This window comes from Molothrus aeneus, chromosome 3, assembly GCF_037042795.1.
Source record: "Molothrus aeneus isolate 106 chromosome 3, BPBGC_Maene_1.0, whole genome shotgun sequence".
NCBI lineage: Eukaryota > Metazoa > Chordata > Aves > Passeriformes > Icteridae > Molothrus > Molothrus aeneus.
This window is the reverse complement of record NC_089648.1, coordinates 40037314-40181492: the sequence shown is the minus strand read 5'-3', so window position 1 is coordinate 40181492 and position 144179 is coordinate 40037314. Positions and strand designations below refer to the sequence as shown.

At 42.1% G+C, this 144179-nt stretch overlaps 2 protein-coding genes across 2 annotated transcripts; one reads left to right on the top strand and one right to left on the bottom strand.

The window, feature by feature from the left end:
- Positions 1-23737: 23737 nt before the first annotated feature.
- Positions 23738-71389, bottom strand: FAM120B (family with sequence similarity 120 member B). The gene is made up of 10 exons (XM_066546720.1): positions 71379-71389; positions 69505-70547; positions 64911-65091; positions 59132-59227; positions 52946-53118; positions 49020-49112; positions 33637-33843; positions 29665-29773; positions 28274-28387; positions 23738-24902 (listed from the first exon to the last, which is right to left on the bottom strand). Exons 2-10 carry the CDS (start codon positions 70519-70521, stop codon positions 24850-24852), a joined length of 2043 nt encoding a protein of 680 aa, XP_066402817.1. The 5' UTR covers positions 70522-70547; positions 71379-71389; the 3' UTR covers positions 23738-24849.
- Positions 71390-77989: 6600 nt separating this feature from the next.
- DLL1 (delta like canonical Notch ligand 1) lies at positions 77990-87334 on the top strand. The gene is made up of 11 exons (XM_066546719.1): positions 77990-79054; positions 79439-79750; positions 79956-80016; positions 80256-80513; positions 82965-83025; positions 83503-83633; positions 83779-83948; positions 84076-84292; positions 85263-86055; positions 86171-86285; positions 86631-87334. The coding sequence occupies exons 1-11, from the start codon at positions 78995-78997 to the stop codon at positions 86634-86636; spliced, it is 2184 nt and encodes a 727-aa protein (XP_066402816.1). The 5' UTR covers positions 77990-78994; the 3' UTR covers positions 86637-87334.
- Positions 87335-144179: the final 56845 nt, after the last annotated feature.

The following is a 144179-nucleotide window of genomic DNA, read 5'->3' as shown; positions in this document are numbered from 1 at the left end:
AGCTAGTTTCTCATTTCTCATATGATTAACACAGCAGTGTTTTACAGCTACAAGGAATTTCCAATAACTTTTCACATTTTTCATTCATGCAGTCCCTTATAATCAGAAACTTTCTTTTATCTGAATTCAGTTGTATGCTTTGCTAAGAACTGTTACTTCAACAATACCAGGAACTTCCTTATTATTATCCTATTTATGCCGAGGATTCTGATTGCTACCCCCCACTCCCATCTCAAATTTAAAGGAAAATGGAAAACTGTTAAGGAAAATTAAACCCTGCCGAGTGGTTGCTACGCATTTTGAATGGCCCTTTTGTGCATGTATTATACATACATACATACTACATGAACCTTTTATTGGCTAAATTTGTATCTAGTGTATGTTTATTAAACAGCCAAAAAAAAAAAAAGGCGCTGTGAAGAGGCTGCCTGTTTTCAGCCCTTACTGGATTTGCAACAACACAAGATAGCTGAATGAAGGACAAATGCTGAAGTGTTAAAGATCCTCTTTTTTAGCATATGAAGACTTTACAGCTTCACACTTGGAGTTCTCAGAAGTGCCTCTGTTTCCAGGATCTTTTTGAGCTCTTATTTAAACCTGTCAAACTTTTTTTTTTGAAAGCTGTCCTATTGGTCATTAAAAGAAAAAACCAAACCAAACCAACAAACACAAAAAAAACCCCCAAACAACCAAAAAAACCCAAAAGCCAAACATAAAGGGTGCTTTCACAGTGCGCCAAACCCAAAACAAAAAAAAACCCAGACAAGACCAAAAACAAAAACAAAAACAAACAAAAAAACCCCAAAAAAACAACAAAAAAACCCCACCAGGATTTTTTCCCATCAGCTATTCTAATAGCCTGTTAAAGATATCATACAATGATGGCAACATCAATCCACAGGCTATTTTAACTCTGAATTCCACAGTGCTGTCATATGTGAGGGACATATAGACTCAGATCCCATGGCTGCACTTGGCTGGTGACTGGGCAGCCTTTTCAGTCTCTCAGAGCTGACAGGAAGGAATGAAGTTCAACACTGGCACTGGAGTCTGCTTGACTTTAGAGCTAGGGCTGGAGGCATTTTGCAGTCCTTACCTCATCCTTCTCCTCACAACATTTCTATGGAGAGCAAGGGAAGCACCAGCTGGAGTAAGACACCCATTGGTTTCAGCCTGTAGCTAATGCTGTGCAAAACAAACTTTTTGCTGAACTGAGGTTGCTCTTGACAAGTATGGCACAATGAAGCTGTTTAGCCTATGAAGTGCTACCCAACAGTTCAGGGCAACACCTGCAAGAGCAAGCTGAAACCATGTGGATAAGAGGGAGAAGTTCAGTTACTCCAAATTTAGCCGGAATTTAGCTGCAATGTGCAAGTTGGCACTTGCAAGCTGTGAAAAGCAACAGAAGAAGGAGTCAGAAGCCTGCTTTTAGAGTCTGTTTGAAGGAGAAGTTCAGGCACATCAAACAGTATCTATGATGAACCAACTTTGTTCATAGGAGACAGGAAGCATTCCTCCTCTTTTAGCCCATGCTCATTAAGGAGGGCAATTTCCTTCTGCTTCCTTTGGATGAGAGGGTTTGCTCTGGAGATATTTGCAAGTGAAAAATCTGACACTCAGATGAAGGGAAGGGTTAGAAAACCAGTAGCTGGTGGAGTTAATGACAAGAGGTATCTGCTCCTGTGTGTTGCACCACGGTGTGTGTGAGAGGAGTGACACAAAGCACTCTGCAGGATAGATCCCGTGGAACAGAAGGACACTCACTTGCCAAGATACACATTTCACCAAGCCCTGCTAGCAGGAGCCCTGCCCCAGCCTCCCTGTACAGATCTCCTAGCTGAACACACTGATCAGTCAGCAACACATAGTACTGCCAATACACAGCCTCAGGATCTAAGAGTTGGAGCTTTTAGAAAAGATACGTCTCTAAATTTATCTAAAAGATAAACCTCTAAAGATCCATCTACATTTCCTCATTTCTTCTTATGAGCTCAGGTGGAAGTATCTTTACAGATAGTGTTATGGCACACTGTCTGCAAGGAGTTCCCCAGGAATGCCCTGAGCTTGAGCTCTAAATGCAAAGAGATGTCTCCACCATCCCTCAACCCCTGCAATGGCTTACAGCACACCCTGCTCCAAGTGTTTCCTGGTTTCCTGAGCTGCAGCAGCTGTGGGGCAAGAGAGCCATCACTCCCATGTCTCACCAGCCACTGGTTGCCATGAAAGGGATGAGTATGGGTGGCACCAGCATGTCCCACTCTGGTCCAAATGTCACCGCAATGGAAGCATTGAGGGAACAAAGGGCCGAAAAAAGACAAGAGCAAAACATTACTCTTCACTCCTGTCCTAGTGCTTCTCTATTTTGACATTTGACATTTTGACATTGCCACTCAATTTTGACATTTATTCCATCATCTCTAAGCACCTCCGATGATTTATTTCAATAACATGTGTATGTTTTTGTGGCAGATGAGTCTCAAATATAGTTGCACACCCTATTACCAGCAGTTACCCCATACCCTGCTCTGAGTGGGGGGTACTGCAGCAATCCCAAGGGACACCTCCGGCCCATGTTGCTCACTGGACTTGCAGGGCTCCCTTTCTTCCACCTCCTCTGTCCCAGTGACTCATTTCTGATGGGCAGTGAGGCCTCTGGGGAGCAGGGCTCAGCCTGCTGGCATAGTGGCTTTTGTTAGCTCTGCTTTCTGACACCTCTAATTCACGGCAGTCTCTTAAGCTTTTGGCTGGAGTGTCAAGAGTTCCTGTAGTGGGATCTTCGTCTAATCTCCTCTGGGATAGCCTTAAATGCCTTGTTTTCCCTTTTCCTTTTACTTGGGCATTGTTCTTTTTGGTTTGCATGTGGCTAAATTCTCAAGTTGACAGCAGTTACTGGGAGTATGGAGGTAACTTCAATTACTTCTTTCATGGTGAGAAGTCCCTCCTATTTTCCTCAGCTCTGCTTTACACAGACTGAGTGGTTGCTTTGGCTAATTACCTTAATTGTCCTGCTCTAAGACAGATCTACTCTCTGTGTTTGACCCCCAAGTTTTCCAAGGCATAGGAAAAAAAATAGGCAAGAATGACCAATGGTTTCAAGCATGCAGAGCTGTTTGAAATAGGACAAAACCTCACATTTGGAGACATATATCTATGTTCATTGTACCTGCCTAAATTTTCAAAGGAGATATGCTGTTAGGAAAAGTGACCTTCACATCACATTCCTAAATGGACACATCAGCAGATAAGAAAGTGCCCAACGCATCATGGATTCACAACTGCAACAAAAGCAGGAGGAGGACAGAATATTATTAAACAAAGATAAGAGCCTGATGTTTAACAACCATTTTAAAACAAGTTTACTAAAAAAGAGGTTTGTTCAATAATTTTTCTGCACATTTGCCCAGATTCATGTACACTCAGCTCTCTGAATATCCTTCAAGTTGACTGGCCACTCTCCACCAGGTTTGATGGAAGTTGAAATTGCACCACAAATTATTAAATTCCTACAAGTCTCTATGTAAATAGACACCTGGGTTGAGGAAGGTGGTTCTGTTTGTGGCCTCACTGAAGACAAGTCCCTATCAAATGCTAAAGGTTACTAGGTGCAGGGAATCTGTATGGGAGACATTACATATTTCTCAGACATGGGGAAAAACCTTGACTAGAGACAACATTTTATTAAACATCAGAGTATACAAACACAAAGGAGAAATCCTGCAGACATCATGCTACTCCAGTTCCTCTACTCTTGCTGTGAATTTCTTGCCTTAAATTTTAACTAATTTGCTTAGGTGGATGATTCCCAAGTTTCCCTGCCTTGCTCATTATGGGCCTTTTGAAACATCTAAATGAAAGCAAAAATACAAAACATTATAGAGGCAGTTAATTTGCCTTATCAATCAGATTATTTAGTCTTGCATGTTTGTCCATCCAAATGCAGGTGATCAAAGAAAGGTGAGTGGGAGAAATGTACTAACAGTGCTCTGCACAGGGTGTTGCTTTCTGAGGGTAATATTTATTTCATTTATGGCACTACCTAATACTGCTCTCTGGGCCTAAAGAGGGCATTTGCAACCACATAAGTTTTTGCTAAATATGTTGTTTTAATAAAGATTAAATTCTTCCCAGGAACTTATTCATTTCAACAATTTTTTGGTCCAGATCCGTCTTGTCACTTCCTATTACAGAGACAGTAAAGAATGAATGGAAAGGTTTCAGTTTTCAAGACTACGTACATGAAAATCCAGTAGTAGGGGACTCTTCTCTATCTGGTTCTAAAGGGGAGACAGAAAAATAATAGCAATATCAGAAATTTATATGAGTTGAATAAAGCAAAAATTTGAATGAAAGCAATTTGTTCTCACGGAAATACATATTTGCATTATTTTGCTGTTCTATCTTACTGAAGTTGTCAAATTCTGCCTTTTTGCTAAAGTTTCCCACACTCTGTGTGATTAAGGGAAGTCAGGGATAGTGTAAAGAATATATGCATTCCTCCTCCTATTCTTGTTTGAGTGTTCTCTGAGGTGGAAATAGAGCACCATTATTCTTAATCAACAACTCTGGTAACTAAGTGTATAATTCAAAGGGACAAATTTTAAGTTAGGATGGTTTTATTAAATTTTATTTTTATGTGAATCATCAGACTTTTCATCATCTCTGGTTTGGCTGTTGTTACAGAACTTATCTATGTGTTTTAGCAGCTAGATGACAAATTACTGCTGCCAATCTGGTTCAGCTTCTCCAAGATGGTAACCAAATAAATGAAAACTGAATACCACAATATCAGTTTCCATGATACATGTGCTCATTCTGCTTATGTTTACATGATGGTGAGCCTTGCTGCTGCCCCTTGTACACATCTTCTATTGCAAATTTGTTACATCAGTGAAAGCAAGCCGTGAAGAGAGAAGTCAATGTTTCTGAAACAACAGAGAAAGTGTGTGAGGGTCCAAACACTTCACACCATTTTGGAATGCCAAGCTCTAAGCTAAAGTCACATTTGACTGTTCATTTGAAAACACTCTTCTGAAAGCCACCTAAATCTGCAACCAGATTCTGTTTCAGAATGCTGCCTGAGGCTTGAACAAAAGTGAAGCATCACACATTCAAGATTATGAAAAGTATGAATAACCCTGGCCAAAAATGGATCTTCTGGGGTGTCATTGGGTAAAACAGTTAAAGCAGCAATGGCTGCACAGGGAGACATTTCCAGAAAAACAAAAAGCCAGGATCCAAGTAGTATGAATTTGTCTTCAAAAAGAAAAAAACCACGAAACTCAAAATCCACAGTCCCCCCCAAAATACTTCCCCAATGTGATACTTGAGAAGACAGAGGAGTAGCAATTGCCTGTAAGATGTAATACACCATGCGCTGATGCTCAAGGAACATTGCGAAGAACCAGGGTCCTTGCCATTTTCAATAGAGAAACTGTGGCTGCAAGAGTCCACTAGTTTCTGGTGGTGTTGCTATTTTACTTTCCAGCAAAGGCAACCAAAATAACAGCACTGAAAAACACCAAATGGATAATCCAAATTTTGGATATTTCACAGGGAAAAACCCTTTTGCATACCAACCTATCTTTGCATTTTTCATGAAGTGTCTTTGTCAGTCCAGGTATGATTGCAACTTTTATCTCTAAGCAGGAGTGATTCTATTGAAATAGAAAAAATAAAAATCAATCAATAATAGCTCAGCTGAGAAAAAAAGCCTTTGGAGCCCAAAAGACCAGGTTTGAAGGAGACACTAGGTATGTATCAGCCAGGGCGACAAAGGGAAAACAAATCACATATCCAGACAAATTGTTGATGGATATGCTTGCCAAAGATAATTTAGTGCTGAACACTGAGCTGAAAGCAACGAAGTAAAAATCAATAGGCATCCGAGTGGTGCTGTGTGGAGCAGTTTTACAGAGGACAGCAGACATCAAAGTCTGCAGTGAGAGTGAGCTGTGGCCTTTTCAGTGCTCAGAACTGAATTAAGTCGAACGCACATGGCTTCCTCATACAATGCTAACAGGATAGAAGGAAGACTTAAGCCCATCAGCAAGAACAGAGCAACGGATAAACCTCTTTGACTAAGACTTAGTTTATTTAGTCAGATGGGGAAAAAAAAAGCAATCCACCAAAGCCCCCCTGAAACCATCACTATCCCATCTGTCTGTGTTATTAACAAAGACTTGTCCAAAGGCTGAGTGGTGTTAACAAGGCATCTCTGCTCATTTGAACTATACGAAGGTGCAGAAAGTCATAAAGTTAAAACATTGTTAAGCATTTACCAGACAATAACAACAAAAGGTGCTGAGAAATCCAAGAGGATCCTCTGCCAGCAAATATTTCAAGGATACAACTGCAGGACATGAAATCCAAATTAGAGACAAGTTTTTTTTCTTGTCCCATCAGCAAGTCAAACATCATGAAATTCTTTCTTTAAAGATAGTGTGAGGGTGTGGATGTAAATCACAACAGTAAAGTACATCTCAATTCCACTGTGATCCTCTCTTTCTCCCTAGTCAGAGACCACCACAAGAACACAGTACTTCTCAGAGAAGGAAGATGTGTGTTATACTGCATGCTCCAACAATGAGCACAACCCAGCAGAATTATAGATCTTGGCTAATGCCTGAGAAAGTCAGAAAACAGTCACAAAGCATCACTCCCTGACAGAAATATAATAGTGTGCTCCCCTGGGACTGACACTTGCAGGGCACTGATTGGCCTGCATGTCTTCTGGGGATGCAGTGCTGTTGGTGTTTTTTTCAGACAAAGGAAAACTGGGAGCCCTAGAACTCATGCAAAGAAAATGTCATTATCAATACAACTTCGCAGGGTTTGGACAACCCTGGGAGCTTTCATCAGGCTTCTTTCAGAAATTACAAGAATTCACATGCCATCTGTTTGTCCCTAAAAGTGCAACAACTGATGCCATTATCAATCCTTCTCTGCCAAAAGGGATGAAATCGACTCCAGCCAGCTTCCCCCATGCAAAGATTGCTTATTCCAGCATGAACTGCATGCAAACCATTAAGCAGGCATTTGGAGATGATTCCTGCAATGTGAACCCACTCTGCTGGCTCCAGCAAGTTATGGCTGGACAACTGATGCCAAAGGGAATTTGGACATTCAGTGGATGTCTGAATCATCATCACCAAAAACTGTCTTGAAGCTTATGAATTACAGATGTGTAGTGTCCCTTCCTGCCAAACTGATGAATGCTTATGCATTAGTAATGGATTCAAATGCACAGAGATATGCAAGTTCCAAGCTGTACCAAGTAAAAGACTGAGAGGAGCAGTTTGCAAGATCACTTCAGTGAAGATTTGGCAGATGAATATTAGAAAGGGAATAATCATCTTATACAAGATCTGTGAAGAAAATATCTGACACAATTCCACAGGGGGAAAATATAATGTTGTTTATTATGGTATATTTAAAATTATCAGTTCCCTACTTGTGTTCAGAGCCTCTTTTTTTAGCCAAGAACTATGTACTTTGATAAAGTGAAGGTTGCCAACAAAAGCATGCTTAGCAGCTCTAAACTACCCCACTAAGGAAGCTTGCACATCTACATAAAGTCTAGAGGTAGCAGCACCTGCAAGGAGCTTCAGAAGAATTTTGACCACAGGAATCATGAGCAAGAGGAATGCCTGACCTTGGCTCACCAGATGTTGGCTGGACAAGACACTTGTGCATTGTAAAATCCCCTCAACTCTCTTCTTTTGAAAGATGATCCTTTCAAAGCTGCTAAGAATGAGAAACTGTCATTGTTAAATGGAAATTAAATTTCAGTGGAGACAATAAGATAGCGCTAACACAGGGGAAAAGTGGCCCTGGTCTCTCTGTGTCCTGGCTTTCACTGTCCATCCTGGTGGTATCTTGTCCTGCCTCCTGAAACATGGGCAATTCATGCCATGAATTAGACTGGGCAAAGCAGATTCAGGTACACCCTTGTCCTCTCCCAGCTCCAGCTGAATCTGCTCCAGTTTCCCATTAAGCTAGTAAAAGTACTGTGGAAGGAAGAGAATAGCACAGGGTGAGAACAAGCAGTCAGAAGCAGAGGAAGTGTGGATCTACTGCTTTTATCAATACTGACAACTTATGCCAGCTTATATTATTTGTCTGACTACAATCCTGAGATCTTCCAAATAGCTTCTCGTTCCAGCTTATATATTACCACTCCATAATCCTGTCATCACTGCCTGAAGCTGGTCAAAACACTGCAAGGAGAAAGCTTTATGGAAAAGAGGGTTTCTTTTTCAAAAACTAAGCTCAAGGCTTTCTCCATGTATGAAAAGGACTGAATACCTGAAGACTACTCCTGCACATTTGGGTCACCCCAAAACCCACTTTGTCTCATTGCCCTTGACAATCACTACTGCCTGATTACTGAGCACTGAGTTTAAAGCAAAGAACTGTGGAGGTGATTGAAGAGACTGAGGAAGAAAATCAAAAACCAAAAGCCAAAGCTGAATAAATTGCTCACACTCATTCAGAGACCAACCTAACTTAGCTTGAGCACTTCTCTCCCAAGTTACAGAAGCAAAACCATCCCCCTATTTCCCTCTTTTCTTGTATGCCACACACAGTTTCTTGTCAAGCTCTGATAGTGTGCAAACCCCATGGAGGGCTCTCATCTTCAGTGGGAAAAACAAGCATTATTCACACAGCTTTGGCTCACTCATTTCTCATTTCATCACTAACAGTGTTAGCAACAAGTGCCAGCTTGAAAGCTTTAGGTCAGGATTTTAAAGTAAATGTCTTTCTGTCCATTAGAGCTCCCATCTCCAGGATGCTTTGATTTCTACATAGCTATGAAAAGAAAAAATTTTAAATTTTATTAATTTTGTCACAACTTCTTAGTTTCATTTCACTTGTTATCAAATTGGCTTTTGTAATAAAATGATTTTAAACACATTTTAATAAATATTTTGTTTTAAAAACTTACCATAATCTGCCATATTTTACCATGAATTAATATGCCTTTTAATATTGCATTTTTGAGTGCTTTAATATAAGGAGCATAAAGAAATTGGCATGACTGAAATCAGAACTTCACCCTTATTGTAATAAAAATATTCAATCAATCTGAAAGAGTAAAAAGTCTCTTCTTTGACCTAGATATACACTGATTCTGAAAAAAAAGCAGATTCCTTCCACCCTGATTCTGGAAAAAAGCATCCATGGCATTCATGCCCTCCCATTACTCTCCAGCCCTGCAGACCCTGGCTGTTCTGGCTCGGGGGTACAGCGGCTGCTGCTGCAGCTCCTTTGGACTGAGCACACGGCTCCCAGCGCTCCCCCCGAGCTGCAGCTCGCTGCTAACAGCTTCATGGCCATTGCTTTTTGGTGAAATTGATTTTTTAAGGCCAAGCTTCTGCATTCAGAGCCTGCTGTCCTCTGATACCTGCTGAAAGTAATTCCAGAAACAGCCAGAGACTCCTCCTCGAGGAAGGCACGGTGCAGGTACCACAGTCCCCTCCTTGTCCCCAGCAGCTCCTCCCCTGGACGGGAGCGCACTGGAGAGCTTTTATGAAGTGCCATATGTCTAATTGGCTGAAAGGTAATATTCAAAGCTGCTCTTGGAGCTCAGGGACTGCAGCTGGCAGAGTGTTAAATCAGTTAACAGTTGGGCCTTTGCTGCGCTGCACCGCTGCTGCTGCTGCTGCTGCTGCTGCTGCTGCCGCTGCTGCTCCCGGGCCGCTGCCCACTTGGGCTCATTGAGCTCCCCACTCAATGGAGAAGGCATCTCTATTGTGCACCTCAAAGCAAGCTCACAGGCCCTGAAAGGGAAACAGGCCCCAAACTACTGGGGCAGATCGTATGACAGGATTACTTGCTTGTTGTTCCTCTTTCTTTCTTTTTTTCTTCTTTAAAGGACTTCTATTGGGCTACAGGAAGGAATTACGTGAGGGGGAGACCGTATTACATAGTGACAGCTGGAAACCTGGGGATTGCAGGCTAGTAACGGAGCTGGGTTCCTTCTGTGCTGGCTGGACACATACCTAAGGCATCTTTTAATTAATTTGTGCAGAGAGTGATCTCCAGAGCCCAGGCAGCACAGGGCAAATCCTCTCACGACTGGTATTGGTGGCAGCCTGCCCCAGCACTGGGGTGAGAACGGGGTTTTTTCACAAAAGCACACACAGCAGCTCCTCGTTGCCAACCTTAGAGCACAGAAGTGCAAGCATTTGTTGTTCTTACAGGATCCAGACATCTAGGTTCATGAAATGTGTTAGAGCTGTGATTAAGCAGAGCTCTGAATGTATGACAGTCCAGTCACAGCAGAGATCAGGTTCTTGGCTGGCAAAAATCAGTATTTCTCTAATGGTGTCAATAACTATTTTCCAGCTGATAAATTTCCCTAGCAGCCCAGCACTGCTCCTGTAACTGGCTCTAGTACATCTGCCGAAGCAACATCAGGCAGGGAATTTGTGACCACTGCTCTCTTTCTGCAGGCTGAGGCTGTGTGTGCACCTCACACCCCTGTACCTGTGCTTCCAGTAGGACATCTGCAGTTTGCCTTCCAGGGCTGTAAACAGGCACAGCACCAGGGACCTCTGGCATTCCCCAAGGGGAGGACAGCACTCATTCCATAGGTGCCCATGATGGCAGTAAGGGAATTGCTATCTGGAGTTTCAGTGTGACCCTTGGCCCCTACACTTCCTAGAAATGCACAGACATTGCACATTTCTGGTAAATTACATGTATATGCCTCACCTCACCTTGCTGGTAGCATCTCAAGGCTTCAAAGCTCTTTAATTGACCACTCTCACTGTTTAAAGCACTCAGTTAAGACACAGCATAATCTGTTTTAGCACATGTAGAAAGCAGTGCCACTGTTTAATCTGGGCCTAAGAAGTGCACAAATGTGCACTCCTGCCCTGGGTAAAAATAGCACTTTCAGTTGGGAACTACAAATCCTGCTGGGGGCTTGACTTTTAATGGTTTATGATGTTAGTATTCCTTCACATTTTTGGACTGAAGGAAAATCAAGCTGTCAAATCTTGAAGCAAAGTGTTAAATTCTGCTTTGTTTTGATTCAAAATGCAGAGTTGTCTAGGTCTGTAAAGATACCAAAACTACCAAGCTCTATGATGTTCTTGGAGAGGAGAAAAGATCGACCTAATTTTCATCTACGTGCTGGCACATTTGCTCCACTCTGGCAACCAACAAGGACACCAAAGTGGATTTAAAAGCAGACTGGGATGAAACAAGTTGCCACAAGAGAAGGTTTGAATTTAGAGTGCTCAGGCTCCTTTGTGGTAATTGTGATAAGCTGCAGATAAATGCTTTTGTCATAACCACAGTAAAGGCAAGGTAAGAGACCTGGCATGCAGCTCGACATAAGCACAGGGCACTGCCCCACGTGTGCCACAGAATAAGACCCAACACTCATGCACTCACCACAAAGCAGATGAGGCAATGTAAATCTCCACCCTTGCTGGCTTTGTGTTAATTTGTTCATGTGCTTGTCCCTGGGGTGAGTAAAACCAGCCTGTTCTGCCAGAGCGTCCCGAAATAGCAGCATTTGCTGAAATTGTACATTATTATTAACACCTAGGATTACGTCAGAATGGATCATATCTTATCCAGCTCTACCACACATGTCATGTGGTCTCTGAGCACACAACATTATTGTACTATTCAGTCATTTAATTAAACAATAATTGATGCAGAGCATGAAAAATAAAGAGCCTTTTTTCCAAAACACTTACAACTTAGCCTTATGAAAAGATGGTTCAGATACCTGACAGAAATGGGAAGAGGATTTTTGTGCTAGGAACAGAAGAAAAGGGGATTTTAGAAGCATGAGAAGTAAGTGGAGCTGGTAGAAAGGCCAGCCAGAGTACAGCTGACTGGCCAGGCTACAGGAATGACTGGATTGAGATAGGAAACAGAAAGGATAGGCTGGATGAAAGACGGATAAGTCTGCTTTTGCAAGCTAGGGACTGAAAAGGGACAATATATCTGAGAAAAGATTTTCAGGAAAATTGAAAGAGGCTGGAGAGAAGGGAATTGAGAGAAATGGAAGGATGATGGGATAGTCTTCAGTTCCAAAATTTGGGGCTGAGACATCAGGTCATTCAGGAACCAAAACCCCTGGGTCAGTGAGGAAAACACTGAGGAATATCCACACAACAAGTGAAAGGCCAAGCCATTTCACAACTTCAGAGTGCTTAACATTCCCAAGCATCCAGACTTTCTGTATCCTAATGGCTGCCACATTTCATCCTCTCTATCGTGGTCAGCTTCACCAACCCCATTCGTTTATTCATTTATGCTGCTCAATCCCCTTCACATATAACATGGGAGGAACAACAGGGCTGAGTCTTCTCAGCCCTGGTGTCTGGAATGCAGCTCCTCTTGGCACCATGGCAGAGCTGGGGCTCTTGGTGAGTAATGAGGGGCAATCTGCTCTGGTGATCTCAGCAGGCAAGGCTGGGAGGTGGGCATGCCTCCCGTCTAGTGCCAGCTCTCACACTCGCTTCTCCCCCTGTAAACTGGGAATGCCACCTGCCAGCCCCACAGGCTTGTCATGAGCATTGATTAATGTCTGCAGACATTTTTAAGAGAGGGGGAAGCTCACCAGACAGAGCTGCTAAAAGGCTGAGTGCAAATGGTTTTATCACTGCTATGGCTTAAACTGAGGCCCATACCATAAAAAAGGATTGTTACATTGGATTCAGTTATGTCCAAAAGATCTGTGGCTGTCAGGCACAACTGCAACATGCAGAAGTCTCAGAACAAGTGACTCTTAACCAAGGGAAAAATAGCCCATCCCTTGCCTTTTGCTTTTCTCCAAAAATCCCTCTGTAGCCTTGCATGTCTCCAGGGCTGCGGGTGTTTCTGCATGATGCCAGTCACAGCTTCTTCACAAAAGCTTCCGAAGCGCTACCAGACATGCTCCCTCCACCCTGGGCTCCCACTGGAAGCATGCCTGGCCCTGGGTCCTAGCTGTAATGCCAGCAGTTACTTCACAGGCACATTAGCTCTGCTGCAGCCTTTCAGTAATCTGCCCCAAAAGTTGCACCTTGAATTTTGACCGCACTCCCCACCCAGGCCAAGGGAAACTGCAGGGATGGGGTAACCCCTGCCACAGCGGAGCTGCCATTCCAGAGCACAGATAAAAGTGAAACCTGAGCAGAAAATGTTTGCGGTGCCACTGGCAATCAAGGGCCGGGTTGTCCCAGCAACGGGAACACTTCATCAGCTCAGCTAACAGATGGTCAGTGAGCAACAGGCAGCATATGTTCCAATAAGCACTGACATCAGCACAGATGGAGGGTGGGCAGGAGGCTGGCCCTGAAACATAACCTGACATTTCCTTCTCATTTGGTGCTGCATTGTTATAACTCACACAGGAAGATTAGCAGGGAAAAGTGAATAGCATTAGGGAATCTGCTCAGGAACCGATTACTAACACTTCACTGCAGTTTTAGATTTTTACTTAACCAGAGTGCAACATTGTTAACAACATTCAGGGGCAGAAAAGGAAAATGCGCTGGGTTTTAACGATGGGGCTTTATTTTCACCACAGACAGGTTTTCCCAAGAACACTAGTTAACAGATTGCCACCTTCTAGGAGCCTAGATCTCCAGTTCCACTATTTCTACAGCTTTTTCTTTTACTCCTTCCATCCCTCCCCCAACAAAATGCACCCAAATACCCCACAGGATTAAATAAAGCTCCACAACACATTGTCACAAAGGGCATAGCTTTCCTCAGCCCAAAATAAACTTTAATGCTTGCTAAAAAAGACAGAAAAACAGCCACAAAAGGGAAAAAACCAATTAAAATAAAACATATATTCCTGCTGATGAACGTTCGATAAAAATAGGATTCAAAGGAGACTGTAGTCCTTGGAATCAACAACTGATCAATCTGGGATTGAGGGTCACTATACAAACAGGTTACACACAAGTTGTGTATTTGCAGGCTTGCACTGAGGATAATGGGCAAGCATGCTGCATGGCTCCAAAGTGCCTCTTTGTGACAGGCAGCAAGATGCCAAGTAGATGCATCCAAGTGATGTAAGAGTACAGCTGTATCACAGGCAGATATTAAAGGGAGGCAGCATGTGCAGCCACAGCCTTCTGTTACCTCGTGAGATACCTTTAGAAGCCTTTTCCTCCACCAGCTCATGGGAAAGTTTAGCAGGCACCTCCCTTCAATGCTAATGGCACTTGTATGTTCATCCATCTCTTGTGTCAGCACAAGAACAGACCCTCCAGTGAAGCCTGTCTGCAGTCCTGGGGGACTGCCAAGCTGTTTTGGAAATGGCAAATGCTTCCATCTCTGCTCCTTGTGCCTTTCTTTGGAGAGCATGATTTTGGACAGAGATTTGCAGGCTGGATAACCTCCTGTACATCCTCCTGTTTATTCACAGTTTCTTCTCATGAGCTTTACCCAGATGCTCTGCAGTTGTATTGCCCAGTTCACACAAGGATCTCCTGCCCATCTTCAAACTACAGTATCTCTGAGAGAAAAATACAGCTTTTTAGCAAAGAGCTGCACAAGGAGTCATCTGCTGATATTTTCAAGTGGCTCCTATTTTGCACAGCTTGGTATCTGGCCTCAGCAGTACAGAGTTATTGGGGTAATATTCCACACATTTAGTGTGGAATATACACTGCAACAATCACTTCCCATGCCTCTCAGCTTCCTAGTAACTTCTAAAGATGGATCTGTGCTCCAGCTGATGACAATGAATGTCACAAGATTCTGGTATATCTTGAGCAAGGTCACAGAGTCAGTAAATGATAGCTCTAGGAAGGTGCAGGGGAATCAATCAGGTTTCCTAACTCTGACCCCCATCCTAATGATTAGACAGAATCCTCTTAGAGCAGAACAAATTAAATCCTCATCAACTCTGAACACGTGTTCAGTGAGAGCTCCCAAATGAACCATGTGTGCCACTGAGTGGACAGACACACGGAAAGATCACTGCATAAGGAGCAAGGAGTCCCAGGACTGTGCTCTTGCTGCTAACTGCCAGAGGTAAGCACTGCAATTCCAGCAAAGCCACTTAAGAACACTTTTAACCTGAGAAGACTGAGTAGCTGAGCCATTTTTGATCAATTTAAAGCACAAGGATGCCAGACTGCTGAGAGATTCTCCTTTTATGCTCTGGGCTGTGTTATGCTTTATGCCATCCATGACTTTCAGTATCAGAAAGACAATCTGCAAGTCTGGGACTGTGCTCTTGGAAGTCCACCTCTTTTAGAGTTGTTTGGGGAATGGTGTTGCAGTCATAGGGGATGTTTTGCTCCTTTCCTCCACTGCATGTACAACCAGAGCTGGTACATACTCACTGATTTGGTGCAGCCTCACTCTCCCAGTTACACCAAAGACTGTATTTCAGATATCACCATTGGGTCCTCTGGCAAATCTTCACTGATGTTAAAGCAGTGCAGATCCTTTATGGTGAACAGTCTTCTTAAGTGGAAGTTGGAGATGGTCAATGATAGCCAAAGTCAAAATGAAAAATCCAAAGCATGTGTTTTAATTGCAGCAATAATGCTGACTGTTTACAAAACAGCTGCAGGGTGAGCATATACAGCCAGTTTCTGCCAGTTAGGAGCACTTGGAATCACATTAGACAATTGAAGTCTTTCAGGATCCAGAAGGATTGGTTTGGTTTCATAAAATGTGCTTTTTATGAGTAAAAAAATTTTCTGTATCTCTCTTTGCAGTACACGTGTTCCAAAACACGAGGCACGTGGGGCATTCAGATGATTTATCCTACAAAGCAGGCCCTGAGTGTGCTATTTCTGGACAGAGTTAGTTTTTCTAGGAAAGTCAGAAGCCAAAGGATGCTAACATTGCTTAGATCTCCAGAAGTTCCTGCCTGCATGTCCATCAGTTAAGAAATCAACCTGGCCAAGGTACCTGAGCATTCCCTTCTAGTGAGTCCCTTTGTTCTCTGAAACAGCATGGATAATCTGGCAGGTAAGCAGAGGAGTAACCTGAGCAAGGAACAGAAAGTGGGGAGACTGCTTCCACCTCTCCTTCACTCTCCAACTTCCTGATCCTCAGAATGAGCAGGATAGTCATGTTTACTGAAATAAGAAGAAAAGGGGCAAGGAAAGGTTAATTTTCAATATAGTAAATAAATTCTTTACAATAAGAACAATCATTCACTGGAACAACCTCTGCAGGGATGTGGTATGGTCCTCATCACTGGAGGTTTTCAAGGTGTGATCAGACAGGGTGCTAAACAATCTCATCTGGGCTCCTTCTCCCATGGAAGGTTGGGCCAGGTGATTTTACAAGGCCCCCTCAAACCTGGGCTGTTCTATGATTCTATATCTCCCACTGCTTAAAAAAAACCCACTGAACAACTTTTACAAAATGCTTTTGGGAAGTGAGACTGGTTTCACCTTAATGTGGAGCAAGTCCTTCTCCTAAAGGGAAGGGAAGGTCCTGTGTTCCCTCACCTGCTTCCAGCTACCAGTGTCTGTCCCTTCTTTGTGCTGGCCACAACAGACAGATTAACTGACCAAAAGCTAGAGTTTGTTCTTAGTTTCTTGGGGAGGTTTTCTCTCAGTCAAGCCTGAGAGCTTGACTCCCTGACTGTGAACAAGGCATGAGCAAAGCAAGCCTGTGGACAGTAGTTTTCAGTTTGCTGTAAAACACATGACTGGAATTTTCAGGAGAGACAAGAGTAGTGTCATTTGCCTTTGACTTTTGTGGACACACAGCCACAAACGTGGCAGACACTGGTGGGTCTTGTCTTCAGCTCCAACCACTGAAGCTGCAAAGTGCAACCACGGGCAGGACCTGTAGCGGATGTGCTGCACCCACAAGTGAAATCTTGTTCAGACAGAGAAATGAAACCAGGGCATTGTCCACCCATAAAATACAGGTGAGTCTTTACTGAGAGCACCTCCTGGAAAAGCAGGGTGAATGTTGCAGCTGCTTCTCCTGATGTGCCCACCAATGTGAGGGCTTCAGTGACAGGTTAGAGAGTCACAAATAGAGAGATCCCAGCAAAACTTGCTCTGAAGCAGCATGAACAGAGCAGTTCTAACAAGGCTCACGCAATGTTAGGGGCATATTTGTGCAGGGACTGGCAGTGTCTTACAAATAATTGCAGGTGCCTGATCTTAATGCTACAACTGCTTCTTTTTGTCTGTACTGTAGCCAGGACTTGTGAGCGAGAGAGAGATTGAATGCTTTGTAATGAAGGTATATTGTAACATTTCTCTCCAGGTGGCACTTTGTTAAAAACAATTAGATCCTGATTCATCTTTGAAGGGCTAATTCTTATGTGGTTTGCAAGGGTCCTACAAGGAGCAAGTGTTGAGTGGGGGCACTTTAAAAGTATTAGTGGGGGGGGGGGGGAGGAAAGAATAGTGCCATAAGAAATTTGCAATACAATGCCCAAGCCTCCTTTGCACCCCACAGTAATTTGTTCTTATTCCTGTTATTATCCCCTCGGGCACTAATGGTCACTTTATTAATTAGTTGAAAATTGCATTCTAGGTCAAATGGCAGCTTTTTTCCCTCCCATTGTTGCAAATTGCTAGTGGTATGGCCCAGTAAATGGCAGTGTTACTGCAAAATGGGAAAGATCCTTTGCTTTTCAAGATAAAGCCTATGGACCAGCTGCACTTTCCATGGCATTTCTAAGCAGAGCATTTCCCCAGGCCTGCTTTTAAGCAGTTAGGAATTAAACAGAACTCACTGTCATTGTTAAGATTTCTAATCATAGGCTGTTACTGTATTTGCTCTCACTCTCCTCACCCTCCCCCCCATTTTAATTTAGCCGAGCCTGTTCTCTAAGGTGCATCTCTGCAGTGCTTAGCCCATTTTCCAGCAAAGTAGGCAGTGTGTTTAGGTGCCTTCATTTCTGGTGCTCTGATGGAAATACTTTAGAGACATCTGCTTTTGCAGAAGAGGACAGATGCTTGACTTATTTCTGAGAAATAAGGCCATGTCTGTGGCCTCTGAAGTTAGAGACATGAAAATTACAAATCACTCTTGAAAATGTTTGCTGGCTACTGAATGCAGAAATAGAGCAAACCACAGTCTCAGAAAACGAAATGGAAATTACAGATTTTGTGAAAGTTTTTTCATAAAGAAAACTCCTACTGGGGACAATAGATGTTTAGCCTTTAAACCAGAGGATCAGCCCACCAGAAGTGAACATCAAAGCAGTCTATTTTCCATTAACTACTTTCTGCAGCCTACTGTGCTGGATGCAATCTGTCATGCCAGTTTGTAGTCCAGCAGTCAGGGAAACTACCAGAAGTTAGAAGCCTAATTTCCCAGCACTGTCAGCCTAACTCATCTAAAAGGATGCAGTTCATATGAACTAAGTTGCACAAGGTGCCTGAGACAAAGCACAGCCTTTAATTTTTAGTTTTTCAAGCAACCCTGGCCTCATATCTGATTAATTTTCTTTCGTAAAATTATTTTTAAACTTCTGTTCTGGTAGTCCCAACTTAAAACCAACAGAATTCAGGGGGAAAAAAAACCCCAGACCCTCCCTCTGGCCCTTTGGGGATTTTACTGAAGGCAAATAAAGAGCAAGAAGACTTTTTGTAAGGGAGGAAAATGCTACCGAGTTTCTTACAGAAACTTCACACGTGCTACCCTCACATACCTAGAAGCACAACTGTTTTGTGACTGAAACTATTTGCCCTCTAAGGATAGATCATATCCAGCACACAGAGAGGCATCTTATCCTCCAGCAGGCTGAGCACTCATCCTCTCAAAGCCTAAATGCTGGAGCTGGCACCAGCTGTAGCCCCTAGTGAGCAATACACAGGGCAGCCAAAACCCCCCAAAACTGCACTCCTGGATCATAGGGACAGAAGAAAAGCTTGATTTCTCTTTTTTCTTCTTGCCCTCTCCTCTCCCCCCTCCCTTCCTATTTTCTAACATCATAAATGATCAGCCTTGCTAAGCTGGGCTCTTTCTACAGGCAGACGGGGGCGTTTATGAGGGAGAAGGATGGTGGAGTGATTAAGCAATAACACCTTAGTGTAAACAAATGCACAGTGACAAATTTGGGATTTCTTTCCTGCTTCCAACAAGGAAGTGTTAAGACATGCAAACTGGCTCTTGTTAGCACTTAATATTTTTTCTTTGATGCTATTTTTTAACTTGCTTGGAGCAAAAGTTTCTTACAGCACTATTTGTTGCCAAGAATTAATATAGTAACCAGCAATGCAAATAAGTAAAATAATTCCCTCTTCAAAAAAAAAAAAAAGAAGGCTGAATTTGCAGGTTAGTATTTCTTTTGTTCAAAACTTCAGGAAATATTAAAATCTAATCTTTATTTAAAGCATAAACCACAATCAATGCCTAGATTTGCACTGGTGTCACACAGTTATAAGATGAGCCTAGATAGGCAAGTAGTCCATAAAAACCACAAACAAATCTGCATTAAGTGTATTCCAAACCAGTATATGCTCAAGGTTTCTGATTTGTTTTTAAAACCTAGAAGTTTTGGTCTAGATGCACTGACCAACTTCTAAATGCTCTGTGCTACTGGACATCAACTGTATAGCTGCTCTCCCTCTTCTGTCTGGAAATGCAATTATGTAGTGGATTTGTTTGAAACTCTCCTGTTTGCTCCTTTGTGAAATCCCCTCTCTGCATAGGGAAGGTGGAGCAGAAATTAAATCACACCTACAAAATGAAGGCTTTGTTAAAGAGAGGAGTATTGCAAGTTGCTCAAGGATTTGAGGGCAGCCTTCTCACCCTATTTAAATGTGGTGATTTTTTCCTATGTGTATTATGTAACAAGAGGTTCAGCCTCATCACCAGCACCCTGCCTCAGACCTCCATAAATGTCACTGGAATTGAAAACCCTCCAGCAGAATGTAGATCAGAAGGACTGAAGGAGCTGATGGGTAATTAAACTAGGGACAAAGATGATTATCAAAAGGCAGCTCATTATACACTTACATCCCTTTCAGATGAGCTGCATCATGATCACAAGTGAAAATTAAAGTGTTATCAGGAAGTAGATACAGAGCCTGCTGGTTTTCTGCTATTAACAAACAACCTCTTGCCTAAAATAAAGCTGAATGTCACAAAGGTAACTTCTGAATGGTTACCTTGACCTAACTTTTCCAAATGCCATAAATACCACGCAAGTTTCTCATCACTTTTCTAAAAACTGTGATTGCTTTCACTGTTTGAGTTTTTAAGCCACCTAAAACATCATAAGGAAACACATCTGATATCAGAACATCTCTTACAGTACAGTTTTGCTCTTTAATATGAGTCCAAAAACAAGCTGCAGACTTGGCTACCTAATTTTTGAGACAGGGTGCACTATTTTCTATTAAAAAGTCTGCAGCTATCAAGCATTTTCAGAGAGCTTATATCCAGGATTGGTTTCTGTGCCTAATATTTCTTGTATCTTCTGGCATGAAAAAGAGAAGCTTAATACATTTGAAATATCAATGTATTAATATAAAAAAATCATACCTAGATTAACTATATTAGCAGTTAATATATCCCTATTTATCTATGGGACCACTACTAAAAAAAGGTCATTTGATAAGTGATCTAATGTGTACTGGGAAAATAAGAATCAATGCAAAGACAAATACTCAGAAAGATTCAAAATACTGCAAAGCCTCAAAATACTAAATTGATGGGTTGTGTGCACCCATACCTTGCATTCTGTTGTGCCCTTGCTTCCCTAGCCTGTGTAGTTTTCAGGTTTGTGCTTGAATCTGATCACCAAATCAAGTCCTTCATCTCCAAAGGAATGGTAAACAGTCATCACAAATGTCATCACTGAGGAGAAGAGAGTCTTTTGGTGATGCTTACTGGCAAGATACATTTTGATATTGAGCATGAACACCCAGAGCAGAATACAACACCGTATGACTGAAATTCTGCACTCAGAACAGTTCTTTGCCCTGAAGAAATGCCTATCTCCCTATTTCACAGAATCACAGAATGTGCCCAGTTGGATCATCAAGTCCAACCTCTAGTCCTGCCCAGCATCATCCCCAAGAGTCACACCATGTGCCTGAGAGCATTGTCCAAACTCCCCTTGAACTCTGCCAGGCCTGGTGCTGAGTATTTGTATTTGTAGTTTTTAGAGGTATAGGACACAGTAGGTGCAATTGCTACAGCTGATGTCCTGCCTGCACTCTGATTTCAGATGTGTTAGTGAGTTTTAAGCTGTGCACTACCAGAGCTGCTACCCAGGCAAGGAGCAGCACCCAGTACAGCACCATAGTCAGTAACTGGTTTCGATTCCTTACCTGAACAAATATTCCAGACTCTAAGATCGAGGGGTTTTAATACAATAAAGGTACTTTCCCAGTTGGCACAAGCAAAACCAAACATTAGACCCATTAGACCTTAATTTCGTAGTAAGATAAATTTAAGATAAATAAATTTAGGCTGGTGAGCACTCAGACAGAATACCCTGCCAGCTGCCCCTGTCTGTTACAGACAACTTTTCAACTCATCATGTGTTGTCTCAATGCCATACTTCAAGGTAAAAACTGTAGGCTAAACTTAATGCCTCATCACCAACCTAGGGCTCCAAAACAGTACAAGCCACAATGCTCTACAAGAATCAGTTTCAAGAACATACTCTTTAACAAAGGAACTTCTGTGTTCTGCACCAGCTTCACATTTGTGGTGGGCACTGCTGAAACACAGTGTACCCATCAGCCTGGCTATGGGTGAGAAAGGTCTGGGTGTCAGCTGCAAGGTTTAGGAAAGCAATGAAAGCAAGGTCCGAATTCAGCAGGGATGCACAAAGACACTTGGCTGGTTTGTAGCCATTTTCAGTTTTCTGAGCTGATTTCAGCCCACAGACCATATCTATTGTTTTGACACTATCCAAGCACTATGGTAGCTTCAGCCAAACTTCCTGACCCCCTGTGCTGTCATGGAGCAGCAAGGGGGGCCTGCTGCACAAGGGAAGGCAAGCCAGCAGTGGAGGGGCAATGTAGGGCAGTGACCTCACTGCTGAGGCTGCAGTCCTACAGCACCTGAAGAGCAGCAGAGCAGGTCTGATGGTGGTAACCAGTGTCACACAACAGTCCTGTGATCACTGGACAAGTCCATGGGGATGAGGGATGTCCATGTCACACAGGGAAGTCAAATCATCGAGGCGAAGGCAGAATCAGAGAGGCACGGTGCTGGATTCCTACAAAGTAGATTAGGCAAGCACCAAGGACAAGGACCTGGGCTTAAACACTGCTCTTGAGTTAAGAGTCTTGTGAGATTCCCAGGAGGCTTCCCACAGCTCTCTCACACAGATCCTCCTCACTGACCAGCTGGATCCAAGGGCACCCAGCTGTAGGCAGTCAAACCCCTTTGAGGACCAGGAGGAGAGCATGGCAGTGCCTTCAGGATGCAGGCATGGAACTGTCAGTCACCTCTGCACCAGGGACACGGGGAAACTCTGGTGCCTGACACAGTCACCATCACTGAGCCCCGTCCTGAGCAGCCTCAGGATGACCTGCACTGAGGAGCTGCCAGGCCATCCATCAGTGTGTACTCATGAGGGCAGCCTCACCAGACTCAGAACCTCATGGCATTCCTGTGCTCCCAAGCACTATAGCAGAAACATACCAAGGTTTCTGCATATTTACTGGGCTGACCATGCTTCTATAGAACCCAAAGATACTCTCTAGGAGAAAGAGGCTCTGCACCACAGAGGACTGTCCCATCAAACTTCCAAGTGAAGGAGCATATACTAGTCTGCCTGCCAGTTTAGCTGCCAATGGGGAGTCAGTGTTTAAATGTGAGCATGTAAACTTTTGATTTTCCTCCCCAGCATTTAAATAAAGATCACCTTTGCAATATAATACCACATGCTGGAGTATCCTTATACTTTTGCTCAGACAGCATGGCACAAAAAGATCTGTAGAGCTTTAGGATGGCTGTTCCCCTCCATCTCAGCACAGCACTTGCTAAGATACCAGAACAAATAAAATTGTAGTCTCCTGTTTTATAAAAGAGGCACAAACCATATATCTTGATAATTGCAGTGTCACAGCATTGTAAGATTAACTCATTGTTTCAGGGTTTTCTTCAGTCCAGATTCAGATTCCCAGTGTGATGGTGTCACAAATGAACAAAGCAATTTGAGAGGAACGATACATGAAGAGGAAAGCTGATAGATGTGCTCCTGTCAGTCATTCTCTCACAATGGCCATGCCACAGTTTCTGCTGAGTCACTGTTGACAAAGTTATTGATGTTATGGAATGTTCTCTGGATCCCCTTCCATAAGGGGAACACATAAGGCTATTAAATCAATCCACAATTTCAGTGAATATTTGATGAAAGGCAGCTACCCAGAGCACAGGCTAGAGAAGACTAAGCAGTACAGAAGAACAAGAATGCTTTCTTCACTTCTTTGAAGTGTTCCTTCACTTCAAATCCATGTCTGTTTGTCCTCTATTCTGTAAGCATTCAAAACAACCCTATGGTCCACATATTAAACTAGAGCAATATGATTTCCTTCTAGAGTCCGTAAGCTTTGTGGTATTGTGAACAATTCAAAGTTCAGTGAGACAGGAAAACAGCACCTCTATGTTTCAGCTTCATGCTTCTGCTTTCCCTCTACTATTCCTGGTGGGAAAAAAATCTTTTGGCTTGGAAATAATAATAATAAGCAGCTTCTCCTTATGGTCTAACATTAGGAAGAAAAACAACCTCATAGAGACGTTATCAATTCTTCAGTAATCAGGGTAATTATTACCAACAATTCATACCACAGCTAGCACAGCAAAACTCCCACTCTGACTGTATTTAACTTTGTTTATTGAGGATAACAGACATCTTTTCTCATATCAAAGCCTGAAGAAGGAATTACTAACAAATTCTGGCACAGAATCACATTCTTTTAAAATACATTATTATACATCATGAGATCCCTGAAACCAGAGAAGTCTCCATAAAATTCAGACCACATTATTTCAAAAGGTTTGTAGGGGAGGGATAAAAATGATAGCAAAAACATGATAGTACAATTACAGTCAGTGGAAAATCAATTGAAAAAGGAAGCAGGAATACCCCTATGATGACAGCGCATTTCCTGAAACACAAATCAAAACACCGTGTTGTGTGAAATGGTGTTGGCTCATACTTTTAATAAAACTAGAAATCCTTATTGCTTTTTATTTTGGATTGCTGCTATGTACAGAGTATGAAAAATATATTTATTCATTATACAAGTAGAGCATGATAGATTCCTTCCTCAGTTGAAAAAATTATAAAAAGTTCCTTAACTAAAAGTATCAAATGTAAAAGCAATTTTTTTCCTTTGTAAAAAAGTGTTACATTTTACAAGAAAGTCACATTGTTTCACTGGCAGATGATGCTTACAACAGTGATGTCATGTTTCAAACTTTTCAGGGTTTCAGAAACAATGGTATAACCCTTAAAACACAGATATAATCCACAATCAAGACATAAACCACAATACAGTGTAGACATGACACATTATTCATGGTGAGGAAAGTATTGTAATATAAACAACTATTACAAAAATATACAAAAATTATAGCTTAAGTCTTACATTTACACTCAGGAATATCTCACAATGTTATAAAAAACAATTCAGACTTTCCCTTGTCAAATGGACAAAACAGCGTAGCTATACTGGGATGCTACTGTGCCTCAGGTAGCTGTAACTTAAGTTTTGGTGATTCTGGTCTCATAACAAGCTTAGACCTTACATGATAAGTCACTAACAAGCTGAACAGCCTCAGATTTGTGTGATTTTCTCCACAGTCACACTGTCCAGTTACTCTGCACAGTTCACAAAAACCAAGTAAAAGCCTGAATAAACAAAAATTATCCCAGTGGCAACTATTCCACCATCCCATTTGCCACTTGTAGACATGAATTCTTTACCGAGGAGGATGGTGATGCCTTCTCCCATGTGGATGTCCTGATCTTCTACCTGGAGAGAGTAAGAGAGGAATTAAATACATTCAGTGAACATTAAAGCAGAAAAACAAGGGCTTATTAGGATAGCATGCAAGAAAAGTTACAATTATACATATCTTAAAAAAATACATGTCCCTGCCCAGTTGGTGTGTAATTGTGGCTAGTATTCCGAGATCCTGGAGGATAAAGTGCATGGTGGCTCTTTTTAAAACTCTTGGGTGACTGTAACTTTTAAGCCTACTCAAGTTAATGGGTTGGGATAGTGAATCTCATCTGTGACTGGTAGATCTGACTGTATGAATTCAGGTAAGGATAATATGCTGTTTAGAACAAGACATAAGCTATATTTACAAATATTTTCATACTGGTTTAAGTGTGCCTGTGCACCATACTGCTTTAGTTAGAGAGCTCTATTAGCAAAGCAGCCCCACAATGTAAATTAAATCTTTTCTCAGCACTGAAGTTCCACCAGGTCCCATCTGCATTACAGTTGTACCAAAATCCTAATAATCAGAAGCATGGTTGAAAGCAACACCAGTGTGGAAGACTTGACTAAGTATCTTGCAAATGAGAGGCTGCTTGTATTATCAGCAGTTATGTGTTTTACAGTGTGCTAAGACTGAAGTGAATGTACCCTTTTGATGCAATTACATTCTGTGAAGAAATGGATAATTAACAGTGATTTCCATAGTTCTTAATGCTCAGTTTATTTTTAGGTTCTTAGAGAATGAGTTAACATTGTGATGTATGAGTGGTCTTAACTTCTAATTAATGAGGTTTGTCTACCAATAGGGTATATGGGCGGTGGTGTGGTGTTGCAGCCACAAACCTAAAATCCATAAATTATGAAACAAGAAATATTAAGGGGAAATCTACCTTCCTGAGGCTTAGATGTCCTGCTCTGAGTAACACAGATGTGCTTTTATCCATTTGTAACAGACAGCCAAGAAATTTATGGAGAGAAATTAAATTAATAAAATCAAACAAAAAACCCCCAAACCTTCCCAAAATGCAAAAAAAGCCACAACTGAATTCCCTGCACTCAAAATACAGCTAGAGGATGAGGTGCTTATTACAGCAGCTGGGTACAGCAGCTACTACTGGCCATATAATGAAGGATGTCTGAGTCCAGTTCTTGCTCTGCCTGAGGGGATTCCAGCCATCCTCTAAGAGAAATGCCACTGCTTCTCAGGTTGATGCTTTTTTGGAGTCATTCTTTACTCCACTGGTGAAGCTGAGACATTGTCACAGAATTCTTAAACATCAACTGACAAGAGAGAGCAAAGGCTGCCTAATCATTATATGCACTCCTGATAGAGAAGATATGGGTCCCATGGTTACTGTTCCATTACTTTTTACTATATTTAATCCAATTATTTATATATTATATGGAGCCATATGATATATGTATTATAAGGAGCCATAACAGTGTACCATGGAAAGGTACATAGAGGATGGGATAGACAGATATGAGTATTATTACTAGGGAGTTTTATCACATAAGCTACCATGAACAGAAAATGGCTGTTTTTTCTTTCTCTCTCTTTGCTGAGACACTCATATAACAGACAACAGCTACATAGAGAAGTAACCCAAATACCTGTGCTAATATTAGCAAACTTAATAGAAGAATTTTGCCAAAATGAGTCATGTTGGCAGATCACTTTAAAAGGAGCTCTAAAACATTGAAGGGCTCTTTTATAAGGACAGATGTATTTTTCCAATAAACCTGTTTCACTTATAACACAGGCAATTTAACTGCAGTTATGGGATCATGTTTTAAGAGTGTCCTGAGGGTAAGAAATAGGTATAGTGTAGAAGAAGCCAAGATGTTTAAATAATGCTACTGAAAGACATTTATAACACAGCAGCACAGTTACTGTGGAACATACTTTGTGGAATACACCTAGCCATAAAATCTCTGGAGCTGGTCAGAGATTATCTAACTCCTGAATATCAGGGTTCTTCAGATGATCAAGAATGGGTAACAATGACCAGTTTGGGTTTTGCATATGGTCAGCGTACATACTCTATATTTTACCTTTATATTTTACATAGAGGATCAAATAATATTATTTGTGAATCAAATGATATTATCTTACTCTGAAGCATTCAAAAGTGGCAGCTGAAACACATTTAAGACTTCACTGTATCTATTTATTATTTATCTTTCCTAATCACATCAGTGATCTTATTTGAAAACCTCACCTGGAAATATGAAAGAAATTCAGGTTCTGCAGACTTAATAAAATAATTGATGTTTTTTAAACACCTCTCTTCCATTTGCTTATTTTCTTTAATCTACGTGTATGTGCTTCAACTCACAGTAACGAGGAAGTAAAACTGAATTAAGTCAGCTCAACAGTGTTATCCACTGTGGTGTTTCACTGAAATGTGTGTTCTTTTCAAGAAGTGAGACTGGTGAATGATTTAAGATTAATGCCAAGGCAAGACAAAACTTGCATTTGTATCACTTAGGCAGTGACCTGGAAGCAGGGACCCTGATCTAGAAAACCACTTAAGAATGTGTTTAACTTTATTCATATGCTTGAGGGTTTTGTTGAAGTATGAACAAAGATCTACAGCTAAAGACTTCAGACACATTTCTGTGCAGCTGTGCCAATTTGTTTTAGAACAATTACAATTTTAAACACAGTTCAGCTGAGACCAAGCTTGAAAATTACAAATACCACATGAAAGCTTATTTCCCAGAACACTGTGAGTAGAAGATGAATGCAGATTACAGTGCTACACTCCACCTCACCCTGCAGAGTTGGTTTTTGCAAGAGGCAATACACAACTGTGTAACTGATGCTGATGCCTTGTGAAAGCTGACCTAGAACAGAGGCTAGACAGAGTTAAAGAATGAAGTAGGTATTTATTAAAAGGCCTCAATGGATACACCTTGGGCAGTATAAGAGCCTAGCCAGGGCTACACCCAAGATGAACCCAAAATGGTCACAAAAATGGATGACCGGTCATGAGGTCTCACATTTTTGTAAGTTTTGGAGTTAATTGTCCAATTACAGCTTTAGGTTATGAAGTCCCATCCTTCTTGTTTTTCCTCTTCAGTCCACATTGTTTATGCTCTGGGCCCAAAACAAGTATAGATTGTCCTTGGTCCCTAGCTGGAAAAGGACTTGTTCTGTCTACCTACTCTGTGAAGAGAGCTTACCAAGCCTTAAGGTGAAGCTCAGAACTACACACTAAAGCAGCACAGAATCTGAAAAATATAAAAGCTAAAACTTAAAGCATCAGTGCAAGTTTTGTTGCTGACTGCTGTAGGGTTACTGCCCACATAAATATGAACTGCAGGTAGACACAGAGCTGATATACTGGTGATAGGGACAATTCCAAACCCACAAACATGCACCCATTTTTTACCTTGGGATTGCTGATGTCTTTGTGTGAACTCCCTCATCTGGTTGTGATACGGAGAAACAACATGACTTCTGTGTGGCTGTTGGAACCTGGGATTACAATCTCCTTGTTCTCTTCCTGAAAAACAGTAGTCACTAAGCAACTCTGACAATATGTAAGATTAAATGGAGAAAAAGAGAGACAGTGTATTCTTTTTTTAGGAAACAGAGTATTTCTTAGTTAGAGTATTTGTGCCAAAATACTCAAGCACAATTATGATCTTTCCAAGCTAAAGTCAGCCTAACAAGCATGGTTCTTGCCCTCATTTCCATCTATGCACATCATGATTACAAGCTGTTAACAAGTGTATTTAGAAACCAGATCAAAATTTTATGACACAGATTTGGAGACTGCAGTCATTAAAACAAACAGAAATCCCTCTCCAAATTGGAATCACAAATCATAATTAAAATGGTTAAATATAGCTCTCAAGGAAAAGCAGATGCTACCAAGGTCTGGTATTATAAATCACCAACAGATATCCTCAATTTTGAGTGTCCAGCATGAGCTTGTTGTAGAGCCACATCAGAAGTACTGCTGCCACATAATACAAAGTACTGAATTAGCAGAAAACAGTTCTGTCTGTTGTAATTTGCTCAAGAAATTCTGAAGGGGCAATTTTTATTCTCACAGACATTATAACTGATCAGGTATTAAGCAGGTAATAAATATAATATGAGCACAAACACTGAGATTCAGTGTAAATTATTTCAAAGTCTTGAAGCTTCAACATTCAGGCTGATATGTGATTGATTTAAAAAAACCTTTTAGATGTTTTTTATCCTGAAAGTCAGGTAACTCAGGTAGGGAAAACAATTCTGAAAACTGAGTTCTTTAGCAAACTGTGCCATAAAGTTGGGGGAAATAGCAAGATCTTAAGCAAGAAAGCAGAGTTTTTCAAATTGCCCAAAAGCCCTCTTCTATTTTGAAATATGTCAGCAAATGCAATAAGAAGTATTTCATCTTCAATGCCTCATTCCGACCTTCAGCTATCAATGTTAAATAGCTCCCCTGAGGGATTGAAAGAAAAAGCTAGGCCCTTAATTTCTCATATAAAAATATCTTTAGTCACTGAATAAATAGTGATGTTTCTGTCAATTAATGATACTTATTGCATATATCTCACTAGCTATGTACCTAGATGGAAATATTATTCTATAAAAACTTGGGTAATCAAATTCACATAAATTGCTAAAAAGAGTAAATACTTTCTTAGATCTTTTCATTGCTTCTTGGAGAAAGGAGTTCAAATTTACTTAGCTTGATGGATTGCCTATGTAATTGCTGCTGCTGTTGAAGGATAATTTAGCTCATCTATATATTAACTTTACTGAGAAAATTCACACAATGCCAACCTGTGTTAAATCCATTCCCTCTTGGTCTGCTCTGTATTGTTCTGTTCTTTGCCATGCAAATCTTGCAAATGAGAGACTTCAGATTCTGGAAGGGTGTGTACAAAGACTCCTGCAGAAAACACAGTTAAAAATCAATTACTCTTCTGCTCTTCTTTCTTCAGGTGTAGCACAAATCAAACACAGACACAACAACTCTAAGACTTAGGCACACTTGTGCACGCATGAAGCTGGTAGATCTGGTTCACACTTTAACAGGAAATAAAGTTTGAACATTTAATATTAAATGTGGATACCTGGAAAAGTGAGTAGGGGTGCAGAGGAAATGCTTTCCCCTTTCTCAGTGAAGTAGTTTTTCCTTCTCTGCTCACATCTGCAAATCCTTTGCTGTCCTGTCCTATTCTATGACCTTGCACCTGCAGATCCCCTTAACTAGACTTCCATCTGCAATACCTCAGGCAGAGATGGTTAAAGCCTCCAGATAAGGACTGATGAACTCATGGAGAATATACCAGTTAGAATCAGTCTCTTAATCTCATACATTAGAAACAGAACTTACCCAACAGTAATACATCTGCCCCAACTCCTGACTGATAAAACATAACTCAGTCTAAAAAGAAATGGGGGAATTAAATTCAAATGTTTACCTTGTGGTGCGATAAAAAAATAATCTACTGTCAAAAGGACAAGCTGAAGCTACTTAAGGATGCAATATTGAGAGATGTGATACATCCTTGACTTTCTCTGTTTTCTGAGCTCTGAAAAAGTGACAGATCTTAGAATGTATTTTTTTTTCAGATTGATACTGGGCATGTGGGATTTGCTACACAATGAAGAGAATTAGGAAAAGAGAGATTTTAGAATAGTATCATAATTTATTATTTTCATAAAACTGAACTGATTTTTACAGGATGACATTTCCTTTTGAAGATGCCAGGATAAGGTAAAAAAATCTAATAGGTAGCAAGGCTGCAGTAACTAGAGAGGTTTCTTAAATTAGAGTCTGACTCCCTGAATGAACCCTGCTGAGAACTTCCCTAACTTCCCTAATACATTTCTTGAGTTAACAAACATCTTTAGAGAGACTTAACCAAAACCCACAGATTTTTTTAAAATTTTGTTTACCACACAAACTGTGTCCAGGCTGTGAAGAGCACAGAGAAAAACCTTTCATTTTTTTCCTGGGAGAATAAACTCAGAATGTATGGAGGTTGGATGAAAAGCGAAATCAGAAAAGAACAAAACATCAATTATGCCGACCCCATGATGTAATTTGGTTCTAATTTTAAAAAATTGACCATGAACATACTCATTAGTGAGAAGCACAATAAAAAGGCTAATAAAGTGATAATATCATTGCCTCACTTCTTTATGAGACTATTATAGCCAATTTTCTGTGTGGATAAACAAACTAATATGATTACAGTTTTGAAAAACAGAACTAGCATAATATGAGCTTAGCATAATTTTGTAAAAAAACAAGATGGCTCTATTTTTATTCTTATCAGAAGCTGTCCATTTTTTTATCTTTAACAGCTGTTAGGCTACAAAGAGCTGAGCTACACAAAAACTTGCCCACAAAAATATCAACTGTATTTAGTGTACACATTTTCTTCTTTTGGTATAAGAACCAAAAGGAAGGTAGGAAGCAAACCCTAAGATGCTCAAAATTTTTTTGCACATGTAAATATTTAACCAGGATTGTATTTCCACTGTAATTGTCAGAAACCTATTAACTGTATTTAAGCCTATCAGATTCAAAACAACACTGATTCTGAGATTGCCTCAAGTCCCTGAAGTAATGCAACTGTCCAGATAATAGAGAAAGGACCCTAGAACTTAGGAGACAAGCACTGAACAACCAAAAGAATAACTTTTTCATATAATTTTTCTTTTCCATAACAAACATACCATATAGAATAACTTCTTTTCTGAATACAGTACTGTCATTATCACCAGATTAGATTTGTGGTGCTCAAGGTTAGATTGTTAACAAACAAGTGCTGAAAGATCTTGGCTTCCAGCAGTACATTAAGCTCTGCCAGGAACTAGGTACCATTTTTATTTTTTGAAGCTGAACTTATAATAAGAGGAAAAACCAATCACATATCCTTGTTCTCTTGCCAGTGTTCCCAACTAAACTGGCATCTCTTGGCAATTCTCCCCAGAACAGATTCTTGCCTCAAACTGATAAGCTGAAAGCTATTTTATTAGTCTGGGTACATATCTCTGCCATATATGTACCATAAAATTGTACCTAAAAAAGAAAAAGGTATTTAAACTACTCTGAAAGTTCACATAGCTAGAGTATTTTTCCTCACAACAGAACAGTTTATCTGGGGCTTGTTTAAAACAGAGCATCAGGCTTTTAAAAACCCTAACCTAGATATTTCAGTTGACCAAGGATATTTCTAACTCAATTCTAGGAAAGTAAGATCTTTCTGCATCTTCGTTATAAAACAGAATAAAATAGAACTCCAACACTAACACAAGATTTTAAAATGTTAGCTAAAACATACTACATGACACATTTAAAAATATCTGTATCAATTAATATAAAAGTTGTACAGATTTAAATTTTTATTGTCAAAGTTTTCCACTAACCTGGATTCTAACCAAGAGGAAAACAAGTATCAATTTCATTTTGGATTCTTTAACATTTTCCCATTTATTCTTTAAACCCTCTATTGTTTTGTAAAAGTCCTGCATGAAATTCCTGGATGAACCAAAATCTACTGAAATCAACAGACCAATTAATAGGAACCACAGGATTTGGATAGAGGTTATGGTCCTAATCATATGATTGAACACATATGGAAAGGATTATTCTCCTCCTTCATGCTAAAAACATGTTCATTCCACCCACCCACAAGAGCTGCACTCCTCACTCCAGACCAGCATGGGATGCAGCTGGACACAAAATCAGATAAGATAGCCAGTTATACAAAAATAACTGGCACTGATGCATAAGATTAAAATTAATCAAAACTGAAATATTTTTTCTCTTTAATTAATTTAACCTCAAGTGATACATTCAGTAGCAGGTAAAAGAATTTCAAAGGTAAGATTTTCAAAAGTAGTTAAATGGTATAGGCTTTTCAGACACATTAATTGAGAAAGACACATTAATTGAAGGTCTTTAGAGCTACCTTCCCAGATGGGTACAGATCTACCCAAGCATCTCTCCACATATTCTGTGCTGGTGGGGCACAAGGCAGGTCAGGTTTGAGGCTTCCCCAGTGCAACAGCACAGTCTGGCACTGAGCCCAGCAGACCCTACCGGGGAGCCTGGCCATGCTGCCCCTGAGCAGCGCACAGTGCTCAGCAGCACCTCCCTGCCCAGACAGGTCTGAAATCACACTGCTCTTTTGGTAAGACAGCATGCAAATCTTGTAAAGCTCCAGATTTGTAAGATAAAGCGGAACTGAGAACCAAATAAGGACTTAAAGCTACAGGAAGGTACTTGGGGAGATTCGAAAAGAAATACCCATATTTACCTATTCTAAAAGATTGTACCTTCTGATTTGAAGTTCCTCTTTGAATTTGCCAAACCTTCATCTCAAAATTTAGGTTCCTTAATGCCTTTAAAAATATCACTCTTAAACATTTGATTTTTTAAAGGTGTTCTTAATATGTTGCTTAAAATCTTATGGGAGAAAGATCTCATTAATATCTCAGTACTAGAAAACTATTGTGGGCATTTTCATTTTTGAAATTGACAACTATTTTCCTTCTATTATTTTCTGAGTAGTGGGAACAAAATCAAAGGTAAAATTACAGCTCCCTTCATAAGTTCAGTATTTCTACATTTTTTTTTTTAATTTTGTTTTGTAGAGAGAATGAAAAAGGAATGAGAGAGAGAAGAAAAATACAAAGAAAAGGGGGAAAGTGTAAACATGAATACAAAAACAATCAACAAAACAGACAGGTACATTTTTACAAAGAATGCAGAACTAAAAGGAAGTGATTACTTACATTGCCTTCCAAAAGTTCTTCCACAGAGCAACCTTGGTGTGCCTTCTGGTATTTTTCTTGAAAAAGTTTTCCATCAAACACTACCCAAGGCATCAGATCATCCATCCTGAACGGAAAGCCACAGGCACTGTTGGCCATGAGCAACGTCGTAAGGCCACGGATAAGGACAGCACCCAGGTGTACAGCCCTGGGGTCTACCTGTGCAAGCTGGGAACACACACACACACAGGAAACATGAGCCATCTTATATGGTGTCTGTACCACCATAGAAACACGCAAGCAGCAGAGAAAATTATCAGCTGTCCCCATGTTGTGACAGTGATGGCCCTCTACTCCACATCAGAATTTGTCTGAGGGTTCTGTATCTAGTTTTATTCAATAAAGTGGAAGAAGTGAAGTTTAACAAATACAGTATGTCATTCAAGTTTTTAAGACAAATCATTCAAAATGTAAATGGAAAGACAAAATAAATGGCCCCACAGTATTTTTCAAGCATTAGCAGCTCTGCAGGGAAAAAAGTTCTGTTTGTGGAATGCAAAACATGAACTGGTCAGTGATCCACTGACCTTCCAGAGTTTGCTTACCCTGGAAATGTTACAGTGTTTAGACATCATTTAAATTGCAGCATTTGACAGAACAAAGTTTATTTTGTATCCTAGCTTTTATTTTAAACACTCCAGAATTTCCTTTGACTGTAATCTGAAAGTCAAATTATTTCACTTCAACCTGGATGTCTCCAGAAGAAATACTGGAATTGTGTGACCTCATTTAGAAAATGCAAAACGAGAAGCTCAACAAGACAATTAAAACTCACAGCCAAGATAAACTCCATGTGTGAATTTAACATCCTGTTGTGGCAGAGGACAGCAAAATATAAAAAACCTTGAATCCAGTATGGGGAAAACTCTGACTTTAAGTATTGTTAAAACAGTACAAAGCTCTCAGTGGGCAATGCCTTTTCCAGTCTGTTCCACAGCAGTCTGTTAGGATCAGGAGAGATCCATAACAGTGTGGCCATCCATGCTGTAATCCCTGGTAGCTGGTGTACCCTTAGAGTATAAATTATAACAGAAATGGAGTATCTGGTATGGATATATTCAGGAATGGAGTACCCAAAACAGTCCAGAACAGAAAGGGCAAAAAGTGACTCAAATTGTCCTAGCCCTAGCTCCTGCAGAGGTGTGAACTATTTGTCTGAAATGCAATGGAAAGGGTTGGCCATTATTACTACATCTTACACCTTGAAAGATCTCCAAAAGACTTAAAGGTATGAACATACAGCACCAGTGCCTTATGTTTTAAAAAATGACAAGCAAAATCAGTGAAATGTAGTACTAATGAATCAGGATTTTTCCTTCCTAAGGTCCACATAACAAAATCAGGAAACCTTTGCCGGCAAAGAAGAGCTACAAAGCTTCTTCCAAGAATGAAAATCATAAATCGTTTGGAGAATAGAGCCAGACCCTGGTGAAGGAATTAATTTTTCTGCACTATTACACAATGAGCTGAGTTCTGTTGCAAAATTTGACTAGGTGAAGCTGACCTCTGTGATGGGGCTCTCCCCAGCCACAGACAAGGGGCAGTAGGGTTCTGTTAAGCTGACTTGAAGATACGAGGTGCATCTCCATGAGCTGCTTTCTGCAAAATGCAAAAGCAAAAGAGGACTCAGATACGAAGTTGCAGGCAGGGAGATGCCAGGCAGGGAGGTTCAGAGCCCTCTGGGAAGAACTTATTCTGTCTCTAGCGATTCCTGGAAAGGCATCAGGCTCACCACCAGGGCACTGACCCAACAGGACAGTCAGTAGCTGAAATTCATCCAGTGCAGACAACTGGCGACAACCACTGGCATCCAGACAAATGCAGACAACACAAGCTAATTTCACAGAACTGTAGGATGGTTTAGGTTGAAAGGGACCTTAAAGTTCATCTTTTTAGTTCATCTAGTTTCAAGCTCCTGCCATCAGCAGGGACACCTCCCACTAGAATTTGAGCAGTCATTCAGAAAATGAAAGATCCATATTTTTCTGATCATGACACTTCATATTAGAGTAAGGAATCTCTCTCCTGCCCTCCCTTTAAAATAAATGTACTTTCAGTAGGGGATAAGGCCATTGAGTTTCAGGAAGTTATTGCCTCCAGATGTCAGCTACCATTTTGCCAGCTGAGACTAGTAACTACATGCACACTCATAACTTTCTTGCTCTGGCAAGTAAAGCAGGGGTTTGCAAACTGTTTAACAATGCTGAAGGGTACTTGAAAGAGGAATGTGGTTTAAATGAACCAGTATTTGAACTAAAGTAAACTGCTAGAGTGCACACAGTCACTTATCATGTTGCAGCTGAGATTCTCACATTGCATTTACTAGATTGTTTCTGAACACCAGATCAAACCTGAAGATCTGCTAAGGAAGTGTGTTCACATCATTTACAATCCTAGCTGTGCTCTTTTCAGTTAAACTTGAGACACAGTGACCAAAAAGATAAAATAATGTTGCTGGTGACAGGCTCTATGGTTAGAAGACTTCATTGTCTAGGGATATCAGCCCAGGACTTTCCTAAAGCGATTTAGTATTGGTGGGTGGAGGGTTTGTGTGTGTGTGTGAGGGATATCAGGTAAGGCTTGGTGTTTTAATGGAAATTAGTATGAGGAAGACCAATGCTAGAGCTATCAACAGTGATTTCTTTATTTTAAGAGGATAGGAAATACATTGACTAAAGGATAGTTTCTATTTTCCATGTCTGGCAATGAAAACCAAAGAAAGTGAAAGCACAGTGAGCCTATAACAATGAGGCTGTGCACATGGCAAACCACAGAGTGGCCTTGCCATGGGAATGCTCACAACTGCTTGGTGTCTGCAATGTTAAGATGTCATGATGAGAAGTGGAAAATTCCAAAAGAAAATAAGTCTTGTCTTGCAGGGCATTACACCCTAGAGATTACTTCCTTTTGGAAATTGTGTCCACTCTTTTTACCATTTCTATAAACTCAGGACCCCAGTGAACCACATGAGATGCAGCCCTGTGATCTCACTGCTGCTACTCCTACCACCAGCTGATGACATTTGTGTGAGAGAAACAGGGACTGTGAGAGAACTGCTCCTCCTGCACCAGCTACCTCTGCTCTGGGCCTGCTGCTGAGCCTACCAATGGCAGGTCCCCACCCTCCCAGCACTTGGGGAAAAAGAGAACTTTTTCCTGTTTGAAGACTCAGAACTCAAAAGTTCCCAGTCCCCTAGCATCATTGCAGCAGAGGTTACTGATATCAGAGGCTTGATCTGAACTGGGTAAGCTACTTGAAAAGAGCAAGAGAAGTGCTACAGCATCCACAACACTATGCATAAAGTTTTTTTTCTAACAATTTCAGAAATCTCTTTGCTAGAAGACTTATATCACTGAGTTCAGGCCAATCTCTGTGGCTGTGTGCATGTGCACTGGTGACAGAAAGAGGCTTGGCAGAGTGGAAGGTGTTTGCTCACAGCAGCACTTTGCAAGTCTAGACTGAGACTGCACATCCTGCTGAACAGTTTTCACTTACAGGAAGAGAAAATACATGGATCTTGTATATGAAAGGCAAATTTCCAGTTCAAATTTCATCTAATGAAATAATAATTTAATAATAATCAGGATGTAAAAATACCTTTATGTTTAAGGAAATAGTAGTATTCCTCTGACTCTTCTTTGTAGATTCATAAGGGATTTTTTGATAGAGGTCTAAACCTTGTACTATGCATTTTTAAAGCTGCTCAAACTATTTTCAGGAGCATACAAAAAAAACCCAAAACTCAAGTCCCTCAACTAATTGGAGTTTAAAAGCTTCAAATTCCATCAAAATGATAAATAGGTTCTATGACAGTTGAAAAGTGAGGGTGAGTATCTGAACATGCCAGATGTCAGCAGATACAGCAAAGCCATCACACCATCTGAATTTCTTGAAACCAAGGAGAAAATATATGATGACAATTTCACAGTTCTTTACTTGTGCTATTTTACATGTCCTCTGTATCTCAATGCACTAAATACAACATTTAATTTAAAATGTGCTCCTTTAGTAGGATTTTCAACAACATTCTGGGCATGCCCCTTTTCAATGTAAAAAGTCTGTATTAATAATTGTTACTTAGGTTGGAGTTTACTTTTTTCCTGTTCTGTTGCTTTCTTCCTGTGGTGAAGTTGAATACATAAGACATGACTATGGCTAACATTTTGACATAGAAATTTTAAAAGAAAAAGCTTTAAAATTACATAATACATTTCTCCACTCCTCCCTTCCCCACCTTCCTCACCCCCTATAAAAGAACATACCTGTTTTTGTGATGAAAGGGAAAACATAACATACAAGGACAGTTAAAATTAATCAATTCAACAATAGTTACAAATCAATATAATTTGTCCTATGCAATAAACTGCTGGACTTCAAGTGGTAGTGATCAAAATCTGTGTACTTGTCTGGTTTAACCAGCTCCTTTTAGATCCATTTGAACTCAGTTGGTATATCATCAGTATTGCTGCTTCTTACATTAACTCTCCTAGCAGCCACCTGTATCTATAAATGACCAAATATTTAACCATAGGCAATTTGTGCTTGAGCAATAAAGGCAGCAGGTAGATCCTATCTCAGGAACTTGTCACTAGAACAGTAAGGCTTAGCTTTGCCTGAGAGCTCTAAGGCACACCATGTTCTAAGTATAGAGAGACGAACGCTCAGCTGAGACAAGTCCTTGCAATGGAAAGCAGCACTAAACAACCTCAACCCAAGACAGAGAGCAGATTGTCCTGCCTTCAGCCATTACTATAAATTCCTAGTGGGAGCAGGAAAAGGATGCTAAAGCCCCTGCACACTGGAGCTCTACTCTCTGCTCTTGAGAAAAGGATAACCTAAACTGGTGCAATGTTGGTAAATTACAGGAGTGTCACCCTGCAGAGGTGGGCTGGTGAAATAGTGCATTTACTAGGCATCAGTCAGCTTTAAGCAATAAGCTGCTGGGCCCTGTCAAACTGAGGGGGGAAAGGAGTGCCAGTATTTTGAAAACAGACTAAGGTTTATTCTGATGAAAGATTATGGCTTAAATTAAGCTCTTCCTGCTTAAACAAGGTGTGTGCAAAGGAAAATGGGGATTGAAAAGAGATCCTATGAGGGCATTGGCTGCAACAGAAACTAGAAAAACCAGTTTTTAAACACTTCTAAGACTTTGAAGTAAATATTTAGCTGTAAACAACCCAATTGTTTAGTATTTATATGTTCAGGAAAGTTTATTTACTGTGTTTTATCAGGACTTTGATGTAAAATGATACCTCTCTGTGGAACAACACTCGTATTTACATTAAACCAAAACCACCACTGAAGTAAACTTTAAAAAAAATTAAATATTGCTTTTACCATTATGCACCATTAAGCACAAATAGTAACACAAAAGTATTACTGCTAACCAATTTGCAACTAGAAAAAATTTCCTTCAGTTCCAAAAAGATTACATCTCGTTTCTTGTTTAATTTTTATAAACAGCTGCTTTTATCAGAAATCTTTATCATATCCACAACAAACCCCAGCATAAGTGACACTTCTGTGATAATTAATTTCACAATTAAAAAGTTTTTTCCTCTCAGCTTATTTATTCAATTCTGCAATGGACAGCACGTTAACACCTGCAGAAAGACTGGAATAACATTAGTTCCCTTATTTTAGCCACAACTGCTCAACTCTGATCTAAAGTGCTAGTGACAGTCCCCAGTACCTATGACATCTACAGAATGCTGACATCAATTTTGAATATAGTCACCAAGCTAACCATCTGACTGTAGCCCAGCCAGCAGCCATGTCCTTTCCACAAATGTGAATGGATTTTAATTTCTAGTGTCTTAAATATTTACTCATGTTTTTGGTGACATACTTATCCTCAAATCTCCTCACCTTTCCAACACATAGATAATATTGAATTTTGTTGGTCGGGAAATACATTTTATTTTTTTGGGACTCTGAAAATACTTGTAGCCTGTAGCAATGTTTCCCTTTCACATGGATGCCCTAATAAAAGTGATGCCACAATAAAGTTTCATCCTGTTGGGCAACTTAGAGTGCCCTCTCCATCTTCCCTGCTGTCTATTTAAAACAACCAGCAGTAAGTATTGTTCTCTTTGACTCTTACATTTCTGTCAAATGCAGCTGAAATTGGCCAACACATTCAAACGTTATTAGGGGACACAGAAAAAATTTAGAAAGCATGCAAAAGGTCACTTCTCTCCCAGTAACTTTCCATTGGAAGCCTTCAAACACCAAATTTTTTCCACTCTTTTACTTTCTGACATTCACTATATATTTCTGTATTCTACTCTATGCTGTCTAGCTCCATTACCAAAATCTTCAAAATAAGGGTCTTCATTTGCTGCTGCCTCATCCTGACCATACTCCTGATCTGAAGTCCTTATCCACACCTTAATCCAGCACTATCCCTTTCTTTAATCATAGGACTGGTCCATGGAACACAGTTTTAGGTGTAAAAATTCTGCCACCAACAGAACTACTGGGCAGAATGTGCTTGGCTGCCTTTGCTGATGCAGTCTGTCCTTCCACAGTCTCAGACTCCATTGGCAAATGACAGCTCCTTAGGCCTGCAACTGCTCAGTTCACTGCTACAATTGTCCCAGGCTTAATTAGCCAAGCTTAAAAATCGGTATTCTTTATTTTCCTCCCTAGATTCAGAACGCAGGTTCAAGGTTTATTTAATTGTCCTAATGTAGGATCATCCCCTCTCTTAAGCTGTTTGAGTTTGTATTTCTTAAGGGTCTGATTTATTTCAGACTGCAAACAACAGAATTTCACAGAATTGGACCTGGCAAAATTTAGCATGTCTGAAGCACTGCAGCTTCCAGAAACATTATCACAACTGTTATTCATGTCAAGCTCTTCAAATAAAACTGTCATTGAACCAAGATACCTTGTGTAGAGAATTCCAGTAGAGCAAATATTGCTTGCCAGTGCAATATAGGTTTTGTAGGGTTTTTTCCCCCCCCCTTGAGTTTCTTTGTATTGCAAAGCAGCTGCACAGTAAGATTGTTGATACTGCGGTTCACCCTTTGAAGTGATATGGGCCACAGCAAACAGTTCTGGCTAAGGAATTTTCTAGGTGTTAAGTCCACAGGTTGAGAAGGAAAAGAAGAATTTGTCTGCTTCTATTTCATGACAATCCCAAGCTCCAAGACAAATCAAATGAGTCACGCAGCAGCATTTCAGATGACCTGTGAAGGGAACTGACAAACTGTAACCTGTGATCAGGGATGTTCAAGATATCAGGATTTCATTTGAAACTAAGCTACAATAGAGTATCCACTCCCAGAACACCTATTCCTTTCAAAATGGAAAATTGCCAGACACAGCTTGAAAGTTGCTGCCTTTTGCACAAGAATGCCAACCCTGTGCTGTGGTTTAGATGAATGCATACAGAGAAATTAGAGAAACCTTGTTTGGTGCACACAGCTGTCGCATAAATATAGTCTTCTGAGCTATTCAAGAACTGACTACAAATTTAGGTTTTAATGAAAATAAAATTATTTACAGGTAGTATTCTACATTTTCTTGTGTTAGCACTATATCAGAGCAAATTAAAAATAAACAGGGATACAGTTAATGTGAGAGTAACTTGGCCATTTTTAGAGACTTATTGAATACAGAGAAGAACGTTGTTTTAAAGAAAATGCATGCTCTGTAACTAGCCAAACTTTGGCACTGCAGCCCTTCAGCCAGCACTGGACTCTGCAGGCACTTTGCTGATAACATTTCAGCCTCAGGAACTGATCCCCAGCCATTTTAAATCAAAGGATACCTTTTTTTTTCTTTTTTTTTTTTTAACACAGAAGGTGCTGTGCCAAAATAAACTTCCTGCAGAACACCACTATGCTTTCAGCCTCCTGTAATTGAAAAATACTACTTACCATTGCTCCTAGGCTGAACTATTCCTCTATTGTACTGGAGCCTCAGGGTACAAATACAACATACAATTGTATGATTTTGCTAGAAAGTTAAACATGCTGACATGCTGATGAGATTATAAACCCTTAACTAAATCTCTCCATAAATCACTAATTTTCTTTGGAGGTAATACGCAACTACCTATACACATTTGGTGTTTATTGTCCCTGTTTGTTCTTTCCTCACATGTAACATTGGGATCAGAATGTCTTAAGAAGTGATGATGTCTTTGGATGCTAAAAAATAATGCTGGTAACAGATATTATAATGCACTTTTAACACTTTTCTCTTAACACAGTTCCATTTCTCTCCTTCAACCACATCTCAGCTGTTTCTCAATGAACATCAAATGAAATAATCCCAAAACAAGGATGAAGGGGAGGAGAATACATGTATGACATCAATATTTATGTTAACACATTAAAAGTTCACTTTCACACAGCAATTTTGGCTAAAAAACTTATATTATTGAGACTATTGTTACAAGCAAGAACTAAAAACTGAACAATTTGACCAAAGTCATAGAAGAAGCAATAGATAGGAACTGAACACTGTCTTGACTTTTAAACCCTGGACAGTGGCCATGTCAATCAAGAACACATTTGAAAAGAAAGGGAACAAATCAGTTCTTGCTGTTTCTGACACCTTCCAGATGAATATTTCTACTATAGTAATTTGAAAACCTCCAGTACGTCCAGCAAAGCACTGTAGCCCCACGTCTATAAATGCATCCACGTCTCATTGGCTCATTTCAGCAAACACTTGGCTTCTCAGAAGCTGCACACAGCCATCTGCTCCTTTTTCCAGGGCCAGCCCAGCCAGATGTGCAGCTGGCATTGCCGCTGGGGCGTGCCAGAGGCGCGGGCAGGTGCAGGCGCCCCGAGCAGATGCCGGGCAGGTGCGCGCGTGCAGCCGCTTCCCGACTGCGCCGCTCCCTCCCTGCCCCAGCCCCTGGATGTCACCTGCCCTGGGGGACACAGGGCAGCCCTCAAAGGCAGCGGGAGCAACCCCACCTACGCCATGCAAACACCACCTCCAACCCCCACGGGCTGCTGGCTCCTTCCAGCATACAATATGCAAGGAAGTGAGAACTATTGAACTCAGAAGTAAACGTACACTTTGACCAACACAAACTTGGCAGGAAAATGCCAATTGATACCAGAAATATTTATTTTCCCCTCTCTGTAATAAGTTATCTCTGACTTTTTCAAAGCTGTCAGTTTGCTTGATATTTTGGGAGAGCTTTATTACCCTCACTACTAACAAACTTGTTTCACTTCCTGCAATATTATTTGGCATGGATTAAAAATTAACAGCAATTTTGTTATCTGAAATTCCAGAGTGTCTTTTACCTTAAGAATCCTGAAATATTCTTAAGCTATATACAGTCTAAAAGCAATTTATAACTGAAACATTGCTGCATTTCCATGTTGTTGAAACCTTCCTAATTATGAGCTACAGGACAGTAAAGGGGAAAACTCACAGAAATGCACAGCAAACTTAACACAATTATGCAGAAAAATGCAAGACCATCTTCCCCAAAGGAATAAAAATCCTCTTTTTAAGATCCTTGCTCAAAACCTTGAGCAAGATTTTCCTTGTAAACAAATGAATTTTTTTCACAAAGTAGAAGAGATGACCTACAACTCAGGTCTCTACAGCTACCTGAAAGGAGGCTGTAGTGAGGTGGGAGTTGGTCACTTCTGCCATGTTTCAAGTGAAAGGATGAGAGAAAAATGGCCTTAAGCTGCACTAGGAGAGATAAAGATTAGAAAATAGGAAATTTTTTTTCACTGCAAGAGTGGTTAGGCACTGGAGTAAGTTGCTCAGGGAGGTGGTGAAGTTGCCATCTCTGGAAGTGTTCAAGAAGCATCTGAAGATGGCACTTGGGGATGTTGTTTAGGGGTAAATATGGTGGTGCTGGGTTGATGGTTGGACTAGATGATCTTGGAGGCCTCTTCCAACCTCAACAGCTCTGTGATCTAGTTATGCTGTGGTTTGTATTTGTGCCAGTTTCATATAATAGAATTTAGACAGCTATGTGAATTCTGGCATTGGGGCTCACGTCAACTGCAAAAAATGTTCAGGAAAATAGACTCTAATAATACTAATAAATATACCAAATTTTGTCAAGAAGAAAATGGGGAGAGTGGGGCAGAACACCAGCCTTGTCTGCAAGTTGAATAGGTTAGTTATGCCCAAGATTTCTTTTTAATATGCTTATGAACCAACAGCAGCAAAAAAGGTAGAGCTAGTTGTCAATAGACTAAGAAAACTTTATTCAGAACTTCAAAAGATGCTTATGAAAATAGCCACAAATTTAGAGATGGGTCTTTGAAAAGCAATGAGTAACTACAGCTCCTGAAACATAATTGTATTTGCACTAATGTTTGACCCATGTAACTGCAGTGGAACTGTTCTATTTGGACCGGTTCATTTAAGATCTTGAGTATATGAGAAGAATATTTCTAATTTTGAACAGGGATTGAACCAATACCAACTTGAAATCACATCCCATACTGCTGCACTTTAGTTCCAGATTAGCCCAGAATGCTGAGGAAACCTAAAGACCGCAGATGAGAAAATGGGCTGGGGAGCAATGCCAAGATCAGCAAATCACCTCAATCCCCCCTGCTCTCCACCACCTGCCAGTTACAATCCTGCCTATAATTTTTAGAACACTTTTGACAGATGCAAATTTTGAGGGAATATGAACCCTGATTCAGCAAAGCATCTGGGAATGCACTCAAATTCCATTTTAGTTACTACTAATATACATTACAGAAGCAGGTCTTTTGTATATAAGAAGGGTTTATCCCTAAGATCTTTACAATATTCTTACTTGCATTTTATGTTTTACTCAATCCAATTAGACTTCAAGCAAATATTAATTAGGAAACAGTCACACAGACACAATAAACATACACTCCCTGGGGGGAAAAAGGATTTTTTAAAATAATCATATTCTGACAAATACAGATAACTCACAAAGGCTGTTTGGGGTCTGTTTGAAAAATATCACACGTAATGGTGTCAGACAAACATAGCCTGGCTTGCCAACACATCAGGAGATTGAAATTATTGAGTGTTCCGAATCTGGGTACTATTTATGTCCTTTAATCTGCATGGCACAGAAGAAAAAACACAGGATAGATGTAGCAACATCCTTTAAATCTGAGGGATCCCAACCAAGACATCCACACTACTACTTATGACTCTAAAACATAGTGCTATTTTACATGGATGTGGCCAAGTATCTCCCTCAGGAAAATATTCAGAGAAAAGTACCTTGTGTAATATTGGTATAATACCAAGGTAAATCAAGGCAATTTTGATTCCATGACGCTGCACAATGAAAAATACTCAAAAGTTCTGTGCAACTAAAATTCTTGCGAAAGCTATTTCCAGCTTTCAAGCTAGTTACCTATTTTGCTGAGTACTTATTATTATTATTCCAAATGTAAATTAAATAATACCTAATACATATTGTGTGAAAGTTCATTTGCAATCAAGTTTCAAAGACTCTTTGCTTCTTTAATCTAAAATGATTGTGCTCATTTCACATCGGTAACAATTTTAAATAACAAAAAACTCTTAAAAAATTGAAGAAATATATTTCAGTGCTTGACTGTCTTATACCTCATACACAGCCAAACTGCTCCTTTTACAAGTGGTATAAAAGATGTTATTACTCTTAAGAAGATATTCTGGCAAAATGGGACATTTTAAAGCAAAGCTATCAAGGGTTTGCAAATGGCCTGAGTTCCAGCAGTGATGTGCATGTCTACCCATGCACCTGCTATTAACTTTTTCTGACATACATTTCACTGCTAAAATAATTTATCAGGACCCAAAATTAATCTACCAATTTCCAGTTTTTATTTCCTTTTTAACCAAATTTTTCCATCTCATCTTGGGTCACAACTTTCAGAAAAGATGTGATTCACAGCTTTACACTTCCAACACAATTTTTTCATATTGTCACATACTTAGTGAAATCTTAGAAAAAATGTAATTGTGTTTATAAGTCATTATAGTTTTTCATGTTTGGGCAGTATTTTACATGCATTATTGTAATTGCACTTGTAAACAACCAGGGCCAGCACAATGTAAGAAACGAGTCTGGAAGCACAACTGCTGGTGCCTCTTTTTCTCTGCAATGGCCTCCAAGTTAGACTGATGGCTCCCTGGGCTTTTTGCCAACACCACACACCAGATTTAAATAGAAAGAAGGGAACTAGACAACCTGGGGTCCAAAATTTAATTCTGACCTTATGTATAAGCTCTATGGGAGGCTTGGGCAAAGTAGAATGCTAATCTACCATATAAGGGGGGCACCACAAGAAAACTAGAAAAAAATCTAACCAGAAAAATGTCTTTTTTATCATGTGCACATTTTGGTATTTTGAAACCATCGATCTTGAAAAATAATCAAATCTTCATGTATAAACATTATGTTATTCTCAGACAGTAATATTTAATGTACAGTGTTGTTACATGTTCACAGCCCACTTTCTTTCAGCATGAGATAAACTATATTTTTTTATGGCTTTAACCCACTTTATTCAAACCATAGACTTTTCTGTTTCATAGACTTGTGGGTTTATGGATCTCATTAACTATGAAATATGGACAGCATATTAGAAAGTAGATTTGAAAGTGAAGGCTGAAATGCTCTCTTCATTCCATCATAACGGGCTTTATTTATATCTCCTCTCATATTTCATATTGGAAGTTAAGTATTCTGCTAAAACATATTTGCTAATTGACTTCTTTACAGAAAGAGATATTTTTTTAAAAATCAAATTAGTGTTCTTCAAAGAAATACTTACAAGAAATAAACATTCTTTTCTACATTTAAATATACTACAGTGTTAAGTCCAAAGTGGCAAATAAGAAAATATTTTCATAAAATTTTGCAGATGCTGACAAATTTTACCATTTTCTTTGGAAGCTCTGTGATTTAGCTGTTTCTAGGAATTGCTTTTAACTTTTCAGTGGAGAACAAAAACAATTGTAAACAGATTAAACTCTATTCCTGTTTTCTTACTGTAAACTCCATTTATTAATCAACTACATGTTAGTGTAATTCATTGCACTTGGATCCTTTGATTTTAAACACAAATATCTAGAAAATTAAGCTGTTAAACACCTATTGAAACATTATTCACTATTAAAACAACTCAATAACTCTATTGAGCAGAACTCAAGTTTGTAAAATGACTAAACAAATACAGTAATGAGTAAAACTGTTTAAGCTATTCTGAGATGGGATCTTGAAAATTAGATGCTTGAATGGTAATTCTCAGAAAGCTAGCTTTACTGATCATTATTCTTAGAATATTTGTATAAGATATTCTATTTATTTAGTGCCCTGCCCTTTCAAGAGAGAATTCCCAGGACATCATTAAGTTCTCTATTCTTGATACAGCTTGACACGACACAGATACACATACAACTGAGAAACAGCAACTTTTTTCCACAGGGAAATTCAGGTCATCAAAACACAGGAAAAGAGGTTAATTTGAAGGCAATGAGGGAAAGTTTTGAAACTCTTATTTATGTATTCACAATCTCAGAAGAGAAAGAGACCAAAATCTTTCCTCACTATTCCCTTCAGAAGGATTTATTCTGGCTCAAACTATTACCAAAGGCACTACCGTGAATTTTGACAGAGCAAGACAAGGAGCTGATCTACAAAGTGGTCTGATACAAAAAATTTCAGTTATGTTACATGGATCTTGTGCTGGTTTCTAGCACAGCAGAAGGCATTGTGGGACAGTGCATGAAGTGCTTATATAAGCAGCAGAGTGACATAACTTTGGAAAGGAGTTGGCAACGGCATCAGTAGTCAGTTCCAACAACATTCTGTCCACTTCATGAAGTGGTACATGACACAGTGTAAGACCAGCTTCACACTTCCTGCACTTCTGTGTGCACAGCTATCTGCCATAAGCTTTGTGGGCAAATAACAAAATCTTGTGAACAACTTTCAATCAGCACAATGCTGATAAGCAGCATACATTGATTTATGTTATGCATTTGGATGCAGATTTGTATTTCCAAAGAGCCACAACACAAATGAATCAAACAAAGGCCTCTAATTCAAGCAGAATAAACTTAGAAGCACTTTAGAAACTTATGTAACAATCCCTGTAAATGCATCTATAAACAAGTTGTTTCAACACTTCCTGCTTGGGCTTGATTTCCCTTATGGTGCTGCTGAATGACTGCCATGCAGACTTGAAGTACTGATCCTCCCAATGCTGAGTGCAGCACTATGTGCAGTAATGTATGACAGAAATAAATCCTACATTTCTGCTGTGTTCCATATTGCCTTCATTTCATTGCTTCCTTTTTGTTACACAGTCAGCTACAAATCAAATTTGTGATGACTTTGAAGAAACTTGTAGGAGCCTGGACTTCATCTGCTATAAGGAATCGAATAATGAAACTGGGATCACACTGGTTTTGTTATTTTGGTACTCGTGCACTAGAAACAAATGGATAGTAACAAGAGTGTAACCTTGAGATCAACAAAAAAGTACTTTCAAAATTCTCTCATGGACTGTTCAAAGAAACAGGGAATTTATTGGAAATACAAGCAAGATTTACAGAATGAAGATATGTTAAGGTTCTAACCCTTTCCCACTTACTTTTATGTAAACCCACAACTCAAATAGCAATTGACATGTGGAGTCTGTGCTACACATTGCTAATACACATTGATTGCAATTTCAGGCTATGAAATTAAAAATACTCTTGCATAATTTCATGTGCAGGAAGAATTTTTTAAATGGTTCTTCTGCAATAACCTTCTAGGAACCTTCAATCCACATGTAGAAAGGCAGAAGATAAGAAAGGAAAAAACCAGATTTGGATGGAGTATATATAAAATATTTAAAAGAACTTCCAAATAGTTACAGAACAGTGTAATCCAAATGGTTTTCACTGCAATGAGTAACATTAGGTAACTTTTTTCTGGTTAGGTTTATACTGTTTATATTCTCCTTCAAGCAGTAATACCAAAATTTAATTTAATCTAGAGATTTTCATACAACTCACATCCAAAACCAAAATCCTCCTCAGTAGAAAAAATGAAGCAATGTTGTGTGACAGGATTGACGTTACCAATTTTTCATCACATGGAAGTTTGGAAGCTAAGGAAGGAAGAAATCTGAGAATAATTTGCTCACTCTAGGACTGCAACCACTACAAAATGTCCCTTCCATTTTAATTTTTTGTGTGATTAGCAAATATAAGTATTCACACAAAGTATAGCACACGAAAAGCCTACATAGTTACCCTGACCCTTAGCTCCTGTATCTGTAAAAAAACTAATGTAGAATGGTTTATCCCCAAAACATTCATCACAATGTTTCCATGAGTATTTCATGCTACATAATTATTCCAGTGCATACCTGCAGGCCTGTCAGTTGAGCTGCTGATTTCCCTTTGAGGCAGAGAATGAGTGCCAGAAATGCATTTAAGTCCTCCAGAGAGAGACTACTGACCTAAAACAGATGAAAAAATGACACATTATCTTAAGGTTCTGAAGAGGACCTTTCTGAAAAATTGAATCCACTTGCTCAAGCACATCAGACTTGGAACAGTGACCTCAATGACCACCAGGAATGCATCATCTAGGAAAACACACAGGGAACAAAATACATTCTTTCACAGCTTGAAGCAAGTGGATACCCCAACACTTGTGTATAGTGTATACACATGGATTTCCACACACCAAACTAAATGCCCACCCTTCATTTTTCCCTTTTCCACTTCCCTTGGAATTTCTTAATAACAGGAAATTTCTCCCTCTCTGTTACATCAAGCATAGTTAAAAGAAAAAGAGATTAAAAAAAAATTCCTTTAAAATCAAGACATAGGATAAAAATCACCTCAATGAGCCACAGATATGATGACCATCAGGAATTTTAAAAATTGCTTACACATTTATCTGTTAAACATTTCAAAATATTCTAAAATATTTCAATTAACTATTTTAACCTAAATTCCAGGATTTATCAAAACATATTTGACTTCTTTCAGGTTTTAAGGCTACTTATGGAAGCAGGGAAAACTTAAAACTAAAACCTAAAATGTTCAAGTGGGGAAAAGGAAATGACAAGTCTATATTGATGTAACAGCTCACTTTTATCTGTAAAGTGGGCACTTTTTCTGCTGTGAAAAAGTGTTTAGAGATGTTGCAGAGGCACATGATCAGCACAGAAGAAACACAGCACCTTGAGAGCAGCTGGCATGATTCCATAACACTACCAGTGGAGTTCTAATCCTTTCCTTCCTCCCATGAAACACTGTGTATTACACAAGTGCACCAAGAGCACTTATCTGTTACAGCAGCTGAGGACATGCAGAGAGCTCCAACATGAGATCCACAGAGCATTACAATTCCTTATCATTTGGAACTTGAGGAAAGGTTTCTCTTGCAAAATGTGGAAATGTGCATTGTGGGTGTACAGAACACTTAAGAGGCTGCCAGAACCTCTGCATTGCCTTTCTTTTAATAGGATAAAAATCATTCAACCACTATTCAGATTTCTTTTTTAATCAAGCCCCATTGCTTGTCCCATCGTAAAATACTTTCTCCTCTATGATCTTGCATACGGCACAAGAATGTGAGAGATATCAGAAACATTTTAAGCTTTCAAAATGCTCCTTGGTATTCATTAACTCCACCTGTCTGCTAAGATCTGATAATGGCCCTCCTTTACCCTGTAATTCAAGTCAGGTGTCACCTTTGTGTATATGGCAACAAGAGAGGTTTACTAAACCAACTCATTTCATACACTGAAGTAACAGAAAAAATGAGTTTTATCTACAAACAATTTTTAATACCTGCACAATTTTGTCCTAAGAAAAGGAAATCAAAGATTGCAAGGACAACAGCAAGAAAATGCCTCTAACAGAGCAGATCAGCCAAAAATGCTTACCAATGTAAAAACACTTCTTCACAGAAATATTTTATTCAGTGATCAAACTTGGTGAGTTATCACAGTTCCACTGTCAGATTTAATCCAAAACTGTTAGAGACTGAATGAGAAAATTCCCCTTTGTCTAGAGGCTTCACTGTTTAATTTGAATTCATTTGCTGCTTTGCTAACTTTAAAGACAGACCTAATATTTTGTAATTTTTTTGCTATTTTTGTTTTTAATTTAGAACTATTTGAAAGGTACCCTTGAAAAGAACATTTTTCAAACCAACACTTTTTTACATAGTTAAGGTTTGTTCAATGGATTTTTTTTTCTTACCTAAAAAAATGCATCTGAAGTTTTCATTAAATACTTGCACATACATTCTGAGGAAGCCAGATGGGTTGGTTAGTATGCTGGTTCCTGCAAAACCCTCATTTTTAGCTTAGATTCAATTATAAGTAATGAAATTTTAAAGAATTCTATTTTCCCTCATATGAGCTGAAGGAAGACTTCAGGCCTGCTTCAAGGCAACCTACAATTTTCTCAACTTAAATAATTTCTGAGGAAACAATTCACCTTCCTTCTCTAATAAAAATTTAAGACCAAAGTGTAAAGACAAGAGTCAGAACACAGCTAGACAAGCCTTGTTTTCTCAGCTATAAAACAAATGGAAGCAATATGGCCAGCTCAAAGCACGGCTACTGACACTCCTGCCCTCATGTTTTCCTCTCAAACATCCCAAGAGAACAAACAGACGATATCAGAGAAATAACCAAAGTTTAAAATAACTCAGCAGTGAAAACCATTTTACTCCAAATCAATTCCCCAGTCTGGTTACCAGGGTAGCTTGTATCAGTGCAACTCTGAGGGCAGAAGAGAATCAGGAAAATGGGGCAGTTCTTGTGAAACTGGCACTGCCATGAAAACTGAGCCCTTTGCATGAGCTCTCTGCTGTTACTCCTGCTGAAACCAAGAGCTGTAAGTGTGATTTTGTCTCTGTTTATTACAGTGGCCATTGGATAATAAGTTCTGAAAACCATTTTCCTGACAAGCATTTTTTTTCTATTTTATTAATACCCTGTGATCACGGGTCAGTAAATCCACATCTCTGCAGGTGTTCCATCCTGTTACTCCTCTTCTTAAGCCCACTAAAGAAACCCTTCTCAAATAATTTAGTTATCATGCTATGAAAGGGTGCACAGAATAAATCAATAAATCGTGGAACATTTATGGTGGAACTATTCCACAATAAAAAGTGGAACAGTGATAAATGAAACTGCATTTTCATATTCTAATAGGAAAAACACTTCAAGTATGTTGAAAGGTAGGTACATGATACAGATCTTGCTGACCTGAAACTGCAAGGCATGAAATGATGTTTAGTAAGTATTATCTTAAAAAAAAAAGTCAATTTGTATTCTGTTATACAAATATTAAAGAAAAAAAGACCCATACGGATCATTTGTGTAATTCCCATATGTACTTCCTCAATATATCATCTAAGTTTGGGTAAACATATGAAGGGAAATGAAAGGAAAATTCAGGGAGAACTTGTTTTCATGTATCACACACCAGTATAAATCTGTTCTTGAGGAAATTGAAGCCTAAAAAAGCAAAACAAAAGACAAAATGCAGTTCAGTTTAAGTACAAGTGAAACTGAGTTTATCAGATTAGATAAATGCATAATCTGCTCATCCTCAGAGAGGAAAATCTGCTTGTGAGATCACCATTGAAAATGTGGCAAGTACAGGCAATATATTAAATGCCTAAGAGAAAAGTAAATAATGAAGCAATATTGTATTTAATCTTGTGTCCCTTTTTATTATAATTAAAGTAGTCTGCAGGATGCCAAGTATTTGGAATTATAACAGAAATGCTACCTAATGATCCCCTATTACTCAGAATTTAATGAGAAGGGCCATATCCTCAATTCTGGCTTGAAAATTAGTAGACTGATGAGATGGCATGAAAAAGTAGTCAGTGAGAGCTGACTAAATATTTATATTGTCTGTTTGCACAGTCTGCATAGTCACCTGAGGGAATGTCTCCTTTTGATGACACAAAGGAAAGACAAAAGGAGCAACTTTAATTTGCAAACAGGTCCCAAAGAGCAGGGGAAATCCCTCAGTTTATACTCTCTCTGCTAGACTGCCCGAGGGGTTTTGTCATGGGCACATGAGAGTTACGATTAGCTACTAAAAACCCCAAGTATTTCTTGAACAGGATGGTGCACGCTAAGTGGAGTAATTAAAAATACTGTAATTCAGTACTATTAAATTTGATCAGCTATGCCTACAGTAAGGATTAAGAGGAATGCCCAGCACAGGCTAGCAAAAACCACTTTATTTGTCCTTTGCACTTATCGGGGCTGACAGCCCTGACTGAGGGGAAAGCAACCATCCCTCTTACTTGCATCATAAGATAGGCCAGCAAGCAGCAGAATCCTGCAACAGGTGCTTCCAGAGCTTGGAGCTCTTCCATCTCATCTTGAAGGTGAAAGCATGCCAGAAATGTGCTATACCGTTGCTTCTCCACATCAGGCCCCTTGGCAAGCCACAGTGTTTTCAAATTAGGTGTTCCACCTACAAAAGAAATCCATTATTTTATTTTGGCAGCAACAAGATGAAACATGTCTACCTCGTTACAAATCTGAAAGGAAATGACTGCTCTGGCAGGAAAGGAAATGAAATGCTCTTGGCACTTGCCAGGACCACAGAGTCAAAAATAAAATGTATTTGACAAAACTTGCATTTGAAAAAAAAAAATTAACAAAAATAATGGCCTATAATTTAAACCAAATTTATTGAATACAGGCTTGTTTAAGCAGAGTGGACTGAATTCAACCCTTACAATAACATAGACAACCTTGAGACAGCAAGCATTTAACCTATGCAAGGGCAAAGTTTGCCTGCAAGTGTGTTCTTTCCCTTGGGGATGCACAGCATTAATTGAGGCTCACTTCATCGTGAAACAGTGATTCAGTAGAGAACCATCAGGTCTGTTTTTCTCTCTCTCTGCTGGAGTTAACATATCAGGGGTCCCCAAAGGATGCTCACACTGCCTCCCTCATGATCACCTGTTTCAATGACCACCTCAGCCACTCGGTGGTGAGCAGACACTCCCCACCAGGCACTGTGTGGGTCTGGCTCCTCTGCAGCACGTTCCAGTTTGGGAACAAAAACCAACGGGATCTGGTGTTTTTCACTTCCTAAGCTACTGTATGAAACACTGCTGCAAACACACATAAAAGATCTGTCATCAGTTATGAATAATGGATCTTTCCAGACTTTCTCTAGTATCATTCATGCTTGTCTCTAAATCCTTAATATTTATTTACCCCATGCTGCCATCTCCCAGCTTGTGACACGTGTAATGCAAAATTTGCTCCTCATTTAAATTACATTTAATCTGTTATCAAAATAAACATTAAGGCACGTGAAATAACAGAACAGTGAACTGGTTATGCCTGGGAATCTCAATAAAAGACAGAATCGTACCATAAAGTACGGCTGCTTCTGTAGTTAAATACAACGAGGTGTGAATTTTAAATGTGGACTAATTAAGCTACATTTGGTAACACCTCTTCCTTTTTTATGGGACATGCAGCAGCTGCAGACCAGTTAGGAACACTTGGTGATAATAAATGGTTAAAGTGACAAGGTGCTGAAATCTACATAGATGATGTTTATTTAGCCAGGAAAGCCCATTAACCAAATGGTACTAATCCTTTGGAGAGGGGGAAACTGGAAGAAAAGTTAGTATTCTCTTTCTTTATCTCCCTGATGGATGTTTCCTTTACTATTTTTGAGGCTAATTCTCCTGTCAAAAGTTTTAACCATAAAAAGAACTACTATCATAAAATCCATAAGTTTCTAACCTTATTTCTAAGGGAAATGTATTATTAAGAAAAAAAACCCAATTGCTTGATTGGAGGTAGAAATGCAGGAAAGAGATAAAATAAATAGTGGCAGTGAGTGGGGTAGTATAGACAGAACAGTAAGACTCACATTACTGGTTTTGAGATTGGAAATTGCTGCCTTAAGAAAAAAAAAGAACAGCACAGACTGACTTCCAGGAAGAAAATTAAATATAACGTGCATGAAACAAAAAAAAGCCAACTTCTGCTACCAAGCCTAAGCAACCCTGATGTGTGAGACAAGCTGTATATGGGTAAACTCAAATTATTTTGACGGTTTCTGCACATAAAGAGATACACCAAGAATCAGTTAAAAGAAAAGTTCTCTTTTGCATCCAGGGACATAGCTAAAAACAGAAATCCTTCCTTCTTCAGAGTAAAACCATTAACTTCGTCAATATTCAAGATTATAGATCTATATTGAGAGAGTCCAACGAAAAATTCAAGACATCTCTTCCGTAAACAGTTTCTTCCACTTTCAGAAACATTTACTTGTGCCTGGGAAAAGAGGGTACTGAAAAATTATGAGTTATTTACTCTGGGAAAGAAAATTTGATGCTGTCTCCTTTAGGAACACACCAACAAAAGGCGCTTTTTTTCTGAAGGGTTCTCTTCTTCAAGTAATAAAATTTCATGTAATACCCAAGACTAATCTATTATATCAAATGAAAGATAAGTAAAACAAAGAAACAAATATCCTACATTTAATGACTGTCCCACCCTACATGCAGTCCACAGCAGATTTAATATTCATCTACAGTAGATTCTCAAAATGTTCTCTGCTTTACGTACATCCTCACTACATTATTTACAGTAATTAGAAAACATTTCTGAAATAGAAATGTACTTGGAGAGGAAGGAGAAATATTCTATTTTCTGAACATGTCTATACATTTTGTAAATTAACCTGAAAAACAACCAAAACTGAGTAACAAAAGAAAAACACCCCAAAACATATTTATATCTACCTAATTGAAACACCTTTACTATAAAGACTAGTAATGATAGAATTATCTGTTGGGGTTGTAGGAACTACAATTTCCCATTAATTACACAAACATATGCAAACATAATTACTCTCAACAGGCACAAAATTGTGTGAAAACCACTATGTGAACTGCAGTTCTCAGGAACCTCAAGAAGAGGAGCTTTAAAAAGACCTCCATGGAGGTGAGATATTACTTGCCTAATACAAAAACAGACAACACACAAATTAAAAAAAAAACATGGACAAATCACTTTTTACCTTTTTTCTTTATACTCACACATTTAATACCATTATCATATAGAAAGCAGCATGAGAAACAAAAGAATTTCAAGGGACTACATAAACATTTATTTCATCCGTTTGAATTTCAATAATTGATTTATGGATATGCAATACATGCAAAAGTTGTGGAATGCATTAATTCCATTATATCATTTAACTCAACACTTAAAGGTGATCCTCACACTTAAGTTGTAGCAAATTAAGTTGTAGCAACTTAAAACACATCATTACTGTGTATATAGATGTATAATAGTAAATGTTCATGTATATTTGTAATGACTATTGAAATTTTATTTTATAACACTATTAATAGAACTTTAATACTTCTTCATTTTTACACGCTCATGTAAATACCAAGGAATAAAAATAAGTTTATAAAAATGTACTTGCTAGGAACACTCAACAGTAACTTCTCAACAACTGTGGCCAAAAAATTCAAATGCCAATTAAATCCGACCATTAAAGACAGAGACAGCATTTTGAACTTAAACATATTCATGACACATTCATGAAGGATGCAATGATTAGAATACTGAAAGTAGATCCAAACTCTGTGGTATGAAGCTACAATATCCTCTGCATTGTCAGAAATAAAATGAACAGCAGAATGTATACATTTCCAGCAAAGACTTTAGAACTTTTTCTGTTCCACATAAACTGCAGACATATCAAATCTAACTGCTATGTTCACAAGATATGGATGTGAAACTGTATTTTCCTAAATCATGGATCTTCTAACAAAATTGATTTGCCAGTGACACTTCTTATCAATATAAGTGCTGCTCTGTCAATGTGTGTAAATCATGATCATATTCATTCAAGCGAAAAGAAACATTCTAGAAGGAAGAGACACAGACAATGCAAGAAAGCACAGATGCTAATTCAGAAGACTGTTGCTCAAAAATAAAAAATATAGTTAATACATGCTATATTTTAAATATATTTTAAGTTATCATCTTACTTACCATCCTGCCTTTAGGATTCGATATTTCATTTCTAAAAAAAGCTAACATTCAATCTATCACCTGCAACCTTTCCAGATGAAGGGCACTTCTGCTGTTTTATACACACACAAAGTTAGTAGGAATTCTACTTTGTTTTTTAAGATCAATGCAAAATTTAAAATATTTATCATTATGTTAACATTATTTTAACTGTGAAGTTTAAACTTCACAGTTTCTTTAGACTTTTTGATCTAAATCAAACTGAAAGAGAGTCAGGATTTTCCATATATTCTCAGTACAGCTCTAAGGTAGTTTTGATGATCAGGTTATCAGATTTTTTCCAAGAAAAGAAAAAAAGAAGAACCTTCCCAAATTTATTGCACTTCACTTTTGATGTTTCAAATAGGTTTTTGGTAAAATTCTTTTTTGTCTTTTTGAGTAACCTGATCTTGATTGACAGTCTTGAACTCTAACTTCCTAAAACAACTTTAAATTTAGCTCTAAATATAATCCCTGTCTGAAAAATGTGATGTGCTGTTGAGAACCTTATTTGGTGAATTAGAGAGTAATGCTGTGGAAAATCAAAGACGCATGAGCAAATGTAAGGCATACAAATATGGACTGCAAAAATTTTAGAAAAATATTTGTCTGCTGAAGGAATGACAACAGAGCACTAAAAATAAACACTATAAGTCCTCCTCCCATTTTTTAATAGTCTGCTTGAACAGCTTTTCATTACTGAGTTAGTAAAGATTGTATCTGAGAAGATTCTGTTTTTATAAACTCCACTTATGTGGTTGCTATAAACAAACACACTTAAAATCCTGTTTATTGTCAACATGAAGGTGGGTTCTATGTATTGTATGTTTGCAGAGCTATAGAACCAGAGTACATGAGATTAAGTGCATTCTCCAGAAAGGGAGGAAGCAAGTATACTATCTGGGAGGGAAAATGTCACAACAATATGCCAGACAATTTGAAATGTAACTACGTAGGTACAGTTTATATTTTGTTGAGTTCTGTTTCCTTGTTTTTCAGCATGTTCCCAGACCACTGTATGCTGAAATAAAACATTTGCACAGGATGAACTGATGAATTTTCACTCTGCATATTCATATTCCGTTTGGAAAATTTCACAGCAATTTCTTACTATCATAAAGCCAATTAGATAATCACTCTCCTAATATTGTGTACTGGACAGTGAAAGTACTGTATATCAAATAAAAACTCTTTTGTACTTTGTCTATATAACCAATTTCTTTCTGAACAGTCCTTTAAAAAGGATTTTGAAAAGGATGATATCTAAAAAGCAACTGATTTTCCTTCATCTTTGATTTCAAAGACTCTCATTAAATATATGAGTTTCAAATATGAAGATAAATATTCAATCTTTGGATACCGAAAAAGAAAATTTACTATAAATTTACAAAGACGTGCCTGCATTTCAGCTTCTGAATTTGGATTTAGACCAGATCAGCACAAAGACTGCTACAGAAGACGTAGGATGCCCAAGGAAGATGCGCTGGTAATTACTGTCCAAAAGCTGAGTAACTTTTGGATAGTAACTAGATAGTAACTTTTCTTAACAAAATATCAATGCTATTGTATATCAGTGGAACAAATACATTTCATGTGAAAGACTAGAAAAATCCCTGAGCTGCTGATCCATTTGCTAACAGATGACAGAGAGAGAGAGAGCTGTGAGATCAAGGATGAATTCAACTGCATGGACAAATGAACACTTAAAACAATTTTCCCCTGACATAATAAAAGTTTTTACTTCTCATCCTAAACTTATACTGAATGATACAATTGTGTATATATATATATACACAATTATATATATACAGTGCTCAATCTTTTCACTGAAATGTATGATACTTCCTCATAAATGTAACACATTTCTAATAACTCCAATTTCACTAAGAGTGTTCATTAATGTGTTTTTTTTACCAAAGGGAAGAAGATAAAACCACACAATATACTTAAGAGAGTAGAAACAGCTTCACAGAAACAGCCCAATTTTATTTTTAATTAAAAGCTGGAATCTCTCTCTGGATTGTCAGAGATTATATAAAAATGACTTCTTTTTACATTCTCCACTGTTCTCATTAACACGATCTGTCAAACAGCTTAATGGACGAGTTTTACTATGGCCCCACACACCACTTGTCCTGGCCTCAGAGCAGTATTTAGAACTTCTAAGAAATTGTCTGCATTTTAAAACTGATGTTTGAATTAGCACTGGATTTAACAAGACAAAACATCAGCAAAAACATGTATCTCAAAGCTGAATCCTATTATAATTACAAAGGTTAATTAAAAGCAACTACAAGGGTGCAGCTCTTTAGCTCCTTGTTCTCCACAGTCATCCTGGATTCTATATCAAACATATGATGGATTGTCCAACCTCATTTTAGTGAAGTGGTTCTTTCAGTTTAGATTAATACACATTTTTATTCTACCTGTTACAGGAGGTTGTACAGGTTGTATCAGGTCCGGCTGCTTGAGAGGATTTCCAAAATAGACAAACCACTCTTTTACCAAAGGACAGGTTCCACCTAAAAAAGACAGAATTGGATCAGTAAGTCAAATGCAAGTCTTGACACTACTGTAACAGCTGGGATAAGCTGTGATCAGGATTCTAAATAGAAGGCACTTGATGACTTGTTTGCTCAGCTTTAGAAACAAACCAAGAAAAAATTGTTTCAGTATCTTTATGACAAATCATCAGAACAAATAAAGAGAGTTTCAATTACATACTATAAACATGAGTTTGGACTGGGGAACTGCAACCAAAACTGTAAATACAAGAGTCTGTGGAAAACATTCTGAAACAGGCTTAGGTCTTTCCAGCCCAAGGCAGCTCAGGAAGCTCTGGGGGCATGTGCCATAGCTCAGGGACCTGCAGGAGCTACCTCAGTCTCTCAGCACTGTCACACTGCCACACATCCAGGCAGAGCTTAATATGATTCACCTCCCAACTTGCCCTGACGTTTCCTGTGTCAGGGTTTGAGCCAAAATCTTAAAAGGGAGGCCTTGATGGCTATTTGAAAGCTGACAGCAATGGAGTCATCCCACCATCAGATGCAGAGCTTTTACAGCCCATTGTTCCAGACCTTTTATCGAGCACTTGGAGTAGAGTTTTCAAATATTTCCTTTTTTTCCTTCCCTTGTCCCTTTCCAGATTCACAGGATTGCATCTCTAATTTCTTCCAGCTCTCAACCAATATTAAAGCCATTATCCTTTAAAAATCCTGCCTTTTATCACCAATTCCAAGCTCCCTAAAATTTACTGCACAAGTATTTTTGATGCCATGTGAACCTTAATCAAAAACTTCCCCTAGATTAAACCAAACCAAACAAACCTTTCCAACACTGTCCTTTCCTTGTCCATGCAAAAAGGTTTTGTCACACAATTTCCTGATCTCACTCATAGCTCAATGCTGGAGATAACTGCTGACATGAATGAAAAAGTATTGTGCTACCGTGCAAGGGCAGAAATTCCTCAGATGAATTCCTAATGTCAGGGGTAAGAGAAGGGAAAAAAGAACACTACAAAATCTGTTTTACAACCTGCTCCTTCCTTCCTTCCTTCCTTCCTTCCTTCCTTCCTTCCTTCCTTCCTTCCTTCCTTCCTTCCTTCCTTCCTTCCTTCCTTCCTTCCTTCCTTCCTTCCTTCCTTCCTTCCTTCCTTCCTTCCTGACCTGCAGCACAAACTCTGAATAAAGGTGAGGGACTGAAGAACCAACACATGGAGTATGAGAGACTGTGTTACACATGACTTGCCATGCTTATCTATTCAAAAACCAATGACATTAAAAATAAAATTTAAAATGCCTACACTAGAGGGGACAAAAGCCTTAAACTGTACATTCCAATAGCTGAATAATCTCACATCTTGATTATAAATCATTGTCTATGATAACGTTATTTCATTAACAAAACCCTTCAATCAAATAACCCAAAATCACGTTCGGAAACATTCTGATGTTTTAACATTCAGTTTTAAGATTTAGTGTGTGGATTACTCTGCTTTATTTAATTTATTCAGCTCACTCAGACTCCTAAATTTTAGCCTGGTTTCTTAAGGAGGCAAACCTAATGCAATTAGGATATCTGTCTTGTAATTAATTCATGGATGTACTGCTCTGCTTCAGCTAAATCTGCCAAAGGAGAAGTGATTTCAAATGGATTTCAAAAGTCCTAAACATTTTGTGAAACTGAAGTCAGCTGACAGAGGGATCCTATTAGGGCACCAATTGAAAGTAAGGCAGGAAAGTCAACTTACCTGTTGTATCCAAACGGGCTGAATGGCAAATCAATACACAAACAGCTGTAGAAAAGCTAGAGATGAGAGAAAATGTAGATGGGATTTGGGAAGAGCAGGAAACAATAGGGAACTGACTTAGGAACACCATATACTGCAGGAGGGAGTTGTCAAGGACATGAGAAGAAGTTAAGATGGTATAAAGAAACATGGAGATAGAATAACTTTGCTGGTGAGGAGCACTGCTCTTTATGAGTTCCACAACTCATAGAAAAACATATCAAAATGTGTCTTGATTCTAAATACCAGTGAGAGAGTATTTTTGACATCAACCATTGATGCACAGTAAAAAAGGAAGCTGATAGGAAGTCTACAGTTTCATTCTTTACATGTTTGTGAATGTAGGTACAGGACATAGCCCCACATCAGCTGAGTGCTTTTCATTACTATAGCCCATTAGTAACAAACATATATCACTGTTCACATAGATAGCCAAATAAATATAGCTGAAAGCAAAGTCCTGCAAATTGATGGCCCATTAACATACCAAGAACAAAGTGGAGATATGATTTCTAAATGTCAACCCTCTCTGCATGGAAATGTCTTGGGGAAAGAAACCCCAACTGTTTTCCCCACAATGCATATAAAGAATATCACCAATTAAATTTTTTAAAAAAGCAGTTCCTTTGCTTAAATAGATTCTGAATGACCTGTGAAAGCACTGCCTAGGCAGCCTAAGGAAACTTCAACTATGTGCAAAGCATGAGAGAGTTGGAAAATGCTGTTATGTGTGTTCCTCTACACCTGCAACAACCCCAACTCTACTGAGTGGTCACTGGTGATAACTGGCAAAAATTCTGCTAAGGGACTGGTTTTGACAGTGTCATAGCAAGAATCAGTCTGGCCTGCTAATGTTAGAACAGGGAGTGATGCCAGGACTTCGAGGAGCTGGCCACGGGCTCAGGCTACATTACATAACCTCCTAATTGGCAATGGACATGCAGGTGCAGGTATTTTCATGGACTGTGTTAGTGCCAAAACCTGCTGGCTTTGTTCTGAACCCCTTCCACACATAAGAAAGCTTGGCTGGCCTATCAGGGTGTATTATTTACTGTTATTTTCCCCTCCTACTTGAATTTTTCCAGAAGTACTTTTTCTCAGAAAGATGCTAAAGTGTTGACAATTTCTATCACCATATGCAATATTTCACATACTGATCAGAATGGCTCAGTTAATTATAAGTACACTTTTGAAATACACAGACAACAAATCCCATGTTGTCAGAATCATCATCAGCCCCCTATTTATTTCTGTAGCATCAAAAATAAGGCTGTGATTCTCCAACATTTCCATGAGTAAAGGTACGTGCACCACACACCAAACTATACCAAAGGCAATGTTATATAAGCAATTGTTTCAGCAGCTCTGCTATCTTTTACAGGCAGGCACTGATTTGCTCATTCCCACTCCCTGCCATTCCCTTAGGGTGTTTCAGCACAGCTGCTTGTGGCTACACAGAGCCGGATAGGGAAACAGAGCAGGTTAGTTACCTGATAACAAAAAAGGCAGGGAAGAGAGACAGAGGCTATTTTCAGTTTCTCAAACTAGGCCACCACACAGCTGCACAAACAGCTGCAGCAGCACAACTGAGACAATGTGCAAAGATTGAAATGAGTGCAAGAAAATTATTTGAAGTGGCACCGATAGCAAAAGCAACACATCCCACTATGACTTCAGGCAAAGTGGCATGGTATGGGCCAATGGCTTCAGAGGATATGACATTCTGCTCCTATGGATTTGTGGGTCTCTTAAGCACCCTTAAAAATCTAGACATTCAGAACTAACAGTCTCGTGTTTCAGAGTAGGGCAAACGGTTTACATTAGCTTTAACCTGTTCTGACTAAGACTGTAACCACTACTTTTACTAAATTTTGTCTGCTTTGCCAATTAACGGTAAGTAATCTGCAAACTGCAAAGAGGTCAGTTTCCACCATATTTTAATTGATGATATTAAGGAGTAAAAAAGAGGATCACTAACACATGTATGATCACAGCAAACTGGAGCAAACATTGTGTAGAGTTAGTCGAGTTAGCTTCAAATGTGCTACATCAGCAGCTGTAAAATGGTGGCAGACTCCACATGGACTAATTTAATTCGTTGTCTTGTTCCAGCAAACTCTTTTATAATGCTAACCCAATGTCATTCTACATTATACTACAACCTATGGACAGTGTAGACTACTTCTTCCCATCCTATCCCTTATCAAATTACAAAAACCAATCAGCTTGATCTCATCTGAGGGAAACTGGCAAAGGATTCTACTTACTTTGTAAAGAACAAAGCTTTGTAGGTCTAGCAGTGAATCCATAAAACCTAATGCTTACACATACCTATGCATTCCAATACAGACTGTGACTAATGATTTACGCTCTTGACTTAGAAGCAGCTATACACTGGAATAAAAAAACAGCTCATGAACTACGAGGAAGTGACATGGTTAAAGCAGTTAGAGGTAGACACATGCATTGAAAATGCAGATTTAATAGAGGCACCCATGCAGACACAATCTACCTACCTTTCTGGAAGGGTTAAGGACTGATTTTCTAAACTATGACTTAGTTTAGAAAATTATCACTAGAATTGGAAGCCTGAACTGAGAACAAATAACCTATGCTATCTGTCGTTTTATTCTAAAATCACTTCCTTAAAAGAAGACAACTCTCACATTAAAATTTCATTTTCAATATGACTCTAAATAAACATTTCTGTATTTCAATTCTAATCTTCTCTGAGTACTAAACCCACTGTAACACAAATGCTAACCTGCCTACTACCCTGCCATCTTGCAGCAACAACTGTTAATTAGGAATTTTGGCCTGGGTGTTTCTGAAAACATCAATGAATATCCTGCTGTTTAGATGAATAACTAAAACCCAACCAAGTTATAATTATATACAAAATTTGGAGGCAGTACACCAAAAAATGAAAAATGACAGATGTGCATGATTACTGCTGGGATTTTTGTTATTCTCTCCAAATTGCTATGTAAACTCTGATTCAGTTTTTCCTATTATGGCACAACTTCAACCTCTGGCTGCTGAGTGAAATCATGTACTTAATTACCTTTTTGTGCCTTTCTAAGCAAATAGTTTGAATATTAGGTTTGATGGCGGTGCACTTTGATCAATAAAATGTAAAGCGATTACCACGGAGAAATCAACACATTCAAAAGAGTAAAGTTCAGTACACTTTTAATTTTCAACTCACTGGCTGAAAGACAATGTAAAGATAACACTTAACTAATGGAAGTCTTAAGAACATGAAATTGGTCCAAGGATGTGAATAAAGAACTCTCTGTCTTCAAGGAGATGAATGCAAGCACAGATATAAGTACCTGCTACCGAATCTGTTTATACCACTGGATAAGGAAATCATATTTTCTAGCACTTGGATGAAAGAACTAATAATAGCTGGCATGACTACTTGCATTTGTATTATTACAGTAACTGTATTTGACTGCTCTGAAAATTGCAGAAAATCAACAGAAGGTAAAACTTTAACAGTGCATTATTGTACTGTAAAAGTGTATTACAACTCACTAATTCATCTAGAGCCACACTTACCCAAGAACATTTGGTTTCATATACCTTCAAACTTTCAAAAATCTCGTAAAGACCATTGCTTTGCTCAATTTTTTCATCATTAACAACTTTCACAACTTCCCATTTAGCAAGGAAAAAAGCTCCAATTTTTAAAAATCACTTTAAAAGCACTGAAATGGAGCAGCATGTAGAAAAAGCCCCACAATTTCACATTTTCTCTTACTTCCATAAGAATTACATTTCAGCTGTTCAGAGATTTTATACTAAATGCATTTTCTATCCTAAATGCTGATAAAGCAACTGAAGCAATGAATTCAATATTTCTTATTTCAAAATTGAAAGTACAATGGTGTAAGTGGTTTAATCCTTACCTTTTCCAGATTCCAGCAAGATAGAATAAATATGCTGACGAGCAGGGCGGTAGATAAGTGCCTGTCCAGGAATCTCTGTATCATAGTCATCTTCCAAGGAGTTGCTGCACTCAATCTCTCCATGACTCAGGATATTGAAGATCGAATAATTTTCAGATTGGATATGCTGTTCTTTAGCTAACTGTTAGTTCAAAGAAGGAAGAAGGCATTATCTCCAAAGTTAAGAATAATCAAAAAGTAACAATATGTATTCACTGTTTGAGGAAATAGATATTTCTCTATCAGTAGAAATGGAGGGAATAGCCAGGGAGGGAACAAGTGCTTTTTCAAATAACACCAATATAGTTTATTTTCATCTTTTTGTGGAGAGGAATCCCCAGGAAAACTGTCATTACCTTTCTTAGCCCCTCCTTTAATTAAAAAAATTTAAAAGCTTGAACAACAGTTTTCTAGAAAGTAATTATTCTTAAAATTAATTCTGAATTCTAGCATAGCTGCCCTCCTTTGGTCACCTGAAAATCTATCTTCTTTCTTTTAACAGTGAGTGAAGGCACAACAAAATGCAAACTTTCAATTTTATCACAAGATGAACTATATAAGACAGCAGTATTTCTTTACTGACCTGACTTGGTGTAGTTTACATTCTGGTAAAATTAGAATACTTAATTTCACCATACTTTTACTTTGCAATAGCTCTCCACTGTGAAAAGAAATGCCATCTACTCTAGTGAGGAAAACCAGGTCTGTAGGCATGTTGCTGAAAAGCAGAATTAACAGCATCACCCAGGCTGCACATTAACCATGCACTGGATGCAAACACATCTGGCTACAGCAGCTGGCTACAGGCAGCCTCAGTACCAGCAGGGTCTGCTGGTCTGGAAGAGCCTAGGTGAGAAAGCAACAAAGATGCTCTCAGCATCATTCTGTGCTCATCAGCACAGAATTCCAACCAGTAACACTGGCAATCTGGATTGGTCAAGTGCACAGACAGACAGACCTTCTACTGCACAATCCCAGACCAAAACTTGGGGTGTTTAAACAGCTGAGCAGAGTGAGTATTTCCATAGGGTGCCACTAACAAATTCTCCAGGACCTGTGCCATATGGTGAGCAGGCACTGATGTTTCTCTGCTCTGCATTCCCTGCATGTGTCGGGCCAGTTGTACTATTTGGGTTGTGCCATCCAGCTGAAGCCACCACAGATTCTTTCACTAGGAGTTACTGGACCACTGCCCAGAAACAAATTCACCGTTTCTGCAGAATTCCAGTATCTGCAAACCCGGGAACTCAGCAGGTGAAAGCTGCAGTCATTCACTGGGTAATTAGTGATCAAAACTAATTCTACTAAAATGTCATACTTTCTGTGTACAGTGCCAATCAACAGAGCACTTATACAATAAATTAAGGGTTTCCCTGCCAGAAATACTTCAATATTCCTAATATGTGTAAACAATGTAATCCCATCAAGTATACTTTTGTATAAAATAAAAACAGAGCATCAAATATTTCTAAGCATGATTTTAATGAAGCACTGAACTATTGCACAGAAACCAGCTACGGATGAGACCATCAACAACACTAGCTTATTGCAATTTGCCAATAAGCTACACATCCTTATGTACTGAAAAAACTACAAGCTGATTTCAAAAGTACTGCTGTATTCAATGTCTGTATCTTGAAAAATATTTCTGATTCATACCTACAATCAGCTAGAAAGTTATGCTCTTCTGAGAGAAACAGCAACATGAGGCTATGCCCTCATGGTGGGAATTGAGCTTTGTGTGCCATTTAGCTTTAACCTGTTCTGACTAAGACTGTAACCACTACTTTTACTAAATTTTGTCTGCTGAAGCTCAGACAATGTACAAGGTAAGCAGAACTACATAAGGGTTTCAAAATATGAAGCAAAGCACACACATTACATATTCAAATATTTGAACACTTGTAACAAAAACAAAAGAGAAGTTAACATGTCTAACATTTTTACTGTAATTTCCTTGGCCCAGGGACTGGCTTCATGTATGATTCTTGCAGCAACAGGGAAGTGTTCTTCAATGGAGTTTCTAAACATTATTACTTTATTAGAGCAGCAGCTCAGCATGATGCTTCAGAACTTCAACCCTTCAAATTAAAGACCAAGCCAAGAAATAATGACCATTTGTCATAAAGACCACATGGTACATTCTCTTAAGGAATAAGGATATTGCCACTTTTGTCCTGGCCATAATCCAACCTAGATAATTGCATTCTGGCTGTTTATTCCTTGCACTTCAAGCAGAAAGAGATTTTTCAACACCTTATTATGATGTAGGGCTGCTGATTTTTTAAAAAATCTTCTATTTAACTACAACAGTCAAAAGTGATATGTACTGTAGCTATGTGTGGTGAATATAAAAACCCAAATATATCTACAGTTTAGCTGAAATGAGCACTGCATAGGTTACAATGCAGTTATAAAATGTTTTATAGTCTTTTTAGAAAGCAAAATGTAAATTATATTGTTACTTTAGAGTAACATGAGGAAACAAAAATAGTTTTAAAGAAAATGCTCAAGATAAGCAAGAGAAAGAAAAAAAAACTTCTGTGTTTGAAGTCTACAAGGACCTAATAAAATAGGGAGTAACAGATGGCTAATACAGGCTCTAAAATACACTTCCTTGTATAGATTTTTTAAAAAAATCTCAATATGTTATCTTAATTGCCACGAATTGACAGAATTGTACTCTAGACTTACTTCTGTACCATAAACTCTGATGCAAGGTAGCACATTTTCTATTAGCCAGGTACACAACCCTAAGATAATATATCCAATTTCCCAGAGTGACTCAATCTGCCATACTGTATCTTACCCCCACACCAGTGCATCCCTGTCCATATGGCATGCCATAACTAAAACTTGCTACTGCACCCCTGACCTTTGGGAATTAATAAACCCATTGAACTGCTTTTGGGTCATTCAGGGACAATGAAAACAAGGATAATTTAAGCTGAACCAAAAATGACAAAATACAGACTTATTGCATTTGATACTGTCCTGTACAACATCCTTGTCCCTGAACTGGAGAAGCATGGATTTCACAGATGGACCTCTTGGTGGATGAGGAACTGGTTGGATGGTCACACTGAAAGAGTTGTGGTCAATGGCTTGATGTCCAAGGGGAGGCCAGTGACAATTGGCATCCTCAGGGGTCAGTACTGGGACCAGCACAGTTTAACATCTTTGCCAGGAACACAGACAGTGGGATTGAGTGCTCCTTTGGCAAGGTGACACCAGGCTGTGTGTACCATCCACATGCAGGAGGGAAAGGATCCATCCAGAGGAATCTGGACAGGTGGGTCTGTGCAAACCTCACCAATTTCAACAGGGCCGAGTACAAGATTCCGCACTTGGGTTGGAGCAATCCTGACCACAAATTCGGGCTGGATGGAGAATGGATTGAGAGCAGCTCTAAAAAGGGCTTTGCTGAGGGTGTTGCTGAGTAAGCAGCTTGACCTGTGAGTTTGACCAGCAACGTGTGCTCACAGCCCAGAGAGCCAGTTGAACCCTGGGCTGCATCCAAGGCAGCATGACCAGCAGGGCAAGGAAGGGGATTCTCCCTGTCTACTCTGCTCTGGTGACACCCTACTTGGGGTGCTGTGCCCAGCTCTGACATCCCCAGCACAGGAAAGACTTTGACCTGTTGGAGTGAGTCCAGAGGGCTGCAAAGATGATCAGAGGGCTGGAACATGCCTGCTATGAGGACAGGCTGAGAACTGGAGTTGTGTAACTGGAGAAGAGAAGGCTCTGGAGACACCTTAAAGCAGCCTTCGAATACCTAAACGGGGCTACAAAAGAGCTGGAGAGGGACTTTTCACAAGGGTCTGTAGTGACAGGATGAGGGGAAATGGATTTAAACCAACAGAGAGTAGGTTTAGATTAGATATTAAGAAGAAGTCGTTTGCTGTGAAGGTGGTGAGGCACTGGCTTAGGTTGACAAGAGAGGAGTTGGATCATCCCTGGAAGTATTCAAGGCCAGGTTGGATGGAGCTCTGAGTAACCTGATCTAGTGGAAGCCTCTCTGCTCAGAGCAGGGGTTTGGAACTAGGTTATCTTTAGTCCCAACCCCAACCATTCTATGACTCTGACATGATTCTGTAGGAATTTCCATGTCTCCACCACAAGCAATTTCAACTTCTGCATTCTTAGCACAGCTACCTTGATACCTCCACTGCAAGGCACAGCCAAGCAGATCACTGACCAGCTTATGGCTGACCTGTGGGTTCTCAAAGTAAAAACCAAGTCAATACACAAATCATATAAACACGGGAAGTCATATAATACATGGGAAGTACATTTCTGTGTCCAGCTGCTGGGCTACACAGGAGCTGCTCCCCATTACGTGACCTACCTGATATTTCAAAAAGAGAGAAACTACTTTTTATTAAATGTGCTGCATCTGTGCTCATATTAATGCATGCAATAATTGTAACTGGGGCTCTACTTAACAGACAAAAGATTCTTGCACAAGCAAATTTAAATCAGTAAGATTGATCACTAACTTCCACTAACTAGTCATGGCAATGAAGTGATCATTCAGGTTTAAAAAACAAGTTACCTGAAAGATTTCTTTATCTTGACAGAGAGCTGATTGTTGTTGAAGGGATAACATTTGACAATTTGTTTCATTGGGAGGAACCCATGGAGACTGCTGCCCAGGCAAAAGGTAGGAGCTCACTCCTCTGCAGAGCAATGTCTTGTCTGATCCCAGAGGTAGAATCTCTTCCAAGTGTTTCAGGCTGCTGTACGAGCATGGCATTTTTGAGATGTAATTTGCTACAGAGAGCAGTATGTTTGTTCTGTTGTAGCCGCGGTTCCTGTGGGGACTGCTGGTTAAACATTTGTTCCAAAATCCTTCCAACATGCTTTCTGGAACAATATCATTGCCAAGCAAGCATGCAAAGAGAGGAAGGTGTGTCAAACTAATACCCAGCACACGGCAAAGAACTTCTCGAGAGTACCTAACAGTGACCAGTCTGTCCAAACGGAGGTTCTCAATGGAAAAGTAGGGACATGTGTCATAGATGAGGTAGTCACTATCTTGCCCCAGAATTCCTATACAGTTGTGCTGCAAACCATATGCAGCCACCTCAAAGTCTGCCTCTTGCAACGTGCAGATTGTTTTTTGACCGAGTGATTTCAGGGCATAACGCGTAAAAGTAGGCAGAGCTGAAGGAAGAACAAACATTTCTCTCCCTGGCTGTTTCCTGTGAGTCTTGATAAACTGAAATAATCTGGCTATTTCCTCAGTATTCTTCATCCTCCGTTTGATCCACTCATCTCTCTTTTTCTCTTCTACCACTCCGTCGAAGTAAAACACCAACTTGATACCAGCTGCCATAAAAGCATTGATAAAATCCTCTAAAATGGCAAGGTACTCCCGCCACTGGCCACCACACACCCAGGATTCTGGTGTGTACCAGCGTCTAACACAACTCATGGCATCTACCACGATAACAGGTGGGCAGTCAGGATGTTCAATGCGATGCTTTTCTGCCATTTCTCTCAGATCTACCGTTTGGCACGCATGAGGGCAAACTCTTGCCACAAATCCCTGCAAGCCTCTAACACCCATGGCTGATCTCCAAAACTCACAGCAGTCTGAAAGAAAAGAAATAAAAACAATGTTCTAAGATGCAATTCTGGAAAACAACGAAATTCTACAATAATATTTTTAAAAGCTGCTTGGAAACAGAACTGTTATTTTTTTGCATTTGCTGATAGTTAACAGCTTTTAACAATTTGAAACAGTTTCGTTTCCCTCTGCAAACTGAACATAAGTACTCATTCATTTTCCCTTCCACTTCTGGCTTTTGTATCAGTGAAAAATATAAGTATCAAAAGATTCTGGTAAATACGACCAAACAAAATTCACTCATTCATTCACACTGAATGAGTAAGGCTGGAAGGAACCACGAGTCCAACCTGCCTGTTCCAGCAGGGCCATCCTAGAGCACACAGCACAGGATTGCGTTTGGACGGTTCTTGAGTATCCCCAGTGAGGGAGATTTCAGGTTAATAGCGTATAGAGAAGAACACAATACAAGAAAAACGAGGACAGATTTTGGTTTTTTATTAAGAAATATACATGCTTATGGTACTCAAAAGGAAAAGGAAAGTGAGTTTACAAAGTACAGTGAATAGACAGCTTTTAAAAGCATTCCCGAAACCTATCAGTTAAAGACAGAGTTCTGAATGCCACCCTTTTTAATCACAGTCTGGCTTGGAAAGGACCTCGCAGGGTGCGGGGGCCGCTGCATGCAGCCCCGGCAGGACCGACCCCCCGCCCCGGAGTCCGTGCGGCTCCCGGGCCGCGCTGCCCGCGCACCCCGGGACCGGGACTCCGGGACTCCGGCGCCCCGCCCCGCCCCGCTCGGCCCGGCCCAGTCCCGGGGAGCCCCGGGGGCCCCGGCCCCACCGCCCGGCACTGACCCGAGCGCCGCTTCCGCTTCCCGCGGGGCGGGCGGGGCCGCGCCTGCGCCCGGCGGCGGAGCGGGGCGTGCCCGTGAGGGGCCGGGCCGTGCCTGTGGAGGGGCCGGGCCGTGCTGGTGAGGGGTCGGACCGTGCCTGTGGAGGGGCCGGGCCGTGCTGGTGAGGGGTCGGGCCGTGCCTGTGGAGGGGCCGGGCCGTGCCTGTGAGGGGTCGGGCCGTGCCTGTGGAGGGGCCGGGCCGTGCCTGTGAGGGGTCGGGCCGTGCCTGTGGAAGGGCCGGGCCGTGCCGGTGAGGGGCCGGGCCGTGCCTGTGGAGGGGCCAAGTCGTGCCTGTGAGGGGCCGGGCCGTGCCTGTGGAGGGGCCGGGCCGTGCCGGTGAGGGGCCGGGCCGCTGGCAACCGCGGCTGTCCCCGCCCGCGGGCTGCGGTCCCTGGGCTTTGTATGGCCACAATGGGGCCGGAGGGGCCATTGTGCCCCCCAACAAACCCGGCCGGCACGGTGGGACGGGGCGGGGGACATGAAAGCGTCGCGCACCGAAATCGCTTCAAACCCCCCCGAGTCGCACTTGGGAGATTTATGTCCCCCCGGGCAGCGCGACCTTTGGCGGGGGGCGGGTTCGCTTTTCATTGGGACGATTGCCAGCGGAGGGGAACCCCCGTTGTCCCCCGGGCCGCACGTTATCCCGGGATAACGCCCTAGGTGCGGGCCGGGAGCGGGACCCGCTCGCAGCCCGCCGGCAACAGGTGGGGACCTGAATAACTTCACATCTTTCCGGGAGGGGCAAGAGGGACACGGGGGAGCCCATGGGAAGATTAGATCAGATGTTATTGCCGGTGAAAAATTAAAGAGAGCGGTGCTCTGGGGAGTGCAGATTAATATATTTGGTGACTCCGAGTGCACAAAGCCTCACCATTGTGGCTGTGTCTGAATGCCTGTGAATAGGATGGAGCATATGTGGCCTGTCACCGCAGGTGCCCACATCTGTTCGTCTCCGGGCAGATGCTCTCAGAAAAGGGGAGAGCATTTCCAAAAGCTCAGGCCCGCCCCATCCATACCCATCCTCTTTCTCATAATCACCTTCTGCAGAGTAGTTTTTGCCTGCACCTTCTCCCACCCCCTGCCTACCCTGAACGTGGAGAGATGAAGAAAGAAATAAAAACTCCACAAATTGGAAGTGGCTTGGAAAGCTCTGGAAGCACGTAATCAAACTGCTGCCCCCTCTCCTCCCCCAAAGTTTATTAGCAGCAAGTTTTGCACTGCAGCCAGTGCGCAAGATGCACACACTGTGCAAAGGGGGGGAACACAAAAACCCTTCATGCATGAAATGCAACGCAGTACAGCAGCACTCTGTGCTGTCACAGGGCTCTAGAGAGTGACCTGTGCTGGAGTGGTGGTTTGCAGCTACTATTTATAGTTCTGGCTTAAGATGATGATTAATAATGCTGGGCAAAAGTTTTCCTACAAGAACTGGCAGAGACAGTGAATATTGCTACTGAAGTTGGTAGCAGAATGGGATCTTTCCAGCCATCCAACAGAATCTCGTAGCTGCTATGCAGAACATTTTTTTGAGGATGCCATCACATTTTTTATCACCTGTACACGATCTGAGTCCTATTGCTCACCCTCCCTCTGTGACGCTGCTGCCAAGACAAGCCAGGCCTCAGCGCTACATGGGGTTACACTGGCCTCGCTTTACAGGGGTGCTGGGGTGCAGGATAAATATCAGGATCAAGGGATATTTAATGTGGTAAGGCACTTCAGAAGGTTTTCTAGTTCAAATATGTTCGGTGGCTTCTGGTGTGGTGAAGACCTTGAGTATCCTTGAATTTAAAGGCAGGCAAAGATGCCAGTACTCCAAATGCAAGGCCGAGGTGCTCCCAAGGGGGGCACGGGCAGGAAGAGCCTTTGAAAATGCGTGTCCCAGAGCAGGGGCAGGGGAAGGAATGGCACCTGCCCAGCTCAGGGCACCCACAGGAGGTTTTGGGAAAAATTATGTCCCAGACCGGGGCAGGTGGGGAGGGGGGGGGGGAACCCGAGGGCTAAGGGAGGGCAAGGAGGGGGAAGCCTTATTTCCCCGAACCCCTTTTGTCCTGTCGTTCCCTGGGGGGTCCCGTCGTTCTGGCCCCCTGGGCGGAGGTAAGCAGCCCTTCGCCCTTCCGACTTTGGGAGCAATGACAGCTCACGCACACGAGTGATCAATTTTATCCCTCTTAGTTTCCCACAAGCCAAATCCCGTCGGAAGCGAGCCAGGGAGCAAACCCAAACAAACAAGTAGCGCAGAGAAACGGGGCCGGGACGGGGGGAGGGGGTATCTGGCTTTCTCCTCGTGTGCAATCAGTAAAACACATATAGGGGCCACTTCGGGATTTGCCCAGGGAAAGGTTGGAGAGCAGCTGGCTGCGGTAATCTCCTCGGGAGACAAAGGAATGCCCCGTCCCAGGATCACAGGTAAACACACAACCATTGTAATGAAAATGAGGGGCTAGGATAGGGCCAGAGCAGATGATTTGCGATTTCAAAAAGGGGGCTGGGGGGAAGGGAAGACCCAGAGCTGCTTATCTATCATCTGGCCTCGCTGTGTGCCAGCTGAGCCACGCGACTGCCCTTTCTTATTCTAATCAGCACATGCCTTTGCAACTTTGGGCTAACCTACACGCTAAACTTCTTAATCCTCCTCCCCGCATACGGCAAGGGCGGCGGAGCGCCCCTCCGGCACCGCAGCCCCTCCGCGCCCGTCACGCACCCGCCTCGGGTCGGGGCGCCCGGCGGCGGGGCCCGGGCAGCGCCAGCACCCCCGGTCACACCGCCGAGCCTGGGGCCAGCCGGGGAGCCGGAGCCCCGGCTCGGGGGCACCCTGCCTGCCCTCCCCCCGCTTCCCATCCCCTCCCGCCCGGCCCGGCACGGCCCGGCCCGGCCCGGCCCGGAGGAACAGGTGAAGGGGCGTGCGGCGGAGGGGCAGCCGCGCACACATACCTCCGTAGGGACTACAGATCTAATTAAAATATTATGCACACTCGGCTACACATAACTCCACACGTTCACGTCCCTCCGCCGGCGCACCGTTCGCCATATGCCCGGAGCCCTCCGTCCCGGGAAAAATCAGTGTTGCACGCCAGCGATGGCAGCGCGTCGCCCTAATTAATATACGCACATATCCCACCCACCCCCCTTTTTAAGTGACTTTTCCCATAATCTGGCTCGCTTAGAAATAAAAGCTGCGGCTGATGGGGAGCTCTCGGCCGCGCTGGTCCGCGGCGCGACCGTAAATACTCGCCGGAGCAGGAGAGGGGGGCTGGCGTTGCGGGAAGGGTATCAATTAGGGGCAGGGAGGGAGAGCACAATGCCCCACCAGCCCCAGCGAGCCGCTGGCAGGCGGGGCCGGGCCTGCCGCGTCCCGGCCTTGCGGGGTCACCGCGCCCTGGCGGGGCCCCGCTCCCCGCGCCCGCCCCCGGGGGTCCCGCCGCCGGCTCACCCGGGGGGCGGGTGCGGCCGCGCAGGGCGCCGGGCGGGACGGGACGGGACGGGACGGGACGGGACGGGATCGGGCGGCCGTGCCCGGCAGCGGGGGCCGGTGGCGGTGCGCGGGCACGGCGAACAGCGCGGGGGCGGCGGGGGGCGGCGGGGGGCGGCGGGCGAGCGCGGTGCGGAGACACGCGGTTGGGAGCGAAAAAGCGCCATTTGGTTGGGAGCAGATGGCTGGCTGGGGGGCTGATCGCGTCTAAAGGCGTGTCATCCCCCTTCAGCGAGAATCCCTAAGGGCTCCCCTTGTCTTCGAAATCAATGAAAATTAAAGTGCAGAGAATGGATGAATAGTTAGACCTCGAGTCCCTCCTTTGTTCGCCTCAGCTACTGGTGGGCAGGAGTTAAACTACAACAGCCTCCTATAGAAACACTTAAGTTAAACAGTCTCCCCGTTAGTCCAGCATCTGAAAGAGAGAGGGAGAGGGGGGAAAAAAGCAGAAAAAGGAGCTTTCTGCTTGATTTCCCCAATACAGAATCGCGTGGCATAAATTAAGCCAGAGAAGAATGAGCGCCGTGGGCAGGATCCTGCCGGCTCTCACGGCGCCTTTCAGTCACGCTCAGCAGCGGTAATCGAGAAATCTGTGCCACGTCAATTTAACAAATACCCGGTACCGAAGGGGGGTTGTTAAGGATTTGGGGGCAAGTTTTTTCGGTTTGGTTTTTTTTTCCCCCATCGCTAGGTTAAAGCCCTCGCGCGTGTAACTTTTTATTTCCAGTTTTTTAAGCAAGGAGACGCTAATGGACCAAGTTTCTATCTCTCGCAGATTAAAAGATCCGCGTTGATATATCACTTCTCGCCTCCGCCGACGGGCCACCACCCAAATTTCAAGAAAGATATTGCCGCTCGCCCCCGCCCCCCCGCCCCACTTGCTTAGTAAACCTCATACGAAGTGATGTTTTCCCCCTCTCTCTCTTTTTCCCGGGGATAACGCCGCAGCAAAGTTTGCGAAGCAGCGACAAGCCACTTGAAAAGATGTTGACGCTAGGTGGCAAAAGTAATGTGCAGTGAAAACCGGCGCTGCTGCGGGATGCGCCCCCCCCGCTCCCCGCTGCTGAGGCCGGGCACGGCGGGGGCGGGCGGCCGGGACTCCGGGGATCCGCTCCGCTCCCTCCTGGGCCACCTTCCCTACGTCCTCGCACTATGCCTGCGGGATCGTGGTCCCCACCCTGCCCAGACACAACTCCGGGGTAAAAAAAAAAAAAAAAAAAAAATCAAACCCAAAAATTCCTGTACATTTTAAACTTTTGCTTATGCGTCGAGCGGCGGGGAGAGGTGAGAGGAAGAGCACCTGGGTGTAGATGGCTCGTTCGACTACAATTTGATGTAAAGGACGCACGCTGAGTGGCAAAATGTTGCCAAGATCTGGATGCTTGTACCAAGGGTTGGAGTAGGTGGCCTGGGTTTGGGGTAGGTGCCACGAACCCCTAGTAAATGAATGTGGGCAGCTACAGTCCTGGAACAGTCAAGAAGAGCTGGGCTGAATGAACTCATTAGTGATTTTCTTTTAATTGGTATTACTCAATGCTTTTACTTTAAGAAGTCTTTAAGATTTTTTTTTTCCTAGCGCATTGTAAGATAATTTGTGATCAAGACATCTGCTTCAATGGAAGCCACATTTTGCCATGCAAATGCACGTTTCAACCCAATAAAGTCGCCATAATAAGGCTTTTAGCACGGCATACCTACAGTGAGGTTATTGTAGCCAAATCCTCTCCTTTCGCACACAAGCTTAATCTGTGTTGAAATGATCTGTTACAATTAAAATGACATTTACAGAGACAGTCACACCTTGCATCCTAATGAATCCGCCTGCGCCTACCAAAGGTGTTTAAACAGAGGGCCTAAACAAAGTGGAAAACCCTGCTTCGAGTGACATGCCAGAGTTGCCCTTCAACTTTTATCCCCTGCTTCCATCCATCATTAAGAAACTGCCCAAATGGTAATAGTCTCTATCCCTTTTTCACCGCACCAGTAAACTCCTTTCCGTATTTTAAGGATCAAAACAAAAGTTGTACTGTCTAATGGGTACGTAAAAAAAATTATAAAGGTGACGACTGGTGTAAATTTGGGCTAGTTTATTTTGTGCGCGTATGTGAGTGTGTGTGTATGTGTGTTGCGGAGGGGGGAAGTGCTGGAAGGGATTTCTTTAAAAAATGTGCGGACATTGTTGTAGAGGCAGTAGCGTGCGCCGAGGGGAGCTCTTTCTCTCCCTCGCATTGTGCAGGGAGCAGGTGCTGTCTACATTACCATACAGCTGAGAGCACAAAGAGCTAACTGATTCAGCCCTCACACAATAACAAACGGCCTTAATGACAGCCACGCGAACGACACACACCAAACTCACTTTTTACTAAGCTGAAGGACGAAAAAAGAGAGAGGGAGAGAGAGAGAGAGAGACGGAGAGAGAGAGGGAGAGGTTGCTGGTGATGATGATAATAATCATAGAGGGGTGCGGGACCCGGGCTCAGCGAGTGGCTCTCTCCGGCAGCGGTGGTGGCGGGGACGGGACCCGCGGAGCCCCGCAAACGGGTCCCCTCCACGAGTCCCCGCCGCCAACCCGCCCGCGTCCTCCCTCGCCGCCGGACCCCCGGGGATCCCCCGTGCCTCCGCCGGCGGGATGCGCGCCGTGAGCGGAGCCTCGGGAGAAGCGAACCCCGGGTCACTTCGTCCACGTTCGTTGTCCCCCTCCCCAATTACCCCGGTTACGCCAGGGTAAATGCAGTATGAATTTCATGGTATGGGACTCTCCTCGTTGCGGTTCGATGGCTCCCACCTCCCTCGTCCCTTTAACGCCGGAGAAGCCCCTTGGAGTAGTCACGATCACCGAGTCACTTTTTGGGGTCACGGCGGCTGCTCTGCACGTTCCAAGAGGCAATTACAGCCCGCCGTCCCCGGGGCTGCTCTCTGGCCGGAGCGTGTTGCACTGCCTCTCCCCGGTGCAGAGGGGGTGTTACCCTCTCGCCGGAGCAGAAGGGGGATTCTTGCGGTTACCAAATTTGCAGGAATGTAAATGAACACGTTTTGTGAGCGCGAAGGGGAGGGGGAGGAGGGTTGCACATTTTACAGCTCACTGACCATTTGGCGATCCATTGAGAGGAGGGTTTGGAAAAGTGGCTCCTTTGTGACAGCTCTAGCCAGATTGGGGGGCTGCTCATTTGCATCTCATTAGGCATGCAGTCGGCCGGCGGGATATAAGGGCGGCAGGCGCCCAAGGAGAGGCAGATCCTTAGCGCTTCACCCTCGGAGAGAGCCGCCGAGCCGAGCCGAGCCGAGCCGCGGCACGGAGCGGAGGCGCGGCAGCGCAGAGCAGGCACCCCCTCCCCCGTAGGAGCACACCCGGACACGCTCTGTTCGCTGCTGTTGAGACAAGAGCTTATTTTTGTTGGCTGGGATTCTTCTAAAAACAAAAGTAAACCCACAACAAGGAAAGAGAGCTTCGCTTCCTTTGAAAAAAAAAAAAAAAGAAAAAAAAAAAAAGGAAAAGAGAAAAAAAAAGAGAAAAAAGGGGATCAAGGCTCCGACGTGACCTGCCCGCCACCGCTGCTGTTTGACACCCACCAGCCCCGACGTGCGCAGGGCGAGCGCAGCCGCGCCGAGCCGCTCCCGAATCGCACCGCCCCGGGAATTATCGCCGCTGCCTCCGCCGCTGCCTCTGCAGGGATTTCCAGATCGCCAATTTTTAATCTTCCTTGGGAAGCCTTTTCTCTGCCTCTGTTGGGAATTAAGTTGCTTTTATTTTATTATTTTTATTTTTTCTTCCTGAAGAAAAGGAGGAGCATCGTGGATTGCGAAAGAAAAAGAGTTTAACAGATAAATATTATTTTTTTTCCCCGTCCTCTTTTCCTCTCTTTTTCTTTTGTCATCCGAAAGAGCTGTCAGTTGCCGACAGGCTAAGTTTAGAGGTATCGGCAAAAGGGAAAAAAAAGTCAGAGACACTCCTGACAGAAGGAGACCGTGACACTAACTCTTCCAGCTCTGCTGGGACGAGCGGCTTTGGCCGCTGTGTTTTTTCCCTTATCCCGAAAGACACTTTCCCCTTTTCCCTCTGACGAGAAGGGGGAGGAAAGCGAGGGCACCAGAGCTGCACCTCCAAAATGGGAGGTCGGTTCCTGCTGACGCTCGCCGTCCTCTCGATGCTGCTGAGTCGCTGCCAGGTAAGTGCCCGCGGGGTGGGGGACAGGAATGCCTGAATGCCTGACCCGGGGTCCCTGCCCCGGGGAGTCCCGCGGGGATACCGGGGACAGGAATGCCTGCACCGGGGGTCCCTGCCCCGGGGAGTCCCGCGGGGATGCCGGGGACAGGAATGGCTGACCCGGGGGTCCCTGCCCTGGGGAGTCCCGCGGGGATGCCGGGGACAGGAATGCCTGACCCGGGGTGTCCCTGCCCCGGGCAGTCCCGCGGGGATGCCGGGGACTGTTGCTGCCGGTTGCAGCCGTGAGGAGCGGGGAGGGGGTGCCCGCCGGGGCCGGGGCCGGGGCCGGGGCCGGGCTGGAGAGCGGGCTGCTCGGGGGCTGACGGCCGCTGTCCCCGCCTCGCAGGTCGGCTCCTCCGGGGTCTTCGAGCTGAAGCTGCAGGAGTTTGTCAATAAGAAGGGGCTGCTCAGCAACCGCAATTGCTGCCGCGGGGGCGGCCCCGGCGCCGGCGGGCTCCAGCAGTGCGACTGCAAGACCTTCTTCCGCGTCTGCCTCAAGCACTACCAGGCCAGCGTGTCCCCCGAGCCGCCCTGCACCTACGGCAGCGCCATCACCCCCGTCCTCGGCGCCAACTCCTTCAGCGTCCCCGACGGCGCGGGCGGTGCCGACCCCGCCTTCAGCAATCCCATCCGCTTCCCCTTCGGCTTCACCTGGCCCGTAAGTGGGGGGCGATGCTGGAGGGGGCGGCACATATCCCTCCTGTCCCGTCCCTTACCATTCCAAGAGGCCACCAATCCCCTTGAAGTGTGAAGATGGGAGGGGGATAATGACTGCTAACTTCTGGGGACTGGTGGCACTGTCCCTTGGGCCTACCTGCTCTCATGCTCTCCTGGTGGGTTGTGTCTCCTTCTTCTTTTCACAGGGCACCTTCTCGCTCATCATTGAGGCTCTGCATACGGACTCACCTGATGACCTCACCACTGGTAAGTGTCCTGAAACACACTTTTCCCTGTAATAATCCCAGTCCTGCAGCCCTATTTTGTCCCTTTTCTCTGCAGTGTGTAGCACATTCTCCTCTACAGTAGCAACAGTGGCAACAGAGGCCAACCTGTTGGCTTGCAGCCATGTCATCCTGCCTCTGCAGCTCCCTTCCCACCAGAGACCCCCCTATGTCCTGCCTGCTTTGGGCTCTCTAAGCACTCTCCTCTCCACTTCCCCACAGAAAACCCTGAGCGCCTCATCAGCCGCCTGGCCACCCAGAGACACTTGGCAGTGGGTGAAGAGTGGTCCCAGGACCTGCACAGCAGCGGCCGCACCGACCTCAAGTACTCCTATCGCTTCGTGTGTGATGAGCACTACTACGGAGAAGGCTGCTCTGTCTTCTGCCGGCCCCGGGATGATGCCTTTGGTCACTTCACCTGTGGAGAGCGTGGCGAGAAAGTCTGCAACCCGGGCTGGAAAGGCCAGTACTGCACTGAGCGTAAGTGTCCACCTCCTTGTCTCCTTGGGTGCCCCTTGCAGCAGGGTCTCCTGAGCACTTGGGGTTGGCGGAGGGCTGTTTCTCTGACATCAGGCCCCATGGGGAGGGAGAACCAAGCAATGGTGGATGGATGTCTGCTTCCATGCCCAAGCCTTATCAGTGTGAGGGATGGGAGAACTCAGCATTGCCACAGAAAGTTAATGCAGACAGCCCCTTCTCAAGCCAACAAAATGTCAGTGCCAACACTACACTCTTGCTCATTTGCTTTAGATCGTTTAATCTGGAAGCAAAATGTTCAGCAGTTGCTTGAGGATTTATTAAAATATATCAGGACTACTTTTTATACCTATCCACCCTCCAGCCACACAACTTTGATATCATCACCTACAGGGTACATAGCTTCAGGGGAGGGAGCTAGGCTTTGGTAACATCCACGTGACAGCCTTGTGGGTAGGCTTGCTATGGTCTGATCCTCTGTGGTCTTGTATTAAGAAAAATATTGGGAAGTCCAAGACATTCTCTATGGCTTCTAGACTGTACATTTCTCATTTGGGGCACCCATATGCTGCCACTAACAATTTCTGCACATGGGGCCACAAGAACGTTCAACTTATTCCTCATCTCTCTTCTGTCCCATTGCCATGATAATTAATACCAATAAAGTAGTGAGGGACATGAAACATACCCCAGAGCTTGAAGTTTTTGAGGAATGTGGTGTGTTGGTACAGCAGGAAAAGCTGGGACAGTAAGCAGATCACAGACAGGATAGTCCAGGATGTCAGATACTTTCCGGTTGTACGAGATTCCGCCCTTTGTAGATCCGTAGCAGTGGACACCCAAACGTGCACACGGAGCCCCTGCTGCAGCCTGTGATGGCATTCTCTGTTTGTGTGTATACACGGGTCTGAAATATGCTGGCAGATGACGTACTGGGCCAGTGCTCCTCTGCAGTCATCAAAGAGCCAGGCAGGCAGGAAGAAAACAGTTCCAGGCTGTAAAGCAGCCTCTCAGCTTTCTTCTTGTTGTGTTTTTGTTTCTCTTTAAACCCACCTACACTGTGGTCTCAGCTGAGCTGCTATCAAACCATTCCTGATTGATTATTCACACTGTTAGTGAGTGCTAGGATGCTTTTAGCAGTTCACGGTACGATGTTGCACAATAAACAGCAGGCAAAGGGGCTCGCATTTTCTTTGATAGTGTTTTAAATGAGAACTACAACCTTTCCTATGATCAAAAGTGCCTAGCCCAGTTGTGTCAAGGGGTGGGGAAAAAGGAAGCATTTTGATAATGAGCTCTTTTGAGGCTGTCAGCACTTTTGAATGCCTGTACATCTCTGCTATTCCCACAACGAAGCAGAAGGCTGTCCATCTTTCTTGACTCATTACATACGTTCTTTGCTGTGTTTTCCCTCTCAGAAAAAAAACCAGCTTATAGCACTGACACAAACCTACTAGGCAGGGGAGATGTGTTTATGTGTGCATGCAAAAAGAATGTTTTGCCGTTAGTGAGTGGAGCTGCCAGTTGCAGATTGCTTCCCGTTGCCTTGCCCCCAGCTCCATTCTTTCCAACTCGGAGGCGATCTGATTATCAGCACTGATTCTTTCTTTCTTTTTCTTCCCCCCTCCTTCCCCTCGCATGCCATTGTCTCCGGCTGGCTTTGTTGAATTAAAACTTTGCAGTGCCTGCTTAATGAGTTCCATAACCAGGCGAAGTAATGAGCAGAAGTCCCTTTTTTCCCTTCTCTCATCCTCCCTCCCGCTGGTCCGCTTACCTCTTTTACCAGGGCTGCACCCACCCGCCCGCCCCTTTTTGGAGCAGGGCGGAGGGGGGAAGGAGGGAGGGAGGAAGAACTTTAGACTTATTTATTTGAATAAGAAAAAAAAAAGTTTTTTTGCAGCGAAATCACGCGCGTGCCATAGATTAGCTGTGGGCAGGGATAGGCTGCCCGGTCGCCGGCCGCCAGCCCCATTGGCTCCGGGGCCGGGGTATTGTTGCAGTGGGGCAGCTGCTGGGAGAGAATAGACAATAGAGCAGCTGTCTTGCACTGGCACCCTGCACACCAGCTGTCCACTCTTATCTGCACACACACTTTCGGGGGATATTAAGAGGTGGAGCTGTGTGCATAGAATTGGAAAAAAGGACTTCTGACCCTCACTGGGAAGGGAAGGGGGGTGAGGGGCTGTGGGGAAGGGAGCAATTGTGAGCCCTCTTTTGTCTGTGTGCAACTGTATTAAGAAGAATGCTCATCCCTGGTGATAAGTAAAGTGCCCAGTTATGGGGCAAGATCAATACTCCTTCAGACTCCAGAGATTAATTCAGCTGCGCTTAACTGCCCCAACCTAGTAAAAGGGACTCACTCCCCACCCACAAGGTGCTCCCAGACTCAGACTTGTAAAAGAGAGTTGTTTTGGCACCAGTGCTGATGTCTTTCCCTGCTTGGTTTGTTTACAGCGATTTGTTTGCCTGGATGTGACGAGCAGCACGGCTTTTGCGACAAGCCAGGGGAATGCAAGTAAGTTTTCCACTCCCTTCCTGCTTCCTTCTTTGTCTTTCAGTGTTGATGCCTGGTGTTAAATAAGCCATTGGACATTTGAAGGGTTGGTTTAAAGGCCTTTCTTCATATTAGATGGAAATTTGAAATATCTGGTTGATGCCAGATCGAAGAATTATTCCATAAGTCAAACATCACTGCCATTAATATTAACCTAATGGGTTTACAGTGCTGTGTGTAAGGTTTGGTTCTTTGTTATTAGAGTAAACAAATTAACTATCAGAACCATGGGTCTGTCTAAGGAAGTGGAAGAAATAGCTAGGTCTGATGAAAGCTGATGCTACGGTTGGACTTGGTGACTTTCTCACATGAGGGATCACCGAGGGCTTTTAGGAAACTTGATCCCTGGCATCGGTGTGCTTGCAGAGTGTGATAGGGTTTCCAACTGTGAGAAGTCTAAATCTGAAGAGAATTTTTTTGTCATTTTTTTTTTTTCAGGTGCAGAGTAGGATGGCAAGGGCGATATTGTGATGAGTGCATCCGATACCCAGGCTGCCTTCATGGAACCTGTCAGCAGCCATGGCAGTGCAACTGCCAGGAAGGCTGGGGTGGCCTTTTCTGCAACCAGGGTGAGTTCTCAGTCCTTGCCTGAGCATCTGTTTTAAAATGCAGAAAACAGGCAACTATTTTCAGCTCACCCACTGTCTGCTAGTCTTGCAAAGTAGCAAGCACCTTGGCTGATCTCTTTAAAAAAAGAAAATATATCTTTTACAGACCTGAACTACTGCACCCACCACAAGCCCTGCAAGAATGGTGCCACGTGCACCAACACTGGTCAGGGGAGCTACACTTGTTCGTGCCGACCTGGGTATACAGGCTCCAACTGCGAGATTGAAATCAATGAATGTGATGCCAACCCTTGCAAGAATGGTGGAAGCTGCACTGTAAGTTTTTTGTTAAATTCCTCCAAGGGAGGAGTTAATGTCAGTTTTACTAATTTTTAGAATCTCTTTTTGGATTTCAGAGCAAGTTCCAACAATGTTTTGATAATCTCTCATTTCTTCCCCCCAGGATCTGGAGAACAGCTATTCCTGTACCTGCCCCCCAGGCTTCTATGGGAAGAACTGTGAGCTGAGTGCCATGACTTGTGCGGACGGGCCGTGCTTCAATGGTGGGCGCTGCACTGACAACCCTGACGGGGGCTACAGCTGCCGCTGCCCACTGGGTTATTCTGGCTTCAACTGTGAAAAGAAAATTGACTACTGCAGTTCCAGCCCTTGTGCTAATGGTAAGGCCAAACAGCATACCCTTACTTTGGCGTCTGGTCTGGAGTTCATAACAAGGCACACTGATCAAGGCACACTGATGAATCATAGAATCATAGAATGGTCTGGGTTGGAAGGGACTTTAAAGGTCACCTAGTTCCAAACCCCTGCCGTGGGCAAGGACACCTTTCACTAGACCAGGCTGTTGAAAGTCCCATCGAATCTGGCCTTGAACACTGCCAGGGATGGAACATCCACCACTTTTCTAGGCAACTTGTTCTCTCACAGAATTTTTTCATAGTATCTTATCTAAACCTGCTCTCTTTCAGTTTAAAGCCATTCTGCCCTTGCCCTACCACTATATCCTCTTGTAAAAAAGTCCTTGTCATGTCAATAGTTGACTTGATGGAGGAGGATCTCTACTAAGAAAGCAGTGGTGTGGCTTGGGCCATTGCTTCAGATTGCATTTTCTGATGGGGTGGCTGTGGTTAAGTAACTTAGTCTGAAGAGTCATTCATGAAAGCGTGGAAGATTATACTTTCAAATCCTTTACAAAGGGTTTTAGAGGTCTGTGGATGCAAATGCCACACAAGTGCTAAACATTATTACTTGTAATCTGGTAACAGTAATTTTCCTGTTTTGATTATACTAGTGAAGACTTTCTGTACTGTAATCCTCCTTATTCATTGCCACTCAAACTCTGTAACATGAGATGTGGTGTTAATCTGACCTGGACTAGTGTTCAGGTTCAAGCTGAGTGAAATGTTAGAAAAGGAATAGAATTGAGAATGAAAAATAAATCTACTTAACAAAAATCTTTCTTAAAAACATGTGCTTTTTATGTTGAATTAGACTTGTCAAAGGTCAAGCTGACCTCTCAAAAAGAAAGCTTTCCTCAGCTGCTGGTTGTGCCTTTTGCCCCAAGAGCAGCGAGCGGGAGGCTGTTGTGTCTGGCTGCCCACCACTCAGCTCTTCCCCCTTGCTGTGTTGCAGGAGCCCAGTGTGTGGATCTGGGCAACTCCTATATCTGCCAGTGCCAGGCTGGCTTCACTGGGAGGCACTGCGATGACAACGTGGACGACTGTGCCTCCTTCCCCTGTGTCAACGGAGGGACCTGCCAGGATGGCATCAATGACTACTCCTGCACCTGCCCCCCAGGATACAATGGGAAGAACTGCAGCACCCCGGTGAGCAGATGCGAACACAACCCTTGCCACAATGGGGCCACCTGCCACGAAAGAAACAACCGCTATGTGTGTGAGTGTGCCCGGGGCTACGGCGGCCTCAACTGCCAGTTCCTGCTCCCCGAGCCGCCGCAGGGACCCGTCATCGTGGACTTCACTGAAAAGTACACGGAAGGCCAGAACTCCCAGTTCCCCTGGATCGCCGTCTGTGCTGGGATTATTCTGGTCCTCATGCTGCTGCTGGGGTGTGCTGCCGTGGTCGTGTGCGTCAGGCTCCGAGTGCAGAAGAGGCACCACCAGCCTGATGCCTGCAGGAGTGAGACCGAGACTATGAATAACCTGGCAAACTGCCAGCGCGAGAAGGACATTTCCATAAGTGTCATTGGTGCCACTCAGATTAAAAACACAAATAAGAAAGTAGACTTTCACAGCGATAATTCTGATAAAAATGGCTACAAAGTCAGATACCCATCAGTGGATTACAATTTGGTGCATGAACTCAAGAATGAGGACTCAGTTAAGGAGGAGCACAGCAAATGTGAAGCCAAGTGTGAAACGTATGATTCAGAGGCAGAGGAGAAAAGTGCAGTACAACTAAAGAGGTATCTCACATCTGAGTGCAGGGGGCAGCTTGGCTTTGAAGGGGGAGTGTATATCTCATAGGTAGCATTAAGCAACAGTCATCTGACTTGTTCTTTCTCTTTTTGCCTTCAATAGTGATACTTCTGAAAGAAAGCGACCAGATTCAGTATATTCCACTTCAAAGGACACAAAGTACCAGTCGGTGTATGTCATATCAGAAGAGAAAGATGAGTGCATCATAGCAACTGAGGTTAGTAGGGTTGGAACAGCAGAGAAAAGTCTTGGTCCACAGCTCCCATCCAATACATGCCAGGGCAGATAAACTCCTTTCCATAATGCCACACAGTGGTTTGTAATGTTGAAATCCAGACAGCTTGAGTTTATGATCCTGTGGATGTTGTAAAGACAAGCTCAGTGACTTGCTGCTGTGGATGTTGTGGGTTTGACAAGTTTTGTAGACTAGGGTACAATGGCTGAGGTGTGCTGACCCACCTCTTGGTGTGCTTTATGCAGTCCTGACCCTCTGCAGCCTTACAGCCCTCTTCATATATTTCATTAACCTCTCCTGATCTCTCCTTGTGTCTTCTCTTTCCAGGTGTAAACCAGAGGTCATATGGCAAGGTGGTTGTTCAGAACAATTTCAGAGGAGACGTGCCCCAATGAATGCTGCTGAAAGAGGAATGGGAGATAGATTCCTTCACTGACTGCTGCTGAGAAACTAAATTCAGGCTTGAGCTGGTTCTCTACTGAAGTTAGCAAAGTGACTGCAAAATAAAGAAACAAGATGGACACCAGGCAAGGGTCTGTGTTCAAGGATTACTGTTGCACTGCCTTTTATGAATTTTATCATTGCACTATGGTCAGTTGCTTTTCTATATATATTTAAATGAATGGACTTAATTACTACATAAGAAGCATGCACTGCCTGAAGTGTATATTTTGGATTATTATGAGCCAGTCTTTTCTTGAATTAGAGACACAAACACTGCCTTTATTGTCTTTTTTGATACTAAAATGTGTTTTTACTAGGTGAGAAAAAGTGTGTTATTTTTTTGAATCTGTAAAAATATTTTCATGATAATTGTAAAGCTTGAGTATTTTGTGATGTTCATTTTTTTATAATTTAAATTTTTTGGTAAATATGTACAAAGGCACTTCGGGTCTATGTGACTATATTTTTTTGTATATAAATGTATTTATGGAATATTGTGCAAATGTTATTTGATTTTTTTTACTGTTTTGTTAATGAAGAAATTCATTTTTAAAATATTTTTCCAAAATAAATATTATTAATGATAACCAGAGTGCTATGTTTATTCCATATCTGATGATGAACTGACTGAACTTTGCAACCAGGCATCTGACAGGCCTGTGTGGACTAATGGGGGCATTGAGTAGGACTGAGACTTATTACAAAGATTGGGGAACAACTTTTTGTGTGTAGACCCTCCATCTTTCCCCTCCTAACCTTCTGACTTTTTGACCCCATGGCTGTGCTCAGTCTTACCCCAAAGGCAAATGGCAAAACCTTGAGTAATATTTGCCCCGTCATGTTGGGCTGTGTGTTTATGTAAACACATATGGAGTCACTTCCTGAGGAAGAGCAAGAGTTGAGTGCACTCCATTGCAATCCAGACCTGAAACATGTCATGACTCAACTTCTCATTTTGTGAAAGCTCAAACACTTGCCTGGAGTCCAGGGGAGTTTGGGACACACCAGCAAGGGAGGGCTCCTAGCTCAGGTCCTTGACGTGCTCCCATGGGCCCTTGAGACCTCCCTCTCCAGGAAATAACAGTAACTGACTGGTGGCCACAAATCCCCTGACCACAACACCTACTGAAGTACCAGCTGTGTCTTTGGTTTCTGCTTTGCCCCTGGTGCCTGCTGCCTTCATTGTGTGACAGTGTGATCCCATCCCCTGGCTTGGCCCTGAATGCTCAGGCAATTTCCCCAATTTAGTTTGCTCTAACGAGCTCGCCTTCATGTTGTGCTGCGTGTTAATCTGCAGATACCCTTCAGAAACAGGCAAAGGGTTCTTCCACTTCAGGAAAATAAGGAAAATCTAGGGAATAATCTCATTTTTACTCAATTGTGGGCCTTCTGCAGCTTTGCGAAGATGGTGAAAATCCTGTCCCCATTCACTTCAGGGGAGGGGGATGATATCCTAAACACAAAGAATGGGATAGCAGATATAATTAAGCAATTATTGCAGCTGGTGATCTTTATGTATTCTCCTTACTTTAGTGTGCATAAGTACATCAACCACTGGAACTCCACTTTTGTCTGAGGTCAGTGGAAAACTCACACTGACTGCAGAGGCTTGTCTGTTTATAAGCTTAGCTTTTTGCAAAGTGAAACCTTACACAAGGCATACAGGCTCACTTCCCACAAAGTGTCCTGATGAAGTTATCATCTTCATCTATCCTAAAGTGTCCTTTAAAGGAAAGTTTTCATAAGGGGAGTGATGTGAGATATTGAAAACCAGCCTGTCAGTGACAGTCTGAACAGCAGTTTCAAGTTGAGCAGTGACAACAACCTGCCAATAATCAGTCAATGCATCGTATATTAAATGAGGCATGATGGTGTGTATGGCAGCAGGTGCTCAGTGCAACATAATCTCACAGATTGGACAGAAAAGTGAGCCTTGGAAGGTGTTGTTGCTATCTTTGTTGCTCATTTGGCCAAAGCACTTTATTTCTGTGCATTTCCTCTTCTTCCCAAGCTTTATGGAGCAGGCTCGTCTCTTATGAGGTACTGCACTTTGCAGCCAGTGCCATGGTCTTGGCTAGGCTTTCTTAATGCTGCTTCTGTAGAAACAGCAGTAACAAAAGGAGGGCCATCAGTGGTTGAGTACTTCTGCAACATCAAGTCTTCAGTGCTACAGCAAGATCTACTTTAATTTACTGTCAGGTAAAGGTCTGGAAAAGCACACAGCTCTGCTCTTGTGAAAATGCACAGTGTGGTGGTGTTTGCAAGGGTTTTAGGATGAGGGAAGAGATGAGAATCTTGACTTCATGTTTTAGAAGGTTGATTTATTATTTTATTATATATATTACATTAAAAGAAAATGATATACTAAAACTGTACTAGAATAGAAGAAAGGATTTCATCAGAAAGTTAGAAAGGAAAGGAATGGAAATAAAATCTTGTGACTGACTAGAGAGTCTGAGACAGCTGGAATGTGATTGGTTATTAATTAAAAACAACTACATGAGATTAATTAAAGATGCACTTGTTGCATTCTACAGCAGCAGATAATTATTGTTTTTCTTTTCTTTTCTTTTGAGGTTTCTCAGCTTCTCAGGAGAAAAAATCCTAGCAAAAGATTTTTCAGAAAATATGTCCGTAACAGCACAGCATTTGTATCTACCTATCTTTGCTTACAAATAAAACACCTTTGGAAAGATAAGTTTGTCCAAGTGTGCTAATTATCAGCAGTGCTGAGTTTGGTGAGTGACAGAAAACTATAGGCAAAAAGAAGGAAATGGTCCTGTCTTTCTGAAACACCTCCTGAAATGATAGCTACACAGATCAGCCCAATGGCTTCTTCTATTTCTGTCTTGAGCAAGATTAGGACTACAGGCACACACAGGATTTATTTCTTCTACAGGATCACCAAGTCCCTCAGCCCTGAGTGGCTCACAGTGACCAGAGTGGGTTGAGGTACGCAATGTGAAGCACTGGTTCCCTTCTCCTCACCTCACTTGGGCCTTACTGGGTAAAAAAATGGGTGATCTAGGCAGGGGGTCTAAGTGGAGCATGTCTTGCTTGGGAGAGAGGATGGCAGATGCAAGTAGGGAGCAATGTGTGCAGGTGGAGCACACTGGCCAAGGGGCAGTGATGGGGCAGTGCTCCCTCCAGGATGGGAGCTCTGCTGCCAAAGAATGGCAGGAACCTCCTGGTCAGCAGGGTCTCTGAATGGCCTCCTCATTCTAAAACGAGAGGAGAGCCTGCCTTGGGAGTCCATTTAGCTGGAACAGCTGGGAATTCAGGGCCCAATCCAAAGCCCATTAAATTAATGGAAAGGTTCCAGCAAACTGCAGGGACACGTGGCACCGTGTCCCTCCTGACACAGCACATCTCCGTCTCTCCCCAGGGAAGCCGCAGGCACTGATGCAGCGCGTGGCCCTCCGGGTGGTGGACAGGAAAGCCTGCGGCTGGTCCAGCCAGGTCTGTGCCCTGGGCATCATCCCCCTGGAGCCAGGACTTTGGGGGCCTGGGCTCCCTCCTCAGGTTGTCACTGTGGAACTGGTAATTCAACCTGCAACATCTCCTTCTCTCCATCCCCCGGCAGCCCTGGAGGACCTGGCCTCCTTGTCTGGGGCCAGTTCTCAACAGGGTGGCCAGAGAGGGCACCCCTCAGCCCACACCTCTGCCAGCCTGTGTCTCTGTGGCAGGTGGCATTTGCATTGTTGGCACAGACAGGACATGTCAAGAAATTAGAAGAAGTAGGAGAGATTAGGTGCTGGGAGGTATTATCTGCCCTGGTGGTAGACAGAGATTTCTTAGAGTATCACATCTTTCAATACATAGAAAACTTTAGGTTCAGATAGAGGTCTTAGGTTTAATTGCAAGGCACAGCTTTATAAATTGATTTAAATTTATATTTGTGCTTCTTTTGTACACAGTGCAGGACAGTTTGTGTGTCAGGAAACTTGGGTGCTATTCCTGGCTCCACCACAGACCTGATACATAACCTTGGGAGAGGAAGGATGGTCCTGTGGTCAAGGCACTGCAGAGGGACTCAGGAGGGCCCCCTTCTATTTCCAGCACTCCCTCCAGACTTCCTGTGCAACCTTGGACCTGTGTCACTTAATCTTTCCAGGACCTTAGGAAAATGGGGGCCTCCTGGTTGCTCTAATAGGGAGAAGGTCATTTGTGCTTGTGAGAGGATACCGTGGTGGTGGGGAATGTTAAAACACCCTTTGAGGCAAGTAAGGCTATTTCCTATTTCTGCACATCAGACTGCTTGTCTGTGAGGTGTGAGCTATTTTTGCAAAGCACTTTCAGATGCCTGCATGGAATAGAGCCCCCTCTCACAATTGAAACATCCATCATCTCAGAGAGGATATGCAAACCCTGCACTGGCAGCGAGGAGACAAACTGGAAGGGGGAGGGAATGTGTGTGCACAGGGTGTGCAGAGGGAATGTGATACAGCTGTGTGTCCATGGCCCAGAGAGGATGTCACACACCACAGTGCTGACATGGATGGCCACAGTGCCATCAGCCTCCTCCTGCAGATCAGCATCTGCAATCAAGGTCTGTAGTCATCTCTGCTGTAGGTAGGTTCTCTTACAGCAAAACAATTTTTCAGGTAGAGGTGCAGATGATTAAACTCAGCTTGGAACTATGAGGGTCAAGGAGGAAAGCTGCAGAAATTATGCAGATGGCATTTTTTCACTGACAGACACTGGGAAACTTCCCTATTGTTGCAGCCTAACATCCAAAGTCATGTACTCCAAAAAAAATTATCTGAGAACTATTCCTAGGCCAACTCCCAACCTGAGAAGCAGTCTCTTCTGACACCTGACATCTACTTGTGTCAGAAGAATGAGGAGCCTCTGTTCCCTTCCCTCCTTGGGAGGTACATTTTTCACCTGGCTGTTAAGACCTGGCTTTCTGCCTGTGTCTGTGTTACCTGCTACACAAATCAGAGAAATCAAGAGCCTGGCCAAAAAAGACCCAACAGGTACTGAGAGGCAGATTTTCAGATGAAACCTTGAGCCTACTGCTGTGACAAGAGGACAGCTGATGCTGCTGCTCTCGGTGAAGCAGAGAGGTGGATGACAGACCCACTGCCACCCACTGCTTGCTGCCTCGTCAGTGGGCCAGGGCCGTGTGGGAGGTGGGGCTGGAGATCACAGCATCCTTGTGACAGGTTGGCTTTTTTCCTTAGGAAGAAACACCCTCAGTCTTTTCTCCTGCTGCTGCACCAACAAATTCAACACTGCTGGGGCTGCTCTCTGACCCTATAGCCAGTCACTGTGGGTCAGTCTGCACCCACAGTGTTAAACTGCCTTACTCCACCAAATCAGCTGCTTACATCCACCCTGCCTGTGAGGGATGGCTCCTGCTTTGTGCCAAGGAACAGCCTGGGATTCTGATAACTGTGGGGCAAAAGCTTGTCAGGGACCACCACAGCAGTGCAACACTACAAATGATTGCATTTTAGAGACCAGAATCTGCTTTTCCAGGACAGGTGTATCCAGAGTATCTTAGTGATGTGTTCAGGAATGCCTTACTCCTTGGCACAGATGAGGAATGGTGTGTATCAGCTGTGGGAGTAACTCTGAGGGTCAGTGCAGATCCATTTCACCTGCTAGGGCAACTATATAAACTGGCATTGCTTACTTTACAGCCTGCCTTATGCATGGGTTACATGTGAAAAGGGCAATTTTAAATTGTATACAACAATTCCATCTGAACAGCCAGTGTGGATGAAGCTATATTGAAAAAAGTCATGTACATCAGTGTAGATATAGGTGTCTGCACTGACTGTTTATCAGTTTCTTTCCCTGGTTTATTTATCTAAAGCGTGCCAGTAAAGGCAAGTTTGTACCATTGTGCTCTCCAGAGCATGGCTGTGCAGCTATAAAGAAGCAAGTATCATTAAAATATTACATGGCTGTTTGGATAAGGTTTGAGTGCTTACAGCAAGTTAGTGTGTCTTCACATGGTAATTTCCCACGGTGCTGGAGGCTGAGCAGGAGAAAGGATCAGAACTGGGCTGACCTGTGTTCTTTTTCATAACTTGAAAGTGGAACTTTGTGGGGACAGCACTTTTCTGTGAGAAAGAACACAGCAGATAGACAAATCTGACCAGCCCTTATTGCAGCAAAGATCTGCTGCAGAGCCATTTCTGCTCCCACCATTGCCAAGACATTCATGCTGGAGGCAGCTGATGGTCATTTCTAATCAGAATTTTTACGTACCAGAAAACTGTGTTTTATGACACTCACAAGTCAATGCTTTTACAAAGGAGATTTTCAGTGGAGAAAATGTTTTTCAGCAATGGTAAACTGAAATACCCTCTTGAAAACCTCTTATGAGTTTCATTTTCTTCATGAAGCAAGATAGCAAAATGACAAGTGTTTCCCAGCAAACAACAAATTATCTATAAACTTCCTTTTTCTTTTTTTTTTCTCCCCCAAAATAGAAGTGATCTGGGAATTTTGTCTCATTAAAAAGTCGCACATTTTACTTTTGATTTTGCTTTAGAATGCAAGCATTTTTAAAGATAAGTTCTCCCCCTTATCCCATTTTCTGGCCCTAAGTAGCACTTCAGGGTCCTGAGGAGGGTTGTACTTAGTATAATCAAACTGCATTTTTGGACAGATGTCAGAAAATACTTTTAATGGTAGCCTGGAAAAGGAAAAACTGGTATTCTCAAGCACATCTAATTACATGAGGGAAAATGTGCTATGAGGTATGAACTTTACTGTAATATTTTACCATTAGTCTAAACAATTCAGGAAGTTTTCAGTGAAAATACCTTAACTATACCTTAACTAATACCTTAACTAAAACCCAAGCTATGTCAAATCACATACTCATCTACATTTAAAATAAACATTGTATGGAGGAGAACCAGGTCTTCTGCATGATCCATGTTCTGCAACAAAGATAATTTGGCTATTAGTTGTGTGCTTTCCTTTTTAAGTCACTAAGAGATTTTCCTTTACAAGGTTTTCCATACATGAAAACGGGGGTGTTTACCAAGGCCACCTGTCTGAAAAATGTGAGCCTCTCTTTTCAGTCTGGTTTTACCTTAGTGTGAATCAAAGGGCCCATGGAATTCTCCACTGGCCTGCAGTGGTGATGGCTTGGCACAGCTGCTGCTCCTGTGACTGTGGGCGTCTTTGGAAAAGTCGAATGCCCGTTACTCTCACTCAAAGCCAGCAGGATTGTTCAGAGCAAAAACCAACATGGAATACTACATATCCTGCTTGTCACAGCCTGTATCTTAATTTTCTTTCTTTTTTTCTGTATCAATTTAAAGAAAGGAATTGTGAAAAATGCATGATGTTGTGTAAGTTCTTCTAATTGACTTCAGGAAGTGTTATCTGGAATGGCAGTTGTGAGCACACAAACTCAGCAGACTTATCTGCGTTATCTAATTACCAGACTATAAAGTTCTGCTGACATTTCCTTTTGATAAATACAATACACTGCTTTCTTTATCTATCTGTATTAAAGAAACAATGTTCTCCTAAATCCAACCCCATGCATACTTTTTACTAAAACAACATTATAAACCCCAAGACTAACAGAAATGTTGTCACAACGTCAACAGTCTTAAATGAAAACAGTGGCTTTCAGATGAAAAGCACTATCTAAAGGTGGTAGGAAACCACTACAAATCTCAATGTTTTAACTGTGAATAAGCATGAAACAGATTTCACAGATATTTATTAAGCAAAAAGAGAGAGCTAGAAAAAGAAAACGGTGACAAAGAGCGCATTATTACATGTATGCTTACATTTCTTCACTAGTGCTGTATTTACACACAGAAATAGAGAATCAGAGTCATTTAGGCTGGAAAAGATCCTTAATGTCAAGTCCAACTGTTAACTCAGCACTGCCAAATGCGCCACTAAACCATGTCCCCAAATGTCACATCTACACATCTTTTATATGTTATTTTATACTATAAATTACTGTTTACCATAAGGTATTTAAGGTATTTAAAGGTCTATTAAGGCCTTCCAGGCCTTACTTCTGCACATGCACAGGAAGGTTTTGGATGATTGTGGAAAGCAGCTGTGCCAGACTAGCTTTGCTGCTGGAAGTCTACAGGTAATGGACGTAAAGGAAAATGCCTCTGAACGATGCTTGTTGATTTTCTGTTCTCTCCTGATTCACCAGGCTCAGAAGCCTCCTGCATTGGGAAGAGAAAGGGCAAGAGGCAGCCAAGGGTTGTTGTAGGGTTGAGGTAAGGCAGGACATGGGTTTGCCTGGGGAACCCTGCTCCTCTAGACAGCGTCAGGGTGGGGAAAGGCAGGTGAGGAACCTCCTCCCCAGCTCTCTGGGGTACCCTGGCTGTGCTTGATCTGAGCAAGGAACTCTGACAGAAGGCAAAAGTGACACGGTAACCTTGCAACACCTGTAGCTCCAAAGCCCCAGCTTGTATGCTCTCTGCATTTGCATTTACCTCAATGAGAATTAGGCACCAGGGGGACCACACTGGTTGGGAATCCTTTGGCACCTGTACACACCCCACAGGCACTGTGTGCCCCCACCTCTGTCACCAGCTAACCAGGACACACCAAAAATTAGAGGCTGCACAAATGTTCAACAAAGGAAATGGTATGTCCAGTGCTTTTAGAATCTATGCTTTAAAACAAGAAGGAGCCCACAAGTGAAAAAGAAAAGCTGTGATAAGATGTAAACACACATTGTAGATCAAATGTAGCCACCGAGTTCTGGGGATGTTCCAAAGATCACTTTTCTATCAGTTAGAAAAGATACCCATTTCTGTCAGAAATGCTAAAGGAAGTGTTAATGACTGGAATAAATAACAGGTGCTGGGAGCAGCTGTTACTGATTAATGACTTGTCTTTTTTTAAATAGGTTTTCTGTTGGGTGAATCAGAAGTTTTCAGTAAAACTCCATTGTAAGACATTAGAGGAATGTTTTTTTTCCTTTTTCTAATAATGTGCTCCATTATTTCTAAGGCTAAACAGATTCAAGATTTAATCTAAATTAATATTTGAATTTCAGGCCATCAATAATTGAGGAGGATTCAAACCACAATACTTCTCAATTACACAAATTACTTGCTTTCTTTAATTTATTTTTTCTGCCAACTTTCTTCTTGTTTTCTCTCACTGTTTTTGTTCCCTGCTCTCTCCTTCCCTTTACCTCTCTACACCCCTCTTTCTTTTTACCTGAGCTGTCTGGAGATGGTGCTTCCAATGCTGGTTATATTTGGCCCTAAAGTTGGTTTTTTAATAAGCATATGAAGGATGATGAGATTGAATGTCACAAGAAAGACTGCCACTGTTGCCATTTCTCAATGATGAAGTAATTTAAAAGTCACTGAGGACAGCTCAGGGAAAACATCTGCTCTGTGCCTTGAGGCCATCAGGGAAACAAACAAAACAGTGTGATGGAAAAGAATACAGAAAATACAGTAATAATTAGAATTAATTTTTATTAAATAATTTTATATGCATGTAAGCCCACTTCAGAAATAATGGCAACTACCATAATACCTCAATTTTAGCAAAAATGGCACAGGGGCTTCTATCCTGGCCCCTTTGAAGTCAATGGCAAGGCTGGTATTGACTCAGATGGAGTCAGAATTTCTTACAGAAATCTAGGTCACTCAAGACTGCCTTTCCAGTAGTCTAGAGCCCCATCTCCCTGCATCCTAAAATGGACAGAACCCACAGTCAATTCCCATCTCTGCACTTCAAAGCAGGTGGCCTCATAACTGAGTGGATTTCAGGAACTGGTGGAGGTGGTGAGGCATGTGGAAAGGCTTTTGTGTCATAATAAAATGTTAGAGTTTCCTCAATAAAGAGTAAGTAAATATGAACAGTAAGAACAATTTCAAGAGCTTAGCATGCTTTAGAAAAGTATTCTTGTTCCTATCAACTGTGAGGCAACAGTAGAGACAACAAGGAATAGAATTCAAGCCTTAGTAAGGCTTTACCATACCTGAGGCATGTCATGTGTTACATACTTTTTCTAGGTGAGTTTCTGTACTCAATGTTCATTAAAATTCTTTTTCTCTTTTTTTTCAAGTGGTAATTTAAAAACATCACCAAAGACAGGATGCAGTTTGAAATAAACACAGAGATTTTTTCCAGTTTAGAGACAGAGCTGAAGTCTTGCTTTGCATCCTGACCGTTTGTGAGCATGCAGAAACTCTGAGTTATCTTCATCTGATCGGGTTTTTTTTCACTCACTCGTCTGAAGTTGTTAAAAATGCTGTCAAGCCATGACTTCCATATACTGACCAACTTAATTGTCTTTGCTCACACAAGGAAAACATACTCATTTTGCAACAGAGCCTTAACTGGGGAGAGCGCTGCACTATTCTATACAACACTGGTTAGTTGTGACAGTTTTGAAGAGAAAAGCAGACACAACTGTTAATATGAGGGGAGGAGGAGAAGGTTATGGCTAGGAAGAAGGTAATAACATGGATGACAAGGGCCAGTAGCTCACGATCTGTGAGGATAAATCAGCCCCTGTTGTGTGCTGTGCACCATGGCACCCACCGAGTGTGGTTCCAGGTGTAATGGCACTTGCTATGTCCCCACTGCCATCTCCCAAGTGCTGTGACACCAGGGCTGTGTGTGCTCCCACTGAAACCCAGCACAGCCCTCAGCTCATTTGCAAAATGTGGACATTGAAGGTTGATGGAGCAAAGACAAATGGATATGGCCCCAAACAATTCTAGAACATCCTGCACAGTGGCATCTATTTGCCACCCACCCACTGTATTTCTCACCTGTAACCATATCTAAGATTTTTTTTTAGCTGACATGACCAAAACAAAAACAGTCTCTACATTTAGAATTCCTATGAACACTTCACAATGGTTCCAAGAAAACATCCTGGGCTTAAAACAGTTTCGAAAAAAACAAGAAGTACCAACCCCTAAGGGATGTCTTTGGATGTGCATCCCAGTCATGACCATCCCCAACTTATTTAAAGTTCCTCAAGAAGTATTCCCTCTCCCCAAAGAAATCCATTCCACAGTTTTCAGCATCCCTCTCTGACAACCAGGATTTCAAATCCCTTTATCTGGAGACAAACAGAAAGAGTGTGCTTGTGGTGAATAATTTGAGCTGATATTCTTGCCAGCTGTTAAGGGACACATGCAAAAAAAGAAAAAAAAATCAGTGACATCTGGTCAGCACTGATATGTCCTAACAGAAGTATTTGTTTGGGAGTGGGGAAGGGGTGGTGGGGGTAAAGAGAAATACCATCTCCATGCACCTCCTTGCCCCCTTTTGAAAACTGAAAGTGATAACATTGACCACAGCAACTGGAACAAAAATTGCAACTTACATCATGGGGAAACAGTGACATTACATTAGCCCATATTACACAATGGTTGAGCAGTTGCTTTCACACACTAAGCTTTCAACTTTAACTTTTTTTCCCCCTTAAGCTACACAATGGATTTTTTTGCTGAGTTGGAAAATATCAGGAGACAGGCAGAAAACCTTCCTTTTGTTCCTTCATCCTGCCAAGCACCTCATCATAAAGATTTTTTCCCTTCTGTTCTGTTTTTCTTTCCCAACTTCCTTTCCCCTTTTTACCCTCCCCCACTTTTTTGTCAAATAAATGTGACTAATTAACAGCATGGCTCCTCTCCACTAAATCGTAAAACCACCTCCTTTAATTTCATGAAGGTGATAACACTGCATCCTGGTTCTTCTTGGGAAGTAGACTTGTAAACTACCTTCCAAAGCGCTTTGATTCAAGTGATGGTTTTCTTGGGCCTCAAACTGGAGGACAAGGTGGCTTTAGTTCAATAGGAACTTCAACTCTCTCCTTCTCTTTTGGGCCTGCTCACTGAGGTACACCCAGCACAAGGCAGTAGATAATAGAAATCCCAGAATGGAAATGCATAAAAAAAGTTGTTTCCTGGGGTCAACAAAGGACAGGAAAAGAGCCAACAATCACTTAAATAAACAGTATTCAGAGAAACAAAAAAAAAAAACAACAAAAAACCACCCACAAAAAATCCAAAACTAAAAACCCACAACAAAACAACAAAAATGCCCAATGCCCAAAATACCACAAAAAACTCTCAAACCAAAAAATACCAAAAAAACCCTAACAAATGCCCACCCCCCCCCTTGTCTGTACAAACTGACTTACATATGAGGGAAGCGATGGTTTAGAGCAACTCACTGCTCATTCTGCTTATGTTTAATACTGTTAGGAAAAGGAAATCAAAGCCAAATAAAATTTGGAGGGCACTTATTCTCAGAAAAACAACTTTTTCCCCTGCTTCCCACCTCATAATTATAGTCTGTTTTTATATAACACTTTTCATCATCAGAGCAGTAATGTCTGCAGGGTGGACATTTCCTGGGGATTATTAACTAGCTGAAGGTTAACAATTTTCTGCTGCACCTCAAACCAACAGCTCCTCCTGACTTCTCAGTAGCTCTTTAAAAATATTGCTTATCAAGATTAGAAGAGTGGAAGACTAATCATGAGTTTTGTACTTGGCAGATATCTTAGAAGAAGCATGACTAGAAAGAGATGAAAAAATGTCTTTAGCTGCAAGAAAAAGATACAACAAGGGGAATTCATTATTTCTGAATTCTGCACTATGATTTACTGTTAACATGGCAAAAATCACCCATACTAGCAATAATGCCAGTAAGTTCTGACTTCTTACAGAAACCATAGGGCAATTGCAGGGGAGAAAAGGCAAGTGAATTTACCCTGTTGTGAGAAAATGCTTTGCCTTCAGTTCCAGAATGCTCAAGGAAAAATCCAGATTTGACAATAGGCAGGTGATCTGTAAATTTAAAGCATGGAAAGCCATTTGCTCTCAAATGCAATGGGTCAGCTGTCAGAAGATAGCCTTTGAGAGTTTCCTGGTTGGAAAAGTTTAGTCTTGCAGAAAACAGTTTTAAGGCAGGAGACAAGAGTCAGGGCTCTGAGAAATCTGTGGAAATGGTGGGTCTGGCTGTTCTTGAGAACCTGTGTAAAGAAGGGCATGTGAGGGCACGTGATTTATCTTTGTCATTCTTTTGAGCTCTGCTTCCCACATTTCCCTCTGCACTCTGGTGTTAGACACTGGCTCTCTGCCCACAAGGTGGGTGAGGTGCTCTGAGTAAACCCATTTGATACGAGAGACCTGGAGTCTTCTTTAAAGGAAAGAGCCCTAACTCTTGAATAGCTGCTTCCAGAAACACAAAACCTATCAGAACACATGTGAAGATCAGCTGAGACACTCAATTCTATCTAATCTGCTTCTTCCTAACTGCAATCTCTTCTTGGAAACATGAGTTCAAATGGGTGAGACATTTCATGCCAAGAGAGAAGAGGAATACTTGTGTCTCCAGTTTGCTGTGGTGCCACTTTTTACCTTGTGAAGCCTTGGTCATAGAACTCATGTCCTGCAGGATATCAGTAAAAAGCTATATAGGTCCCTAGCATTTAAGGCCTCAAAACAAGAATTCACTGGCACACTAGTTCCTTCTGTCCATATGTTCAGGGGCTGCCTTTGCTCTATAAGAAAAATCCAGTGTATTCCATATCAACATCAAAAGGTTCAAGAAAAGTAATTCTTGACTCTAGTACTTAGAATGACTTATTTCTTTTAAATTTATTCATCAAACACCTAGAAATAAAGAAATGAAGCAAATATATATATATTTTTTTCTACACATGTGTATCTTTATCCATATCTCTGACATACATGCACACATACACCACACCTATCACCATATTCTGTTTCTTTCTATGGACTCCTCAGAGATTTTAAAATTTATTTCATGAAATTGAATTGCTCCTTCAAATATTTTTGAGACTGTCTTCAATGAATTTCTGGTGGAGCTAGTGGCAGCCATTATCTTCTTCAGAACTCCCACAACTAGAATATATTTTTGGACAAAGGTGTTCTCACAGTCAGGAGAGGGGTCTAGTACTTCTGGATCATAGTTCTCACACTGAATTGATGACAACCCATTGGGCTAACTGCTGTGCTCCAATTTCCTATCTCCAAAAACTGAATTGTTACACTTGTACTTCTTGTAGTGTTTTAGAAGCACCTCTGAACATTAGCATTCCAGTTATTCCCTCCAAAACAAAGTAGAAATAGCAGTGGGATCAATTCTGTCAGGGCAAACAGCCCTTCAGAGAGCATACAGCACTCCAAGTACAGTATAATCAGCACTTCAGGTGCAACGGCTTGGGAAGAAAAGTGTTGTATAATTAGGTGAGCAGAAGTGGTGAGGTTCAGTGGTGAGTGGCAGTGAAAGCCTTTTGGATTATGAGTTCTTTTAGAGCAGACAGAACTATTTATTTGAATTGTTTATCTTGTGTGGCTGATTTTCAATGTTTTTTATCACTGAAGCAGCATTGAATTACAGAGTGTCACAGGTTGAATATGAGAGCAGAACTATCAGATTATCTGACTGATAAGAAACATTTCTGTGGTAGAATAACTGAAAAAATAAAAGCCAGTCACATCAGGAACATTGCTCAGAACTGAGATTAACTTCATGAGGATCAGTCTAAAGGTTGTGATAACAAATAACCAAATATTAATCTTATTTACATGATTCATTCAACCGTGGCACCTTGAGTCAGCAGTGAAGGATCAGGTACTAACACACAATAAAGTCATAGGATGGGATTGAAATTACACCTTCCAGGACCTTGTACAGGAGCTAAACAAGACTGAGGCACAAAGGGATTGATTTAGAAACCCAGTTCCCCATTGCTGGGGACACGCTTGGTACCATTTAGCTCTGAGCTTTGGATCACATAGTTCCCTAAAATTCCCTCATCCATAAAGCTACAGGAGCTTTATGATACTGGGGGCAGGCACTTGCCTTCAGGCCCAGCTCACTGAACTTTGGAGACATCTGTGCCCTGCCTGAGAACCCTAACGGGGCTGACCTCGCAGCATATGGATCCTAATGCATCCCAAGCCATGGAGGCCCAAACAAAGGATGCTAGTGGGGTGGGGTGGGTGATTGCTTAACTCACTGAGCACAAAGAGAAAGACAAAGTGTGAGCATAGAAGGAAAAAATGTATGGTTTGCAGACATTGTAGTTTGCTGATAAACTGGCAGCAGCAGAAATGATGCAAATGATCCTCTCAGCTGAAGAATTAGGAAATTTAGTGGGGAGGAAGGCAAACATAGTCCTACCCAGAAGAGAGTCCAATTGAAGATAATGGCATTCATGGAAGCAGTTTGTCGCTCATAACCTGCGATGGTCAAGCTGATAGCCAAATTAAATAGCTGAAAAAGATTCTTGTTTAAGGAGTGAGAGAAGAAATTCTGCTTTGACAGAACTAAAGACTGGCCTATCCAAACTAGAAATTGAAACAAATGCAGATAACTTCTGTGAAGTTCATATAGAAAAATCTGAGGAATTAGTATGTGCTGAAAAAAAGTCTGCTAGAGACAGTTTGCCAGTAGTCTGTGACTGCACTATTCCTATGAACCTTGCAGAACTTTACAAGCAACTCAGAATTAGCACTAATAGAGGCTATTTTGGGTCACAGAGAATTTTCAGCTGTGAGGTATTTCTGATTTTTCTATTCCTCCTTTTCTCTTGATGCTTTCTGATCCTCAGCTGCATTGCAGAGCCTGACATGGCAGGGAGGTCAGCTTCAGCAGGTAAGATCAAAGCCCACAGGCAGGCACAGCTTCACACTGTGCTCTCTGGCCAACCCATTTTCATTAATGGAGACACAATCCAAAGATTGCTGTAACTCTTGGCACATATGTAGCTGTGGGACTAAATCCCTCTGTACTGGTTTTTGCAGAAACACAACAGGGATCTCTGCTCCTTGCTCTGGCCTGTCCTCTTTTCAGTGATTGCAAGTAACAAAAAAGAGAAGTGTGTGTGTTTGGGGAGAGAACAGCACATTCTGCAGTAGGTGGATGGGGTCACGGCGCGTGTGCATGGCCCGAGTGGCAGTGTGCAGTGTACGCCTGAAGCAATGTGCACTTACAATTAGTTGAATTTCACTGTGTTGGAGATGGAAGCTGACAGGCCACCACACAAAACCTCCCTGCAGCCAGACTCATGCTGAGATCCAGAGCGGAAAAGGATTTTAACTGAAAGGCTTTGAAGGCTTTAAATATGGAGGCAGTGAATTCATGCACTGTTTACCTTTGCAGGCTTGGCTTTGACTCTGTCTTTCATTTTGTTTTAATGAAGTAGGTGGTCTCATGTAATTCCCAATTACCGTAAAACTCCAGTGCCCTAAACCCCATAGCTTACAAGTTATGAATATTCACTGAGGCTCACCAAATTCTGAAGAACTGGCAATATTGCAGTATTTAGACATAAACAGCTCAAAACAGGTGTATCTTCACAGAACTGTCTATTGCAGGCATGTAACAGCTTCTGAAGAAGCATGTGCTGGTGACTCCACTGGGATACTGGATTAAGTGGACCAGAGGTCTGAGCCACTGTGGAAATTTGTTTCCAACTGAAAGAGCATTCTGCCATTCACAGCCTATTTATTCCAGTACTGATCTAACTTAAGAATAGATCAAATTATTCAGAGGAAGGTCAGAAACCTCAGAGGTGCAATTCACGTGTGGATGATGTTTCTATCTGCCCCTGAATTTTTTTTCCTGGTTTATAGTCTAAGAGATGAAGACTAGCATATAACATACAATGCATGTTTTAGCTTACCCATTTATGATATCTGAATGACATTCTTCTTAATATAAATACTCACCCTTTTGTGATTCACAGACCTTATATCCCACAGAATACTGTGGAGATGGGCTCATCCTACAAACTCTACATCTTGGCTCTGCCATTTAACTTCCTTGCCCATGGCAGGACATTCATTCCAACTCTTTATCCATGGCAGCAAAATTAACTTTGCACGTACTCTACTAGTAAACCTCTGAGCAAAGTAAGCTTAACTTCATTTGAACTGAGAAAGGATCCTAGAAAGGCAAGGCTTCAGCCAAGGCCCAGATAGCTCAGTTGTCATCACATGTGCCTCTGACTTGCACTCCTCTAAGTGGTAGCTCTTCATGCTCCTGCCTTAGAGATGGACTCAGGATCAGGTACCAATGCCTACTAAACATTACTTCCTCCTACAGCCTTAATACTTTTAGCGAGCAAGCAAGCAACAGCTTTCTTTTAGATTTTGGTAACACCCTGAGAATTCCCACTCTTCATACTGTGAGCTACAAGGGAATTCAGTGTGCACAGACAGCTCTGCTTGTGGACCATGTTCATTAATGTCCAGACTGAAGCTGCTGAAAGTTTCCTTTTTTTTTTCTTTTTTTTTCTTTTTTTTTTTTTGTTGAGAGAAATCAAACTGGAGGATCACCAATGAGAACTGAAAGGGAATATCTTTCATGCAGATGTATCACTTATTTCTCTCCAGCTCTAGAGAAATGCAGTAGAGATTATATATGCCTGTGAGGACCACTTCCTGCCTTCCACATGGATTGCCTCTAGCCACAGTCCAACTGATGATGGAAAGGGAATTGTGAGAGCTCAGGAGGGCACCACATGCGGGATAACCATGTCTTTTTTGAATCTACTTTGAGAATTGAGTGTTGCTTTCCTTTGCACCTAGTCTGCCAATGAACAGTGAGGCTTGATGTAGGTAGTGAGAAGGACATTTGTGTATGTGTGAGAGGAGCACATATGGTAAAGACCTGCACAAGGCACAATGTGCAAAAGACAGATTCCTCCTAATTTTAAGGCCTCTTTCATTCCTTGTCCATATCCCCTGCATCTATGTGTCATAACTGTACTAGCACACAAACTTCTCATGAACTGCAATGCTGGGAGTATTCATTCAGATGTCAGGTAATCCATGAGCAGCATGGATCCTACCACTTGGAGACTGCCTGATGGGAACTCACACTCTTAATACTTCTGTTTGTGTCCCTGAAAGGGAAAACAGATACTTACAAGGTGCATTTTCTACTTTTTGAGGTTTGGTTTGACAGTGTTGCTGGCAGTTCTGACACCCTTCACTGCTTTTCTTCTTGTCTGCAGTGGGGCAGGCCCAGATTTACCTTGTGGAAAACATCACTGGCCAGCACCAGGCTGGCTTTGAGCAGGCTTTGGAGCACCTGTTGGTGCCCCAGCTAGCCAGACCATCCTGGCATCTCTGACGTCCCATGGCAAAATCAGCATTCCCAGGAGATGTTTGAAGGACACAAGGTAGGTGGCTGTGGCTTACAGTGTAATTGAAAGTCCTCCTCACAAAATCCTCTTCCTAGTACTTTATCTCCTCAAAACAGGGAAGGTATCGGCTGCTCAGAGAAACACCGATCAAATAAAAGATTAAAGCTCTTCTCTCTAGGGCATCAATTTTTATTAAGCTATCAAATTTCACATTTTATTTCTTCCTACATTGTTTTAACATCTTAGATTGAGCTCACTTTGTCAGGTTCCCCCCTCACATAAGCTTATTAAAGTTCTTTGGACATATCTGCATGTGAGCCCTGATGTCCCTACACGCACATCAGTGAAAGCTGGGTTTAGGCCTTGGTCCCGCTTTGCAGACAGAATTTTAGCTATAGACCCTTAGGTCCCAGGGAGTGGGCTTGATAGCCTGATGGGTCCTTTCAGAGCCCCATGCTCACACCAACACTCTTCTGGGGCCACCAAGAAACAACGGTATCCACCTGCAGGGCACTGCTGGCCTGGGGCCTTAATACCCCTCAGCCTCCCCAGGATCTGTATTGACAAGAGGTCTTTTCCACTTCAGAGGACTCCCCTTTGCCCTGAAGTCTTTTGTTGGCTCAAAGAGCAGATGTGGTGCAAGCAACAGCAGTGCCAGCTTCCCCCAGCACTCACCTGGAGGGAGCAGCTGAACAAGAGGAGGAGGTGGTACAGCCCTACTGATTTTTCCATTCTTCAGCCTTTTAGCTGAGCTGGCCTCAAAAAAGCACCAATTACTGCCACCTGTAGCAGTGGTCTTGATGATGTGGAGAGCTGTCAGCTGGGAAGTGGACTGACACAACCAGTTCATTTCACATAGGTCAGCAAACAGCCATCAGATTAAAATGATTTTTGTTCGCTATCGACCTGGGCTCGATTGGAACCAGTGACCCAGAGATGAAAGGCTCAGAAAGAAGGGTTTCTATCTGGTGTATGGTCACACATCACTTCTGTCTCCATCTCTCTCATTTTCTTGTCCAAAATGCTTTCTTTTCTTTTCTTTTCTTTTCTTTTCTTTTTTTTTTTTTTTTCTCCACTCAAAAAATTAGAAATCCATCCTCTACTCTTTTAATTGCAACGCACCATATGGGGATCTGTCGAGGTTTTGTTAAGGCTTCAGTAATCTATTAGTCATTCTCCCCTTTGTGTTACAAAAGATCTATCCTTCAAGAGGCATGTATTGATTTCAGCATTTCTGCAGCTTGTTTGAATTTGGAGGGTACTTGGTGAAGTAAACCAGAGCATAGGTTGAAATCAACAACAGTAGCAAAAAAGCATGAACAAGAGTCAGTCTTACAGAGATTTCAACATGCAAACTATACAAGGAAAAATTAAAATGAATGGGACAGGAGATATGCTAGTAGCCCAGGCCTGCTACTTTTGACGAATAAAGCAATGTTCTTTTGGATCTAAAATGTCTCTATCAATTTTTAAAATATGGACAACTCTTTAATTTTATCTTATCATCCCATTCTCTCTCATTTTTTGTTACTTAGTCTCCCCCTACAACATATAAATGTAGCTTCTAACCTTTTTGTTAGAAAAAAGAACATATACTGGGAAATGAATATGCTTAACAATTTTTTGTGATAATATACTATTCCAGAATTTTTCCATTTATTCTTTTTTAGAGAGACTTTCCCTCTCATCTATGCTTAAGTCCCACTGTAATAATAGGAGCCCCAATATTCTCCTGAATTGTTGCTTATGAAATTCACAAGATGCTCACAAATCTTAGTTTCATGTTAGCACGTGCATTTTTTTTTTCTTTTGATGTCAGGGACAAAAAAATAATAGGACTCAAGTAAAATTTTAGGGCTTATACAAGTGATGCCAGTAAAGATGTGGAACTCTGCAGTGGTTCTCCTTGCCATGATCATGACATTAATACCTATTTTTTAAGGATAGCAAAGAATATCTACATAAAAATGCTACATCCTCTCTTCTTCTAAATTAATAGTGCAAACATGGTAGCACACTACTTAAATCAATGTAATTTTCAGGCATTCAGAACAAGGCATTTTTCTAGGACCATATTCCCCTATAAAATTCATTATCTGTGATAAACTATTCATTTTGATTAAACCTGTAATCCGTCCCCTAAAACACTGGTTATTATCATCCTCGATACAGTTCAGTAGTACCATCATCATCCTCACCCCACCATCATTACCATATGAATCACTGGTAATAACTGATTTTGTTGGGATAATTGCTTCTTTGTCATGTCTGCAGTTGCATTTCCAGCACATGGGTGATGGTTGAGAACCTGGAATGGGCAGCAGTTAATTTCTCCAGACACTTTCATTTAACCCACAGAAATGTGCAAGCACTATCCCTTGTTCTGAAGCTTTTATCATTTACAAGCTGGAGCTTGCTAACACACTGGTCTTTGGGTCTTTAGAGGGAGAATTGTTTTTTTCTTTTTTTTTTTTTTATGGAGAGTGAGCCCTTTATATTCAGGTTGTAATACTGAAAACACAGAAAAATCGTATTGGAAGGTACCCTGGGAGGTCTTCAAGTCCATAGCACTGCACCAAGGCAGACTCATCCCCCTTCCTGAGAAATATTTTCTATCTGCTTCTTTCAGACTTTGAGTGACACAGATCCTGCAACCACTCCTAGTGATCCAGTTGGGCGCTTCACTGTCACAACTGTTATAAAGATTTTCTCATGCCTGTCTGTTTTCCAATGTCTAAACTCCGGACTTTTGGATAAGGAGAGCAGGTTATTCTCTTCTTTACTGGAGACCTTTGCATATTTGAAGACTCTTATCTGGTGCCAATCAGACTTTTCTGAACATGACAGGCTGAAATTATTCAGCCTTCTCTCATCTTCTAGGGGGTTCCTCCAATTTCTGTGCATCTTGCTTCAATAGCTTCAATAACTCAAATTTGCACAGAGCACCAGTGGTGAGCTAAGTTCAGGACTGTCACACACTGACAACACGTGCTGTAAAGTCAACAGATACATAAAACATAGAAGATAAAGTATAAAACTACATATATTTATGAAAATTAACAGAACATCTTATACAAGCCAAATTATTACAGCAGTGGCATCATTCATTCAGAGTGTACAACAACTGCAGTCTGACACAGTCCTGGCATGGGGCTGGTACCTGTGGCTTTACCAGTTGTTTTTCTTGGGAAGAACACTATTCTGCCCTTGAAAAACTGCTAGACTAGATATTTTTGCCTCTCTCCTGGAGAAGTCACTTCCAGATTAGAAGATTCTGACCTGTTTTTGTCTAACTACAACAAATTCTAGAAACAAGATTTTTTCTTATGAATTGTACAGCAATATTTTTTGCTGAGAGGTTTTATGCAATGGACTTTTGAGTGGCTTTTCCTCATCTCTTGTGCACACAAGACTACGCAGAATACCTTTTTGTATGATGCTGTGCAATAATCTGCTTGTTCAGTGAGGTAACTGGACCCAGGGCAGCTCCAAACTGAAATCTGTGGCTAAAGGGATGCTTAACCTTTGCTAGGAAGTCTGTTGAGAGATGCAGGAGAAACCACCTTGGATCCATGCAACACTAATACAGCTGCATGGTTGCTAGAACAAAGTTTCCTTGGTTTTGACTAGGGTGGAAAGAGTTTGTGCTTCCCTGGAGTGTGGGCAGAGCGAGCTTGTGTCAGCCTACAAAGGTTTTTGCAGCCAAACCCTAAGTCAGTGATGCAGAGTCTAGGCATTTCTTTATTATGTTCTGATTCATTCCAAAAGCTCTGTCCCCTGGAGCTTTTATGAAATACTGCCTAATCAGTTGTTTTCTAGCCTGAGTGCAGTACACCATCAGCTGTCCAAGGAGCTAGTTTATGAAACAATATTCCCATTGGAGTGCACTGAGCTAAAAGGTAAATGTTTAAGGTTACCTCATGACAGACAGAAATGCGAATGGCTGTCACAAGTCTCTGATCCAGAAAGCCTGATAGCTTCAACACTGAGAAAGTCTCCCAACTCTGCGTTACTTCTTCTCCAACCAGTAGCTGTTCTGCAAGACCACAAAATCTGGTATTGTTCAACAGAGTGTGGATGCCTAAACATAATGGGTCCACAAATAGGACTCTGCAATGCTACAGAAACATAAACAACACAGGAGGCAGTGCACAACACAACTAATGATGGAGTAGTTCAGGTTTGAAAAAGTGTTTATTGCTAGATATTGTGCAAGTTTTTGAAAAAATGTACACATAGCACCAAAGTCTCTTTATTATTGTGTTTAATTCCCTTGATGACTTATTTTTAGGCACAGATTCTGTCTACAAGCTATTTTTGGGTAAACCAGGGATTGCGTGGTATGTTGACCAAAACAAATTGTGTGAATGCTGGTAAATGGAAACTGTAGTTTTGTTCAGCTTTCCTGAGTATTTGCTGTGACAGGAAGTTCACTGTCTCTGGCTGAAGCATTAGGAATAAAAATGATGTATAATAACAATTACAGCAAATATTATTATATAACTAACATATATAACTATACTCACTTTTGCTCTTTCCTCATTGATTAGCAGGAGCAGTTGTCTTCATCCCTTTTTATGATACTACACTGGGTTGCAGTTTTTTGTTGTAAGAGGCATTAGTGCTGAACGACGTGGTGACTCTTCTTAAAACCCAATAGCTTCCTCTAAAGGATGTAATAAAGGACAAAATTTAGAAAATTGATAAGGGAAAGCTAAACTTCACTAAACTGGTATCTGGGGTTGCTAAAGACAATGAACACAAATTTTTAAACTACAGTAGTAACAAAAGAAATCCTGTTGATATGATAAATATTAAGAGATGAAGATTACAAAAATTGATTACTCAGATGTGGAAAAATAGATATTTCACAGCTTTTTTTCCTTTTCTTGATGTACTCCTATTTTCAAAAAAGTATCTTTCAGACACTGAATTACTGGAAGAAAAACAAGTCATCATCTTTCAGTGATAATCATTCATGAAACATCAGGGATCAGTAACTTACACACAGAAATTCAGAAACCACTGACCGATGAAATCCTCAGTTTGTTGACATTCAGTTTAAATCCACCTCAGAGCTGAATACTCCAGCTGTAAAGGGTGTAAAACATTCAAAAAGAGCAAGTAGGATGATTCAAGAAACAGTGACCTAATTAGCCTACCATTTATCTGAGGCAAATAATGCTTAGACTAGTAAAGATTTCAATCAATAAGGAATTAGATGATGGAGATATTTTTTGGATTAATGACACCAAACAAAGTTGAACTTGCCAGATAACCGACAACTACTTTAATGAGATTCAAAGACTTTAAAGTTCAAGTTTTAAAAATAACAATGGAAATAAAATATACTTCATACAGCATTAATGCTATGGGACACAAAATAGGACTGAAATTCTTTAAAATATCACAACAGATCATATTATAAACAGATCAAGAGCTAGACATTGGCGTGTATGGAAAAGAACGTGTCCCTGCATAATTATCTTTCAATGAGATTGTTCCTAGTGTGCTTGTCAACAGCCAGATGCAAGCCTCATCCTGCTTCTCTTGGAGTAAAAACTGCCCTTCTAAATGTAAATTTACATAAAAAGATTAGTGGAATGCTTCAGGACACAGAAGTTCATATGGAGCAATGTGATTGTGTGTCCAACAAACATCTTTAAAACTCCAAAACAGTGCATACTTAGGAGCAAAATAGGTGAGCCACTCCTGGAAAAAGTGGGTTTGCCTCCTGAAATATGACAATTTTGGAAAGGAGTGGCACTTACAGTGGACAAGCTGCTTGAGCTATGGCAAAGGGGTCAAAGCAGTCCTTGGGTGCCTGCGCAGGATTTGAATGTGACAGCAGTCAATCCTCACTTAATAGCCAAGAAAGACCAAGGAAGTGGCCTTCACTGAAAACCTTAAGGAGTTCAACCAAAAATAAATATATATAGACAGAAGTTTGTGAAGAAATACTTTTACAAGGTGCAAAAGTCAGGTTCAGGAAGGCCAAATCAGGCAAAAATGAACACGGAAGCAAGGCAAACTCAAATAAGAAATTAGGTACATGTTTTTCAAACTTAAGGTCATTAAGTTCTTTTTTTTTCTCCTTTAATTTCTACTCATTAAAGCAGGATGGGTGATCTGTTTTAATCAAGTACAAGTAATTAGGCTCAATATGGGAATAACTGGGAAAAAATATGATGGCATATGGTACACAGAAAGTCAGAGCAGATGATCTAAAAATCCCTGTGGTCTTTGACTCTGTGCAAATATGAAATCTGTCTGATCAAATTTAGTGCTAGCCAAGTGCAGACCTCCAAATCTAGGCTTGCCCTAGGACTGTCTTCAATGTCTTTGGAGCCAGGCAGGTCAGCCTAGTGTTACCTGAGGCATCACAAGTGGATGGACTCATTGAAGCAATGGAATGTTGAAACTGAGCAAGTTTACAGTATCTACCAGCTGTGACGGGGGTCTGGCTGGGTTGAAGAAGGAGGTAGGCAGCAGCAGCAGATAACTTTTAGGCAGTGACTGTATACAGATACACTCTACACAGTGGTAGGCCAAATCTAGATAACCAGCAAGATCAGTAGGAGGATTCTCACTGATTTAAGTTGATTTAGGATAATGCCAAACAAGGGTGATGATATTTCCACTTATTTAAATAGGAACAATTCAAATCCAGAGGAAGTGATAAAGGGTTTAATATAAATACCATACACATGCTGCTAATGGAAGCTGATGGTGCAGTCATTCTAATTCAGCAGCTATTACGTGCTGAATGCTCCTCTTTGGCATGTCAGACATACTAGGCTTTTAAATATTTACCATACCGTAGACTCATAGATTGCAATGTCATCTTTGCTGTTACCTGTGACATAGAGCCCGGGCTTTGATTACAAAAAAGCTGTGGGGGGGAAACACTGCAAAACTAAAGAGCACTTAGGGTCAGGCCCAAGCTAACAGGAGGCACAAACCATCAAGCCCAGACTGACACGCAGGCCCCTCCCTACTCCCCTCGATGCCATAGAGCAAACGGCCTTAGAACCTATGCTGGCAACAGGACTGTCCCCTTCCACCCGAATGACGCTCCAGCACATGGTGTGGTGTTGAGTCAAGCTGCCCTCTCCAGGACTACCCAGCAACACTCCCTTCTCCTTCATATTGCATCCAAGGAATGTATTAAAACTAATCAAAGCCATCTCCTTTAGCAGGCACTTGTTGTCTGCAAGTTAAAAAAAAAAGAATGAGTTAAAGGCAGGACATCAGACAAGATGTTGAATTTCCTGTCTTTTGTGGTCAGTATCTTACAATACTCAGACATTATTTCCAGGCTGTAGTGGAGAATGATATAGATTTGTATTTATTAATGATTTTAGTGAATGTGGGGCCTAGTCATTCTTGTGTGCAGTTTTGCTTTTTAGGATTTTTTTTCATGTTCTGTTGTTCTTGCTGCTGCAAACACTTGTGCCTGGCGAAAAAAAGAATTAAAACGGGGAGGAAAATAGATCAGCCTCTATCAATTGGCCTGTTCAGCAAAGAAGGAATAGATTTTACTCTAATCTGTACCATTAGCATAACAAGAGAAATGCTGGAGCAGTTGTTAATAACAGCAAAGAGGTTGTTTAAGTCAAGCATGTGTTTCAGCTCCACGGGCTGATTAATCTTGTCACCATTTTTTTTTTTTTTGGTTCAGAAAACTTTTCACTGGAGGCAGTGGGGAAGGGAGGGGGACTTAAAAAAAAAGGAGGCATCAGAATAGCCACGTCCCCGCCTTCAAACCTGTCTCTGTGTCTACCCTTACTTCTGCCTGGATTAGTCGACATAAAGCTGTTTTCTACAGGCAGGGCCCTCAATGGCAAGTTAAATTCAGACAGATTGTGAGGAGTGGAGAACATGGGCCTGAGAAAAGGGACCCGGCTCCCGCCCTGACCCCGCTTTGTTCCCCCGCCGTGGTCACCTGCCACCCCGCACAAAGGCCCGCGCCGCCGCCACCGCCGCGGCCGCCGCCGTGCCGCCCTGACCCGCCACGGCCCCATTGGCTGCCGCCCGCTGTTGCCGGGGAAGGAAGGCCGGCGAGAGGCCAGAGAAGGCCGGTAAAGGCCAGAGGAGGCTGGAGGAAGGATCGCAGCCGGCCCCGCTGCTGGGCGCTGCTGCAGTGGCGGCCGGAGGCCTCATGGGCGATGGGAAGGAGGTCGCTCGTGGCCCCGAGACCTGAAGCGAGCACCTGGGCGGCCGCTGCCGAGGGGGCGATCAGCCGCGATCTGCTCCCCTTGTGACCCCTTCCCCATCCGGGCCAGGCCTCTCCTGCCGCTACTGCTCTGTTTCGCAGGGCGGGAGCTGGAGCCGCTTGGCTAAACCCACAGCAAACAGAGGGTGGGTGAGCAGGGGCGGCCAGCGGCTCTCGCTTGCCATCCAAACCTGCCTGCGCACAGCAGGGGCCCTTTCCAGTTTGCAAACGGATCTCTGCTGGCAGTAATGCTGCAGGCAGGAGGAGAGGCAACAGCTCCTCACCTAAATACCCTGCACACCCATCCTAAAAGGAATTTTGTCCATACTTGTTCCTGCTGCTAGAACAACAGGGGAAAAAAAAAAAAAGACTGCTGCAGTATTTCCTGACACGCGAAAACATTTATACACAGGCTTTTCTGTAAATGTGCCAGTGCTGCTCTTCACTCAGGGCAGCTGCTGGCAGCCTGGCTGACGCTGGTTCAGGTGGGGCTTGTGCCCCTGGCTGGCACCTCTCACAGGAGCCGTGTGCTGGCTCCAGCCAGGCCACCAGTAGAGAACGGTGAAAATGAAAAGCATCAGAGTCTGTGTGGTTGGCCTGAAGCTGGAAAAAATACCCAGTGAGGCTCGTTGAAGCTGTATTATGCCAATAGGGTGCAAATCTCTTTCTGTGGAAAGCAGCGCTTAGGTGCCTCCTCACATCACCTCTGGGTTTTGCTGTGTTTTACTGAAGATCTTGAGAAGGTCATAGTGCCCTTCATGGGAGGTCTTGGTTTGGTTCACCTTGTTACAGGAAATAATAAACGCACAGGTCCTCCTGCAAAAGTCAGTAAAGGATCCCATATCTTAATGGCAGTAGCAAAGGAAGCAGTGGTGCCTCAGGGACCTATAGACTCAGGAATGGTGGGTGGTAGGTTTGCAGCAACTTAGCTCTCACAGCTGACCTGGGAGGCATCTGCAGCTTCAAATCTATCGTTCAGAGCATTTGTATGTTACAATCCTGCTCAACGTCACGAGTCATGTTTTCTGGCTGCTAAGATAATTTTATTGCTTTCTGCCTATGGATATAAAGTTTTATAAAAGTGAATCATACACAGTTTGTACATGTGAATTCCTTCACATATATGCTTTTTCATCTTCCATTTTTAAAAAAGAACTGGTGAATTTCTCCGTTGCTCAGATTTTGTAGCCATGTAGATGCTAAGTCCAGGGGTCCAGCTCTAGATAGTCTGTGCTTCCCCAGGCTCATCTCATTTTAGTGGTAGAAAAGCTGCAAGTGAGTTACCCAGACGTTTTTCTGTTATCTGTTGTCTGTGGAAAAAGGGTTTCAGACTGCAGAGAGGACCTTGATCATGGATTCAGCAATGTATTTTTAAATGGTCTTAACCAGCAGCAACTCAGCAGATCTGTTGTCTAACATCATACCTGGCTTAGCCTGTAAAGTGCCCTTTTTCTCCCTAAACTTGTTAGATGCTCAGAGAGAACACAAACCAGTTTTAAATCAGAAGTCCTCATTTAAACTTATGGTAAAACTGAAAATGGACGTTAAATAACTTGGAAATGTTTGAAGGCAAGGTGATCTGGTGCTAAAGAGAGTAGTATGTCTGTACAGTACTTGTTCATGTTCCTTCCGTGCTGTTACTGCACTTGGCCTTATTTGAACTGGCAGTGTAAAAACACCGTTGAAATAACTCGAGTCCCCTTTTAAAATAGGAATCACAGAGATATTTAATGCTACCATTTTTTCCTTTCCTCAGTATTTTTCCACCCAAAAATGTAGTAGAGATGATGCAAAATACAAATGAGACTAAGAAACAGTAGCCAAATGCAGTCTTGTAAATGCTTCTCTGATATTTGTTTTGTCACCATGTGCTGTATTGCACTGCCTGAAAGTTCTTTGAGACTAGGTGGAAGGAGAGATGATGATCTGGGGAGTTGGGGGCTTAGTTTAAAAAACCTTCTTCACAAGTTCCATTGTTGTTTTTTCCCCTCCCTCTCTCCAGTATTTTGATCAGCACTAAAATGGATTTAAAAATTCAGCTAATTATTAGTACTACTTCCAGTACTACTTCAGCCACCTTGGTTACTTTAACTACTATGAAATTTTAAAAGTACCTCTGAAGGGATTAAGTGTGATTTTATGTATAGTCAGTAGCTCCAAATTAATGAAAAGGTGAAGAGAAAAAAAAGAGGATAAGAGATGCATCAATACCTTTGGGGAGATAAAATATCACTTGTGATCTATGTATTATGCGGAGAGGTATTTACAATGCTTATGTGGATATAGAAAATGCCATAAATACAGATGTAAGTGATAACTATATTAGTGGAAAGTCCACAGTGTTACAGATGACTCAGGGGGAATGGGAGAGGTGCATACATAGGAGAGGTGTGATGTCTCTTTTAATAGCTCCGCTTCTCTGTGTGAAGATTTATGTGAACAGAATTGACTTAAAAAATCCAACCGCTAGGAACCTGGCTGTCTTTTAAGTGGGTTTTGGTCAGAAGGTACATAAGGGCAATAATTTCACCCAATTGTAAACGTGGTTTTACTAGTAACATCTGTTGCGCTTTCTTTCTCCTTGCCCCATAGTGGGCTATTCTGAGCTGACACCAAGGATATTGTCGTGAGTTAAAAGTGGCTCTCTGGAGACGGGACCGTTCTGCGCTTCCAGGCTCGTACTCCAAAAGTTCCCAGGAGAAGTGCTTGACACACTAACTGTTTGACAGAAGAACAAGGCAAGATGACAGCTTGGGACGCCTATGTCCATCAGAAGTCTCAGTCTGTATCCCACTAGCAGAGGGTATTTAAAAATCAGACACATAAATAATAGCATTCACACACATTTGGTTACAATGCTTAATAGCCGTATCAGGAATCAGGAGAAAAAACAATGCATCCTTTATAGTATTTTTAAAGGAATTAAAACTGCTAGTTGGGACATTTTTTGCTTTTTGTATCTTTGCTTGTTTTTAAACCTTGACTTAATGCCAAACTGTCACTATTTTAAAAGCAAAAAAAAAAAACCAAAACCCAAACCTAAACCAAAACCTAAACCAAAACAACTTAACAACAACAACAAAAAAATCTGCTTCATTTTCCCATCCATTGCAAGCTCTGAAGCTTTTTCTACCAAAAGTGGTCCAGCCTGTTTATTTTTATTTTAATGGTTTGATGCATAGAAAAAGGGTTAACTGCATAACTCAATCACACAATATCTTAGATTACAGATAGCCTGCAAGAAAAGGTTTTGCAGCGTGGTAATAACTACCATTGCATCGTGGGAACAGGCTGTGGCAGACAATGATGGAATTGACAATGGTGCATACAAAGGCCACCTTTGGGAGAAACCATATCTCACAGCATGCTGGGAAAAGTGAGAAATAGTAGCAGATGCTGTCAGGACTATAAGCAACAGATGCCTCCTGGCCAGCGTTCAGCCAGTACAACCAGATCACACCATTCATAAGCAGGGAACATTTTTTTTTTCTCCCTCTCTTTGTAGGAGGGAGGTAGCAAATACAAATATTGCAGAGGAATTAAAAACAGCAGATGGTGGCAGCAGGATTTGATGAGATCAGGGTCAGGTATGGGTATACATTTGGTAGTGGCATTAATCATCCTTTCCCTTTGGGAACTGAAAGTTCAGGCCACTAACACAGCATTAAATTGACCACCTTCAGGTTATGTTTTACTTACCCAGTCACCCTCAATACCCCCTTGTCATCCTCCCCCCTCTTGAACAGCATGGCCGCATAGCTCTCTCGTGCAAGGCTCTGGTAGATTTAAGAGAGTTTAAAAGAACATATGTTCAATATTTGGTTAATTCAATTTGTGCTTAAATCATTAATAAGCCAGCCAATCCCGAACAGGAAACGTTAAAAGCCTCCTATTAAACCCACTGCATTATCTCCCTCTCTCTCTCTCTATTTCTCCCTCCCCCTCCCCCTCTCTCCCTCTCTCCCTCTATCCCTCTCTCCCTCTCTCTCATGCCAAGCTGGTTGTTTTCACCTACAAATGCTCTCTGTTTATTACCCGCTTGAATATATTTGGTCACCTTTCATCTTCCATGTATTGCTCGAAACATTTAGCTTATAGCTCCTGTCGTAAATGCTCCAAAGGAAATGAGGAGGTAAATAATACAGCTCCCTTGGAAAAACAAAGTTGGAAGTGTAAATGAGCTCTTGCATGGGTTGCTCAGTGCATTGGGTTCAATACAGTCAGATCATTAAAGGAATGTAAATGAACAGTTCATTTCAGAAAGTGACACAGATTCCTTTTCAGAAGCTTGTTTCAGATTTTAGTTTTAAGAGTGGTTTGAACTTGTTACAGGTCTCCTCGTGAGGACTTGTCAAACCTCTGAGATAATTTTACAAAACCAAAGTGTATTTTCTCCCAGTCATTGCTCTATTACTGTATTGTTGAGTAAACAGGATAGTGATGATGGTATAATCATTCCAGTGCTAGGGTTGTGGGTTTATTTGGCAATTAGAAGAACACAGTCCAGTAATTAGAGGATCTGCATTCTAGCATTGTCTGTGATGCTGGTTTCCTCACCTTAGGTAGGTGATATTTTTTCCATTCCTCCATTTTCTATGTTGTGAAATTGACATTTTCATTATACCCGCATCAAAGGAGTAGTGTGGATGGTTAAACAAATTATTCTTCATTTGCCCAGTGAGTTTCTGGAGTCTGAAAAACATGCCCAGTAGGCATGTTGTGTCAGATGCCAAAGTCTGACAGTGAGGCGCTTGTAATCTGAAACTTTGACACATAAAATGTAGGTTCTGAAATTCAAGGTGCAGGAGAGGTGAGACTTGACTTCCCTTTATTGAATTTCTTTTTTTGAACTCTGGCCCCAGGCTTGTGCAGAGTGTTCTGGGAAGACACCCAGCATTGCTCCAGCACCCTGACTTTCCAGGCCAGTGGACCTTCCTGGCCACCCAAAGCATTGATTCCCTAGAGACATAACAGGGTATCTGGCAATGAGTTGTGGGTCAAATCAGGTCCTCCAATAAAACCATCAGATTTAACTTGACATGATTTGGTCGATATTTGCTATGTGGATGATAAACTTCTGCATTCTCATTAGAGGTTTTTCTTTTAATTCTAATTCTAAAATTCATCCTATCCATGCTGGGGATGGATTGGAGATTAGGGAGGTACTATTTAATTTATTAATCTGTCTGTTGCATAAATATGCTGAGATGAGCAAGAATGAAGAAGATATTTTGTGCCCAGCAGGGGAAGAAAATATTTGCAGTCTCCTTTTCATATGTTTTCCTTCTCCCAGACTGCTATCTTCGGCATCACGAAATTCATTTGCCTCAGGGTCTACTCCTGCTAAGGCCAGGTGACTCATCACTACTGAAAGGGTAAAAAAACTGAGCTTTCATTATCCAACATACTCTTCTGTTTTAATTACTTAACCAAAAATGGGGGAGATATGTGTTTTCAGTGGGAGATTGCACTGGAGATAGATGTTATTTCCTACTTATTCTAGCACACAGAGTACATGAAAAATGAATTCTCTCAGTTAAAACGCAGAGGGTGTAAAATTAGCAGAAGGGAATGGTTTTTTTATGCTAAGTCGTTTCACAGAGCTGTGGGCCAGATGGGACAACTAAAAAATTTAGTTTGACCTCATGTTTATCAGAAAAGATTACATTTTTTCCAGTTACCTTTCTCTCAAGCCTGGTTGAATGCATGCTTGCCTAAATCACAGCTTGTGCACTCCTGATGCACAGGTGATTATCTAAGGAAATTCACAGCTTTGGGATATTAGTAAGTAAAATAAATAAATAAAAAAGCAGCAGAGAGTCATATGGATAAAAAGATTACCTACGAGAATGCTATCCATATCCAGTCTTTTATTATGAGTTGTAGGGCTCTTCTTGGACATTAACATTCAAAGTATCTACACTACAATATTGAGGGGTTTATTATGCATTTTACTATTTTTTGAAGGCTCTGGCTTTGGCCAATATATTTCTGATACTGGCAAAGTTATGAGAGAGGAGTATTTATTCTGTTACTGCTGTGATATCCTGCTATATGGTAGGCTTCTGCTGGATCTTATTGGAGGAAATATTTCTATCACAATCTGGGTGAGCACTGAGTTTACAATTACCCGCAGCAAAATGTCTACAGAGTAGCATAATCTACATGTCTATAGAGACTGCTTTTACTAGTAGATATAGTTCCTATGACTGAAAGATACCAAGGAACCATCTTGGCTCAGACGCCTTTGAAATTTTGAAATGCATTTGATGTTTTTTTGTACAAAGTCCCAGACTGAAAGTGAATTTTTGTGGAGTCTAAACCAGACCTTTCTTTTCCAGAGGTATGAATAACACACTGAACTAATCCCTAAACCAGACACTACAGAGCCCTGTAAATATGAATTTGAATGATGGTGTTTTGGTATCCACATTGAGTTGTGGATCCAGCTGTTCAGAAATGGGAAAAAGATTGTCCTGAATCTTGGACTTCAAGGTACTGAAATCTTGCACACAGGGTTATAGATTCGTTCTCCTGAAATAACCTTGCTTGTAATAAAATGACATGTTTAAATGTGTTGGCTAAACGATCCTATTCCATATTACCCTTTGATAGGATAAGAAAGATGTTCAGTATTATGCACATGCCACCTGGCCCATAAAAAGGTATACTGGGGGCTGGCAACAAAGACATTTCCCAGCAGAGAAGCCAGAGCCATGTTCTGGGTGGTGCTGGTGGGCTTTGCAGCATAGAGACAGAGATGAATGTAGTCAAGGATGTGGGCAAGACATGTCCATGCTCCATTGGGAATATGGGGATGTAGCTTTGGAGACTTTGGAGTGACTGCAATGCTCTGTGACTCTAGCAGAGTGCAATCCATGTTGAGATACAGGTATCTAGGGTTACCTCCTCAAAGATCTGGCCTGTCTTTAAAAATACTGACCTCCCTTTTTAACTTATACAGAGATTACCAAAAGCTTTTTAGTGCCTCTGCAGATCATGTCTTTGATTGAAGTTCTAAAGCTGGATGAAGCTCTGACCTCCCACACCTGTCTCAGACAATCAGCGAGATCCGTTCTTCTAATTTCCAAATTAAAAGAAAAGGGCTTTTTTGAGACCTTTTTTTTAAATAGCCAATTGTGTCTAGTCAACACAATTCTTTTCCCTTGCTCTTTCCACAAAGTTTGAAACTCTTGTGCTTGCTGTGAAAGCAAAAATTAAAACCCAGATCTTTTGAAGCCTGACCAAGCCTGTGTATTTGTTTTCCTGCTAGTTTGGGGATAAATCCACCCAATAGGAAGTTCTTTTGTTTTAACTTTCTGTCTCAAGAAGCCAATCATCAAACTTCCCCCAGTGCCCACAAGTTCAGCTGTCATTAGTCCTTTCTTCTGAAATGACTAATTTCCATCACTCCATGTCATCCATGAATGGGAAAGTAATCAGCACCATTTAGAGAGAAAACCCACTTGAGCTGCAGGATCCTTTTCTCTCTGTCGGCTGATTGTGATTTCATATCTTTTATGTAAAGCAGACTTTCAGAGCTGTTACCTATTTAAGGAATTTTTCAATTAACATTTTTTTTCTTCAAGAGTGACCAGGGCCTTTCGATTCCATCACAAAGGATTGGCTTACTTTTCATATAACTGTGCTCAGCTCAGTTCCTTCATCCTGAAAGTCTTTTATTTGGTAGTGATAATTTAGTTTAAACCCTCACCAATCAATAGCTGATCAATGCACAGCAGGAGAGGATTTCTATTGAAAACCCATTACACTTCAAGGGACTGAAAATTTCTCATTTGAACAAAAAGTCCTCCAACCTTATTCAAAATCTGTCTAATTGGCTCTTGGTTAAAAACAAAAATAAGCCTAAAAAGGGAAAAAAGTCCCATATGAACATTAAGAAGAGACTGAGGACTTGTCCTGAAAGGTAACAAGAACCTTCAGTTTTGGAAGAACTTGGTCTTTCAGGACATGCCAAGGTTAGGTTCCAATGTTAAAGTACATATTATGAAAAAGGTTGTATTTATTTTGAAATGTTTTCATTAGGATTTGATTTTTCTGGAGTGTGAATTATATTATTTTTGAATATTAAGTCCTTCATAGTTTTTCTGCCTTCACAGGACAGGACAAAATCAAATCCCAAACAATGTGTGTAATCCATTATTGCTAGCTAGTTGTTCTCCTAACCAGGGAGTATCATAATCACAGGGTGTAAATATTGTAAAGATGGGCTCAAGACTACTTGTGATGTTTGTGCTTTCCTGCAGAATGATCTTCAGATTTCTCCTGTGCTGTGAGCCTCATGTAACTGACACTGTGTGAAACTTTGTCATTTATTTCTGTGTCATTGCTTCTCTGTCCAGCCAAGATCACAGAACCACACTGAAAACAGTTTTACAATAATTTCTGGGGTTGCTCTGTGAAATGGCCATTGCAAACTCCTGTTTTGGCAGCTGCTGGTGGTATCCTGCTCTCATTTCCCAGAGTTTTGTCTCTATCTCAATTCTCATTCCTGTGCTACTTCTCTCCACTGTCTCAAGCAGATGAGGCAAAAGACATCTCCACAGCTGCAAGAGCATATGCTTCTGGCAAAACCAGCAGCTGTATCTGTGCCCCAGCTGTGTGACTCCTGCCACAGAGCAGTGGCGGCTGCCTCCTGGCCTCAGAAAGAAGTACCAGGAGTGCACCTGTGCAGGCAGTGCCCCAAGAAAACCTTCAGCTGAGTGTTACCTCTCTGAACCATGTGGGGATCCCCTATTCTAGTCCAGGACTGTGCCCCACATCACCTCCCTGGGGAATCAGTAATGGTCGCAGGCTTCTCAGAAGTGGGGGAAATTGTACTTCTCCACATGATCTGCTGAGAGAAGGAAGGGCCTTGATTTTCTCATCTTTAACTCCACTGGGCAACAGATACTTGGGCTCTGGGTTGCTTTGTCAAACCAGATTAACCCCAGAGAACACTGGTATCCTCTTTGACCACTCCTGCAGTGGCTTTCCTGATGAGGGAGACCCCATGTCAATGAGAAGCCTTCTCCTCCCAGCCTCCCTCTCTTGTAATCCGTGTCCTCTGGAAGTACTGATAACCCCAAACTGTGACATTCATACCAGACTCAAACACTTTGACTTAAATGTCCTTTGTGTCACAGTGGAGTTCAGATTGCCCCTCCTAGGCTGGCATGATGGACTTAGGCTCCTCTGTGTGGAGTTAATGCCCCGGTTTTCATGCCAGAAGCATCTTTTTGAAGAAGATCCTTTAAATGCCAGAGACAGATGAGGCAGATGTTAGGTAAAATGAGGAAGCATGGGAAATCTGTTGTCAGACTTCAGTCCCACCTGCAGATCCGCTTGGACCAGAATAATAGTAGTGTAGTAATAATAGCAACAGAAGTAACAGTTGCACATGATGCCTGCTTTGCAGTAATTCACTCAGGAAATCACACCATAATGCTGGTTCTTGAGCAGCTTTTGCAGGAAGTGAGGTTTCACAGGTTGTCATTTTAGTGCTCTTGATCTTCCATGACACTTTCTCGCCCATTAGCCAAGATTTATTTTGTAGGGTGATGTTTTGCTTTACTTTGCAGAAGAATTGTATGCCCACATATTTTTTCTTTTTCTTTCTTTCTTTCTTTCTTTCTTTCTCTTTCTTTCTTTCTTTTTCTTTCTTTCTTTCTTTCTTTCTTTCTCTTTCTTTCTTTCTTTTTCTTTCTTTCTTTCTTTCTTTCTTTCTTTCTTTCTTTCTTTCTTTCTTTCTTTCTTTCTTTCTTTCTTTCTTTCTTTCTTTCTTTCTTTCTTTCTTTCTTTCTTTCTTTCTTTCTTTCTTTCTTTCTTTCTTTCTCTCTTTCTTTCTCTCTTTCTCTCTTTCTCTCTCTCTTTCTCTCTTTCTCTCTCTCTCTTTCTCTCTTTCTTTCTCTCTCTCTTTCTCTCTTTCTCTCTCTCTCTTTCTCTCCCTCTCTTTCTTTCTCTCTTTCTCTCTTTCTTTCTCTCTCTCACTCTTTCTTTCTCTCTCTCTCTGTCTGACTTAGCAGCAATCAAGTAAAGCCACTGACATTTCCAGCAATGCAATCTTCTATACTGATATAGATAGTGACTATCAACTTTGTATTTGTCTTTCTATACACTGAAAAATTCCCAGTCTAAGAACTTCCAATGATGGTTAAAAAGTAGATAAACAAGCATAAGGAAGAGCGTTTATTTTGTCAGGACAAAGTTTTGGCACCTTTACCCACACTCCCTAATCCGTTAACCCAAGCACTGGCTACAGCAGGCTCCTGGGACAAGGTACTATTCAACAGGGCAGACTGAAAGCCCTTACTTTAGTTCTGAGTAGTTAAAATCCAAAAAGGTGCATTGTGCTAGTAGTCCTTTCATAGCCCCTGTGCCTTTAATGATAGCCATTTCTTCTTATTGAACCCTTTCTACTCCTTTTCTTCTCTGTTCCTCTCTCCTCCTTTAAAGGCTCCTTTGAGTAAGTGCTGTGCCTCTTATTTTTCTTTTCCTTTTCCTGCTTCCTCCCTCTTATTTGTTTAAACCATTCCCTTGTTCATCTGCACTCATTTTCTTTCTGCCTTTAACCCCCCATTCAGTGTTATTTTCTGTTGGTTTTTTGTTTTTTTTTTTTTTTTTTTTCCTGTGTGGGTGTGAGTACATTCTCCTGCCTTATCAGCTCTCTGCCCCTTTCTCTACAACATCTGAGTGGATGCTGGAATGATCTTTAGCCAGAATCTCCCTAGGGGTCTCAGTCCCAGGCTCCAGAGCTTCTGAAATGAGATGGAAAAAGAGAGACACCCTGGCAGCAGCTTGTCCCTAATGGCCAGATGGCCAGCACTCACATTAATACAATATCAGGCATTGCTGTAGTTCTGCCCTGGAAACTGCTTGCCTGTGCTGGCATCTTCTCACACTACTCTGACAGCCATGCCAGTCCCAGCACCCTCTTGGGAAAAGAAATGGAAATGACCACATAAATACTTTGAATTCAAGTCACTGTGCAACAAGAATCATCTAATATTTTCATGCGTGAATGTTTATGTTATCCCCTCCCCCTGCACACCCTCCCTTCTGTCCCCCTCCACTTCCATTATACATTGTCCTTTCCTGTATGTTTTGCTGATATTGAATTCAGCTCCCTTGCAGCCTGGGACTGATGTTTTTGAATTTACCCTTGCTTTCATGTGTACATCCTTTCACACTGTGCTTTGTCGGGTGGGACACCAGAAAGTGATTGCACATGTCAGGGCTGGAAGCAGTCAACTATCTACAAAGGAACAATCAGTTGTTAATGTTTGGCTGTGGTGAGATGGAGGAACAAGCAAGCAGGCAGTATATATTTTTTGTTGTTTTTTTTTTTTTTTTGTTTTTTTTTTTTTTGTTTTGATTGCCTTTTTTTCATGACCTTGTAATACCATGGGGCTTTGCTTTGTGTCATGCCATTCCCAGAAAAATACAGATGTGAAACAGAAAGTTTTGTGGCTGCTGGCAGATCCGAGGAGGCAGAGGTGGCAAAAAGCTGTTGACTTCATCTGCACTCACAACCACTCTTCCTTATGCCACCAGGAGTGCATGACTCAGCCTACCTCCAGGGCCAGAGCTGCCTGTCTGAGTCTAGCTTACCCTGTGCTGAAAAACACCCCAAAACTGTGCTGAACATGGTGCAGTGTGAGCAGGGCTGCCTATAGGGCCCTTTTTCCTGGCCTTTGTCAGGGTATGTTTTGGTTCAGCATTGGCTCTTGTGATCTCAGACTTGGCCTGCTGTAAAGAAACTCATGTGTGGTGTCACTTGAATGTCCAAGCTGCAGTTGCTCACCCCAGTGTGTTGGCTTGTCTGTGTGCAGCAGCCTCCATCCTGTGTGCCAAAGGAGGAGAGTTACCTGCCTGTGTGGGAACATTGTCTCCTCCCCTGGATCCTAGACCTTCCCACGCTCATGTGTTGGGATGGGTGGGCAGCCCAAGCACGTAGGAGCACCTAACACCTCAGTACAGTCTGAAAGCATAAACCACTGAGCAGAAAGGTGAAATGTGAGGCACATTTTAATTCCTCCAAAGGAGCTGTGCATGGAGTCCCTCATTCCCATTGGTAAGGGACTGCTCAGGTGGACATTCCCCTGCTGGTGTGAATAGGGGTACCACCCAGTGCTATGCATGCAGCTTCGTTTGCTTTTTAACCTCTGCTTGTCTCTTGCTTGTCTGTTTCCCTGACAGCTTTCTAATCTTTCCTGGTTTTCTTTTGCTTGGAGTGGAAAGGGGAGGGAGACTTAATCCTATACCGCTTCCTTTTTTTTTTTTTTTTTTTTTTTTGTAGGATAATCCTTGCTTGTTTAGGATCTGACCCTGTTCCCCTGAAGTAAATCCTAAGACTCCCATCTAGTTCAATGAAAGCAAGAGTAGACTCTTAAACCATTTCTGTTATTAATTACATTGCAATGATGCTAAATGCAACTGCTATGACTGTGATGTCTTTTATAACTATTAGTATTGCCAGTATTGTTATTGCAACTAAAAATATAGCATTGCCTATTGCTTTTCTCTTTGGAGCTCTTTGTCAAGGCTGGGAGCAACCTATGCACCTTAAAGGATTTCTGGTTGAGAAGACAGAAATTATTTGGTGAGAATCCTGACAGGAAATTACCTCTTATGCTAGAAGAGGCAACAGCATTTAGTTGAGTTTACAGTACACTAGGGAGTGTACAGTAGCTCGAGTTAAAAAAGATGGATGCTGAAACAAATAGAGCTTGGCAGACCTGGCTCAGCTTTGCTGAAGATGTTTATGAGCCTCTGAAGTAGCTTGAATGTTGTAGGTCTAAGCAGGCAGTGTTACCTTTAGACTTAGGGAGACATAATGAGAGGGCAGAACAGGTGGCCTGTCACTTTATGCACAGAAGGTTAGTAAATATTTGTCTGCAAACAGGGCTGGCATTAGCACACCAGTCTGAGTGGGGCTTCATTAAACACAGTTTCTGCTTCAGATCATTAATTCATTTTAATGATGTGTCCACTGGTCAGCGTGGGTTGGGGCAGACATGGGAGACACGTGGGAGTCTGCAGGGATGCCCCGTGTGCAGCAGCTGGAAGGGTGCCCTCCCTGCACCCAGACCACATGCACCTTTCTCCTCCCTCTTCCTCTCGCCAAAGAGCTAGCAAATTTTGCACAGGACATTTCCTCTGGGATTAAATAATGCCTGGCCAAGTTAATGGCACTTGGCTGTGCTTCATGTCAGCAGCTCCACCTAGCTGGTCATTAATCCATGGCCTCAGGGGAAGTCCTTCAAGTATTTCAATTATTGTTGGATTAATGAGATTAGATCTAGTCTGTACCACTCAACACTAATTTCCTCATTTGAATGTTTAAAATTGTGTGAGTGATGGGAAAAAAAATTTATGCTCTTAATATATGAAAAATTCTCAGCTATGTAAGCCACATCTAGGGCCTTTGTTTGATTGAGGCAGCACCTGAGGAGACAGTGGGTATTGAGGGAATCAGGAAGTGCAGGAAGGTTAATGTCTCTGTTAGAAAGAGAAATTGCTCTAACCATGGCTGTCACATTAGAGCTGGTGCAATGGACTGACAGTGAGTTCCACTTAAACACCAATCAATATTAATGGCAGTGGAGAGAGCAGCTTCTGGCCTGAGTAGCGTGTGAAGTACTTCTTGTGCATATTTATTAGGACATAAGTGTGTACTATAGGATCCTCTTCTGCTGATCTAATCTGATTATATTGTCCAAGACAGCTAAATATATATAGATAATAAAAGTACATTCTAATATATCATTAACTTCAATGACAAATATGCTATTTGATTTTCCTCTATGGTGGGAGATAATCTTGATTCATGTTATCATTTCTATCTCTGGATTGCTGAGCTTCTGTATCTTTTGCTCATGTCTTTTCTCCAGGTTAAAGACAAGGTATTAATCTGCAAGTATTATTCTCAAATTCTAACATGTGTGCACCTTTGTATATGTGTATCCTGAAGCCATTTGGGTTGGTCTTCTCTCCATGCTGTCCTCTGCCTTTACATTTCATGCCGAACAGTTAAAAGCATTTCACTCCTCCATGTTACTGCACACTGATGAGGTGCTGCTGCGTCCCTTCCTGGACTCCAGACTTTCCCTTCTGTCCTCTGTTCTTGGCTGCCAGTGGGGACAGACAGGAGATGCTGTGGGCTCTGGGGTGCTGTGCAGCACTGCACAATGACTCTTGACTTTCTGAGAAAGAGGAGGGAAGCTCGCTGATTTCTTAGAACTTCTGATGTGTTTTCAGGCAAAACTGAAGCAGCTGTGAGAGTTCTATGAGAAGAAATACAATATAGGCCTAATGTTCTTTTCAAAAGCCTAACTAAAGACAGGGATATCCCCATTACAAATCAAAATGAGCAACTTCTGTCCAAAGACCGGATCATGTTAAGTACAAATCCACCGAGGGGTAAGGCTGAGAAATTGAGACTCATGTATGCCTTTAAATGTGAAGACTGCAGCACAGGGCTCTGTTTGACACTGCTTCTCCTTCTAGCCCTTGAAGCCTTCATGTAGTGGTCTCTTGTGGAAGGAAAGATGGAGGCACTGCCTCTCTGATCAACCTCTTCCTCAAGGCTTTCCCTCCCCAGACTGGTGAGAGCATGGGATCAAGTCCTGTGGGAGCAGTGAAGGGAAAAATCTGGGTTTTCCACTTTCTTGAGGGGTGTTCCTATCCCAAGTTCACCACATCAGAAGGCCAGAGGAGCTGCTGACATTTGTCCTCCAGCTGTGTTTAAAGTGTAAGAAGGTCCTGTTCAGTCCTGGGACATAAAGCATTGAGGCATTAGCCTTTAGAAGGGCAGTGAGGGTGGTAGGTAAGTATGTGGTTTGTACAATCCTCAGTAGTTTGGTCAGAGATTTAAGACATGGTTTTTCCCTAGCTGCTCTATGAGTCTATCATGGCATAAACTGCTTTGGACACCTGTGGGCAAAAAGTGTGCAAAGTGCCTGGGCTGTGGGGAGGCTCTGCACTTCCTCCTTAATGCAGGTGTTGCCAAGAGTCCAAGGGCTGCAGAGACCTCACTGGGGCTTGAGACCAAAGAAGGAGAAATGAATGGACAAGAAGATTGGCCACCATTCCTTTTATCAATATGCAAAATTTCAATTAAAAAATAGAAGCAGGTAAGACCTGCAGGTATCATGGGATCTCATCAGTGGTCTTATCTTGCCCATTGTCCTGTCTTGATAATGCTACTTTTAGGAACTTGTCTTCCTTAAGAGGAAGATGTATTAGTCTCAAAATAGTTACAAAATAACTGATTCTGGCAATGCCACTCATTGTCTGGATTACACTGAAAGCCCACAATTCTGTATATCACATATATATATGTACGTAAAATGATTCTGTCTGCTGTAACCAGCTGTCCCCATTATCCATGTGAGGGATAGAGGGCATCGTGAATTTTTCATGCAGAGTGATTTCCATTTAAGTGCTGATCTGGATAACATTGATCTGTAGTCCCCTGGTCATGCTGTTATTCTTTCATAGACGTGAACAGTTTTGATTCTTCCAAGGGAAATATATATTTTTTTTTTTTGCCTCTAGATTGGTGTAGTGAATAGCACACAGAAAGAAAAAGGAAGGTTGAATGGAGCAGGAAGCATGCGTGTGACATAACAAAGAGAAGAGTTTTTTAGAGAACTTTCTAAAACTGCAAAATGTTGACCAGAAGTATCCTTTAGGAAAGTGATACATTTGATTATTATAGCCGTAACAATGAGCTTTAGTTACAGGAGTGGTAAATTGAGTATCTCACTGGGGACAAGGCTGCAGATTAGACTTCAACTTGGAAATGATATACATTCAAGTAAGCTGAATTTGATCCCAGCCTGACTGTGTAATGTGGTTGGGGGGGCAGGGAAAGCAAGAAGAAAAAGAGAAAGAGATTATGGGGCGTGTGGACCATATAATGCTGTGTTTGAACTTGATCCACCTGAGGAACCAGCAGGATGATATGGTAGGGGCCCACCTTGTCCCTTTTGTCTTAAAATTCAGGGGAAGGAACTGTTTGCATCATAATTTGTACTCTATTAGAGGTTTATTTTGTCATAATCCTTGTCTGTGCTAGACAAGGATGGGCAAACATATTCTTCCATGTAAATCCTCTGCGTTCTCAAACACACAGCAAACATCAGAAGAGCTGCTAACATGTGCAGAAAGGTGGCAGAACATGGTGAGGGAGAAGAGCTTTACTATCTTGCTTGAAATTCAAACTGAGGAGAAGAAGAAAGCTGCCACTTGGTTTGCCCAGGCCATTTTTTCTGGGTAGAGATGACAAATATCCATCTCACCTTATGACTGTGGCCCATATCCTGTGTGATGAGATGCTGCTGAGCAATGGAAAACAGCATCTGTGAGAAGTGTCCCACATGCTCAGGCTCTCTCGAATGTTAGTCACTGTTCCTGGCACTGGGTCCTCTGTGTCTGAGCTGAGTGCTTTCCCAAGCATGTGCTGCAAGGCTTTGCCTGCTCTCTTGCCACAGCAGAGCCAAAGCTGAGAGGTGGAGGGTACTGTGGCAGGGCCTAAGCCTGTAGCATCCGCCCCGAGAGAAAAAGAAGCAGTGTGTTTAGTCTCTCTCTCTTTTGTGCAAACATTCCCTGAAATCAGCGGATTTGCTCACTTCCACGAATTTTTCACTTTTGCTTCCTGTGCTGAGGATGTTGTTTGAACAGACCCCTGGGTACCAGGTAGCAAGAGGGCCGAGGCAGTAGGATGTCCCTCTTCCCCCACCCCCCCTTTTTTTTTGGAAGCCACCAAATTTTACACAATCTGTTCAACTCATCTCCAGAGGTAGAAGACAGAAACAGTTGCCAGTTATGTGGGGCTCAGAGATCAGTGGTATCAATGCAGTCCCTTCATTTGCCTCCTGGCTCTGGCTTCCTGATCGGTATGGCCGTTAGCAGAGACAATGCCAGCAGAGCAGATGCAGAACTACAAACCACTGAAGGATGAAAGGGAAAGAGAAAAGTCTGTTTATTGCAGCCAGCTCTAAAGGGGGGGAAAAAATGACCCGAACTCCATCCAATTAAATTTTCTAATTAAACTGGGGACACACACATTCTCTCCCTCTCGCATTCCCTTTCTGCACACACGCACACACTCATGCACACGCGCATCCTGAGGTGGGGGTCTTGCCGTGGAGCTCATCGTCCCAGTTCCTAGTGGGGCACAGTGTAACAAACAGAAGAGTGTGGTCAGGCTGTAGAAATTATAGTGAATTTTTTTTTAATGAAAAACTTCACTGCTTCAGCAACAGTGTTCATGGGGAGAACAGCTGATAAGAAAAATATAGAAGAAGCAGTAAGGAAAAAAAGAAACAATGTGAAATAGGTCAACCCTCCATGTTTTATTAGCAGAATCATAAAATTAAACCAACTTTCTGGAAGACTTAAACATTCTCTGTACTGACACAGTGTTTTGTTACTTTTCCAGCTCTTTAAGTGGCTGGAGAAATCCTGATGTGACTAACTGAAAGTCCTTGGCCGTGCAGCTGGCCCTCACAGCTCCCTGCTTTGGCCCTGTCATTGGGAGAGAATGGCTGGGGTGACACACTGCTGGAGCCAGCCTCTGCCAATACCATAAGAGTCTTCAGGGTAACTTTTCTTAAAGAGGGCTTGGAGATGTATCGGTCTCAGTAGAGCACTGAGAGTGCATTGAGAGAGCACTCCTGTTCCTCTGAGCATCTCTTTCCAAAATAGTTGCAAGGCAAATGCACAAGGTCAGTCAATTTAGAAAAAGGAGAGCTGTAATAATACACTTGATAGTAAATACATCCAAGTTAAGCATGAGTCCCTCTGGTAGTTCAGCTGTGCTTTGAAACTGGTAAAAAAAATGTCTTGAATTGAGACTTAATAAAACCCACAGCCAAAACGCAGTATATGATCTCAGACATAATTTGTCAGCCTGAGCAACAAGCATCTGTTGATGAGTGTCTTGGGACTTATCACCATAAACATGCACTGTGCTGCTCAAATCAGGAACTTGAATTTTGCAGGGTCATACCAAAACACCAAGTATAAATGAGAATCTGAATTCAAGTTTGTCCAGCATCCTGAGAATAACAGAGGCCAGGACAAGGGCACTGCAAATAGATCATGGCAACACCCAAAGCTACAATCAAGCCAATCAAGCACTGGGCCCCTCCATCCCTTTCCTTTGGGAGATCCCAGAGTCTTCAAGTGTCCAGTCCCTGAGGGTGAACCAGCAAACACCACGAGCAGCGTGGGGCTGAAACCTAGTGGGATGTTTTCACCACAGTTGGTGTTGCTGGTGTGGTGGAAAAGATGATCTCATATATACAGAAGGTTTGGGCTGGGATGAAGGTTTACTGGCAGGAGTTCATACATGATGACACAAAGGGAATGATTTGCTACAGACAACAACCTGTAATTGTACCCAGAGGGGCTGGATATAGTTATATCACTGTCACCAATTATGTATAGGAAGCTGTGATTTATGAATCAGGCTAAAAAGATGTCACTAGGCTTGATTCCCAAGTAGCCTCTATGTTGAAGACCCCACTTGGACTTGGTGATGGTGCTTATGTGTTCACCCAGGACTGTGGCACCTTCAGGAGACACAAGCTGGGTCGGGGGTACCAGGCAAAGGCATCGAGGCTCTGATTCTGTGATTTGCTTTCCTGCCTCAGTTGTCCCTTCTCACAGGCTCCACGGAGTGGGCTGGGGTTTGGGATTGGCACAGCCTAATAAAAGACTGAGCCCAGCCTGATCATGGTTTTGCTGTGTAGTTGATCAAAGTGAGTTAACATGGACTTGCAGACTTCTGGTTTTGTTCTAGTGAATGGAAAGCTTGGGGTCAACTGCTCTCAGTTTGGCAGTTTCTAAATTGAAATGGGTAGCTCCCCAAGCTTTCTGGTTGTGGGCAGTTCTGTGTACAGGATTGACAAAAATATAATAAAACTGAGAAGTAGGCAGCAAGCCCTCATTAGTATGTCAGCACACAGGTGACCAAAAGTGAAGCTTTTGATATAAATTCAACATGCATTCGGCCTACAGAATATGTTTTCACAATCAATCCTCTTTTCAGTCTTTCCTGCTGCCCTCCATATAGTCTTCTACCTGAGCATCTGCTCAGGGGATAATGCAAATTATGCCTGTTGACCAAGTTCACACCATCAACATATGAAAGTTTTTCATATTAAAGGACATATTAAAGCTCTCTCACACTGGACACATCTGTTTGTTGGGAGAATTGTCGTATGTTTCAGGATGTAATTCTGAAAAGGCTGCTGAGATCCTACTTTTTCAATAGGATGAACCACATAATTTTGCAGCCCCGTGGAAAGTAGTTCTAATATAGATGCTGATGTTCTGCCATATTAATCTGCAAGACTGACTCAGATTAGAAAAGTAGTTTTTGCTGACTGTCACCAGTGAAAGGAGGCAGATCTGAGGAGAAAATAACAGTTGACCCAGTTTTCAAATCAGGACCAGGTGCCAAATCACTGTGTCTGAACATAAATGAGTGCACTGGTCCCTAAATACCTGTTTTACTAATTTAAAAGAGACTTGAGGAATGTGTTGCAGGGTCAGGGTGCTGAACTTCATTGACTGAGTTTGAAAATGGGGCATTTCATCCCAGGAGTGCAGAAGCAGAAAGGAACTGTGGTCACCATCCACTCCAGTCTCAGAGCTTCACTGGCAGCAGCCAGGCAGTGTGCCTCAGGCAGAGGCTGAAGCAGAGGGACAGAAGTCTAATTTTGGAGAGGAGGAAAGGCCTGGGATCTGGGGACAGGGCTGGGTATAAGGGCTGCGGGAGGGATCAGGCTGGGTTTGGGTTGTATGGTCATCTGCCCATGGGGAAAGCAGAGGTAGCGTTAGTTGAGTTTAAAGGAAGAAATATTTAGCAGCTCTCTTGGCATTTGGATAGGCTGTGGCTTAATACCCAGGCAGCTGATCAAGACACCTTCAAGTCACCTTTGGTCCTGAAAATCTGCTGTTCATACTCCTGACTCATCTGACCAGATGCAAATAGAATTTGTGCCACTGACACGTATGTGGACACGCTGTCTGCTCCACAGTTAGATAAGCTCTTTACTGAACAGATGATACTTTTGCTTATGTTTCTAAATATGAATGACTTATTTCTACTTAAGGTGATCAAATGCCTGTTGTTAGCTGTGTTGATCCATGCTTCTCCTGTAGATAACCTCTGGCCTTTCCTTTTTCTGCACTCTTTTGGATAAATAGGAAAATACACAATTATTTTCTTTAATGTAGCTCTCCTCTGATTCCCACTGACAGTGAGACCCCTGGATGCTTCTGTTCAGTGTTCCACCTTACCTCCTTGATGAGAAAGTGGTATTCCTCACCAAAAGCATGGGTTGCTCTCACCTTTCTGAGGAGTTAGAACTTATTTACATTTGAGATGTTACAGGTATCTCTGTGGGGAGCACAGAAGTAGATGGACAGACAGAAATATATACTGAACACTGATCTATGGTCAGATTACAAAGAAGTACCACAAACCTACTATTTTCAGAAAAAGTTTTTGTTTACATAAACAAGTTTAAGTTTTTGTTATGTAAAGGAGCAATGGTTTAATATTGCAATATTGTACCTTCCTTAGGAGTAGATGTTAATTGGCATGTAGTAGGGTTTAATTCTGTGCAAGGTTTTCTTCATTCAATCTTAACTTTTTTGCTGCCATGAGGTTAGGGCAGTATTTGTTATACTTGAACAGAGCAAAAGCAATATCACATTTACATTCTTTCGGTGAAAAAATTAGTATCATCAGTTTCCACAGGAAGACAAATACCTCCTGATGTTTTTACTTCAGGTCAATACAAAAAGCAATTTCACTTTCGAAGAACTTTTACACCAGATTTCCCTGTGGGAGGGGATTCACCTGCTGCCTCTAGCAGAGACCTATTTCCATTCCCCCCCACCCCACATCTGAGGTCCCCTTCTTCTGCCTGATGTGATGAGACAGTAGGGGATCCTCTGCTCCTTGTGATGCAGCCAGCTGGTGCATTTGCCACAGGGATGGTGCAGAGTGGCTCCACCAGCCAATCTCCTCCTCAGCGTCCCTGATGCTTCTTAACCTTTCCACCTCCTCTCTCAGCGCTGCCACCATGATGAGCACATCATCTGCCTGGCTGCATTTCACACAGCTGTTGTCTCTGCTGTCATCCAGCTCCAGTGCCAGACTCTGGCACTCCCTGCAGCCTGAGACCTGGGCAGCTTTATGTTTTTGTGGGAGCTTTGTCTGCACCACCACATCCTTTCCAGTGACTGCAGAGGACATCGCTCCCCGCCAAGGGGTACCACAGCTGAGACTGATGACCACCAACTCAGCCCTTCTTTTGAGCTGCTGGCTGACTGCATCCTCCCTCCCTGTGCTTCCTAAGTGAACTGCTCTGCCCACTGCTGCAAGGAGTGGGGATTGAAGATGGGCTCGTCAAAGGTTCTAGAAGGAAGTGTGAGGTGCTGGCTTTCTACCTTCAGCTCCTTTGAAAACTACCACCTGGTTTCATTTCAATGCAGTAATAATGTGTAAAACGTCTTCATTTGGAAGACGTTTTTTAGCAGCAAGGTCAAAAGTGGGAAAACCAACCAGTCAGAAAGTAAAAATGTTGGAGCATTTGAGTGGGTCAGTATCTTCAGGAAATAAATCAAACACTTCCAGGTAATACTGAGCCATGCAATATCTTTCTTGTGTCTTTGAGAGTTCCCAACAAGCCTTCTGCCTTGCTGCCTTGTGTGAATCTAAAGCTAAGCTAATCAAAAGATGACACTTAGCTTTTTGGATTGCTTTTTTTTTAAAATAACTTAAATGCTTTCTATTGGCCTTCTGAGAAGTCTGGTCCTGATAGGAAGCTGGAGGGAGCTGTAGATACCTGCATGCTCAAGTTTGGAGTGGAGTGCAGTTCAGTAAGATGCAGACCAGACAGGTCTGGAGAAGGAATCTCGCCTCTGCTTGGATTCTTTGATGTCTAATAATGACTGAGAGACCCCAGAGAGCAGGGTCCTTCTGTATCAGAGCATAAGAGGGACTCTGTCCTCACAAAGTTTTTCACAAACCTTGTGAAAAACTTGTGAGGGAAAAACCTTGTGTTCTCACCTTGTGTTCTCACCTTGTGAGAAGGTGAATTACAAAATATCCCTATCCTTCTGGCAATATTCATTGAAATTTTCCTATGAATTCAAAAATTTTTAAATGAAAAATAGACATAAAGTCACAATGAGCTGAATTAAAAGGTAACTTAAGGTAGAAAACTTGCAGTGCAGGGTTATGTTTGCTTTTTCTGTAGCTGTTAATACTGTACAATTGCTTCTCAATACTGTTCCTGTGACGGTACCTTTTCTGCATGACACATTAGCTGATAAGATGACATCTAAGAAGATACTTGAAGAAGCAGAGCACAAAGACAAGAAAGGTGAAAAATCTTTTTGAAGGAGGAGTTTCTCTCACATGCATGTCTGTGCCTCCCACCAAGGTGGGGATTACAAGTAAATAAGAGCTATTCATTCTCTAACCAAAGTTTGATCCGTCACTGCATCCGAATCAGCAGCTCAGCCCCACCAAGTCCCTGAAACACTGTTTGCATTGTTTACTCCATGTGGTACCAGGAAAAAGCTGGTGTTACTGTTATTTAGCACCAGCATTCTCCAGGCTGCCAAAATCCTTGCGCCAAAAAAGAAAGGCCATTTGAACCTCACTGTCTGACAAAACAAGCTCGAACTGTCTACTGTGGGAACATGCTTTTTCTTGGGCTGATCCCATTCTGTAGCCAGAATGGGTAATGGCAAGCTCTTCCCCTCCCGCTGTGTCTGGAGGTGAGTTCTAAAATCCCAATGAATCATTTTGTTTGTTTTGTGACGCCTTTTATTTTTTTAATAGACACTGCCTTTTGTTAATGACAAAAAAATGGCTCCTTCCATCTCTGTGAATAGCAGTCGCTGCTGTGGGCGGCATGCGCGTCTCGTGGCTGCTGGGCTGTGGAAAAGGCTTTTTCCAAACAGCTCTCTTTGTCTCCAGGTGCCTCTACCAGTTTTATACAGCTGTGTGGCTGATTGAGACCTTTACGTGGCTACAGTCCACACAAGTCTGATCCCTGGTTGCTATATGCCCCTCCAGCTAAGCCTCTGAACATCGTGGAGGGGTTAAAATGATTGATCATGGGGAATAAAGGCTCCAAAATCCGCGTGTTTTGGATGCTGAGTGCCCACAGCTCCCATTACTTGGAGCAGACACTGGACCTATTCAGTGGGTCTCGGAAAATGAAGCCATAGAATCACTTAGGAGGATGAGGAACTTGCTTTGTGGTCTCATGTGTGGTCTTGTGCACCTGCCTGTGGTCTCACGAAACAAGCCATATTTTGGAGAAGGAAGGGAGCCCTCTCTTGCAGGCATGTCCCTCTAAAGCAGTCTGTTGCTGCACCACAGTAGGATCGGGACTTTTTTCAAGCCTGGCTGGAGGCCCGTGCACGTGGAATAGCAGCACTTGCTATTTTTCCTGCAGGACCAGGATGGCAGCTTGGCCCGGCTGAGGGAGGCTCTGACTGGAGATTTGGTAAGGCCAGAGGACTATAGGGTCTTTCAAATCCCAGGGGCATCCATGTTGGACCCATGCCCAGCCCAAGCAGATTTGGTGGCTAGAAGAAGGCCAGGTGAGTTTCATTCATAGGACACTTTGTTTCCAAGGAGGCAAGAAATTCAAATAAGGTAGTACTTGAAGTCACTCCCAATGGTAACAGAGCTTCAGGGGAGTAGTTTGTGGCAATTCCCATGGCTAGGAATGATTTCTCAGTGGGTGGCAAAAATCTGGTTGGGGGTCAGTGTTTCCAAATGCCAAGGCTTAGGAAGGTTTTCACTCTGCCAAATGCAGTCTCACTGCCCTTCCAAGCACTAGTGGCTGGGAAGCACCTCACATCACCTGGCAGGTTTTAAAGCACCACATTGCTCCTGGGGTATCATCAAGGAGTCCATAATTATGGCCTCAGTGATAATGCTCACCAATGTTTACTAATGTGCATTTTAATGGTTTCTGAACCATTGTGGCTGTGGAGTGTCCTTCACCAGAGATATTCAAGAACTGCCTGGACACAATGCTGTGCCATGTGCTCCAGGAGGAGCAGGGAGGTTGGGCCAGATGAATTCCTGTGGTCCCTTCCAACCTGACCTATTCTGTGATTCGGTGAACGAGTGTCCGTTTATCTCTTTCATGCAATGACTAAGCAGTAAAAGATCCATAAAAAGAGCCCTACTGAGGGAGCTGGGGTATTGACTTTGTGGTCTAAACACAAGTTTATTTTATCTCTGTACTCTGGAGCTGGAGATACAAATCTAGGTAAAATTGACACTGCCTTAAGCCACACTGAAACTGATAAACTGAGCAGTTTGCTATGCAGAAGTGACAAAGCCATGCAGTTCATGGTGTTTCTTATAAAGCTAGGGGTTTACTCAGAAGGGCTCTGAATAAATTTCTTTTTCTCTGAATCAGGCTTGTCGGCTGCATGCTTAGCTTACTTGATATGCAATGTGCACTGCTGTACATGAATTTTCAAACGTCACATGCCTGTGCTGTATAAATATAAATATAATTAATTCAAAATAGCTTTACACTTTTTTCAAAGACATGGATATCTCCTGCTCTTTCCATGTTGCTATTGGTCTTTATTGATGTATCCAAAAAATAACCCCTCTGTCCCGTCTTTTGTAATGCTGTCAAGTCCCTTCCAGCACTGTATACATATCTCATTTACTTTTTTGGAAAAGCCTTGAAGAGGGTATCCCCTAGTGCCAGTGGAGAAGTTCATTTGCAGATCTCTGCCTTCAGCCTAGTGCCACACACTGCAGTGTCCTCCTCATCACTGTGGCTGTTTTCCTTGAACATAACACTAGAAAGGGTGATGGGGCTGGTTTTTCTGAAGCAGAAGTTGGGGGAGTCACTTATTAATATACAGTAGTATCCCCTGGAAATGGACTTTCAGTGTGTCACATCTGCTGGCAACCTGTCACTGTCCTTGTGGAATCTGTGAGTGCCAGCTGAGCACTATTAACCACTAACCAAACCATTGGTGCTGCAGCTTATTTGCAATATAACAGCTGAATACGGGCACAATTCCAGTCACCTCAAGGGTAGTTTGGCATGTAGATAAAGGATAATAATTGGTACCTTGCTTTGATATGGAACAAAACAATAAATTGTTAATAATTGTAATAAAGTGTAAGTAGCAACAGACCTACACTGTGATGGAGCCTCACATGGAGTATGTTCTTGAAGAATAACTGCGTCTTAAGCTGGGTGAAAGCTTCCGTCATGGAATGTAGGACACAGCTTTCACAGGAGGCAGCAGTGACAAGAGATTTCATAGCAAAGAACAAGATAGGAGAAAACCTTGTTCTGAGTGCCTCTGCATCTGTCCTGGTAAAACCAAGGTGCTTACAGTCCAGAAGGGCAGAGGAGAAAAGAACAAACAAGATGGTGCCCTGCATTTCAGGAGTCTCTTTGTACATAGCTCTCTTCTACTGAGAGCTAGCATACTCCAGCTTCCAGCCTTCCCTTCCAGGAGGAATGCAATAGCACTAGCAAGGAAATATACCTGCAGCTTACAAACAACTGGTATAGCATAGTCACAGCAGTCAGCATAAAGACTTTTGTGGCAAAGCCTAGTTCGCAACTATTGCTGCCTGTTGATAATTGGCAAACCCTGGTGCAACACTTCCCCTGCCTGTTGAGGAGTGTGTATGTTGTATTCAGACTTGGCTTAGAGCCCAGAGCAGCCTGGGTTTTATTTTCCTTTTGTGTGAACATGGAGAAGATTTTCCAGTAGGATGGATGGCTTAGCAGATAATGCACTGGCCTTTCAAAGTTGGTAACGTGGTTTGGGTTCAGTTTGAGGTCTCAAGCAAATTGATATTACTGGTCTGGGCAATTCATGGTCAATTTTATACAACAGTCTGTATGCTGTAAATTTGCCTCTGATTTGCCTTGCAAAGTTTTACTGTATTTAAAGCACAATGCCAGCAAGGTAGTGGTATTACATCAGCCTTAGCTACTTCCACCCCACTCTCTGCCCTTCTATGGCAGTTCATACTAGTATTTGAATTTTGTTTGTGTGCAAAACTCCAGAGTGCTGGGATCTTCATCTTTTTTCATCTGAGCTTGGCTTCCTCTTTTATTGTTTGGGTTTGTTAACTGGCTGCTGTTGCCCTTCTCAAGTCCCAGTAACCATTTTTCAACCCCCTTGTTTTTCCACAGGAAAGCCAGGAAGAAAGGCGTTTTCAACAAGGCCTCCCTCCTTGCTGGGTTTCATGCACAGACTTTAATCATTGCCTTGCCTGGAAAAGGGAAAGAGCTTTTCTTAGAATGTCCTACTGCAGCATATAAAGACTTCCCCCCTTCTCCCTTCCTACTCATTAAAGCACAATTGTTGACTGCTTTGGGGTCCCTCTGGGTAAGGCTTGTTTGTAATGTCAATTACCTTGAGTTTATGAGTTAAGAGCTGTTGCCGGTCCTCTGGAAAAAGGAATCCTTCATTTGGCTGTCACTGGCGTACAGTGCAGTTCATTCGGCCAAGAGGAAACGCAGATTAAAGGACCTGGTCCTGCTCCCGCTGGGGGCAGTGGTATGGCTCCTGGTGAGAACAATGGGAGCAGACCCCAGCCTCAGAGGAGAGGGTGGTCCTAGCTAGGGTGCTCCCCTGCTCCCCCTCTTCCCTTAGTGAATGATGATAATTACTCCAGGAGAGTCTGCTTGGTTCACTTCCTCCAATTGTTCCCAAGCTCTTATTTTGCTTGATGCTCAGAAAGGGTCATTTGTTTAGCTGCATAGCAAAGCTTGTCTAGAATGACTTAATGTGTTCCTGAAAGGCTTGAAAAGGTGGGTGACCACTGCAGAGAGAGGCAGAGAGAGTAGCTGAGCAGAGGTTCCTTGCATACTTTAGCCCATCCTGGTCAAAATGATAGGGGCGGTTGACAATGTTGGTGGCACGAGGCCAGTTTTTTGGTGTGATATAAAGAAACTATGACCTCATTTCCAGACAGAAACCTACACTGGGATAACTTGAGTCAGTGTTCAAGAGCTCTTTCTGAGGAATTAGTGGTTCACCTGTCCGCTAACCAGGTGCTGTGATAAAGGATTGCTTTTTGTCTGTGCTGGTTCCCCACTGTTCTCCTAGGGAAGAGACAGAGTGATAGAACATGAAAGAGGGAAAGTCTGTTAGCAGCCCAAAGCTATTGAAGGCCCAATTATGACACTTTTCACCCCAGATGACTTCATTGTCACTGGAATGGGCAGGTCTGAATGGGATGGGAAAAACCCCTTTTGTTTCAATTACTGAACAAGCATGGGACTGCCTTTATCACACTACCATGTATTGGTATAATCAAATAGACTTTCAGCCTGGTGTGCTAAGCTAAGCTTTGCTTGCAAATGTTTCCTCTGCTGCTGGTAAGGCATTGAGTATTTGTGTTTGTTTTTCCATTCTGGAAATATGTTGGGAAACATCCTCAATAACAGCTGAGCTTTAATTTCTGAGAAAGCCAGCAGCTCCACTCTGTATCACAAATTCAAGTAACAACAGTTGGAAAGTGCAGAGATTTTTTTCTGTAGCAAGAGATATTCTCACCCCACAGACAATACTTGTTAACAATAACCCTACCTTGCATTTCTTTTTGCCTTCCTTCTTGAGGGCCTTGTGTTGCTGAGCAAGCATGAAACAAATTTCAGAAGACCTCCAGTGAGGAATTCTAGAATTAGTTCTTTTCTTTAGAGAATGAATGTCAAGATACAGAAAGAAAATCAAATGCTTAAAGTTGTGGTGGGGAGCTGTGATTGCAGTGAGCCGTGATGGGAAATAAAACTGAAACAGACTTCCAAGTCTGAGTATCCTAGGCATTTCATGGTGGAAATGTGGTCAATAGGATCTCTCAGCTCCCTTGTCCTCACATAACAGCATTTTCCTATGCAATTCCTCTTGGCAGAGTAATGGGCTTTTTTTTTTTTAGTTTTGAATTGCCATGAGTATTCCTCACATGCAGGAAGTCACTGATGATGCATAGGCTGTATTATGGTCTTAATCAGAACTGAGCATATGCAACATCTTATTGAGACATTTGGAAATGTTATGACATCAGCTCTTCTTTGTAATCGGCCATGGGTGCATCTTGAGAACTCAGATCCTGTGCAGCCCCAGGATTCAGTGTCTTCAGGTTGATGATTTCATTGTAAGGACTGCCTACTACATAATTAAGACTCTGCAAAGAGTGCTTTGCTTTGAAGCAGGGAATACCTCACTACTCCATGCTCAGCTCCTAGGTTTCTCTAGTTCCAGGCAGCAAAATGTCCAGTGAAAGACTTCATATTGAAAATATATCTCAGTGGCATCAGGTTAATAATGCAACCTGCTGAGCCTTCTGGATTTCAGAAGGAAAATGTTAAAGGACTGGGGTAGTCTTCACCCAGAATTCTTTGTTTTCACCTAATTGTGCGAGCCTCCTCTACGTAGTGCCCTTGCGCACAAGCCATGTGTCAGTTGAGCTCTGGCAGCCTTGGCAGCTGTTTGCCATGTATGCCTTTGGCCTGCCCTAGATGTGAGGTGATACCATTTGGCTGAAAACTTGCTGAAAGGAGCTTAAACTGAAACAGATTAAAAACACAGACACGGACAATTACAGAGGTTTGACTGACGTATAGCAACTCCATAAGCCCCAAACATAGGCTGTGTGTCTGAATCCTTGAGCTGCTTGCACACAAAACTTGGGTTGTTTACCACACATGCACATGGGTTGTGATACACAGGCAGTATTTTTGAGAGACACTGGCTCTGGTGAGCCCAATGTGCTGCCTGGTACCTCCTCACCCTCTTAGGGAGAGGGTGATTTTTCTAGATTCAACCTAAAGCACTGACTGGTCTGGTTTTACCAAATGCACTGATAATATGATGATGTGTGTTTATGTCAGTATGTGCTGATTGGGCACATTCTCATTTCCAGTGATCTTGGCTTAGCTATTTAGTTTTAACAGTAGCAGCATGTTGAAAGTAGCGCAGGCAGAGCAGAAAAACTGCTGCTCACTGAAAACAGAACAAGACTAGGCTCTAGTAATTTCTTAAACCAGTTGCTCCAGAGTGAAAAAATACGGGATATTTTTATCTAAGCAGGTCACATTTTGATGAGGAGCCATAAGGTCTAGGGTTCAGAGGGCAAGAGTGAGTGTCGCTAAGGATCTTGCTGTGCTGTAATCCCTCCTAAGCCATGGGTTTGCAGGGTCACCTTGGGTGTGACACTTGATCAGTCAGCTCAACCTTAAGCAAGAGGCAGCCAGGCTGTCCCCTGCCAGCCCAAATGTCACAGTGTCCAGCTCCATGAGTAATTCTTCCCTTTCCCTAGCCGAAGTAACTGTTGATAAATTATAATGCAACAATCAATCCCTGGTTCCCAGTGCATTGCTGATAAATAATTGGTATCGTTATGAGTATTGTGAATTTTAAAGACTTGATAGAGGAGAGTTCATTGTTAATAATAAAGGGCTTTTGTCTTAAATGGATGGAGATTTTGGGTGCTCTACTGCCAGATTCTGCAGTTTTGCCTTGATATTGCTCTATTGATATTTACTATTTTCTGCAGAAACAGCCGAGAAAGTGCTTTATCAGGGCTTGTCAGAAGCTATAAGACAAGATTATTCTGAAGTAGAGAAGTTTTTTAAAAGACATCATCAGCATTTTTAGAGTAGGAGAAGCAAATGTGGTTACTTAGAGGCTGGTAGGTCAGCCCAGAGGGAGGAATAAATGTAGTACCTACACAGAGGCACGCGTTGCAATTCCCCACACCTACCTGGCATCCAACTCCCACTCTTAAATGGTGTAGCTGTTCCCTAGATGTGCTGGATGCCCAGAGACATCCCAAATGTTACTGCACACCTATGTGTTTGACTTAATGTTAAGAGATGTGAAAAAATCCCAGCACTGGTGAAGCTGGGATAGGAGACAAATGTATTTAACCCATTTTTTAGGCTGGTTATTTGGCCATATTAGACTGCATAAGAACACCTGAGGACAGTGGGAACCTTCTCTGATTACATGCACGTGGGAGGATAGTCAAAACAGGAGTATGGCTGAGTCTCCTTTGGAGAAAGAAACAGCTCCAGATGCTGGCTGGCACTGTGGCACTTCCTGCTCCTGAAATGCAAGATTGTGAGAAGGACAAGGAGGAGCTTGTGGTAGTAGATAATGCTGCTTATCAGAGGGTTGGTTGGTCTCAAAGGTTGCCATGAACAGATGAACAATAGCTTAAGTGGACTGCCCTTATCTATTCTGACCCATTGGTAATAGATAGAATTTAGTTACTTAATTTAACTACTCATGATTGTGGCAAGCAGGAGAAAATTTAATCTCAGAAGTCATCTCTTGATAATAATTTCATATTTTATCTCCTTGCCTTTACTTCCATGATATCTGGACCATATTTTTTCATTAGGGCTTTTGGCAAGACCAGTCAACTTTTCTATAGCTGTTTGCTATTCTTCTGAAATCTCTGAATATACCTCTCATAAACCTAGATAGCCATCTTCTCTCCTTTCCCTTCCCCCCAAGATTTTTCCATTTCTTATAATTTCTAATCTTAATCTTAGTGAAGATGTTCTCAGAATCAAAACCATAGAGAAGTGTGTCAGGATGGACTGATTTAATTGGCTCACAAACTCTAGGAACTGGCCTGTGGTTGAAAGGATGACTCAAAGTGTTCTCTTTTTACTAAAAAGCTGAAGAGTGTTCTAAGAGATGTGGATAGTATTTTCAAGTTGGTAAAATTTTAGTTGTGTGGCTGGTGATAGAGGAGTTTCTGCATGCATATTGTGTTTGAAAGAGAGTAAGCTGTCTCTGTGTCATCTTTTTCCTGAAACGTCACCCCATCTGCATGGAAGGATGGCATGTGTGCTCATGTTATGTGTGGTAGTGCCCTGTGCTGATTGTGAAGTCTCAGCATCAGCCACTGAGGCAGGCAGGACTCTGGGCAACAAGGACACAGCACGTGGCAGTTCAGGCACTTAAAATATCAGCTTATGTGGCCCTTGGTGCTTGGGTAAGTTTAAAAAAATTGTTAGATGCAATTGGGGCA

Excerpts from the sequence above, each read along its gene's own strand:
- DLL1 (XM_066546719.1), top strand. The coding sequence starts at position 78,995 with ATGGGAGGTCGGTTCCTGCTGACGCTCGCCGTCCTCTCGATGCTGCTG. Across the intron at positions 80,017-80,255 it reads ACCTGATGACCTCACCACTG|AAAACCCTGAGCGCCTCATC; the intron begins GTAAGTGTCCTG and ends ACTTCCCCACAG. Across the intron at positions 84,293-85,262 it reads TTCCAGCCCTTGTGCTAATG|GAGCCCAGTGTGTGGATCTG; the intron begins GTAAGGCCAAAC and ends GCTGTGTTGCAG.
- FAM120B (XM_066546720.1), bottom strand. The coding sequence starts at position 70,521 with ATGGGTGTTAGAGGCTTGCAGGGATTTGTGGCAAGAGTTTGCCCTCAT. Across the intron at positions 65,092-69,504 it reads AAGATAAAGAAATCTTTCAG|TTAGCTAAAGAACAGCATAT; the intron begins GTAACTTGTTTT and ends TTGAACTAACAG. Across the intron at positions 59,228-64,910 it reads CTTGCTGGAATCTGGAAAAG|GTGGAACCTGTCCTTTGGTA; the intron begins GTAAGGATTAAA and ends TGTCTTTTTTAG.